The sequence below is a fragment of the Salvelinus alpinus genome, chromosome 14 (assembly GCF_045679555.1).
Source record: "Salvelinus alpinus chromosome 14, SLU_Salpinus.1, whole genome shotgun sequence".
In the NCBI taxonomy this organism is placed as follows: Eukaryota; Metazoa; Chordata; class Actinopteri; order Salmoniformes; family Salmonidae; genus Salvelinus; species Salvelinus alpinus.
Genome location: NC_092099.1, coordinates 28,932,901 through 29,056,530, shown reverse-complemented (window position 1 = coordinate 29,056,530; position 123,630 = coordinate 28,932,901). Strand labels below are relative to the sequence as shown.

At 42.1% G+C, this 123,630-nt stretch overlaps 1 protein-coding gene across 2 annotated transcripts; it reads left to right on the top strand.

The window, feature by feature from the left end:
• Positions 1 to 2,140: 2,140 nt before the first annotated feature.
• Positions 2,141 to 74,460, top strand: LOC139538709 (cholecystokinin receptor-like). 2 transcript variants are annotated; one of them, XR_011667788.1, is made up of 6 exons: positions 2,141 to 2,614; positions 44,141 to 44,389; positions 50,952 to 51,216; positions 62,999 to 63,126; positions 65,691 to 67,437; positions 68,111 to 74,460. XR_011667788.1 is itself a non-coding variant. In XM_071341090.1 (5 exons), the coding sequence occupies exons 1-5, from the start codon at positions 2,452 to 2,454 to the stop codon at positions 66,245 to 66,247; spliced, it is 1,362 nt and encodes a 453-aa protein (XP_071197191.1). In that variant the 5' UTR covers positions 2,141 to 2,451; the 3' UTR covers positions 66,248 to 68,079. The 2 variants fall into 2 exon arrangements, 1 of the variants encoding a protein (XP_071197191.1); XM_071341090.1 differs by lacking the exon at positions 68,111 to 74,460 and having other exon boundaries at positions 65,691 to 68,079.
• Positions 74,461 to 123,630: the final 49,170 nt, after the last annotated feature.

Sequence of the window (123,630 nt, the reverse complement as noted above, 5' to 3'; positions counted from 1 at the left end):
ACACACACACACACACACACACACACACACACACACACACACACACACACACACACACACACACACACACACACACACACACACACACACACACACACACACACACACACACACACACACACACACAATGCTGGGTGAGAGATGAGGCCCCATACGCAGGTGTGTGTCCCTGGGGTAAACAGTAGAGACAAGATGGAGCGTTGTTCAGCCAGGGAGAGAGATGATCCTCGATCCAGGCAGGTACTCACCAGGGGCCTGGAGCTGTGTTTGAACAGATTGATGTGAGGGGCATCGGATAGGACAGGAGCCATGCAGGGCCATGAGACATAGTGTGTGTGTGAGAGAGACAGAGATCCTCTTCAGCTTGAGAAAACATTACTGTCTGACTCATTTATGTTTGTGTGTGTGTGCGTGCGCGTGTGTGTGTGTGTGTGTGCTTGTGAAAAGGTGCGTGTGTGGATTGGACCTGCATGGTTCAAATACTATTTTAATTATCTCAATTACTTTCACATACATTTCGAAATAACTATTCAGATATGTTTTATTTGAAAAGACAAGTCATTGAATATTGAAATACATTTGGAAATATACTTGAAAAGTATTGGCATGTATTTAAAATACTCAAATACACTACCAGGCATTTAACAAAGGTATTTGAAAATCATTGTTTTAATACGTATTTGAAAATGCGTTCAAATAGTAGGCTATTTATAGGAAATAATGTGAAAATATGATCAAATACTTCCAATAAAAGTAGATTCCGGCCACATTATCTGAAAATACTCAAATATGGATGTAGGAAGAGGATCTTAACTTTATCACCCTGTTGCAGGATAACTTTCTTGCAATGCAGGACATTTTAAACTGTTTAAACGTTTAAAAAGGCTTCCAAAGTTTTTTCATAAGGCTGAAATTTGAAAGTGGAGATTACAATGTATCAACCCCTACAAAAATGTTCATTAATTACAATCCACATAATAAATCACATTTCCTGTTGCTGCAGGATTATTCCCTGATGTAGCAAACTGGCTCAAATTAAGATCTTATATCTGTACACAGAAAATAAGTATTTAAATAACGAATCATTTGAACCCAGGTCTGGTGTGGATACCGACATCAGTGTTAAACCATTTGGAGTCATTACTGTTATACCGTCTGGGTGTAATTAACATGTCATCTCAGAGAGAGACCATGATGAATAACACTCCTTCCAGCGGGTAGCAGTCGTCTCTCTATCTCTCTCGCTCTGTCTCTCTGTCACTCTCCTTTTCTCTCTCTCTCTCCCTCCTTTGATTGGCACTTTGATTGGCTTGTTTAGGTGGGTAATTGGATCTGCAGATTGAAGAACCAGGCTAATTCAAGCTGTGGATAGTTTGGGTTCTGGGGCCTGGAGAAGTAGCGGACAGTCATCTCTCTCTCTGAGTGAGAGCAGTTTGAATTCTCATCACCCAACCACAGGCCTGTGTGATAGTCCCTTCTCTTCACAGCAATACCACGCCTCAGCAGGCAGCTAGCTGCTCCAGTACAACAGGTCCTTTGATTATAGTAAAGCCGGTGTTACAGCCAATCCAGCGGTCCAATCATCTCTGCCTGCTTACTTCCATGTGTAAAATATGTAAGTGATGGAATAATATGGTTTAGCATATACAAAAATGGTTTGTTTTTGTAATTCTAATCTATGGAATACAAAACACCTGTGCGTTTTGTTGATGTATGTATTTTCAGTAATTTATGTAATTCAGGGCTCATCTGTAAAAAAGACATTAAAAAAGATATGATTAGATACTATGTCAATAATAATAGTCTATAGATCTCCTGAAGTCATAAAGTAGAAGTCAATCGTAATAAATGAGTCCCTGCAACAATGAGCGTTCCTAACTGCTTTCTCATTTTGTAGGCCTACTCCAATTGTTATCATACTAATATAAAATCAATGTGGGTTATTTGCGCACCACTTGAGGGCGCCATTGGAGCACTCAGTTGGCCATTCATTACTTTCTACCCCAGACGACCATTGTCCCACACTCCCAACAGCGTACCCGCAAACAGAAACAACGACCAATCCCGCGCTCCCCCCACCCCCATGCACTCAGCCTTTCCCCATATTACCCCACCGCGGCTCTCTCTGCGCTCAGTCCGAGCCGCAGTCACTCCAACGGGCGAGGCGCAGCGGCACGGTGGGGTCCCCAACCTTCCTGCAGTGCAGAGATCCACTCAACTCATGAACCCATACTGGCAACTGACAACTTCAAGGATACCGTGAATGTGTTTATTAGGAAACAAAATAGGAAAATCTACAGACAAACATTTAATTTGGTTGGAGTATTTTTGGAAAGATTTAGGCTACTTACACATATTTTCAGGATTTCTATGGACAGTCATATGACCACAGCAAATGCTCGAGAGCAATAATATAATGAGTACTTTTGACCTTTCTCTTTAACCCTCAAGATGGATTTACAAACCCTGAACGAAACCTCTGTGTTCTTGGAGTGTGTGGAAGCGCAGGGCGCAGCGTCAAATGGAACGCCGAACTCCAGCCTGGAACTCACAAACATCACCACCTGTGGAAACGCTTACGTGGTCCTCAAACCGCAACATGTCAAACAGAAAGGTGAGGAGCCGGGCCACCTATATTTATTTTTTATTCAAAAACCTAAATGAAATGACCAAATAAGCCAAGCCAATGCATTTTCACGAAGCTGACACAAAACCCAATTCACCGTAGCCTACATTTCAACAGCAATAGGCGCTCAAACTACCGATTCGTTCTATTTCGTTCATTATCCAAATACCAGAGACAAGAAAACCTATTTTAAGCAAAGTTAATCTCAACTGGTAAATGCGAAGTGCAAATAGTCTAAACATTTTACCATGATTATATTCTATAATTTAATTGAATAAGAAATCAAATGATTGATATAATAATAATTGGTTCCCAGTTAATATCATTTAAAAGGGCTGGAACATCATGTTTTGATTGTAGTAATCAGTGTCCCGTTTCTTTCTAAGAATTGTATGACAACCGAGTCAACCCTAGCACAGATGCGTAGGTATATCACAAATGAATTACAATAACTTTTCATACAGTGTGTGTACAAGTGGTGTGGGTGTGCCCGCGCGCGTATGTGTGTGTGCAGTGTACAGTGATGTAGCTAATTAACATGAGGACAGCAGAGAAAGCAACAGCGCATTACGCATTCATGTATCCAGCCTAGCTACAATCCAACTCAATGCCAGAAACCATACCAATTCACACTTATTCCGAAATTCTCACGCTTGGGAATACACACCACCCCCTTTAAAACCATGACTACCACCCATCCTTAGCAAATACTGCAATCTCGACCATAAATGAAGCTAGTTCCCATTGATCCTGTGTAGTCAGAAGACTGAGGCTTTACCCTCATACCAAAAGGTCAGCATTGCACTTTGACTAAATGTTCAGCTGTATACCTATTTGTCCACTTCTAACAAAGTGACTCCTTCCCACGCTGTTGTTCACAGCTAGAGCTGTGTGTGTGTGTTTGCGCGCGCGTGTGTGTGAGAGACCGTCTCTCAGATCAATCATGGACAGATATTCCACTGTGGAGAGACATTTGATATCCAGTGAAATGTGACAAAGACAGCATTCCCTTACGGTTAATTTGCTTATGTCAGTGATTGATTTTGATATGCTCACACCATAATAAAAATCAACTCTCACTGCCAATGAGAAATGGGCTGGTGTCAGGTGTCAGAAAATGTAATCAAAGAAATTATACTAACATGGAAATAGCGAGGGGTGATACAAAACAATTATTATTAAAACCAATTATCGTCATGACATGATTGAGGTTTCTTGTCATACAAGAGCGGGAGTGAATCGTGCATCGCGCCAACCCGTATAGAATAGAGTCACATCCTAAGGGGGGATGGGAACATTAGTCAGAAATTAGTCTTGGGTAGCAGAATGTTAATAGATTTGTGTTTGTCTCTAAATAGGCTATATCTACACTCATAAAAATAAAGGTGCAAGTTGGACCCAAGTAAGGTTCTTGAAAGCGATGCCATGGGGGAACCATTGTCTGCATGGTTTCTGAAGAACCATAAATGGAATGGTTCTATAAAGAACCATACAAAAATGCCCACGTTCAAAAATATTGAGATAAAACTTAGCGCACGCCATACATACGCATGTTTCCCGTTATAAATCAGATTTGTAAAACTGTGCCCGCGTGAACGAGCCTCCATTCACCTGTATAATTTGGAACTAGTGGAATTATTAGGACAGGGAATGAAAAATATGAATTGTTCTTCAATATTTAGTTTACCAATAGATTATTGGGTTTATATGACCTGCCTTGATATAGTCTATGAGATTAAATAGGCAATAGGCACGCACAGCGATACTGCAGGCTACACATAATGTCAAATATTTGACATAAACTACCGGTCTCTTTACTGTATTAGCAATACTTTATGCTCTATTTGGAACATGACTGAGTCCGTTTCTGAACGAGTAAACAATGGCAAATTGTTGTGGACCTGTCAGCAGAACGTTTGAATTCAACAATGTTTTATATGAACTTTTCCCCCAAACTAAATATGAGGGATTGCCCGCGAATTCTGAAACATTGTAGGGGAGGCTCCAAAAAAAATGCAATTGCAGTATTACTGTGTTTTTGTTCTACTTTACTTTTTAAAAAAGTATTATTGATATTCATTACCACATTGTTGGAATAGAGCAAGTAATAAAGGCATTTCACTGCACTTGTGCACGTGACAATAAACACTTTAAACTTGATATATAGGCCTACTTCAATGTAAAATATCAACTGTTAAATTCGACTGTATACCGATATTATAAACTGTGCTGCCTATGATATTGCAAAACTTGAAATGTATAAAACCTATCTATTTACTAGACTACAAGGTACAATTAAATGAGAGATGCACATGGTAATTTGTTCTATGGCTCATTCGGGAATATTAACCCATCAAGGCCAAAAAATGTGAGGAACATACTGCATTCTGCAATGGTTATGAAAATAAATAGGAAAAATATTTCTGTCTAATTTATATATCTAATTATTTTAGACACAGATATTCACTTTTCTCACGAATGGCAAATAGTGGCATTCTTGTTAGTATGTTTTCCTGATTTTTGTTTTTTATGAATAAGCTTTTAATCATATCCCCCATTTGCACAAAATATTTACTTGCCAGCTTTCAACACAATATTTCAACCACTATCAGATGTGCATACACATGGTCTAAAGTTTTCCAGGAGGTGAACACATTCTCACATCAATTACTTAAACAAAATATGAATGCCAACTTTTGCGTGAAAACTGGCGGACACACATTTTGGGGTATATTTTGTACATATGCACGGTTTATAAATGAGGCTCCATGACTTGTTTTGAATGGCCCTGCTTTAGGGTTTTCTGCATTATTTGCATATTTACCAGGGTGCCTTTCGAGTGAATTTGAGAGTTACCAGTACCATCCATGACTGTGTTTGCTACTGATAGAGACATGGTTGTTGAATGTGCAGTCCTAAGGACTTCACAGAGTAAGATCCTAAGTGAATTTGTTGTATTTAAATTGTATACAAAGCTTTACCCTAATATTGTGGTTAGAAACGAATAGTTTACTGGCCATATCTGGGCTGCAAATCACATTATGGTGGCTTGCAAAGTGTGTAATTCCTATTGGAATCCAGCCAGATTGGGCATATCTGACATTTTGAATTTTATTCAGAATGACTGCCAGGTTTGGGAAGACTAAGATCTGAGACTACCTTAAATATCTAAACTGGAACAACCATTTCAGTAATGGGTGCAATAAGTCCAAGATTGGAATTGTTTAAAAACATTTGTTATTTATATTTCAGTAGCATAAGATGAATTAATCAATGTACAAAACAGAGTTATGGGAAGAAAATATATATTAATGATTGTCATGGTTTTGGTTCAACTCTATTCTTAAACAGCAACACTGGGGTTCTTTTACACCAATGTGTGTTACTGTAACTACTGTGGCGGTTTCGGTGCACTGATCTTGATAAGGCAGGGTTTACACATATGAAACACACACCACCAGTCCCCGGGAAGGGTTAACAAGGTTTATTTTTTTTAAATCAGGTAGGGGCAAGGTTCCTGATATACAAAACTCAAACAAACAAAGTAAATACGTCGTCACCAGTGGAAGGGCCTCCACTCTTGGTCTTTGGGGTTCACTCCTTGTTGAAATCTTCAGTTCCTTTATTCCGGTAAACCTCCTGCTCCACCGTAAACTCAGTCTCTCCAATAGCCTCCTCCTCTTCCTCGTTCACCTGCCGGGCTGAAAGGAAAGACAAAGAAAGCAAACCCAGGGCGTGGTTAAGTAGAGGCCCCTGATTGGTTTCACCTGTCTGGTGTTTAGTTTCTAATTACAGCTGGAGACAGGTGTGGCTGTTCTGCTGCAGTCTGGCAGTTTCCCCTGAGCTGTCCATGGTCCTGCCTCTGGGGAATACTTCCCATTGCTGTCCATGGCCCTGTCTCTGGGGAATACTTCCCATTGCTGTCCATGGCCCTGTCTCTGGGGAATACTTCCCATTGCTGTCCATGGCCCCTGTCTCTGGGGAATACTTCCCATTGCTGTCCATGGTCCTGGCAGCCAGAAAACACAGAAACCTCGCAGGCACATACTGTCCATCCACCACACAACCCCTGAAATCGCTACACTACATTTACATTGCTCTTGTCCAGAGCAAATTACAGGAGCAATTAAGGCTAAGTGCCTTGCTCAAGGGCACATCAACAGATTTTTCACCTAGTCGGCTCAGGGATTTAACCAGTGACCTTTCTGTTACTTGCCCAATGCTCTTAACTGCTAGGCTACCTGCCACCCTTGACTCTTTACATTGATAATTTAACTCTTGATCAACACAAACATTTTACATTGAAAAATCAACACTAGTTATCACTGGCCAATTTGATGTTTGATATGAATTCTGAAGAACCGTAAAGCTTAACTTCTTCTTAATCCAGCTGCTGTGTCAGATTTCAAAAAGGCTTTACAGCGAAAGCACACCTTGCGATTATCTGAGGACAGCACCCCGCATACAAAAGCATGAAAAACATTTTTCAACCAGGCAGGTGCGACACAAAAGTCAGAAATAGCGATATAATAAATGCCTTACCTTTGAAGATCTTCTTCTGTTGGCACTCCAAAAGGTCCCAGTTACATCACAAATGGTCCTTTTGTTCGATAAAGTCCTTCTTTATATCCATAAAATCTCAGTTTAGCTGGCACGCTTCATTCAATAATCCACCGGTTCCCTCCTTCAAAATGCATACAAAATGAATCCCAAACATTACCAATAAACGTATCCAAACAAGTCAAACAACGTTATAATCAAACCTCAGGTACCCTAATACGTAAATAAACTATACAATTTAAGATGGAGAATAATATGTTAATTACCGGAGATAAATAACAAAGAACGCGCTTTCATCCACGTGCATGGAAACACTATAGCCAAAATGGGAGCCACTTAGAAAAACTACAACTTCTAGCTCATTTTTCCAAAAACCAGAATGAAACTCTTTCTAAAGACTGTTGACATCTAGTGGAAGCCCTAGGAACTGCAATCTGGGAGGACTTCGCCTCATAATAAACATGAAAGCCATTGGACACAGCAGTAGGCTGAAATTATTATTTTTTTGGATGGTTTGTCCTCTGGGTTTTGCCTGCCATATCAGTTCTGTTATACTCACAGACATTATTTTAACAGTTTTAGAAACTTTAGAGTGTTTTCTATCCACATCTATCAATGATAGATTCTGGGCCTGAGTAGCAGGCAGTTTACTTTAGGCACGCTTTTCATCCGGATGTGAAAATACTGCCCCCTACCCAAGAGAGGTTAAGAGTTAACAAACAAGTGCTCCTTGAACACGCAACCCTCAGAGCCGGAACTCGTGGCTTACGCCCATCCGCCATCCTTATCCACTAATCTGGACCGACGTGAAATTTTGCAGTGTATCTTGAGTGACCTGGCTATATATTTAGCATACCCCTCGGGATCTGCCACAAGTTCCAACTGGACCACACAGACATTATCAGACCCGAATGCACGTATACACACGCACCCACGCACGTGCACAAGCACAGACACACGCACACCCACGCACACACACGAAGACTGTGACCGCAGCTGCGCCATCATCTTTAGTCACTCAGTCACCTTAATAATTTCTCAGTATGTCCCTCTGTTTCTATCACTGTCTCTCTGTCCCTATGTGTTTTGCTCCATGCAAAATATTTATAGCGCAGTAGACTGATGCAGACAGACATGCAGTGCAGCTGGTTGAATCACATAGAGGGTTGAGTGATTTCATAGCAAGCCAAGCCTCCATGACCAGAGGACTAGAGGTTCAGCTCTAACGGATTCAGACTACCCACACCAGCTTCACTGTCAACGCTCTACTCATTGTAAAATAGACGGCCATTCCTGATTTAAACTCTTTTTCACAGGACTGGGATCGTTTCCATTTCAATTCCATCACTTCAACATCAATTCACTTCAGTTGCCAAGCAATTAAATTTAAATTCATCATGTGTCTCGATGGAGTTGAAATGTAGTCGACCCTGGTTTGTGTTAAGGTAAAGCCTGCCATCATGCATGACTGTAGACTGCATGGGCTATCATATCAAGAGACTTGACCCCCGACAAGTCATCTAACACGGCTATGAAACACACAGCAACTCAGGTCTTCTGGCAATATCTCTCACTAGCCACAGTACATCACTACATACAATATCACAGTGTTATAGCTGCTCATAATGGATATTATCTCTTATGAAAGTTCTTGACAGTTGACACCTGTCATATCATGCTTATGACATCGTGAAGTAGGTTGGATGATGGACGATCACTCATGTTTATTAAACTAAGAAAACCTCTCCCAGTGGAAAGTGGATGATACCCCCGTGCACTCATATTGATAGTTGAATTAAAGAATAAAGTGAATTCTTATGCCCCATCATGCAGTATAGTGGTAATGGGGTGGACGTGACAAGCGGTGCCAAAGACAGGCTATCAGTCACAAGAAGAATGCTGTGTCCCAAATGGCACCCTATTCCCTATATATTGCACTATGTTTGACAAAAGCTCTATGGGTCCTGGTCAAAGTAGTGTACTGTGTAAGAATAGGCTGGCATTTGAGACTCAGGTTTTGTATCTGTAAGATATTGGCACAATACCTCCGGGTTTCTTTCTCATTATTTTTCTCTTGCACATACTCCATCATTCTCTTTCACACTTTCTTGCTCTCATTCATTTTCTGTCCCATTCTCCCCTTTTCCGCCTCTCTCTCACACACTTGCACAACAATTTTTTTTCTCTCTCTCTCTCTCTCTCTCTCTCTCTCTCTCTCTCTCTCTCTCTCTCTCTCTCTCTCCCTCTCTCTCTCTCTCTCTCTCTCTAGCTTTCTCTCTCCCACACTTGCTCAACCCCCTCTCTTTCACACACATTGCTCAAGTTCTGTTGTATTCCTATAATGGAGGTGGTCTATCACATCACTGTGAATTTCTAGCGTATTGCTGTGAATTTGACAGTAATTTATAGGCAGCTAATTCGCAAGTTACTGTATTTCATATTACAGTATACCTACTGTAATCGTAATACAGTATCAAAGCAAGAACTGTGTAGTGACACAGAGTACAATTCCGTACAATTGACTATTATATTTTAGAGTATTTTACTGTTATTACAGGGTATAGGTGCAAGCAGGTTGGCTTCTAGGTAATGTGTTTACACAGTACAGCATATCAAGGAATATGTTGTGTTTTATATCACTTGCACTTCAAGAGGCCTTAAAAAAGGCTTCCAAACTGGCATCGACTACAGGGGGAAAACAGACCAAAAGGACATGGCAAAATGCTCAACCATTGAAGCTTTAAGACTTGCTGTCACTCCAGTCTTCCCCTATACATTTTAAATCGATGGGGCACTATAGCCACAAAATAGCAATTATTTCCCCGCCCACAATATTCTCCCACATTGCACAATAATTGACACTATCAACGTTTCACAGTATTTTACTGTTGATAAAACAAAAAATGACAGTTTTCCGTTACAGTGTACCCTGCTTATACAGTAGATATACAGTGGCAAGAAAAAGTATGTGAAACTTTGGAATTACCTGGATTTCTGCATTGTTGGTCATCAAATTTGATCTGATCTTCATCTAAGTCACAACAATAGACAAACATAGTGTGCTTATTAAACTAATAACACACGTTTTCATGTCTTTATTGAACACACCAAAGGGTTCACATACTTTTTCTTGCCACTGTATGTTTTTTGTTGTTGTGTTCAGTAGGTTGGGGGGACAACACTCCATCTCCCTCACTGGCTGAACGGGTCTATTTAAGTAGCACTTTGGGTTAGAAGAGACAGATATGACATTTACTGTGGTAGATTAGCCATTAGCTATAACATTTACGTGTATCTTACTCTCTGAGGAGAACCTTTCTTCAGCTAAGCCCAACTGCGCATCTGGGTCATGGCACCACTGATACGGATGTCACGTTGCTTGCTCAGCAAGTACCACTCCCCTCCCCCCCCGATTTGACTTATACCTGGCTCGAACTCGGAACCTCTGCTTTGCTAACACATGTGACCGCCCTCCTTGACAATGTTCCAACGGTTTGAGACACCCAAAAGGTACTAATTGGATGGCTCCATCCACTACATTTCAAGACAGCTGTGGAGTGAGCTTACAGTACGCTCTTAACTCTGTTACATTCGCACAGTGTGATGAGGGTGAAAAAAGCTAATTGGGAACTAAACAAAGGAACTCACAGCCTTATAGCCTTTATAGCCTTAGTAGCTGTAGTATAGTGACATTATCAGGTGTTCATGAAGGATATCTCACATAAAACACAGAAAAAAGCTGTAAAACAGTATAATTTATGTTAGGTGAGAAACAGGTAATTTAAAATACTGATGGTGTTGCTGAAATTCATAATATATTCAACCACATGTTTCATAGTAATGCTAATGTGTGTTCTGTATGTGTGTGTAAGTTACAGTGGTGTAAAGTACTTAAGTACTTAGGTATCTGTACTTTACTATTTATATTTTGGACAACTTTTACTTTTGCTTCACTACATTCCAATAGAAAAGTATGTACTTTTTACTCCATACATTTTCCCTGAGACCCAAAAGTAGTCATCATATTTTGAATGCTTAGCAGGACAATAAAATGGTCTAATTCACACACTTTTTAAAAGAACATCCCTGGTCATCCCGGATAGCCATGGGCACGCTCCAAACACTCAGACATAAATAACTAAATTATGCATAATATAAGGACTTTGAAATGATGTATACTTTACATTTTGATACTAAATACTTTTAGACTTTTACTCAAGTACACTCTCAAATTAAAAAGGGTTCTTCAAAGAACTCCTTTTAATGGTTCCGCGACGAACCTTTTGAAGAACCTTTTGGGGTTAATTTTTGAACAACCCCCCTCCGCTAGTATTATTTTTATTATTATTAATAATAATAATAAACATATGCAAAACAATAACAACAATATTTTAGTTGTCAGTGTTTATTATGATTTTAGTGGCAAAGCAGTATTCAAAAATCCAAATATGGATCCACAGACTTCACCCTCCCTACACCTCTGATTAATATAACAGGAAACCTGTTTGATCACCATGCACTGCAAAATCAATCTGGTGGTGGATACATAGAACATCAACACATTAACATCAACACGCCAGAGGATAAACCCATTGGACTTGAGGCTCTGCTGGGAGTTATAATAATTATACAGATGATTAACAAAACATGCACACAACAGAATTCAAACCTTGGTTTTTGTAGGTAAATGTGAATGGAGAAAAAAAACTATTTTGATAATGGTTTTCATACACATACCTTGTCCATAATGTAGAGGCCTATGGGATATTCATTGAAGAGGTAAGGGAGGAGGATGGTAAATGTGATATTCATAAGATTTACATTTACATTTAAGTCATTTAGCAGACGCTCTTATCCAGAGCGACTTACAAATTGGTGCATTCACCTAATGACATCCAGTGGAACAGCCACTTTACAATAGTGCATCTAAATCTTCAATGCCAATAGACATACCTTTGTACGTATGCCTAATCAACTGTATCCCGGCAGGCACAGATACAAAAGTGAGCAGTTCAGTCATCTGCTCCCAATACAGCTAACCTTTAACATATTCTTATAGCCTACACATTCTTAGCTATTTGTTGATTGATATTCATTGACTTGTGTCCATTTTCTGTTTTAGAAAGATTTGAACAAATTTGAAAAGATAAATGGTATCGTCATAAAACAATATGAATTTAGATCATACAAGGGACAAACCTTACCTTAAATTAAGGAGATCTTCACATTTTTCAGTTAAGTGCCTGCACCTGCTGTCCTTTCAAATCCAAATGTTTCAGTTGGGCAGTAAGGGTCCTGCAAGAAACCCCAACAGCTAAGGAGGTTCCTCGATGAACCCCACCTCCTATGGGGTTCTTAGAAGAACCCTTTGGGGGCAGTTTTTCAGTGCCAAGAGCCCTAAGGTTCTTCTAAGAACTTTGAGGATCTTATAAGAACCCTTGTTGAACCCCTAATTTTTAGAGTGTAGTATTTTACTGGGTAACTTTCACTTTTATTTGAGTAATTTTCTATTAAGGTATATTTACTGTTACTCAAGTATGACAATTGGCTACTTTTTCCACCACTGGTAAGAATCGTGTGATTCTAACGAAGCAGACTCAGTTGGTGTCATGTTTATACCACTGTGAACAAGTATGCACAGGGATTTAGTTTTTTGGCCCACCTCTAAACAATCACAACTACTTTCTCCGCTTATGTAGCCTTCTGCTACCCTGTTCCCTGCTGACTGTGTAGGCTTAGCACACTGTGAAAGATATCTGTGCAGTGCGGTTCTGCATGTTCAGTCCAACATCTGCAGTGGCCATACAGCATTTACTGTGATTTGGCCTCTGCAGAAGTCAGTGTATTCATTCTTCTTGCGCTTCGCGGAGCACGAACACGATGGTGTTCTCCATTTTGCTCTACAACCCCCACAAGTGTCACAGGACTTGTTTGAAGGTAACCTATACAGTCGTGGCCAAAAGTTTTGAGAATGACACAAATATAAATTTCCACAAAGTTTGATGCTTCAGTGTCTTTAGATATTTTTGTCAGATGTTACTATGGAATACTGAAGTATAATTACAAGCATTTCATAAGTGTCAAAGGCTTTTATTGACAATTACAGGAATTTGATGCAAAGAGTCAATATTTGCATTGTTGTCCCTTCTTTTTCAAGACCTCTGCAATCCGCCCTGGCATGCTGTCAATTACCTTCTGGGCCACATCCTGACTGATGGTAGCCCATTCTTGCATAATCAATGCTTGGAGTTTGTCAGAATTTGTGCATTTTTGTTTGTCCACCCGCCTCTTGAGGATTGACCACAAGTTCTCAATGGGATTAAGGTCTGCAAAGTTTCCTGGCCATGGACCCAAAATATCGATGTTCTGTTCCCCGAGTCACTTAGTTATCACTTTTGCCTTATGGCAAGGTGCTCCATCATGCTGGAAAAGGCATTGTTCATCACCAAACTGTTCCTGGATGGTTGGGAGAAGTTGCTCTCGGAGGATGTGTTGGTACCATTCGTTATTCATGGCTGTGTTCTTAAGCAAAATTGTGATTGAGCCCACTCCCTTGACTGAGAAGCAACCCCACACATGAATGGTCCCAGGATGCTTGACACATGACTAATGGTAGCGCTCACCTTGTCTTCTTCGGACCAGCTTTTTTCCGGATGCCCCAAACAATCGGAAAGGGGATTCATCAGAGAAAATGACTTTACCCCAGTCCTCAGCAGTCCAATCCCTGTACCTTTTTTCAGAATATCAGTCTGTCCTTGATGTTTTTCCTGGAGAGAAGTTGCTTCTTTGCTGCTCTTCTTGACACCAGACCATCCTCCAAAAGTCTTCGCCTCACTGTGCTTGCAGATGCACTCACACCTGCCTGCTGCCATTCCTGAGAAAGCTCTGTACTGGTGTTGCCCTGATCCCGCAGCTGAATCAACTTTAGGAGACAATCTTGGCACTTGCTGGACTTTCTTGGGTGCCCTGAAGCCTTCTTCACAACAATTGAACCGCTTTCCTTGAAGTTATTGATGATCCGATAAATGGTTGATATAGGTGCAATCTTACTGGCAGCAATATCCTTGCCTGTGAAGCCCTTTTTGTGCAAAGCAATGATGACGGCACGTGTTTCCTTGCAGGTAACCATGGTTGACAGAGGAAGAACAATGATTCCCAGCACCACCCTCCTTTTGAAGCTTCCAGTCTGTTATTCGAACTCAATCAGTATGACAGAGGGATCTCCAGCCTTGTCCTCGTCAACACTCACACCTGTGTTAACGAGAGAATCACTGACATGATGTCAGCTGGTCCTTTTGTGGCAGGGTTGAAATGCAGTTCAAATGTTTTTGGGGGATTCAGTTCATTTGCATGGCAAAGAGGGACTTTGCAATTAATTCCAATTAATCTGATCACTCTTCATAACATGCTGGAGTATATGCAAATTGCCATCATACAAACTGAGGCAGCAGACTCTGCAAATTAATATTTGTGTAATTCTCAAAACTTTTGGCCACGACTGTACAAACAAATGGAAGTATGGAGGTAGTTTTGTGGCAACAAAAATAAGGGGTTAAATATGTGTACAAAAACACAAAAATATTTATCCTAGATATAGGACAGACACTTCAAAACCTTATTATTTCTGATTTATTTTTGACAGTCTTTTTTGCCATTTATGAATGTGTTAATCAATGCGTTTCTATGGGCTATAGTAGTAAAGGCCAAATTCAATATTTATAAAAATATATATCTATATTTTTTGAATTTTATACCTAAAGGAGTCCTAAAATTCAACAACTTAAACTTTTAGACATTAAAAGATAGAGTTTGGGAGCAGCAAAACAGTGAGCGTACATCCACTTTTATTCTATGTATTGTACATTATTTTAGCCAGGTCCTGTTTATTTTTTTTGAAGCCAGAAGCAGGCTAGTATCAGCTACATTTATGCCTTTACTAGACTATGGGGATATTTTATATATGAATGCTTCCGCTCAGTGTTTGAGATCAATTGATACCATTTACCATGGCGCATTGAGATTTTATTTAAACTGCAAAACCCTTACGCACCATGGTACTTTATATATCAGGGTTGGCTGGCCTTCTCTAGTCACTCGTAGGCTCAGTCACTGGTATACTTTTATTTCCAAAGCCATTTTGGGTTTCCTACCATTTTATTTGGGCATTTTTATTGTTCAGAAATGTGGTGGGTACTCTCTTCGTTAGCAGGAGTTCATCCTGCTAACTCTTCCAAATGTCCGAACTGAATTTGGTAAAAGGGCTTTAATGTACTCTGCGCCATCGGCTTGGAACGCCTTACAAAATACTTTTAAACTGGAAGAATTTGTCCCAATTTGTGTTTTTAAATCACTGTTGAAGGATTTTGAGACTGATTCCCTGACCTGTCAATGTTTTTAATTTGCTGTTTTATGACTTTGTTATACTCTTGTGAATTCTATGGTTTTAACTAGATTACTTGTAGTTTTTCATGTTGTCTGTCTGTAATTGTGTAATGACTTGGTGCTGCCTATCTTGGCCAGGACGCTCTTGAAAAAAAGAGATTTCAAATCTCAATGAGCCCTTCCTGGTTAAATAAAGGTAAAATTAATTTAAAAAAATGTTGGATGTGCGTAAAACCCCCTCCATATAGGCTATATGTCCATATGCCAATCATGGAATGAGAGGTGAGCTAAGTGCATTAGCCAAGTATCCTCATCACCGTTTCCAAAGAGCGCCTCTTGTAGGCAGCAGGTAGTTGGCAGGTAGCGTATCAGTTAGAGAGGTGAGCCAGCATAAAGTTCAAATCCCGAATCAGACGTAAAAAAAAATCTGTTGGGAAGTGAGCTGGCAACAAGAGGGTTGCTGGTATCAAATCCTAGATGCTATTGCCTGCCGTTGTGCCCTTGAGCAAGGCACTTAACCCCACACAACAACAGCTTGCCCTGTGTGGCAGCCCCCGCACCTCTCCAAAAATACTTGAATGTGTCTTTTGGAGGGGGTAAAAGTGGAAGTCAAATGTTTATTGGACCTTGTGTGCAATTGACCAATACAGTGATCATAATCGGAATCTTGTCTGGTAACCAAAGACGCGCTCCTCCAAACATATTCAAATGATTCAGTCCTAGGCTAAACTATATGGCTTATTGAGAATGTGCCTCACACATACAATTTATGGGAGCCTAGTATTTTTTATTTGAGGAGGTGCGATACATGCAGTATTAAGCCATGAAATGTGTTGATTGGCCAGTGAGTGGCCAGGCCTTCGCCACACCTACAATTGTATTTATTCATCGATCCCAGCCCTTTCATGCCACCGCCAGCTATTGAGCTCCTAATTCCTAAAAAAAGTCTGATACTCCCCTGGACCTATAGCATTACCGCCAACGGTAAGATTTACCATTGTGTCAAAACAAAGCCCTCTGTCTCAGTGACAGAAGAATGAGTTTGTAATGGGCTGTATTGATTTTTATTTTCTACTTATGTCTCTGTTTCCCTCCAACTCGCCAAGATGAATACCAGGGGTGATTAAGGAGAATGGTTTCTCCTCTCCTGGTACAAACAGCAGGATGACAGAAGTAAATGTGGTCAGGGAGTTATGGCTGTTCCCTGCACAGCCACTGAGCAAACAGGAAAGTAATTGGCTTCGATTAGGCTGAAGCCGGTGTAACATATTTCATTAGGGAGACAGGAAGAAAGAACGAGGGAGAGTGAGAGAAGAGAGGCAGTGTATTTTAGTTGTGTCTTCCCTCTCCATTACCTGATTGTGGTGTGCATGTAGGCACAGACATAAATACACGCACGCACACATAAACACCACAAACCCAAACGCATAAACACACACACCCTAGTTAGGCTCAACTTATTAATGAGAATGTGTTTAATTGCAGGTCCCTCTAAACACATTCTGAGCCAACACTGAGGTGCTTACAAGTTAGAGCTGATACAGCATCAGGGTAATGTGAGAGAGAAAGTGTATGTGTATGTGTGTGAAGATATTTTTGTCATTGCATATTGTCATTTAGGACATGTGTTGTGTAATAGGAGTTGGTGGGTGGATTCCAACTTCCGCAGCACCACATAAGCTCACTGAAGTTACTTTCACCGTCGTCAGAGAAAGTAGGTGGAATACTTCCTCTTAAAACCTCAGTGTGTGATATCAGGGGCAGTTCTTCCTAAAATTCCTGTTGGGTTTTCAGTATCAGGTAAAGTTATACGTCTATAGTCAGGAACAGGAGTGTAGGGAAGAACAGGTCTGAAGACAGTGGAGCAGAATGCCTCAAGATGAAAACATAATATTCAATATCTGTAAATCTGAGTAAATATTAGGACTTCAATCCACATACTTGTACATTTGTGGGCAATAACCTTCAATCTGGATAACAAGAAAAAACAAATTATAAGGCTAGAGAATTTGTTCGACCAATAATACCAACACATGTCAGAGAGTAAGCATGGAGAACCAATTCCCGAAAGAAAACCAGACTCCTCGACTGACACTGACGATGTATGCTTTTCACCACCTGGAATGGTAAGTGTAGAAACCGACTTGCTAAAGTCGATAAATAATACATTGTGAATACTTGAACTAGTCAGTAATGATATAAAGGAGTTGAAGGCGAGCCTCGAGATGAGTGATGAAAAAGCTGCGACAACGGAGAAACAAACAGGCTAAAAGGTACAGTCAATACTATTGAAATGGACGTTAAAGAAGTTAAAAAAGAGAACATGTTTCTGAGCGAAGCCTTACTTGAAATATAGACTAGATCTATGCGAGAAAATCTGGTACTTACTGGTATTACAGAGAATCAGGATGAAGATCCAGAGTGTGGTGAAAGAACACCTGGTTAAAGCGCTACAGATACCGTCCAAAAAATCAAGCTCGAAGGTGTAGATCGTTTCGGACAGAAAGGATATCGATATGAACGCCCAATCGTTGCCATATTTGCATTTTTTTTTCAATTGAAAGTTTTCTTAAGTTTTCTTGTTTTTCAATCAATCAACCAACCAAACACATTCCACATTCACAGATGTGACAGACTTAAAAAAATAAAATATTAATAATAATAATTTAAAAAATAATTTAAAAAAAGAAGTTATATATATATATATACACACATACACACATATATATATATACAGTGGGGAGAACAAGTATTTGATACACTGCCGATTTTGCAGGTTTTCCTACTTACAAAGCATGTAGAGGTCTGTAATTTCTATCATAGGTACACTTCAACTATGAGAGACGGATTCTAAAACAAAAATCCAGAAAATCACATTGTATGATTTTTAAGTAATTAATTTGCATTTTATTGCATGACATAAGTATTTGATCACCTACCAACCAGTAAGAATTCCGGCTCTCACAGACCTGTTAGTTTTTCTTTAAGAAGCCCTCCTGTTCTCCACTCATTACCTGTATTAACTGCACCTGTTTGAACTCGTTACCTGTATAAAAGACACCTGTCCACACACTCAATCAAACAGATTCCAACCTCTCCACAATAGCCAAGACCAGAGAGCTGTGTAAGGACATCAGGGATAAAATTGTAGACCTGCACAAGGCTGGGATGGGCTACAGGACAATAGGCAAGCAGCCCAGAACTTCTTCCATTTTCTAATAATTGCGCCAACAGTTGTTTCCTTCTCACCAAGCTGCTTGCCTATTGTCCTGTAGCCCATCCCAGCCTTGTGCAGGTCTACAATTTTATCCCTGATGTCCTTACACAGCTCTCTGGTCTTGGCTATTGTGGAGAGGTTGGAATCTGTTTGATTGAGTGTGTGGACAGGTGTCTTTTATACAGGTAACGAGTTCAAACAGGTGCAGTTAATACAGGTAATGAGTGGAGAACAGGAGGGCTTCTTAAAGAAAAACTAACAGGTCTGTGAGAGCCGGAATTCTTACTGGTTGGTAGGTGATCAAATACTTATGTCATGCAATAAAATGCAAATTAATTATTTAAAAATCATACAATGTGATTTTCTGGATTTTTGTTTTAGATTCCGTCTCTCACAGTTGAAGTGTACCTATGATAAAAATGACAGACCTCTACATGCTTTGTAAGTAGGAAAACCTGCAAAATCGGCAGTGTATCAAATACTTGTTCTCCCCACTGTATATATATACACATATATATATACATACACACATATATATATATATACATACAGTGGGGCAAAAAAGTATTTAGTCAGCCACCAATTGTGGAAGTTCTCCCACTTAAAAAGATGAGAGAGGCCTGTTTTCATCATAGGTACACTTCAACTATGACAGACAAAATGAGAAAAAAAAATCCAGAAAATCACATTGTAGTATTTTTAATGAATTTATTTGCAAATTATGGTGGAAAATAAGTATACCATTCAAGATAGGTAATGTTATAAAATAATTAGTGTTCAACTTTCTATTTACATCATTTATACAGTGCATTAGCAAAGAATTCAGACCCCTTGAATTTTTCCACATTTTTCCCCCTCATCAATCTAGACACACCCCATAATGAGAAAGCAAAAATGTATTAAAATTAAAAAACAGAAATATGACATTTACATAAGTATTCAGACCCTTTCCTCAATACTTTGTTTTTATTCTTTTATTTAACTAGGCACGTCAGTTAAGAACAAATTCTTATTTACAATTACATCCTAGGAATACTGGGTTAACTGCCTTGTTCAGGGGCAGAACAACAGATTTTTACCTTGTCAGCTCAGGGATTCAATCTAGCAACCTTCTGGTTACTAGTCCAACGCTCTAACCACTAGGCTACCTGTGGTCACCTTGAGTCTTGGATATGACCCTACAGGCTTGGTACATCTGTATTTGGAGAGTTTCTCCCATTCTTCTCTGCAGATCCTCTCAAGCTCTGTCAGGTTGGATGGGGAGATTCCCTGCACAGCTATTTTCAGGTCTCTCCAGAGATGTTTGATCGGGTTCAATTCCGGGCTCTGGCTGGGCCACTCAAAGACATTCAGAGACTTGTCCCGAAGCCACTCCTGCGTTGTCTTGGCTGTGTGCTTAGGGTCATTGTCCGGTTGGAAGGTGAACCTTCGCCCCCAGTCTGAGGTGCTGAGCACTCTGGAGCAGGTTTTCATCAAGGATTTCTCTGTACTTTGCTTTGTTCATTTTCCCTCGATCCTGACTAGTCTCCCAGTCCTTGCCGCAGAAAAACACCTTATATGTGACCGAATGCTTTGATTTGGTCTGTAGCAACATTTGAAATAGTTTTTTTTTTTTACATTGGATAAAAGTCTCAGAGCTAGAGACTCAGAGCTAGAAAATGGTATATCATACACTGCAGTGAGGAACAATAGGAAAGTAATTCTGCTTTAAAAGTTGATTAACTTGTAACCCCACTTTTGAGAAAATGACCCTTGAATGTTTTGGTATACCTATTGGAGAGCTCTTCTTTGTCTACACCTATTTAACATCAGTCACACCCTCTTAAGCCTTAGCCACACCCATCTCTTTAAGGATTCACATGTGAGGCCATGTGGTAAACAAAATTGTCTAGATATACCATATTTACTGAATATTTTTACTTAATAGATGATGCTTACCCGACACACTTGTCTAAATTCATGGGTCATTTGACGGAAATGCTATAACCACCCCCCAGCCACATCTAGCTAAGTGGATAGATCACTATTGTCTAGACATGTACACATGTTTATGAAATACATTAGATGGCTGTGTTCACCCCCAGACACACCTGGCTAACTTGATGGGTCATGTAATAATCCGACCGAAGTGGAGTCTTTTGATTAGACGTAGCTAGTTAGCTACTGTAGCTAGCTAAACAATGAACTGGCATAATCCCAAATCATACTAATACCAATACAAACATTGTCATAGCTGTAGTATGAATCTGCAGGTAGCTAAAGCTAACAAACTATGTTCAAAGTTAGCTAGCTAGCATTATTCTATAACTAACAATTCAAATAATTTTCTGATTAGAATAATATTACTTCACAGATCATAGACGTAACGTTAGTTAGCAAGCCAGCATGCAAACATTTTCTAACTAACTAACAGTACGCTTTACCTTGCAATGAAAACACCTTTCTGACAAAATTAGAAATGTATATTTGAAAATGTAGCTAGACTCTTACCGTATATATGAATGAACACTTCACGGCAGACTGGAACAATTTAACTCTGTTATGTTTGTTGCTACATCTTGTTTGGCCAGCACTGTGTCAAGTCATTCCAGTTCACACTGACTGTGACGTGTGCATTAAGTATCCCATCACTTTTTCCAGCTGGTCTGTTGATAGTGCCTGATAAATTCAGGGCATCAATGTTTTTGAGAAAAGTAGCAAAACTTTTTTTGTTCTCGATGTCTGATGTTATATCTTTCAAAAACGGCACAGTAGAAAGGACTATCAACACATACTGAACAGCTCACATTATAGTCAGAAGCATGCCACATGGCAGACCAATCCAAACTCTCGGCATGTCCAGCCCGTCCATTATCTCAGCCAATCATGGCTAGCGGGAAGGTTCCTGTATTTTCTGTGTCTAAACCAACTTGGCTCGTAAGTTAACAATTGTATTCATATTACAGATGAAATACTAGTTTGTTAATAAGGCACATGAAAGTTTGTACGTTCCAAAAGGCATTTCTGCCCAAAAAACACATTTTGATAAAAAATGAATGTTTACGTTCAAATGCCTCTCCTGTTAAGTAGTGAAGTGTGACATTCACCTTGTTTCCTCAAATGAGTCACATATAGACCGGTATGTGCCTTTCCAAATCATGTCCAATCAATTGAATTTACACAGGACTCCAATCAAGTTGTAGAAACATTTCAAGGATGATCAACGAAAACAGGATGCACCTGCGCTAAATTTAGAGTCTCATAGCAAATGGGTCTGAATACTTACAGTATGTAAAAAAAGGTATATTTGTTTTTCATTTTTAAATGTATTAATTGGCCAAAATAAAAAAATAAATAACTGTTTTTCGCTTTGTCATTATGGGGTATTGCGTGTAGATTGATGAGGGAAAACATGTATTTAATCCATTGCAGAATAAGGCTGTAACGTAAATGTGGAAATAGTCAAGGGTTCTGAATACTTTCCAAATTCACTGTTAATAGATTACACAAAACATAATTAGAAGAAAGGACAATTATTGAAGTAATATATTTTCAAATACAAGGAACTAGAACATAAAAGTACTCAAAAGCCCGAAATTGGGTAGGATTCAATATGGCAGAGATAAAAACACAGCAAACAGAGGACATAGAAGGCACAGTACGTATGTGGGTATGTGCGGGTGTATATGTGGGGGGAGTGTGGTTGTGATTGAAGATGGGGGGTGTGTTTTTGTGATTGGAAAAGTATGGTGAGCTAAGTGAGTGGAAAAGGAAAATAGTTGCAAATGCCAAAGTCCATGTGTGTCTGTGAGCAGGAGTTGTGACAGAGTTTTCAATTTTGTGCAGATATGGGATATACATTTTAAAATAAATTGCAAATATAGTCTAGTTATTGTCTTATGATGATGGAGCGGTCCCCAACCCTGTACCCTAGACACCCACATGAGCGACACACACACTCCATATCTGTTTTATAAGCCTACTGGAAGTAGCCTATATGCAGCCAAGATAGAAAGATAAACACGGTCAGAGACCCACTAAGCAACTAAGAGTCTGAGGCTGCCTGACAGGGTTGGTCCAACAAAGCCAAAGCCCCTCGGTGGGAATTTCTCAAAGATGTTGATGAGAACCTTGACGACCTTATACCTAGCCGGTGGGAATTCCGGTGGAGACCCCCACCCAGTTCTGGCAACACTAGCTGCAGTAGCCCATGGGGAGCGGGCAAATCTCCCCATTCTTACATGCCTTTTCAAACATCTATAACTGTACACGCATTCGCACATGAATTCTTCTCTTGAGTTGGACTCGTGGATGGAACAACTGTTGAACATCTGAGCGGTGGACATGGGTGGCCTGCCAGTCACTGGGACGACAATCCAATATGGGGATGGGGGTAGGTTTTAGTGGGTGGAATTGTGGAGAACTATTGGAGGTTTACTCAGTAGCAGTGCAAATATCATGGTACAGCTATATGGATACTCAATCATAATGCTACTTTTTAATGGTAAGTTTACAAACATATATTATGATACATAGAATTGAAACGTGTATCTCATTATGGTAAATGGTGAAATAAGTATAGCCAGCTATAATTGTAATGGCTTAGCAGATAATAAGAAAATACGATCATGTTTACTTGACTAAAAGAGAAGGAATATAATGTATATTGTTTACAGGAAACTCATTCAACAATTTTAGATGAAGTTGTGTGGAAAAAGGACAAGGGGGAGGGGGGGCAAAAATATACTCCTCCCATGGGCAAAGAAACTCAAAAGGGGTGATGATATTAATTTACAATAATTTTGATCCGAATGTGTACATTACCCAAACAAATCCGCAAGGTAGATGGATTCTTTTAAATATGTTATTGGACCATTAACACATTTGGCTCATTAAACTATGTGGTCCAAATAATGATGATCCACACTGAAAATATATATAATAATTGATCAAGCCTACAAGCAATACAATACTCTATTATTTTGGTTGGAGATTATAATATGGTCCAAGACCTCAATGGATCGTAAATGTAACGTTCGTCCTCCTCCTCGTCTGAGGAGGAACAAGGATCGGACCAAAATGCAGCGTAGGTTGAATCCATCATAATTGTAATAATAATAACGAAGACGAAAATACACTTGAACAAACTACAAAATAATAAACGACGTTAACAGACCTGAACATGAGAACACATAAAACAATGAACGCACGAACAGGAACAAACGAACGAACGAAACGAAACAGTACCGTGAGGTGAACAAACACAGTCACAGCAAACAATCACCCACAAACAAACAGTGTGAACAGCCTACCTTAATATGGTTCTCAATCAAAGGAAACGTAAAACACCTGCCCCTGATTGAGAACCATATCAGTCTAATTGAACATGAACCCAACATAGAAACACATAACATAGAATGCCCACCCAGCTCACGTCCTGACCAACTAAACAAAGACAAAACAAAGGAAATAAGGTCAGGAACGTGACAGTACACCCCCCCCCCCCAAGGTGCGGACTCCGGACGCAAAACCTTAACCTATAGGGGAGGGTTTGGGTGGGCATCTGTCCACGGTGGCGGCTCTGGCTCTGGACGTGGTCCCCACCCCACCATACTCAATCCCCGCTTCCGTGGCCTCCTCCTAACGGCCACCCTCCATATAAACCCCACTGGATTAAGGGGCAGCACCGGACTAAGGGGCAACACCAGACTGAGGGGCAGCACCGGACTGAGGGGCAGCACCGGACTGAGGGGCAGCACCGGACTGAGGGGCAGCTCCGGACTGAGGGGCAGCTCCGGACTGAGGGGCAGCTCCGGACTGAGGGGCAGCTCCGGACTGTGTGACGGCTCTGGCAGGTCATGGCTGGCTGACGGCTCTGGCAGGTCATGGCTGGCTGACGGCACTGGCAGGTCATGGCTGGCTGACGGCTCTGGCAGGTCATGGCTGGCGGGCGGCTCTGGCAGGTCATGGCTGGCGGGCGGCTCTGGCTGCTCCTGTCTGGCGGGCGGCTCTGGCTGCTCCTGTCTGGCGGGCGGCTCAGGCTGCTCCTGTCTGGCGGGCGGCTCTGGCTGCTCCTGTCTGGCGGGCGGCTCTGGCTGCTCCTGTCTGGCGGGCGGCTCTGGCTGCTCCTGTCTGGCGGGCGGCTCTGGCTGCTCCTGTCTGGCGGGCGGCTCTGGCTGCTCCTGTCTGGCGGACGGCTCTAGCGGCTCCTGTCTGGCGGACGGCTCTAGCGGCTCCTGTCTGGCGGACGGCTCTAGCGGCTCCTGTCTGGCGGACGGCTCTAGCGGCTCCTGTCTGGCGGACGGCTCTAGCGGTTCCTGTCTGGCGGACGGCTCTAGCGGCTCCTGTCTGACGGACGGCTCTGAAGGCTCAGGACAGACGGGCGGCTTTGAAGGCTCAGGACAGACGGGCGGCTTTGAAGGCTCAGGACAGACGGGCGGCTTTGAAGGCTCAGGACAGACGGGCAGTTCAGACGGCGCTGGGCAGACGGATAGCGCAGGCGGCACTGGGCAGACGGATAGCGCAGGCGGCACTGGGCAGACGGATAGTGCAGGCGGCTTTGGGCAGACGGATAGTGCAGGCGGCACTGGGCAGACTGACAGTGCAGGCGGCACTGGGCAGACGGCAGACTCTGGCCGGCTGAGGCGCACAGTAGGCCTAGTGCGTGGTGCCGGAACTGGTGGTACCGGGCTAAGGACACGCACCTTAAGGCTAGTGCGGGGAGCAGCAACAGGGTGCACAGGGCTCTGGAGACGCACAGGAGGCTTGGTGCGTGGTGTAGGCACTGGTGGTAATGGGCTGGAGACACGCACCACAGGGCTAGTGCGTGGAGGAGGAACAGGGTTCTGGAGACGCACAGGAAGCCTGGTGCGTGGTGTTGGCACTGGTGGTACTGGGCTGGGGCGGGGAGGTGGCGCCGGATATACCGGACCGTGCAGGGGTACTGGCTCCCTTGAGCACCGAGCCTGCCCAACCTTACCTGGTTGAATGCTCCCCGTAGCCCGACCAGTGCGGGGAGGTGGAATAACCCGCACTGGGCTGTGTTGGCGAACCGGGGACACCATGCGTAAGGCTGGTGCCATGTATGCCGGCCCGAGGAGACGCACTGGAGACCAGACGCGTTGAGCCGGCTTCATGGCACCTGGCTCAATGCTCAATCTAGCCCGGCCAGTGCGGGGAGGTGGAATAACCCGCACCGGGCTAAGCACACGTACAGGAGACACCGTGCGCTTTACCGCATAACACGGTGTCTGCCCGTCCTTTCGCTCTCCACGGTAAGCTCGGGGAGTTGGCGCAGGTCTCCTACCTGACTTCGCCACACTTCCTTGTAGCCCCCCCCCAAGAAATGTTTGGGCTTGACTCACAGGCTTCCAGCCTCGCTTCCGTGCTGCCTCCTCATACCACCGCCTCTCGGCTTTAGCTGCCTCCAGCTCTTCACGAGGGCGGCGATATTGTCCAGGTTGTGCCCAGGGTCCATTACCGTCCAGAATTTCTTCCCATGTCCAGAGGTCCTGTGTTTGCTGCCGCTGCTGTCGCTGCTGCCCGTTACTACGCTGCTTGGTCCTTGGTTGGTGGGTGATTCTGTAACGTTCGACCTCCTCCTCGTCTGAGGAGGAACAAGGATCGGACCAAAATGCAGCGTAGGTTGAATCCATCATAATTTTAATAATAATAACGAAGACGAAAATACACTTGAACAAACTACAAAATAATAAACAACGTTAACAGACCTGAACATGAGAACACATAAAACAATGAACGCACGAACAGGAACAAACAAACGAACGAACGAACGAAACGAAACAGTACCGTGAGGTGAACAAACACAGTCACAGCAAACAATCACCCACAAACAAACAGTGTGAACAGCCTACCTTAATATGGTTCTCAATCAGAGGAAACGTAAAACACCTGCCCCTGATTGAGAACCATATCAGGCTAATTGAACATGAACCCAACATAGAAACACATAACATAGAATGCCCACCCAGCTCACGTCCTGACCAACTAAACAAAGACAAAACAAAGGAAATAAGGTCAGGAACGTGACAGTAAAGGAAATCACATTACAAACTATCACCCTCATGCACTTAATAATTTCATGGATGTATTGGAACTAGTGGATATATGGAGGCTTAAATATCTTGACCTAGTGATATGGTGGAGGCTCAATTGAGCTAGTCGTCTTGACTACTTTCTTATGTCATTCTCGCTGGCACAAAAAGTTTAAAACATTTTAATAGGGGACAGAATGCGGTCGGACCATCAAATAATTGGCATATACCTTACTCTTACAGAATTTCCACATGGGCGAGGATATTAGAAATTTAATTAAAGCCTATTGGATGAAAACTTGTTTTTAACCAGGACAGAGGGATTTATAACTAACTTTTCCAACATAACATAGGTACAGCAGGTCCCCTTATTGTATGGGACACTTTTAAAAATGCCTTTGGAGGCAGTGCAATTCAATACTCAACTTTAAATCAAAAGCAATTTAGGTAAAAAAGAGTTCATATTAACAAATGAAATAGAGGGATTAACATTACAGATAGAAAGCATAAACTGTACCATAGACACATAGAATAAGTTAGAGAAAAAATCTAAAAGAACTGGAGGAACCTATTCAAGAAATATCAAGGGTAGTATATTATAAAAAATAAAGCGAACTGAATGGAAAATGGGAAAAAATGCAGCGGATTATTTTCTTCAACATAGAAATGCATAGAAATGCTACCAGAAATAATTTACTGAAACTTGTTACAAATGACGGAGTCACCCAAAATATATTTTGAACGAGGAAGCAAAGTACTTTAGTCATATGTTTTTTGTTTCTGTTTCCTCCATCTCCACTAATTGAAGTTAATTGTAAGGATGGCATACCAGTTGAGGTATATCAAACCTTTTTTTTATGTACTCAGAGGACAGTTATTAGCATGTTTTAACCACTCCTATAAAATGGTAGATTGTCAGATACTCAACAAGAAGGTCGGATTTCACTATTACTGTAACAGGAGCCAGGTAGTAAATATTAAGATCCAGTCCATTTAAAAATATTGAAGGCACTTACACTTCAGTGTTGTGATGCAAAATTTCTAGCAAAATGCATAGCGCATAGAATTAAAAAGGTATTCTCTGATATTATTCATCCTAATCAGACAGGTTTTTTACATGTACAATATATTGGAGATAATATAAGACAATAGAACACTATGAACAATCTGGTAAACCAGACCTCGTATTCATAGCTGACTTTGAAAAGGCTTTTGATAAAGTACGACTGGAATTTATATATATCAATGCCTGGAATATTTCAATTTTGGAGAATCTCTTATAAAATGGGTTAAAGTTATGTATAGTAACTCCAGGTGTAAAATAGTAAATAATGACTAGTTCTCAGAAAGTATTAAACTGTCAGGAGGAGTAAAACAAGGTTGTCCACTATCGGCATATCTATTTATTATAGCCATCGAAATGTTAGCTGTTAAAATCAGATCCAACAATAATATCAAGGGGCTAGAAATCCAGGGCTTAAAAACAAAGGTGTCATTATATGCTGATGATTCATGTTTTCTTTTAAATCCACAATTTGGATCCCTCCATAGCCTCATAGAGGATCTAGATAATGTGTTTAACCTCTCTGGATTACAACCAAATTATGATAAGTGTACTATATTACATATTGGATCACAAAAAAAATACAAATGTACTTTACCAATAAAATGGTCTTACGGTGAAGTGGACATACTTGGTATTCATACCTCGAAAGAAAGAAATGATCTCACTACAATACATTTTAATAGAAACATAGCAAAAATTGATAAGATCTTGCTACCATGGGAAAGGAAAATACCTGTCTTTTTGTGGACAAATCACCCTGATCAACTCTTTAGTCATACCCAGTTTACCTATTTACTTATGGCCCTGCCTACACCTAATGACTTGTTTTTTTAAATTATATTAGCAAAAATAATCCGTTTTATTTTTTAATGGCAAACCAGACAAAATTAAACAGGCTTATTTATATAATGAATATGAATTCGGGGGGAGGGGGGGCAGACATTTTTTATATTAAATCATTAGACCTCTCACTAAAGGCTTCAGTCATACAAAAGTTATACTTAAATCGGAACTGATTCTTCAGCAGATTAGTAAGAATGGCTCACCGCATGTTCAAGAATGGCCTTTTACCTTTTATTCAGATTACCTCTGACTTTTGGTTATTTGAATATGAAATAATCTCCAAAATATCACTATTTTTAAAACAAGCCATAGAATGTTGGTTGCAATTTCAGGTTAATCCACCAGATAAGACAGAACAAATATTACAACAAATATTATGGTTAAACTCAAATTTACTAATTGATTAAAAAAATATATTGTAGACCGTGGTTCAAATAATTAACTCCACTAATACGTCATCAGAGCGCGCAACAGAACATTGTACTGTCTACACTCGGTTTGTTGTTAATATATATTTTTTTCATTAAATCGATTTATAATCAGAACTAAAGTTTTGTTGCTAAGGATTCCATGACGCGGTTAGCCTTTACGGCTGGGACTGCAAGTTTGTGTTCCATTTTTTTGCATGGAATCCATGAGTGATAGCTGGCTGTACTACAGACACCTGTCATCGTCATGGGAAAGATTCATTGTTATCTTTTCGTATAACAACTGGATGCAGTAAAGAGCCAACCTGGATACAAAGGAGATCCTGAGGGAAATCGACGAGTACCAACAGCTTCACGTTCGAGTACCAACAGCTTTACGCTATGGAGGAACAATATACTCCATCATGGAAAGATCCGACTACCTCACAAAAGAACTTTAACCCCAAAAAAGAAAAACAGATGAATCTACAGACACGGACAATTTACTTACCGTTGAAGTTGAAGCTAGTGCTCTGGCTGGAATCCATGCAACACTGGAAAGTTGTGTGAGGAGGTAGCAGGGCTGAGGGGGAGTTTGGAATTTAGCTAGAGTGAAATTCTCACGCTCCAAGGAGAAAACAAGGCACATAGCCAAGGTAAAAATCCACGATTCCAACAAGGATTGTCTACTCAGGGAAAACAGGGTGATGAAGGAGTCGCTACTAGACATACAAAGTCTTAGCAGGCGTGATTTTTTTTTTTCTGGGATTCCTGAGGACGCATCCAATAATCCAGAGGGCGCGATCAGAGAATTCATGCAATCCGCCTCGAATCTTCCTATAGAGAGTGTAAACAAGGTGGCTTTCCACAGAGGACACAGACTTGGAGCTCGGAGTGGCAAGACCAAAGGTCCCCGACCGATCACCGCAAAATTTGAACACTACCAACAAAAGGAGCTGATCAAAAGCAGGAGAAGGGAGCTTAAAGGGAACAGATTCGGGCTCAATGACCAATTTCCAAGGGAGATAAATGAACGTCATAAGAGACTGTATCCGGTACAGAGGCAACAAAAGGAGAAGGGTACGCGTGCCTTTATCATTGTGGACAAACTCTTTATAGATGGACAGCTATTCCGAGACAGTGCCATGACACCATGGCTGTTCTAAATTCTACAGGGACTTCAGGTTACGAAAAAAATAAAGTATGGGAACTGTAAAAATATCTGAACACTATGAAGTGGATATGAACACACACATACTCAATTACGTGCTCGCTTACACATACGGACTTATACATACACACACACACCTGATCTCGCTCTCTTCTCTCACTCTCTCCTTCTCTCTTTTCTCTTCTCTTCTCTCCTTCTCTCTCTGTTGTCGAGAACTGTTTTATAATTGAATATGTTTATTGTTTGTCTATTTTTTATGTATTTGTCCACAAGTTTATATATGTTTACAACAAGCAAGGGGAATATATCAAAATAAGGGCATTGGGGAATAATAACATATTGTACGTAATACATTTGTACTGTTGTGAAGCCGTCTCTAGAGTAATGCAAGGTCTCTTTAATGATCATGTGAAACGCCAATTGCTATGTAAATGCTGGGATGTGGTTTTCAATGATTTTAAAGGTAATTATGATGCAATTATGACGGTGACACGATATGGACTACAATTATCATCATGAATATTAAAGCTATACGCACTACATGTTACACACATAGACACTCAACCATGCAAATTGGTGGAGTTATTATTTATTTGGACATCACACATTATAGTCTTATTCTTATACAGACATCATACACACTCTCACTAAATTACATCCAATATCATACACATCAACCTACTCAGATTTACTACACACATAATATCTTGTCTCAATTTTTTAACATCTGTGGAATTGGCTCACAGGCAAACAGGCAAGGGAATAAAACAAATATTGCTAGAACCTATTTATTGGATTCTAAATATCGAAATATTTGAAAGCTCTAATTTTGACCGTTATAGTACCTCTGATGGCAGTAACTTTACAAGCACCAGTTATGGTCAATTTAGACTGAGAATAGTATCTAGTTATGGTAAGACATAAAATAAGTATAGCCAGTTATAATTGTAATGGTTTAGCAGATAATAAAAAAAGAAGATCAGTCTTTACATGGCTAAAACAAAAGGAATATAACATATACTGTTTACAGGAAACTCACTCTACATCCTTAGATTAAGTTGTGTGGAAAAAGGAACGGGGTGGTGAAATAATTTTCTGTCATGGACAAAGGAACTCAAAAGGTGTGATGATATTAATTAACAAAAATGTCAATCTGAATGTGCAAATAGTCAGGAATGATTTGCAAGGAAGGTGGATCTTTTTGAATATGAAATTGGACAAAAAAGAGATTTGGCTCATTAATCTATATGATCCAAATCAAGATGATCCATACTTCTTTGAAAACATTTATACTAATTTATTGAACTTAAAGGCAACAAATGATCAAATCATAATGGTAGGACACTATAACACAGTGTTAAGTATCTCAATGGACCGTAAAGGTAATTACTCTACAAACTATCGTCACCGTGCCCTTAAGGAAATCACAAATATTATGGACACATTAGAAATAGTGGATATTTGGAGACTAAAAAACCAGACCTAGTGAGATATACATGGAGGAGACTTAATCAAGCTAGTCATCTTGACAACTTTCTTGTCTCTTTCTCTCTTGCATCAAAGGTTAAAACAGTTTTAATAGAAGACAGAATGCGATCGGATCATCATCTAATTGGCATTCACATAACTCTTACAGGTTTTCCACGTGGACGAGGATATTGGAAATGTAATCAAAGTTTACTGGAGGACAACTCATTTTTAACCAAGACAAAATAATTTATAACTGAATTTTTGCAGTATAATATAGGTTCAGCAAATCCCCTTATTGTTTGGGATACCTTTAAACGTACCTTCAGAGGTCATTCAATTCAATATTCATAAATAGTAAAAAAGCTGTTTCTGGCTAAAGAGACAAGACTAACAAGGGAAATCCATGAACTAATAGTACAGGTAGATATCAATAAAAAAGATACTACAGAGATACAAAATAAGTTAGAGGAAAAACAAAAAGAACTTGAGGATCTTATTCAAGAACAATCTAATGTAATCTATTACAAAAATAAAGCAATCTGGATCTGGAGGTAAAATGCACAACAATCTTTCTGAATCTCGAATACATGAATACTAACAAAATAATTTCCAGAAACTCGTTACTGAAGACAGAGTCATCAATGATTCTCCGATTGATATTTTAAAGAGGAAGGTAATTATTTTAGGCAGATGTTCTCTTTTCCATCTCATCCTCTCCCACTAAATGAAGATTACGGTAAGGAATTATTTCCAAATAATATAAAAAATAGAAAATTAACAAATGTACAGAAAGATCAGTGTGAAGGCGAAATTACAGAGGAATAACTTTTTGAGGATGTTAAATCCTTTCAGTCTGGAAAAACCCCAGGGCTTGATTGCATACCTGTAGAGGTGTATCAATTTTTTGGGGGATATACGAAAAGCTCCATTGTTAGATTGTTTTAACTACTCCTATAGAAATTGTAGTCTGTCAGGTACTCAACAGGAAGGTCTGATATCTCTATTATTAAAACAAGAACCAGATGGCAACTATAGAGACCCAGTCTATCTAAAAGACTGGAGGCCCCTTACACTTCAATGTTGTGATGCAAAAATAGTAGTGAAATGCATTGCACTCAGAATTAAAAGGGTTTTACCAGGTATTGTTCATCCTGATAAGACAGGTTTTTTATATGGGCAATACATCAGAGATTATATACGAGAACTACTAGAAATAATAGAACATCATAAAACATTTAAGAATCCAGGCCTGGTATTTATAGCGGGTTTGAAAAGGTATTTGATAAAGTAAGTCTGGATATTTTCAATTTCGGTGATTCTCTTATAAAATGGGTAACAAGGGTGTCCGCTGTCACCATATCTATTCAGCATGGCCATCAAAATGCTAGCTATTAAAATCAGATCCAATAACAACATTAGAATATTAGAAATCCAAGGCTTAAAAACAAAGTTGTCCATGTATGGACATGACTCAAGTTTTATATTAAATCTGAAAGCTAGATCCCTGCAATGTCTCTAGATAACTTTTCTGTACTCTCTGGACTAAAACCTAATTATGAAGAGTGTACAATATTACATATTGGATCTTTAAAAAATACAACTTTTATATTACCTGCAGTTTACCTATAAAATGGTCTGATGGTGAAGTAGAAATACTTGGTATTCATATCACAAAAGATATAAATATGCTCCCCACACTGAATTTCAATAGAAAACTTCTAAAAATAGACAAGATCTTGCAACCATGGAGAGGTAAATAATTGTCTATTTATGGAGAAATTGCCCTGATTAACTCCTTAGTCATATCTCAGCTCACTCACTTACTTATGCCTACTCCTGATGATTTGTTTTTCAAATCATATAAGCAAAAAATATTTTGCTTAATCTGGGTAGCTAAACAAGACAAAAGAAATCGTGCTTATTTATAACATGAATATGAATTGGGTGGGTTGAGATTATTAAATATAAATGCACTAAACCTCTCTCTAAAAGCTTCACTTGTTCAAAAGTTTTCCTTGAACCCTAAATGGTTCTCAAGTAGATTACTAAGAAAAGCTTATCCATTGTTTAAAAACTGCCTTGTTAACTTTGTGCAGATTGCCATGTCTCGTTTTTGATTAATTGAAAATGATACTTTTTTCAAAGTATCTCTCTTTTTCAAACAAGCATTGCAGAGCTGGCTACAATTCCACCCCCCTGAAAAGATAGAGCAAATATTACATTAAATATTATGGCTGAACTCAAATGTGCTGCTTGATAAAATACCTGTATTTTTGGGAAAGATCTTTGAAAAGGGTATTTTGTTCTTAAATGATATTGTAAATTGGAATGGTAGAGTTATGTCATTCATGGAGTTATCAGAATTGTACGGGAAGGTCTGCACAATCCAAGAGTACAACCAATTGATTATAGCATTACCCCAAAAATGGAGGAGGCAGGTGGCAATGGGAGGAGTTAGGGAACTAGTCTGTCTGCCCAATATAAAGGATCAAAACTGGCAGAGGAATAAAAATATCATAAATTTGAAAGCATACCAGTTTCATTTGAGGACCAGGATGTTGACAACTGTGCCATACAGATTGCAAAATAGTTTTTGATGTACCGATTCCATGGTACAGGATGTATGAGTTGATATATAAAACAATTTTTTGTTTTTTTTATGGCGGTTCTGGAGCAGTGGCTTCTTCCTTGCTGAGCGGCCTTTCAGGTTATGTCGATATAGGACTTGTTTTACTGTGGATATAAATACTTTTGTACCTGTTTCCTCCAGCATCTTCACAAGGTCCTTTGCTGTTGTTCTGGGATTGATTTGTACTTTTTGCACCAAGTACGTTCATCTCTAGGAGACAGAACGTGTCTCCTTCCTGAGATCTATGACGGCTGCGTGGTGTTTATGCTTGTGTACTATTGTTTGTACAGATGAACATGGTACCTTCAGGCATTTGGAAATTGCTCACAAGGATGAACCAGACTTGTCAACAATTTTTTTTCTGAGGTCTTGGCTGATTTCTTTTGATTTTCCCATGATGTCAAGCAAAGAGTCACTGAGTTTGAAGGTAGGCCTTGAAGGACATCCACAGGTACACCTCCAATTGACTCAAATGATGTCAATTAGTCTATCAGAAGCTTCAACAGCCATGACATAATTGTCTGGAATTTTCCAAGCTGTTTAAAAGCACAGTTAACTTAGTGAATGTAAACTTCTGACCCATTCGAATTGTGATACAGTGAATTATAAGTGAAATAATCTGTCTGTAAACAATTGTTGGAAAAATTACTTGGGTCATGCATAACGTAGATGTCCTAACCGACATGCCAAACTATAGTTTGTTAACAAGAAATTTGTGGAGTGTTTGAAAAACGAGTTTAAATGACTATAACCTAAGTGTATGTAAATTTCCGATGTCAACTGTATATAAAAAAGCCAGACTACGGTTTGCAACTGCATATGGGGACAAAGATTGTACTTTTTGGAGAAATGTCCTCTGGTCTGATGAAACAAATATAGAACTGTTTGGCCATAAAGACCATCGTAATGTTCGGAGGAAGAAGGGAGAGGCTTGCAAGCCGAAGAACACCATCCCAACCGTGAAGCACGTGGGTGGCAGCATCATGTTGTGGGGGTGCTTTGCTGCAGGAGGGACTGGTGCACTTCACAAATAGATGGCATCATGAGGTAGGAAAATTATGTGGATATACTGAAGTAATATCTCAAGACATCAGTCAGGAATTTTAAGCTTGGTTGCAAATGGGTCTTCCAAATGGACAATGACCCCAAACATACTTCCAAAGTTGTGGTAAAAATGGCTTAAGGACCACAACGTCAAGGTACTGGAGTGTCCATCAAAAAACCTTGACCTCAATCCTATAGAACATTTGTGGGCAGAACTGAAAAAGTGTGTGCGAGCAAGGAGGCCTACAAACCCGACTCAGTTACACCAGCTCTGTCAGGAAGAATGGGCGATAATTCACCCAACTTATTTTGGGAAGCTTGTGGAAGGCTACCCGAAACGTTTGACCCAAGTTAAACAATTTAAAGGCAATGCTACCAATATTTTATTTATTTTATTTCACCTTTATTTAACCAGGTAGGCTAGTTGAGAACAAGAACATTTACAACTGCGACCTGGCCAAGATAAAGCAAAGCAGTTTGACACATAGAACAACACAGAGTTACACATGTAATAAACAAACAGTATACATACAAACTTACAGTCAATAATACAGTAGAAAAAGTCTATATACAGTGTGTGCAAATGAGGTAAGATAAGGGAGGTAAGGCAATAAATAGGCATGGTGGCGAAGTAATTACAATATACCAGTTAAATATTGGAGTGATAGATGTGCAGAAGATGAATGTGCAAGTAGAGATACTGAGGTGCAAAGGAGCAAGATAAATAAATAAATACAGTATGGGGATGAGGTAGTTGGATGGGCTATTAACAGATAGGCTATGTACAGGTGCAGTGATCTGTGAGCTGCTCTGACAGCTGGTGCTTAAAGCTAGTGAGGGAGATATGAGTCTCCAGCTTCAGTGATTTTTGCAGTTCATTCGAGTCATTGGCAGCAGAGAACTGGAAGGAAAGGCGGCCAAAGTAGGAATTGGCTTTGGGGGTGACCAGTGAGATATACCTGCTGGAGCGAGTGCTACAGGTGGGTGCTGCTATGGTGACCAGTGAGCTGAGATAAGGCGGGGCTTTACCTAGCAAAGACTTGTAGATGACCTGGAGCCAGTGGGTTTGGCGATGAGTTTGAAGCGAGGGCCAGCCAACGAGAGCGTACAGGTCGCAGTGGTGGGTAGTATTTGGGGCTTTGCTTACAAAACGTATGGCACTGTGATAGACTGCATCCAATTTGTTGAGTAGAGTGTTGGAGGGTATTTTGTAAATGACATCGCCGAAGTCGAGGATCGGTAGGATGGTCAGTTTTACGAGGTTATGTTTGGCAGCATGAGTGAAGGATGCTTTGTTGCGAAATAGGAAGCCGATTCTAGATTTCATTTTGGATTGGAGATGCTTAATGTGAGTCTGGAAGGAGAGTTTTCAGTCTAGCCAGACAGACAAAATGTCACACCCTGGCCTTAGTTATCTTTGTTTTCATTATTATTTTAGTTAGGTCAGGGTGTGACATGGTGTAGTATGTGTTTTTGTATTGTCTAGGGTGTTGTATGGTTTAGGGGGTTAAGTAGAGTAGATGGTTTAGTGTTCAGTGTAGGTGTCTAGGAAAGTCTATGGTTGCCTGAATTGGTTCTCAATTAGAGACAGCTGGTTATTGTTGTCTCTGATTGGGAGCCATATTTAAGGCAGCCATGGGCTTTAGCTGGTTGTGGGTAATTGTCTATGTGTAGTGTTTGTGTCAGCACTATTTATATGTATAGCTTCACGGTCGTCAGTTTGTTATTTTGTTAGTTTGTGTATAGTTGTTAGTTTCTTGGTTTTTCTCTCTTCTTTAATAAAAGAAGATGTATTTTGCACACGCTGCGCCTTGGTCCAATCTCTCTCAAGAAGACGATCGTGACAGAATTACCCACCAATCTATGACCAAGCGGCGTGTCAAGCGGCAACAGGACCCACCTACACAGGATTCATGGACATGGGAGGAGATACTGGATGGTAAGGGAACCTTGGGCACAACCGGGAAAATATCGCCTCCCTCGTGAAGAGCTGGAGGCAGCTAAAGCCGAGAGGAGGCGATATGAGGAGGCAGCACGGAAGCAAGGCTGGAAGCCCGTGAGTACAACCCAAAAATTTCTTGGGGGGGGCCTTAAAGGGAGTGTGGCGAAGTCAGGTAGGAGACCTGCGCCTACTCCCTGTACTTACCGTGGAGAGCGAGAGGACGGGCAGACACCGTGTTACGCAGTAGAGCGCATGGTGTCTCCTGTACGCGTGCATAGCCCGGTTCGGTACATTCCAGCTCCACGTATCGGCCGGGCTAGATTGAGCGTTGAGCCGGATGTCATGAAGCCGGCCCAACGCATCTGGTCACCAGTGCGTCTCCTCGGGCCGGCTTACATGGCACCAGCCTTACGCATGGTGTCCCCGGTTTGCCTACATAGCCCGGTGCGGGTTATTCCACCTCCCCGCACTGGTCGGGCGACGGGGAGCATACAACCAGGTAAGGTTGGTCAGGCTCGGTGCTCAAGGGAGCCAGTACGCCTGCACGGTCCGGTATTTCCGGCGCCACCTCCTCGCCCCAACCCAGTACCACCAGTGCCTCCTCCACGCACTAGCCCTATGGTGCGTGTCTCCAGCCCTTTACCACCAGTGCCTACACCACGCACCAAGCCTCCTGTGTGTCCCCAGAGTCCTGTGCGTCCTGTTGCTGCTCCCCGCACTAGCCCTGAGATGCGTGTCCCCAGTCCGGTACCACCAGTTCCGGCACCACGCACTAGGCCTAATGTGCGCTCCCAGGGTCCAGCATGCCCTGTTCCTTCTCCCCGCACTAGCCTGAAGGTGCGTGTCTTTAGCCCGGTACCTCCAGTTCCGGCACCACGCACCAGGCCTACAGTGCGTCTCAGCCGGCCAGAGTCTGCCGTCTGCCCAACGGCGCCTGAACTGCCCGTCTGCCCAACGGCGCCTGAACTGCCCGTCTGCCCAACGGCGCCTGAACTGCCCGTCTGCCCAACGGCGCTTGAACTGCCCGTCTGCCCAAAGGCGCCTGAACTGCCCGTCTGCCCAACGCTGTCTGAACTGTCCGTCTGCCAAGCGCCGAATGAACTGCCCGTCTGTACTGCCCAACGGCGCTTGAACTGCCCGTCTGCCCAAAGGCGCCTGAACTGCCCGTCTGCCCAACGCTGTCTGAACTGTCCGTCTGCCAAGCGCCGAATGAACTGCCCGTCTGTACTGAGTCTTCAAAGCCGCCCGTCTGTACTGAGACTGCAAAGCCGCCCGTCTGCCATGAGCCTTCAGAGCCGTCCGCCAGACAGGAGCAGCCAGAGCCTTCCGCCAGACAGGAGCAGCCAGAGCCTTCATTCAGACAGGATCAGCCAGAGCCTTCCGCCAGACAGGATCAGCCAGAGCCTTCCGCCAGCCATGAGCAGCCAGAGCCTTCCGCCAGCCATGAGCAGCCAGATCCGTCAGCCAGCCATGAGCAGCCAAATCCGTCAGCCAGCCATGAGCAGCCAGTTCCGTCAGCCAGCCATGAGCAGCCAGATCCGTCAGCCAGCCATGAGCAGCCAGATCCGTCAGCCAGCCACGAGCAGCCAGATCCGTCAGCCAGCCACGAGCAGCCCGATCCGTCAGCCAGCCACGAGCAGCCAGATCCGTCAGCCAGCCACGAGCAGCCAGATCCGTCAGCCAGCCACGAGCAGCCAGATCCGTCAGCCAGCAATGAGCAGCCAGATCCGTCAGCCAGCCATGAGCAGCCAGATCCGTCAGCCAGCCATGAGCAGCCAGATCCGTCAGCCAGCCATGAGCAGCCAGATCCGTCAGCCAGCCATGAGCAGCCAGATCAGTCAGCCAGCCATGAGCAGCCAGATCAGTCAGCCAGCCATGAGCAGCCAGATCAGTCAGCCAGCCATGAGCAGCCAGATCCGTCAGCCAGCCATGAGCAGCCAGATCCGTCAGCCAGCCATGAGCCGTCCAGCCAGGATCCGCCAGAGCCGTCCAGCCAGGATCCGCCAGAGCCGTCCAGCCAGGATCCGCCAGAGCCGTCCAGCCAGGATCCGCCAGAGCCGTCCAGCCAGGATCCGCCAGAGCCGTCCAGCCAGGATCCGCCAGAGCCGTCCAGCCAGGATCCGCCAGAGCCGTCCAGCCAGGATCCGCCAGAGCCAGCCAGCCAGGATCCGCCAGAGCCAGCCAGCCAGGATCCGCCATTCAGTCCGGTGCTGCCCCTTAGTCCGGTGCTGCCCCTTAGTCCGGTGCTGCCCCTTATCCCGGTGCTGCCCCTTTTCCCGGTGCTGCCCCTTATCCCGGTGCTGCCCCTTAGTCCGGTGCTGCCCCTTAGTCCGGTGCTGCCACTTAGTCCGGTGCTGCCCCTTAATCCAGTGGGGTTAAGTTGGAGGGTGGTCATTTGGAGGAGGCTACGAAAGCGGGTAGTGACTATGGTGGGGTGGGGACCACGACCAGTACCAGAGCCGCCACCGTGGACAGACGCCCACCCAGACCCTCCCCTAGACTTTATGCTGGTGCATCCGGAGTTCGCACCTTAAGGGGGGGGTTATGTCACACCCTGGCCTTAGTTATCTTTGTTTTCATTATTATTTTAGTTAGGTCAGGGTGTGACATGGTGTAGTATGTGTTTTTGTATTGTCTAGGGTGTTGTATGGTTTAGGGGGTTAAGTAGAGTAGATGGTTTAGTGTTCAGTGTAGGTGTCTAGGAAAGTCTATGGTTGCCTGAATTGGTTCTCAATTAGAGACAGCTGGTTATTGTTGTCTCTGATTGGGAGCCATATTTAAGGCAGCCATGGGCTTTAGCTGGTTGTGGGTAATTGTCTATGTGTAGTGTTTGTGTCAGCACTATTTATATGTATAGCTTCACGGTCGTCAGTTTGTTATTTTGTTAGTTTGTGTATAGTTGTTCGTTTCTTGGTTTTTCTCTCTTCTTTAATAAAAGAAGATGTATTTTGCACACGCTGCGCCTTGGTCCAATCTCTCTCAAGAAGACGATCGTGACACAAAATACTAATTGAGTGTATGTAAACATCTGACCCACTGGGAATGTGATGAAAGAAATGAAAGCTGAAATAAATCATTCTCTCTACTATTTTTCTGACATTTCACATTCTTAAAATAAAGTGGTGATCCTAATTGACTTAAGACAGGGCATTTTTACTAGGATTAAATGTCAGGAATTGTGAAAAACTGAGTTTAAATGTATTTGGCTAAGGTGTATGTAAACTTCCGACTTCAATTGTATATATATATATTTTTTTAACATTATTTTTTAGAAAGAGTGTTTATAAACAGTATCATCTTTTAAAATTATATCAGAAATACCACTGGTGGAGTTATGTCACACATGCAGCTAACAAAAATATGTGGAAATGTCTGCTCTATCCAAAATTACAACCAACTATTTGCAGCATTACATAAAAAATGGAAGAGGCAAGCGGAAGGGGGAGAAAGTAAGGAACTTGTCTGTCCACCCTGCATTAAATACCAAAATAGGTTGAAGAAAATGTATGAGAAATAAAAAAGAATACAAATTTCATTGAAGGACCAAAAATTTGACAGTTGTGCCATACAGATTGCAAAATAGTTGGGAAAAGATTTTCAACATACCGATTCCATGGCATATGGTATATGAACTGCGACACACATCGACGCCCGATTCAAAACATCGAGTTTTTCTATTGAAATTATTATACAAAAATCTTGCAACCAATATAATAATAGATGTATGGGGAATACAACCATCCCAGCTCTGCATATTTTGCTGTGAAGAGACAGAATCATTAGAACATTTATTTTGCACTGTCCACATGTAGCTTGTTTTTGCTCGTGGGTTCAGGAAAGGCTGAAGAATTGCAACATTTACCTTCTGTTCACTCTGTAAATAGCATTGCTGGGTGATCTAAAAAGACATAATCAATTGATCAAAAATATAATAATACTCATTGTTTATATTTGATTTAAAATCTATAGAAACTTTGAGATAGAAAGGTTCAGAACTTTTGTGAAACATCACAGCACAGTTGAATATGGCAAATAGAAATAAAAAATGGATAGTGTTCAGAGATAGATGGGAGGGGTTGAGGGGATCTGAAGGGTGAAAAATATAAAATAAAAAAATAACTAATGTAAGATTTTTTTTATGTCCATAAAATGTATGTAGGCTCAGAGCTTTTGTGAAACAACACAGAACAATTGGAAAATATATGGCAAATAGCTGAAGGATGGGACAAAAACAAACAAAAGATAACGCATGTAAAATATACTTTGTCCATAAATGTATATAGTACTGTATGTATAAGCTGGAAGTAGACCCTTAATCTATAAGCAATATTAAAGATGAACCACCCCCCCCCAAAAAAGTATTTAACCAGGGCACAACTAAACTGCCTTGAGATAAACAGATCGATGCAGCTCAGATTGAGTAAAGCAGCACCAGCAGAAAGAACAATTCACTGTTACATCTCAGGTGGATGATAAGCAGGGAGGTCTCAAAGAGAGCGAGAGAGAGGCAGTGATAGACATGGAAAGAGACGGGTAGAAGTTGTGAGAATGGGAGAGAGAGAGAGAGAGAGAGAGAGAGAGAGAGACCACAATAATGGGTGAGTGGGACAAAGAGAGAGAGAGAGAGAGAGAGAGCGAGCTAAAGAAATACAGCAATAAAGAAGGAGAGGAAAGATATGTGATATAATAGCATGCAGAGAATGAGAGCTAGAGTGTACTGTATGTGTGAAAGGGAATCAGAGTGAGCAGCAGAGACAGTTTGTTGATTGGGGTGCAGTCTTGCATAAGAGTAAATCCAAACCCTATCTCCAGTGTGTCAGCTCACTAGCACCACAACCAACAAACACACACATGCCACATTTATGCAAACACGCACACACAAGCACACACCCACCCACACACACATGAACAAACACACAGGCCTGAGGTAGTCAGCCCCGGAGGGTGAGTGTTTGTAGTTGAACATACAGAGCGGCTCTTATCCCTTGGGCATGGTTGCCTTGGAGCGTGCTCAGATGGTCTGTATGTCAGCGGGGGACGGGTGGGGTGGCAGGCTGAGATTTGAGTGACAGGCAGAGAGACGGGACTTCAACAGGATATGACCCGCTGGAGCCCAAAATACCCTGGGGCTGCTGTCGCTACATCTTCTTAAACCTGACCAACCAAACACCCCTCTCTCTCTCTCTCTTCCTCTTTCTCTTTCTCTTCTAAACCTGAGCTGCATTTAATTTCAAACAGTTGCCCCCTCACCTTTGATCTATTCCCTCCCTCATTGACTCCCCTTCACTGGTCTGATAATTTTGCAGGTGAAAGCAACATGGTGGAACGGACTGGAGGTGTTTTATACAGACAGAGGAATATGGGGCACTAACAGGATATGACCCACTGGGGATCCTAATCCTCAGAGCTCATGCTGGCTCTCCTATAACCTGACCACCCAAATACTAAGAGGAGAGAACATGGACTCTGCCAGAGTCAGTGGAGGGGAGGGAGATACTCACTGGGCACAGACGTCAATTCAACATCTATTCCACATTGGTTCAACTTAATTTCATTAAAATGATGTGGAAACAACGTTGATTCAACCAGTGTGTGCCCAGTGGGTAGGATGTCTGAGTGGAACAGAAAGGTAGAGAAAGCATTGGTACAGTAGGTAGGACATTGGTTTGAAAAAGGATTGCGTAAACTATACATAGATATGTAAGTATGTTATAGTCCCATTAATATTTGAGTTGTGCTGACCTAGATCTGATCTGGCCCACAGTGAGTTTGTGTCAGAGACATACATGATAACATACTCTGTGACATTCAAATAGTGTTTTACTGTACACTATCAGCACTTCTCTCCAATTAACATTCCTTATCCCTTTTAATTAATCATTAAGGGAAACATTCTTCTCTTCACAATTACTTTCTCATCACTAACCGACCCAGTTGGAAATGTAATTGTGTAATTCATTGCGTGCATTAGGCTATGGTCTGTAAGTGAATGGTGTCTCATGGAGAAAAAGTATGAGTTGCTTTCCAGACCAGAAGAAGTACCTTTAAGGTAGTCAATAAGGACTGGAATTATCTCTCTTTTTCATTTACCTTCCTTCCTCTTACACGCACACACACACACACACACACACACACACACACACACACACACACACACACACACACACACACACACACACACACACACACACACACACACACACACACACACACACACACACACACACACACACACACACACACACACACACACACACACACACACACACACACACACACACACCACTATCACTATGGTATACCCAGAAGCCAGTTAGATGTAGAAATCAATAGAAACACAGTAAAACAGGGTGATTGTATTGAGCTGTATGTTCAACAGTGCTGATTAATCTGTTAAACTGGACCAGAGCTCCTGTCCTCACTCACTTTCTCGCTCGATGGGCTTCCATAAAGAATTTACCTGACCTCCTCCAGGCTTGGCAGGGGGAAGAGTAGTGTTTTGGTGACATGACATAATAACCATGTATCTAACCATCTGTAGCTGATGAACACAACACACATACTGTGTTGGATTGTGACTGGTGGGATTTTATTGCTTCAATCAGGTTTTGAATCTAACATGTTATTTTATCTCCACCTCGGTTTGTCACCCCCCTCTCTCTCATGCTCCCCCCTCTTTATTTTATACCCCCGCCACTCTATCTCTCGCTTTCTTATCCTCCTCTCTCCTCCATCTCCTCCTCCCTCCAGAGGTGGACTCGCTGCGTATCCTGCTCTACTCGGTAATCTTCCTCCTCAGTGTGTTTGGCAACCTGCTAATCATTGTGGTCCTGACGGTCAACAAGCGCATGAGGACGGTCACCAACTCCTTCCTGCTGTCCCTGGCGGTCAGCGACCTGATGATGGCCATCTTCTGCATGCCCTTCACCCTCATCCCCAACCTCCTGGAGGACTTCATCTTCGGTCCCGCCATGTGCAAGATAGTGGTTTACCTCATGGGTAAGAATGGGGAACGGGAAATGTTGAGGGCGGGTGTGGGAGATATCGAGGCTGGAGAAAATATTTAGTTATTGAGAGAGAGAGAGGAGGTATGGGAAGAGAGAGTGATGGAGGTATGGAGAGAGAACAACAAGAGTGATACAGACAGGATGGATATCTGTCTAACTTTCTGTCCCACTCATTCAGTGCCTTGCTCAAACTCTCTCTGTTATGCTCTAAGTATAAATCCAAAACCTAGGCTTACCCTCTTCATCAACCAGAGACTTCTCCAACCATATGACCATGAACTGTACCCCGGTTAGCATGAAAACGGAATGTGAAAGAAAGAAAGCAACGGTATGTCGTGGTAATTTCCTGTATTACTCAATAAAATGAGAGAGAGAGAGCCAACCACACACAAGTCAGAGTTATATTATAAATTCCATCTTTAATAATATATAAGCTTCACCAAAGCCCTTTTTTGACTCTCAGATCAATTCAGTGTCTATAAATGAATTCTCTGAGAGAGCTTACAAAACAATTCTTAGTTTCATTTATAGCCAAGATACACCCCTCTCAACTTACAAAGAATCCTTTACCCGAAAGAGGAGTATCCCATAGCTAGACAGTATCAGCTATAAATCATCGTTCAGTTTGGTCTCCCAAAACAAGGTTTCAATCTCATTCTTGGTACTTCACTGTCTACCAACACATTACCTCATCCAATGGCATATACAGTGGGGAGAACAAGTATTTGATACACTGCCAATTTTGCAGGTTTTCCTACTTACAAAGCATGTAGAGGTCTGTAATTTTTATCATAGGTACACTTCAACTGTGAGAGACGGAATCTAAAACAAAAATCCAGAAAATCATATTGTATGATTTTTAAGTAGTTAATTTGCATTTTATTGCATGACATAAGTATTTGATACATCAGAAAAGCAGATCTTAATATTTGGTACAGAAACCTTTGTTTGCAATTACAGAGAACATACGTTTCCTGTAGTTCTTGACCAGGTTTGCACACACTGCAGCAGGGATTTTGGCCCACTCTTCCATACAGACCTTCTCCAGATCCTTCAGGTTTCGGGGCTGTCGCTGGGCAATACGGACTTTCAGCTCCCTCCAAAGATGTTCTATTGGGTTCAGGTCTGGAGACTGGCTAGGCCACTCCAGGACCTTGAGATGCTTCTTACGGAGCCACTCCTTAGTTGCCCTGGCTGTGTGTTTCGGGTCGTTGTCATGCTGGAAGACCCAGCCACGACCCATCTTCAATGCTCTTACTGAGGGAAGGAGGTTGTTGGCCAAGATCTCGCGATACATGGCCCCATCCATCCTCCCCTCAAAATTACAGACCTCTACATGCTTTGTAAGTAGGAAAACCTGCAAAATCGGCAGTGTATCAAATACTTGTTCTCGCCACTGTATCAATTGTCAATCCTAGATACTCCCAAACCTGGACAACCTCACTGAAGACAGTGAGCCTCTTAGGTCATATACCAGATCAAGATAAGGGCAACCTCAGAGGGGACATACAATGGTTCCAAACACTGCCTTACTCCTTCCCCCCATGAGAAAAGTAGGGAGTGACTGGCGTACAGACATTGTATGAGATAACTAACTGGTTCCCCATTAATAACGTCATCCCTTCACATGGTTTAGGAATAGTTACAGACACATTCCCATAAGAAATATAATGTTCCATTCTGTCCTCCTCCCCTTCTGATATTCTACATAGCACCACATGGTTTAACAGATACATTGACATATGAAGACAAGCCTGACCTCTCCCCTCTCTGGGCACCAAGTGACTAAGCCCTAGCTCAGAAGGGAAAATGCAACTGCCCACAGTATCTCGCAAGCATATGATAAAAATAACATCTTATCTATCTATGTTACCTAGCTAAGTCTGATTCTGCCACGACAGGTACTGTAGTTTTAATATAGCCAATTGAAATTTTGCACTAGTGAGTTTGAGCATCTCATTTAGGATGCCATCAGGTATGCATGTTTTTTTATTTTTTATTTGAGAGCCTGAAGTTTCTTATAGAGCTCCTGGTCAGTAATTGGGGAGTCCAATGAATTTTGATTGTCCTTTATAGCTTTTTCTAATCCATTCAACTTCTCATGAATTTGGCGTTGTTCTGCGTTTGTGTCAATTTGAACGGTGTTGTAGAGTGTTTTAAAATGGGTTGTCCATATGTCAAGATTTTGAATCGCTAATTCCTCTTGTTTAGATTTTTAATTTTTTTTCCAATTTGCCAGAAGTTGTTTGTGTTTATGGACTCCTCAATTAGTGTCAGCTGCTTGCTGTTGTACTGTGCTTTTTTTGTTCTGAGTGTACGTTTATAGAGTTTTAAAGTCTCACAGTAATGAATGCGTAATTCACCATTATTTGGGTCTCTGTGCTTTTGGTTGGATAGTGTTCTAATTTTTTTCCTTATAATTTTACAATCTGCCTCTAACCAGTTGTCATCTGTGATCTTTTTTGTTTAGTTTTTTATCAATTTCAATTGTGCTTCTTTTGCCTTTTGCCTGAATATATAGTTGATGTTTTGTATTGCTAGATTGATGCCTTCTTTACTGTGAGTGAATATGGTTTCCAGAAAGTTATCTAAGAGTGTTTGGATATTTTGGTTACTGGTTGCTTTCTGGTATTCTTCTGTGCTGTTTTGGGCCCATCTGTATGAATTTCTGATGTTGTACAGCTTACTGGGCTGTGAATGTCTGGTTGTTTCCAGGTCTGTTCTTTTGAGGAACAACGTAATTTGGCTGTGATCAGACAGAGGTGTTAGTGGCTTGACAGTGAATGAGCTGAGAGAGAAGGGGTCAATGTCTGTGATCATATAGTCTACTGTACTGTGGCCAAGAGGTGAGCAGTAGGTGAATCTCCCCAAAGAGTCCCCCCGTAACCTACCAATGACAAAGTACAGACCCAGGCTTCTACAGAGCTGCAACAGATCCCTTCCGTTTTTGTTGACGGTGCTGTCACTGTTGTTTCTATGGGGGAGATTAAGACAGTTAGAAACAGTATGGCCTGTAATAAAGCTGTCCCCTCGTGTGCTCGTTAGATCAGGTAGTGTTCCTGTGCGCGCATTTGTGTCCCCACAGATGAGCACATTTCCCTGGGCCTGGAAATAGCACGTCTCTTCCTCAAGGGTGGGGAAGATCTCTTCTGAGTAATATGGGGATTCTAAGAGGGGGGATATATATTGCGCAAAGGAACACATCTTTTTCTGTCAGTACAAGTTCTTTTTTCAGTTTTAACCAAATGTGATATTTACCAATTTTGAGGGGATCAATTAGATTTTGTAGTTCGGATTTGTACCAAATGATCAATCCTCCAGAGTCTCTGCCTCTATTGACAGAGCTGTGTTTCTGTGATGGCACAATTACCTCTCTGTAGCCTGTGGGACAGTGAGTGACAATGTCAGCCTTACACCATGTCTCCTGCAGAATGATGACGTCAACATCTTTAAGATTTTTGTTGAACTCCAGTAAACTCTTCAGTCCAAAGGTTGATGAGTTTAGGCCCTGAATGTTCCACATGCTAACTGATAGCGATTTCATGTTCCAAAAGAAAGAGTAGCAGTCAGAAATACAGTAACTACTAACTAATACGTTGTTAAGAGTGAGATAAACCGGATAGCAGCTAACATTCTTTCTGTTGTATATATAAATATTCTTATTCAAGTCTTATTTTAGTCAATTCTAGTACAATAGGTGTGTGTGTGTGTGTGTGTGTGTGTGTGTGTGTGTGTGCGTGCGTGCGTGCGTGCGTGCGTGCGTGCGTGCGTGCGGCCGTGTGTGTTAGGGCAGTTTAGTGCAGATGTATTGGTGGAGCTGTTTAATCTCACTTAATCCTACAGTTCTCCTGTCCTCTGACGACCTCTGCGTAGCTGCGCTGGTCCTGCTGTTGGGCCCTGTGGAGTGGAGGAGGGCCAGTTCTGGGCCGTGGGGCTTCCTCTCTGGTCTGGTAGGGGTGGTGGTCTGGTGCGGGGTAGTAGGCTGGGCCCGGTCCGGTCTGGCTAAGCCGATGGAAGTGGTGATGCTCTGGTGGTGGGTGGGGCCTGTGGAGTGCGCTGGGTCTGGTGGGGCTGGGGCTCCTTGTTGGTGCAGTGGTCTGGCAGGGGTCTCTGGGTGGTCCTCTGTGCAGTGCGGCATGGGGTGTTTGTCTACCAAGTGCCACGTCCTTTAGAGACTTGGCAAACATCCCTACTGTCTGCTTCCTCAGGTGGGAGTGGTCGTGCAGATGCTCTGGGGTGATTGTTGGGTGGTGAGCGTGGGAGTTGGGGAACCGCTCAGAGGCCCTCTCTGCTACTCTGTTGACCAGGCTGCCTACTCTCTCCTGCTCCTATCGCAGGTTGTTGGTGCCGGTGTGAATAATAATGTGGCCTGGTGTGCCAAAGTCAGGCTGGGACAGGATGTGGAGTGCATCCTGTGTTTTTGGGCACCATATGTTGCACACCTTGTGTTGGGGGAAGAGTTTATCTTCTTGGATGAATTTCCCATTTGAGTCAATGAGGATGGCCACCTCAGTGGGTTTTACCAGATTAGTGCGTTTACGGTCTGGGGCTGGAGTACACAGGGCCTGTGTACATGGAGGGGTGTGTGGGGGTGTGTCGGGGGGGCCAGAGAGCTTTTCTCTGTAGTAGGTGTCCCCATGTGAGTCTCCTTGTTGACTGGGGGTGTGGGTAAAGTGTTGTCGGTATGGGGGGGTAGTGGGTAAAGGTGGGTCAGTGGGGGTGTTAGGGGTGGTGAGGGGCTGCAGCTTCTCTCTGGGAGTGTCTACAGTCTGTTCTCTGTGCTGTAGCACTCCCTTGATGACAGACAACTCCTTTTCCATCCCCTCCTTTACCTGCACCAGCTCTCTCCTCATGGTGGCCTTTACCTCCTCAAGCACTGTGGTAAGGCTCTCTCTCAGCTCCTGGACAGAGTTCTTCAGCTGTGTCCTGCACTGGTTGATCTGGTCCTGTAGAAGCTCTGTGTCTGGGCTGATGGTGGTGTAGCTGGGGGGCTGCTCCTTCAGCTCAGTAACCCATGCATGGGACAAAGTAATTTTTCCAACAATTGTTTATAGACAGATTATTTCACTTATAATTCACTGTATCACAATTCCAGTGGGTCAGAAGTTTACATACACTAAGTTGACTGTGCCTTTAAACAGCTTGGAAAATTCCAGAAAATGATGACATGGCTTTATAAGTTTCTGAAAGGCTAATTGACATAATTTGAGTCAATTGGAGGTGTACCTGTGGATGTATTTCAAGGCCTACCTTCAAACTCAGTGCTTCTTTGCTTGACATCATGGGAAAGTCAAAAGGAATCAGGCAAGATCTCAGAAAAATACTTGTAGACCTCCACAAGTCTGGTTCATCCTTGGGAGCAATTTACTAACGCCTGAAACTACCACATTCATCTGTACAAACAATAGTGCGCAAGTATAAACACCATGGGACCACGCAGCCGTCATACCGCTCAGGAAGGAGACGCATTCTGTCTCCGATAAATGAACGTACTTTGGTGCAAAAAGTGCAAATCAATCCCAGAACAACAGCAAAGGACCTTGTGAATATGCTATATCCACAGTAAAACAAGTCCTATATCGACAGAACCTGAAAGGCCGTTCAGCAAGGAAGAAGCCACTGCTCCAAAACCGCCATAGAAAAGCCAGACCACGGTTTGCAACTGCACATGGGGACAAAGATGTCCTCTGGTCTGATGAAACAAAAATAGAACTGTTTGGCCATAATGACCATCGCTATGTTTTGAGGAAAAAGGGGGAGGCTTGCAAGCCGAAGAACACCATCCCAACCGTGAAGCACGGGGGTGGCAGCATCATGTTGTGGGGTTACTTTGCTGCAGGAGGGACTGGTGCACTTCACAAAATAGATGGCATCATGAGGGAAGGAAAATTATCTGGATATTTTTAAGCAACATCTCAAGACATCAGTCAGGAAGTTAAAGCTTGGTCGCAAATGGATCTTCCAAATGGACAATGACCCCAAGCATACTGCCAAAGTCGTGGTAAAATGGCTTAAGGACAACAAAGTCAAGGTATTGGAGCGGCCATCACAAAGCCCTGACCTCAATCCTATAGAAAAATTTTGGGCAGAACTGAAAAAAACGTGTGCGAGCAAGGAGGCCTACAAACCTGACTCATTTTCACCATCTCTGTCAGGAGGAATGGGCCGAAATTCACCAAATTTCTTGTGGGAAGCTTGTGGAAGGCTTCCTGACACGTTTGACCCAAGTGAATCAATTTAAAGGCAATTCTACCAAATACTAATTGAGTGTATGTGAACTTCTGACCCAGTGGGAATGTGATGAAATAAATAAAAGCTGAAACAAATCATTCTGTCTACTATTATTCTGACATTTCACATTCTTAAAATAAAGTGGTGATCCTAACTGACCTAAGACAGGGAATTTTTACTAGGATTAAATGTCAGCAAATGTGAAAAACTGAGTTTAAAAGTATTTGGCAAAAGTGTATGTAAACTTCAGACTTCAACTGTGTATAATCTAAACTCTTAAGTTTTGTTTGTTATCTAGTTACTTTTTCTTTATTTTCCAACAGGTGTTTCCGTGAGTATCTCCACCTTCAGCCTGGTTGCCATAGCAATTGAGCGCTACAGCGCCATCTGCAACCCGCTAAAGTCACGGGCGTGGCAGACCCGTTCCCATGCCTACCGGGTGATTACTGCCACCTGGCTGCTGTCCTTCATGATCATGAGCCCCTACCCGGTGTTCAGCCACCTGGTCCATGTCCCCCTGAAGGACAACATCACCATCGCACGCATGTGTCGCCATATCTGGCCCCACAGGGAGGTGGAGCAGACCTGGTGAGTGTGTGTGTCTGTGTATGCGTGTGTGTGTGTGTGGGTGTGTGTGGGTGGGTGTGTGTGGGTGTGTTTGGGTGGGTGGGGAGTGTGGGTGTGTGTGGATGTGGGTGGGTGGGTGTGTTTGGGTAGGTGGGGAGTGTGGGTGTGTGTGGATGGGTGGGTGTGTTTGGGTGGGTGGGGAGTGTGGGTGTGTGTGTGTGGGTGGGTGTGTTTGGGTGGGTGGGGAGTGTGGGTGTGTGTGGGTGGGTGTGTTTGGGTGGGTGGGGAGTGTGGGTGTGTGTGGATGGGTGGGGAGTGTGGGTGTGTGTGGATGGGTGGGTGGGGAGTGTGTGTGTGTGTGTGTGTGTGTGTGTGTGTGTGTGTGTGTGTGTGTGTGTGTGTGTGTGTGTGTGTGTGTGTGTGTGTGTGTGTGTGTGTGTGTGTGTGTGTGTGTGTGGGTGTGTGTGTGTGGGTGTGTTTGGGTGGGTGGGGAGTGTGGGTGTGTGTGGATGGGTGTGTTTGGGTTGGTGGGGAGTGTGGGTGTGTGTGGGTGGGTGGGTGTGTTTGGGTGGGTGGGTGGGGAGTGTGGGTGTGTGTGTGTGTGTGTGTGTGTGTGTGGGTGTGTGTGGGTGGGTGTGTTTGGGTGGGTGGGGAGTGTGGGTGTGTGTGGATGGGTGGGTGTGTTTGGGTGGATGGGGAGTGTGGGTGTGTGTGGATCGGTGGGTGTGTTTGGGTGGATGGGGAGTGTGGGTGTGTGTGGATGGGTGTGTTTGGGTGGGTGGGGAGTGTGGGTGTGTGTGGGTGGGTGGGGAGTGTGGGTGTGTGTGGATGGGTACATACTCATACTCATCTTACTTTTTGCTTACTACTGTTTTCCTAATACTTACTTTTATGGGGTTTGGATGGAACTGTATTTACAAAGAAAGGAAAATCTGCCTACACTTATGAATTGATGATACAGAAATATTGTGTTTGTATACACAGTAGAATATAAACCGATCACTAGAATGCTCTCAACAGCAAAATAATTTAAACTTGTTCTCCAGCTGACCATTTCCCACCAGAGAAGCCATTAATCTGTCATTGTAGTAGAAGTGCATCCCAGGTCACCAGGTGCATTGTGGATGACTGTAGGGCTCCCCTGGGGAAGAAATTAGACACAGCCTGTGTACAGTACAAGATGTACTGATGTTCTCTCATTATTATTTTATATTGGTAGCCTACTGCCATAACCACTTATTGGTGGAGTGAAGTCCTGTGAGAAAAAGACACTTGAGGCTTTCCAGTCTACAGAAAAGAACAGCTATAGTCCAGTGGAGGCTCTTCAGTGGAGGAAGGCGAGGACATCCTCCTCAGTGAATTTCATAGAAATAAAAATAGTGAAACATTTAAAAAGTTATCCTTTTTACATAAAACTATACATAAAAATATTCACGTCACCAAATAATTGTTTAAAACACACTGTTTTGCAATGAAGGTCTATGGTAGCCTCAGCAGCACTTTGTAGGGTAGCACTATGGTGTAGCCAGAGGACAGCTAGCTTCCAACCTCCTCTGGGTACATTGACTTCAATACAAAATCTAGGAGGCTCATGGTTCGCACCCCATTCCATAGACTTACACAGTAATTCTGCCAACTTCTGGAGGACATCCTCCAACCTATCAGAGCTCTTGCAGCATGGACTGACATGTTGTCCACCCAATCAAAGGATCATAGAATAAATCTAGTAATGAACGCATACGCTACAGCTAGCTAGCACTGCAGTGCATAAACTGTGGTGAGTAGTAGATTCAAAGAGAGAGAAAGACAATAGTTGAACAGTTTTGAACAAATTAATTTATTAAAAAATGAATGAGGAGCGAGAGAGAGAGAACTAACGTTAACTAACTCACTTTTGTACATCGCACTGGTTTGTATAATTGACCTTATTTTAAAGCCCAAAAAACGTAATACCTCCAGATCAACTGTAATATCAATACCATTGTAAAGCACAATTTCTCCCCTTTCCAACAAAATCAATGACGAGAACCTTCATGATGCCCATCTCTGCATGATTCAAGAAGGCAATGAGCTCCGTCGGGTCTTTTTAAAAATGGTGGGTGGGGAAGCGAACTCTATTGCGTGATAGTGAAATGGAGAGATATTTTGTGTGGGGAAACAGCTTTTTTCACCCGATCTGTCCAACTTATCACCTTATCACCTCTAAAATGTAAATAAAATACTATAAAGAGTTTATATAATGTGTCATTACATACCTATTTGAAGGTTTGTGTCGAATATGAATCAGTTTTTTAGGGCGGTGGTAAAGTTATCTTCAGAAGTAAATAGCGGCTGTCGCAGCTTTTGAGAGTCATGATGGCTTGCAGTGATGACGCAAAAAATTACTAGGTATACCCCTTACCCTGTGCCTTTCTTATTTTTAAACAGTGAGAGAAGCACTGCACCTTGTGGAGAGAGGCTGTAAGACACAGAATTAGTTGCTTTATGCGTGCTGTACATTGCGTCATGACACGTCACAATTTAAAGTACATCCTTGGAGGGGTCAGTTTTTTCAACTTTTCTCCAATACTATTGAGTCAATCAACGCTTAAATAGAAACGTAGTTCACACCCCAGATTTTGATGTAAACACAGTTGCTACAGTCCCATTAGTTTTCATTGCAGCCTTGTGCGGAATAGGATTAGTCACGAGTTTTGCAAACTCAAACACCCAGCTCAACCAGATGGATGCTATGTTAGCTAGCTGGCTATGACTATCCAACACTGGAACTCTTCCAGGTAAGCTTTATGTTTGACTAAATTATTGCCTGCCGGTGTAACTGCTAAACTGCTTACTGTCTGTACACTGTACTGCATGATTGTAGCAGGTTTACTAATGCAGTTGTTCTATTAGCTATGTTGACTATGACGTTACTTTAGCCAATGTGGTGACAACAATGTAGGCTGTCTGTAGCGGTTATGATATGAAGGTTTGATTTTGTAAAGTTTTTTTTTGCCTGGTCACAGACAGCTGATGTGTTGTGCATTGAAGTCCACAGGCGAAGGGAAAGGTGAGAGGAGGAGAGCACGTAGATGCGAGAAGGAATACAACAGGCTGTTTCTGTGGCTATGAAAGTGAACTATTTGCGTGTGATCAGGGGTGTATTCATTCCTTAGATTCTGTTGAAAAACCTTTCTTAAATGGAAGCAAACGTAACGAAACGGGGATAAACATACCTGAGTTCTTTCAATAGAAATTCTCATTTGCAACTGTTGGACTAATGATTACAGCCTAGATCAGCTAGATGCAGGCAAGTTTGTGCAAGGCAGTATAGAATGTGTCACTGTCTGTCCATCTGTCAATGTCTGTCACCTCAAATCTTTCTCTCGACCTGTGTGCACCTTGTTATGCTGATGAATGAGGACCCAAAAGCGACGTAATAGTAACAGAGTCTTTATTCCAGTATAAAACAAATAATGATTCTCCTGGATATAATCAATGGTAATCCAAAACAGGAAACTGAAATCCTCTCGTCAATAGAGAGGAACGACTGGAGACGCGACCACAGACTGCAGGTCGCTTCAGGAAGGCACAGGCCGTAGCTGACATAGACACCTGCTCACACGCAGCATCTGAAGAAGGCAACGAACACGACAGGGCGGAACAAGGACACAGGAACAGCAAACATCAAACAAGAATCCGACAAGGACAGGAGCGGAAAACAGAGGGAGAAATAGGGACTCTAATCAGAGGGCAAAATAGGGGACAGGTGTGAAAGAGTAAATGAGGTCGTAGGGAGAATGAGAAACAGCTGGGAGCAGGAACGGAACGATAGAGAGAGAGAAAGAGAAAGAACCTAATAAGACCAGCAGAGGGAAGCACAGGGACAAGACATGATCAAAGACAAAACATGACAGTACCCCCCCACTCACCGAGCGCCTCCTGGCGCACTCGAGGAGGAACCCTGGCGGCAACGAAGGAAATCATCAATCAACGAACGGTCCAGCACGTCCCGAGATGGAACCCAACTCCTCTCCTCAGGACCGTAACCCTCCCAATCCACTAAGTACTGGTGACCACGTCCCCGAGAACGCATGTCCATGATCTTCCGTACCTTGTAAATAGGAGCGCCCTCGACAAGGACGGGGGGGGGGGAGGGAAGACGAACGGGGGCGCGAAGAAAAGGCTTGACACAGGAGACATGGAAGACAGGGTGGACGCGACGAAGATGTTGCGGAAGAAGCAGTCGCACAGCGACAGGATTGACGACCTGAGAGACACGGAACGGACCAATGAACCGCGGAGTCAACTTGCGAGAAGCTGTCGTAAGGGGAAGGTTACGAGTGGAAAGCCACACTCTCTGACCGCGACAATACCTAGGACTCTTAATCCTACGTTTATTGGCGGCTCTCACAGTCTGCGCCCTGTAACGGCAAAGTGCAGACCTGACCCTCCTCCAGGTGCGCTCACAACGTTGGACAAAAGCCTGAGCGGAGGGAACGCTGGACTCGGCGAGCTGGGACGAAAACAGAGGAGGCTGGTAGCCAAGACTACTCTGAAACGGGGACAGCCCGGTAGCAGACGAAGGAAGCGAGTTGTGAGCGTACTCAGCCCAGGGGAGCTGTTCTGCCCAAGACGCAGGGTTTCGAAACGAAAGGCTGCGTAATATGCGACCAATCGACTGATTGGCCCTTTCTGCTTGACCGTTAGACTGGGGATGAAACCCGGAAGAGAGACTGACGGAAGCACCAATCAAACGACAGAACTCCCTCCAAAACTGTGACGTGAATTGCGGACCTCTGTCTGAAACGGCGTCTAACGGGAGGCCATGAATTCTGAACACATTCTCAATGATGATTTGTGCCGTCTCCTTAGCGGAAGGAAGCTTAGCGAGGGGAATGAAATGTGCCGCCTTAGAGAACCTATCGATAACCGTAAGAATCACAGTCTTCCCCGCAGACGAAGGCAGACCGGTAATAAAGTCTAAGGCGATGTGAGACCATGGTCGAGAAGGAATGGGAAGCGGTCTGAGACGACCGGCAGGAGGAGAGTTACCTGACTTAGTCTGCGCGCAGTCCGAACAAGCAGCCACGAAACGACGCGTGTCCCGCTCCTGAGTAGGCCACCAAAACCGCTGGCGAATAGAAGCAAGCGTACCCCGAACGCCGGGGTGGCCAGCTAACTTGGCAGAGTGAGCCCACTGAAGAACAGCCAGACGAGTAGAGACAGGAACGAACAGAAGGTTACTAGGACAAGCGCGCGGCGACGCAGTGTGAGTGAGTGCTTGCTTTACCTGTCTCTCAATTCCCCAGACAGTCAACCCGACAACACGCCCTTCAGGGAGAATCCCCTCGGGGTCGGTAGAAGCCACAGAAGGACTAAAGAGACGGGATAAGGCATCAGGCTTGGTGTTCTTATTTCCCGGACGATAGGAAATCACGAACTCGAAACGAGCGAAAAACAACGCCCAACGAGCTTGACGTGCATTAAGTCGTTTGGCCGAACGGATGTACTCAAGGTTCTTATGGTCAGTCCAAACGACAAAAGGGACGGTCGCCCCCTCCAACCACTGTCGCCATTCGCCTATGGCTAAGCGGATGGCGAGCAGTTCGCGGTTACCCACATCATAGTTGCGTTCCGATGGCGACAGGCGATGAGAAAAGTAAGCGCAAGGATGGACCTTATCGTCAGACTGGAAGCGCTGAGACAGAATGGCTCCCACGCCCACCTCTGAAGCGTCAACCTCGACAATGAATTGTTTAGTGACGTCAGGAGTAACAAGGATAGGGGCGGATGTAAAACGCTTCTTGAGGAGATCAAAAGCTCCCTGGGCGGAACCGGACCACTTAAAGCAAGTCTTGACAGAAGTCAGAGCTGTGAGAGGGGCAGCCACTTGACCGAAATTACGAATGAAACGCCGATAGAAATTAGCGAAACCGAGAAAGCGCTGCAACTCGACACGTGACTTAGGGACGGGCCAATCGCTGACAGCCTGGACCTTAGCGGGATCCATCTGAATGCCTTCAGCGGAAATAACAGAACCGAGAAAAGTGACAGAGGAGACATGAAAGGCGCACTTCTCAGCCTTCACGTAGAGACAATTCTCTAAAAGGCGCTGGAGTACACGTCGAACGTGCTGAACATGAATCTTGAGTGACGGTGAAAAAATCAGGATATCGTCAAGGTAAACGAAAACAAAAATGTTCAGCATGTCTCTCAGTACATCATTAACTAATGCCTGAAAGACAGCTGGAGCATTAGCGAGACCGAACGGCAGAACCCGGTATTCAAAATGCCCTAACGGAGTGTTAAACGCCGTCTTCCACTCGTCCCCCTCTCTGATGCGTACGAGATGGTAAGCGTTACGAAGGTCCAACTTAGTAAAGCACCTGGCTCCCTGCAAAATCTCGAAGGCTGACGACATAAGGGGAAGCGGATAACGATTCTTAACCGTTATGTCATTCAGCCCTCGATAATCCACGCAGGGGCGCAGAGTACCGTCCTTCTTCTTAACAAAGAAAAATCCCGCTCCGGCGGGAGAGGAAGAAGGCACCACGGTACCGGCGTCGAGAGAAACAGACAGATAATCCTCGAGAGCCTTACGTTCGGGAGCCGACAGAGAGTATAGTCTACCCCGAGGGGGAGTGGTCCCCGGAAGGAGATCAATACAACAATCATACGACCGGTGAGGAGGAAGGGAGCTGGCTCTGGACCGACTGAAGACCGTGCGCAGATCATGATATTCCTCCGGCACTCCTGTCAAATCACCAGGTTCCTCCTGAGTAGAGGGGACAGAAGACACAGGAGGGATAGCAGACATTAAACACTTCACATGACAAGAAACGTTCCAAGATAGGATAGAATTACTAGACCAATTAATAGAAGGATTATGACATACTAGCCAGGGATGACCCAAAACAACAGGTGTAAAAGGTGAACGAAAAATCAAAAAGGAAATGGTCTCACTGTGGTTACCAGATACTGTGAGGGTTAAAGGTAGTGTCTCACATCTGATACTGGGGAGAGAACTACCATCTAAGGCGAACATGGGCGTGGGCTTCCCTAACTGTCTGAGAGGAATGTCATGTCTCCGAGCCCATGCTTCGTCCATAAAACAACCCTCAGCCCCTGAGTCTATCAAGGCACTGCAGGAAGCAGCCGAACCGGTCCAGCGTAGATGGACCGACAAGGTAGTACAGGATCTTGATGGAGAGACCTGAGTAGTAGCGCTCACCAGTAGCCCTCCGCTTACTGATGAGCTCTGGCTTTTACTGGACATGACATGACAAAATGTCCAGCAGAACCGCAATAGAGGCAAAGGCGGTTGGTGATTCTCCGTTCCCTCTCTTTAGTCGAGATGCGAATACCTCCCAGCTGCATGGGCTCAGTCTCTGAGCCGGTGGGAGGAGATGGTTGAGATGCGGAGAGGGGAAACACCGTTAACGCGAGCTCTCCTCCACGAGCTCGGTGACGAAGATCTACCCGTCGTTCTATGCGGATGGCGAGTGCAATCAAAGAGTCCACGCTGGAAGGAACCTCCCGGGAGAGAATCTCATCCTTAACCTCAGCGTGGAGTCCCTCCAGAAAACGAGCGAGCAACGCCGGCTCGTTCCAGTCACTGGATGCAGCAAGAGTGCGAAACTCTATAGAGTAATCCGTTATGGATCGATCACCTTGACATAGGGAAGCCAGGGCCCAGGAAGCCTCCTTCCCAAAAACTGAACGATCAAAAACCCGGATCATCTCCTCTTTAAAGTTCTGATAATCGTTAGAACACTCAGCCCTTGCCTCCCAGATAGCTGTGCCCCACTCCCGAGCCCGACCAGTAAGGAGTGATATGACGTAAGCGATCCGAGCTCTCTCACTAGAGTACGTGTTGGGCTGGAGAGAGAACACAATATCACACTGGGTGAGAAAAGAGCGACACTCAGTGGGCTGCCCAGAGTAACATGGTGGGTTATTAACCCTAGGTTCCGGAGACTCGGAAGACCAGGAAGTAGCTGGTGGCACGAGACGAAGACTCTGAAACTGTCCAGAGAGATCGGAGACCTGAGCGGCCAGGGTCTCAACGGCATGACGAGCAGCAAACAATTCCTGCTCGTGTCTGCCGAGCATTGCTCCCTGGAACTCGACGGCAGTGTTGAGAGAATCCATAGTCGCTGGGTCCATCTTGGTCGGATTCTTCTGTTATGCTGATGAATGAGGACCCAAAAGCGACGTAATAGTAACAGAGTCTTTATTCCAGTATAAAACAAATAATGATTCTCCTGGATATAATCAATGGTAATCCAAAACAGGAAACTGAAATCCTCTCGTCAATAGAGAGGAACGACTGGAGACGCGACCACAGACTGCAGGTCGCTTCAGGAAGGCACAGGCCGTAGCTGACATAGACACCTGCTCACACGCAGCATCTGAAGAAGGCAACGAACACGACAGGGCGGAACAAGGACACAGGAACAGCAAACATCAAACAAGAATCCGACAAGGACAGGAGCGGAAAACAGAGGGAGAAATAGGGACTCTAATCAGAGGGCAAAATAGGGGACAGGTGTGAAAGAGTAAATGAGGTCGTAGGGAGAATGAGAAACAGCTGGGAGCAGGAACGGAACGATAGAGAGAGAGAAAGAGAAAGAACCTAATAAGACCAGCAGAGGGAAGCACAGGGACAAGACATGATCAAAGACAAAACATGACACACCTATGCTGTAAACTTTCATTCCTAGGCTAGGTTCTAGTAACCTCATGATGGGTATAGGGAAAAGTTGAGTATCAATGATGTTACATTGAACTAGGTGAATAGAATATGAATAACAGTCATCCAATATGCTGTAATAGAAATAAGGCCATGCTCATAAAAAAAATGAACATCCTCGCTCATCTTAAACGGCACCGACTTCCATTGTTATAGTCAGTAAGAGAGCCTTGAGAGAGAAGCACACCTCAACAGTTTTGTTTTGTTTGGGTCTTTCCCTCCAAAGCAGGCTCAGGGGTAGCCTAGTCTCACGGTTTATGCATCGCCCTCCAGTATCTCCACCAGTACTACCTCCGGTCTCGGCCTCGCTAACCTCATAACCTCTCAACCCCTTACTCTCTTTCACATCTTACGATCTCTCTAACCCTCTAATTCTTCTTCTCCATCTTCTTCATTGCTCTCTTTCTATTGCCTCCTCGTCCCTTCTCCATCTGTTTGTCTGTCCGTCTCTCTTTACCTCTCTCTCTGCCTCCCCTCAACCCTTCATTCCTCATCTCATCATCCCTCATCCCTCATCCCCGCTCTCTGAGGAACTCGTACATGTAAATGTTAACTTGTTAAGTGTGTTCTGTCTTCCACTGTGTGTTAACATCCAGTGCTGTCATTCACAGGGCTCTCTGGGGTTCCTCTCCAACCTCTCGGTTGTCAGACATCCATTTGAAATCGCTATTGAGATGAATCAAATACAGAAAACGTTCTCTTGACCTTTTCTTCCACTCAGGGTTTAATTGTGAGTTACAAAGGCTAGAACACTACGAACCAAAAATAAGAAAAAATATTTCAATGGAAAATGCATGCAAATCAAATTATTCTAAACTGCTACCGGCTCTCTTATGATTGAGGAATATAATTATAATGGCCGTGGTAACTCTTCAAAGGAAAACCCACATTTTTTTCAATGAGCTATTAAGGCTATCATTCATGTGACTTTCCCAAGAGCGGTAGTTTAATTCTAACAATTCCCATTCTCAATTCACCAGATCAATGTTTCTAGGAAGATGTAGCCTTGGTTTTGGCACTATTACTTGTATTCTGAAATTGTATTTAGTCACTAGAATTGATTGTACCCGTTTAAGACTTTTATTGTGAAGCACTTCATTATTCCCAGAAGCGACCTGCTTGTGTCTGAGTCAAGGAGAAGGAGCTATTATGTCGATGTGATTATTGGCTGTTCTTGTGACAGAGAACTAATACAAGACAAAATACTTTATCTGTTGTAACCTGTAAGTTATTTTATTCTAAGTCACACGTGTCCTCTGGAGAAGAGAGTATAATATATAGAATATTCACAATCAAGACATTACGCTTACAAATGTATTTAGAGTTCCTCTTTCCACATATTTTGTCCTTCATGATGACAACTAGTTGGAATGGATAGTATAAGAAACACCATCGTGGTGTCTTCTATACTGTTAGGGTAGTAACCAATATTCCCTGTAATTTTTTTCAGCACTGAGCAAATTTCAGATCTACTGAGCACAAACTCGAACATTGTCAAAATCCTGTACAACTTCTGGCATGCGTTTATTGTGAACACTGAGGCTGTACCTGCTTTAAGTTACAGTTATAACAGTGGCGAAGTAGGCTACTGTGGCTATTTGATCACTATGTAGGCCTATCAGAGTGGCCTACGATCAAAAACAAATTCAGCCTACAGCAGCAGCCAATGTGTGGTTGGCCTACATTCTGTGAAACTTTAGGAAAATATATGCAGGGCTTGACAATAACCTGTTTAGTCACTTGTCCTTCAGACAAGGAGGTGAATGAAAATGTGTTGTTTGATACAAGAAACCCCTTTACAAAATAAAGCTCATTATTATTCCCATACAATTATTACAGAGAATCAGACAAATTATGCTACCCTCTGTCTATTGGCTACTTAGCTTATTCAAGCCTGTCTCAAAATATAACCCTGCCCCTTTGAGACAGAAACAATGCTCTTTACCTGACTTTTCAAAGATGGCTAGAAATGCACACGTTTTGTGCTCTTGTAGGAAGCAGCTACTCCCCATTGCTGACTAGAAATGAGCTATAACTCGGCTAATAACTCCCTTACTAGCAAAGAATATGAACAAATGTGCACACATGGCTACATGCAGCTCTCGCTTTGATCTCACAACAAGCACATCTACTCACGACCACTCATGCTGTAAACACAGTCCAGTTCAAAGTGAATGGCACAGACCATATATAGCAATGGTCTATTTGCATATAGGGGTACTGCAGCTCTGATTGGTTATACCGCACCGGTCTGTAGAGTATGGGCTGAGTCGTGCCTGTCAATGCAATAGAATACTACTCTGGTGCATTCTCCCTACAATAAAACCTCTTGCATAGTTAGATTTGCATACTAAGTCTTGCATAGTTCGTTTGTTTTGGTATGTTGCATTGAAAGTGGCTAATATTGGCAATTCCCACAGTAGAGGGAAACGTTGATAGTCCTAACTAAAGGGGTCAATTAGAAAGTTGAGTGGAGTTCAATCTCGTGCTTCTCAGCACGGGCTGATATTTCTTCTGCATGGCAGTCCAAGGGGTGCTGCAAGCCCGCACACTCACACAGCTTAGAGGAAACATTGGTAGTAACCATTTTGTCATGTCTCCTCCGGTTGAATCCCAGCAAAGATATTCAAGAACTGCCTAACCTCTTTCTGGAAGTCTCCCGTAAGCGAGCCCTCTTCTTTTATGCATCTATCATAGGCTCCCGAGTGGCACAGTGGTCTAAGGCATTGCATCTTACTGCTAGAGGCATCCCTACAGACCCTGGTTCGATTCCAAGCGGTATCACAACCGGCTGTGATTGGGAGTCCCATAGGGCAGTGCACAATTGGCCCAGCGTCGTCCAGGTTAGGGTTTGACCGGGTAGGCCGTCATTGTAAATAATAATTTGTTCTTTACTGACTTGCCTAGTTAAATAAAGGTTAAATAAAAAATAAAATATCAGTACTCCTTGTGGAAGCTGTCCTCAGGCACAGATCTAGGATCAGCTTATCCTCCAAAAGTCCTAACCTTAATCATTAGAGGGGTAAGGTATAACTGACTTGTTAATCCCAGTTCCTGTGTGTGTCCCAGGAACATGATGTTGCTGCTTACGCTCTTTGTTGTTCCGGGTGTTGTGATGATCGTAGCCTATGGACTTATCTCCAGAGAGCTGTACCGGGGAATCCAGTTTGAGCTGGGTCAGAAGACATCATCCCCCGGTGAGTCCTTCATTACTGTTATTTAATTATTCACACATGTATTCACTTCTTTCAGCAGCTGGGTTAGTGAGAAGACATTAGAATGCGGAATTGGCATGAACAACAAATGTTAGCATTTTAGTACTGAACATATTGTGTATCTTCTAGTTTCTGCCCATTAGTGTTTCCCAGATGTTTTAATTATGATCCAGATTATCTTGGATTTGAGTGCGCACTCTCTCTCTCTCTCTCTCTCTCTCTCTCTCTCTCTCTCTCTCTCTCTCTCTCTCTCTCTGGTTTATCAGCATGATAATCCTAATTATGTTCACGCAGAATAAACATTTTATTAGCAGTACAATCATGGTAATGTGTTGCAGGTTTGAGCAAAATACTCTTTAGTCAGTATGAAAGGGCTCAATTCAGATTTACAAAATCAAATCCTTTTTTTCACGTTTTGATTTCAGCACATCTTAGAAGTTGGTATTCAGACTTACTATATGTAACAGGCTTTGCAGGTGGGGCTCCATGGCACGCACTGAATTAATTGAATTCAACTGTAGAAAACTCTCCCACTTTCTGGCCAACTGGCCAATGATTTTCTCATTTCATTCAATAGGGTTTTCAGTACATTTACTGTATCTAAAGCCATTCCTTTAAATATGGTGTTCCATTAACTTGAATTCTCACGTTAGAATTGTCTAGAAAGACAAACTAGAATATGTATTGAGAAAACAGGTTCAGAATAGGGATCAATGAAAGAAAACCATCTAAATACATGCAAATTTGTCTCCTTTTCAGTACCAATTGGTAGATACTCTGATCTTGTATATTATTTAGGGTTAGGAAAGTATTTATGAATAATAATAAAAAATGGTTTAGAGAGCCTTTACACACAAAATATATTGATGAACATAATATATATGCTGAAAGTAGCCATATTTGTTTCTTTCCACGAAATATTGGAAAGTGATTAAAGTGTACAATAGGGGTTGACCAGTATTCCTATATATCTACCTTAATAATTCTCACTAACCATAGAACTGTGATGACAACTGTTCAGTCGTAGTGAACCATATACCAGGCTCCAGGTTTAAACTGCTACGTGTGGTCTACGTTCCAAAATGATTCAAAAAGGTTACATGTTCCAAATGATTGCACAACTTGTAATCCGTTAGCCTAATATCATGCACTATTGTTAGCAATCCTCAGGAACAACCACACAAATGTGAGGAAAGAAAGGTAAACTAACGATGTAATGGAATGATGCAAAATGTAAGGAAACTAACACTAAAGTGACAGTTATTAATGTATGTTGGTATAACTGATGGTGGCTACCGATAGTGGCTAATATTTAACATAATACAACATTTAAAAAATACAGTGAAAAGTCTGGGATTATAATTATATAATATAATAAAAATATTCTAGAAATCATAAATCCTACTCGGTAGGTTGGCATTATACTGTCATTTGCACATGGCTACAGAAGCCTATAGCTTGGGTTTCCACATTTCATATCTGCAAGTTATAAGGCCAGCGTTTCATAAACTTCACTGTGGAAAAGGAGATATGTTGATATGCTTCAGTTTGCTGCCATGTAACTGGTTTCACATTTGTCTCCAGCGTTCATAAGATAAAATAGATTAAAACAATTATCATTTATATTTACAATCTCCTTATCCAAATGACTTACTCATTTACCTAGCTCTTATCAATAGCTACTATCAATTTGTAAATTACAGTGCATGGAGAATGGTGTTTTTTTATCGTAAAAAAAAAGTAGATGTTGTTCCACTTGGAACCAACAGGTTGCTTGACCTTATTCATCTTTGGTGGTGGAATTATTAGGGAATTAAGTCAAGGTCAAAATATGGCGTATCTATAGACGCACCTCTGCCACACCTTAACTTCTTTGATCTAGTGGGTGAATAGCATGCTATTCTCGTACCTGTTCAAGGTGAGAATACGCATAGAGGGAAAGGTGCATAAAAAGGAACTGATGTTCCATTTAAGCATGTTTAACTCGGGTCGTAATCGGCTCCTAAGTGAAATAGCTAGGATGATCAAATATGTAGAGTGTATTTGCTGCTGTTGCTTCATTAGAGGATGAAACTGGCTGATGGCAGTATGCGTCGCCTTCACCATCTGTCCAATATGAGAGAGTGAGGGACAAGGGGGGTTGTGATATAGAGAAAGAGAGAATGCGAAGGCACATTAGCCCTCAGATGTAAGATGACGCAGGTTTTTTGGTGATTCATCGCCGTGTCAATTAAGGTGAGCGACTGTTTTTAAGAAGCATGATTCACAGAAATAATTTCCACTGGGATCTTTAAATTGTGCCAATTATCAGACACGGAAGAGAAGAAACCTGGTACAGGTGGAAAGTACAGATAAGCAGGGGATGTGTGTGTGTGTTTGTGTGTGTGTGTGGCTCGTTTTGCCTCAATTCAGATGTATGGGGTGTTAAATGGATCATAGACTTTTGTGAACTTCTGAAATGATTAGTTACGGAGCGTAATTGATCTGACCCCTCACCACAGTTTTGGACCTCTACTTGACCTCTTCTTTGCTCGCCCCATACACAGGTCTAAAGAATGGCCTGACCGGCACCGTGTCTTGCGGCAGCGACGACGGCGATGGTTGCTACGTCCAGGTCTCCAAGCGTCCACACTCCATGAAGATGTCCACTCTGACATCATCTACGGCGAGCACATCCAAAGTGGAGCATGCCCGCAGCAACACCTCAGAGGCCAAGCTCCTAGCCAAGAAGCGTGTGATCCGGATGCTGGTGGTGATCGTGGCTCTGTTCTTCCTGTGCTGGATGCCACTCTACTGCGCCAACACCTGGAAGGCTTTCCACTCAGCCTCTGCCCGCCGTGCCCTCTCTGGTGCACCCATCTCCTTCATCCACCTACTGTCCTACACCTCGGCCTGCGTTAACCCCATCATCTACTGCTTCATGAACACTCGTTTCCGCAAGTCGCTGCTTGCCACCTTCGCCTGCTGCTGTCGTCCGCCCTGCCGACGCCAAGGGCTGCGGGATGGAGAGGAGGACGCAATGGCTTTGGGGGTGTCCATGTCCAAGTTTAGTTACACCACAGTCAGCACTATGGGGCGTGCTGAGGGAGGGACCACTGACTGACTGGGGGACAGGGGAGACCAGAGAGATATGTGATATGAGATTATGTTTGGGCGGTATCCAGATTTTCAAACCTTCCTACCATTCCTGTACCATACCGGGGTACAAGTTATTACCGGCATTGCGCACAAGGGGCGCTATTTATTTCAAAAGCAAAAAAACAACACCAACAAAACATTTAAACAATTCTTATTTCTTTACTCACGAAACAAATTTGGGCAGCAGGGATCTTGATCCAGGAGGTGATTGACTTATTTAACATATGCTACGCCATAAGCGGTGGCGTAGCATTTATATATTTACGGTATTTGAAATCATACCGTCAGAATTTCAAAATTCCCCCGGTATACCGCCCAAGGCTAGGGAAGATGCACTAACAGTCTATAGGGAAATCAACACTAGACCATGACTGTAATGCTAATGTCAAGACCAATTGGCTCAGAGATGTATTATCTAGTTAAACTAACCTACTCTATGTCAATGGGTAGATCAAACCTGTAGTCCATTAAAAAAGGGTGAATACTCATGACCTATGGAGAATGCACACCCAACATACCCAAAAGGAAAAGGACAATTATACACTGTTTAATAGTTGCAAAACAAAACAAAATAATGGAAATATAATAGCACTTTTTCATTAGCATTTGTCCCAAGTGATGGAAAACAATGTTTCATTCATTGGTATATGTAGCCTATGTAGTTATTTTGTTATCATCTGGGACTCATTAAAACAGCTTGCATTAATTTTTACAGATGAACCCCTGATATAGGATGGGAACTAATATTAGGATGGTATAAAAGTGTTATGTGTTGGTAGGGGGGTGTATTCCTGAATGATACGCTATGGGGTTGCAGTGCAGTAGCTTGAGGAATAGTATTAGTAATACCATTTGCAAAGCTTCTACTTATTTTCACGTGGCTTTGGGTTTTTACAATGCTGATTATGTGCTTATTATTAGTGTTGTCAATGTCCTGATGATGAGAAACTCTGGTGTGGACTGTCAGTGCGTGCCTGTAAATGCTGATCTTTCTTTGAGTGTCATCTGTTTGCTGTGCTGTGGACTATGTAATTCATGACGGACATTGTAAATACGGTGTTGCTACATCATGGTCTTAGCCAGACTGGATTGGAGGCCAGACTCAACTGCTACCAAACCAACCTTACCTTACCGAAGACAGCAGCGATAATGAAAGTAAGTAATGTGGGGTATTAGGGAGGTACTGTTACTGTATATGTAGGCTGTTAGTCTGGATCCAGCTCATTTGTAATCATGGTAGACTGCCTTTGTCTCTTTTAGAGTTGCATCCTTGCTTTTTCAAAAACAGCTCGGTCTCTGCAGAAAACTGATGACAACGACTTGTGTTGCATATCATTGACCTGTTGTGTACAGTGTATGTGCTCTGTTGTGTACAGTGTATGTGCTCTGTTGTGTACAGTGTATGTGCTCTGTTGTGTACAGTGTATGTGCTCTGTTGTGTACAGTGTATGTGCTCTGTTGCCATCTAAAGCACCATGTTGTCCATGTATCCACTGCACTGTTGGTGTGTGTGTTTGTGTTGCTGCTAACAGGTTGCGTAAGGTTACTCAGCTGAGCAGGGGAAAGATTCTACAGACATTACTGATTGGCTTCAGTGTCATCTAAACTGTCAAAAATGTACTGTAATTCATACAGTAAAATACTGGCAGCACAGAAGCCTGTAGATTTACAGGACCTTTACTAAAATACCAATTTACAGCATATTACTGGAACACCTGACTACAGAAACATGCTGAATTTCTGGAATGTACAGTGTATATGTGACAATAAAACATATACATTGAGTGTACAAAACATTAATATTGAGTTGCACCCCCTTTTTCCCTAGGAACACTCTCAATTCGTCTGGGCATGGACTCTACAAGGTGTCAAAAGCGTTCCACAGGGATGCAGGCCAATGTTGACTCCAATGCTTCCGACAGTTGTACCAAGTTGGCTGGATGTCCTTTGGGTGGTGGACCATTCTTGATACACATGGGAAACTCTTGAGCGTGAAAAAACAAGCCACATTGCAGTTCTTGACACACTCAAACCGGTGCACCTGACACCTACTACCATACTCCGTTCAAAGGCACTTAAATCTTTGGCGTACCCATACACCCTCTGAATGGAACACCTACACAATCCATGTCTCAATTAGCTCACCTTCATCTACACTGATTGAAGTAGATTTAACAAGTGACATCAAAAAGGGATCATAGCTTTCACATGGATTCACCTGGTCAGTCTATGTCATGGAAAGAGCAGGTGTTCCTAATGTTTTGTACACGCAGTGTGTATGTTCTCCGCCCCCCCCCCCAAAAAGTCACATTTGATAAAAAATAGAATAGAGCTCATTAGAATAATACCAATCAATGTGCTTTGCAAGTGTTAATTTTTACATTTTAGATCATTTGGCAGATGCTCTTGTCCAGAGCGACTTACAGTCAGTGCATAAAACTAAGTTAGATAAACAAGAACATACACACTGAGTGTACAAAACATTAGGAACACCTGCTCTTTCCATGACATAGACTGACCAGGTGAATCCAGGTGAAAGCAATGATCCCTTATTGATGTCACTTGTTAAATGGTGGAGGAGGTTGATGGAGAAAAAAAACATTACTGTCATAGCAAGTAAAAGTAAAATGTTTCTGTAACCATTACTGAGAATGTTATTGTAGTTAAGGAAACATTGGTCTTTAAGGTATTTTTTATTTGTTACAAGATACCTTTTGATGTATCTTTGCCCATCTCTGGCTAGTGCCAAGTACGTTACTGTAATATTCACAATAACTTGCCACCAGCTTCCTGTAAGTTTCTGTAATTCAGAGCAATGGTACAGCACAGTGCTGTAAAAATTGCCTGCTGTACTATAAGAAAGTAAATGCTACTGTAATCATAATATTGGTAGTTCATAGTATTTTACTGTAATTACATGTGATTGATGCAAGCAGGTGGCTACTAGGTATTTGTATGTTACAGAACTTTTATGATTATTTTGAGTTTTATATCACTTGCACTTCCAGAGGCCTAAACAAAGGCTTCCAAACTAGCAGTGGCTGCAGGGCAAAACAGATCAAAAGGACATGGCTGAACACTCAACCATTAAAGGTTTAAGACTTACTGCCACTCTGATCTGTCCCGTATATATACATAGTCAATTGTTAGGGCACTACTACCACATTCCAGTTCAATTGGTACAGTATTCTCACTAACATGTGCAACAAATATAGCCACTGACAAGGTATGCCTCTAAATATGTTAAAGAGCCAGCAATTCTTTCCACTACAACAAACATTAACCACAATGCACCATCATTTGCAGAATGCTGCAGTAAACATACAGCAATACAGTACTTTATTGTTAAATGGTATTGTAATAAAATTACAGTAATTGCCAACAGTGCCTTGTTCGGGGCGACAGGTAGCCTAGTGGCTAGAGCGTTGAACTAGTAACTGAAAGGTTGCAAGATCGAATCCCCAAGCTGACAATGTAGAAATCTGCCGTTCTGCCCCTGAACAAGGCAGTTAATCCACTGTTCCTAGACTGTCATTGAAAATAAGAATTTGTTCTTAACTGACTTGCCTAGTTAAATAAAGGTTAATTCTTTTATTTTATATATATATTACAGCATACCAACAAATATTTGTTTTGTTTTATATCACTTGCATGTGTAGAGGCCCAAACAAAGGCTTCTAAACTGGCTGTGACTACAGGGCAAAACAGATCAAAAGTACATGGCTAAAAACTCAACCGTTCGAGGTTTGAGACTGGCTGCCACTCCGATCTGTCTCTTACACACATTACATTGTTAGGGTACTATTACCACATTTCATTTAAATTGGTACAGTACTCTCAGTAACAGGTGCAATAAAAATAGCTTCTTACAAGGCATGCCTAAAAATATATTAATGAGCCAAAAACAACAATATAAAATATGTAGCGCTCCCAAAATACAGTATGGTACTGTATTCTGTGGGGTGGTACTGAATTACAATAAATTACAGGCAGCACAGTAGCCAGTAAATTACTGTAGATTAACAGGAAAAGGTTTTTAGATTCCAAAAATATAGTATGGCACTGTAGTTTGTGGGATGGCACTGAATTACAGTAAATTACTAGCAGCACCTTTAGCCAGTAAGTTACTGTAGATTTAAAGGGCAAAGTTTTTAGACTCTAAAAATATGATATGGTACTGTATTCTGTGGGATATAGCATTCTCACCAATGGGACACGCCTCAAAATACAGTATGTTAATGAGCCTGAGATTCTTTCTCCGCCTACAGCAATTTGTTACAGTCTAGAGTTAGCCCAAATTACCTGCTTATGCAGCTCTGTAAGAATTACATAATGTTGTAGATTATATTATTTGGAGGCTGACGGTTTCAAATTCGCGTGTCCCATTTTCAAATTCAAATCAGATGTTTTTGACTGAACATGACTGCTCTCTCTGAGTTACGAACATACCCTTATTATGTCTTGTCTTTTGTCTGGCTACAGAATGCTACACATTATACTTCATATTAGATGCTCTCTTTTGGGCGTTTCTCTTGGTCAGGTTGGCGTTTTCCTTCATGCATGTGGTTGCGTCTTAAATGGCATCTTATTCCCTACATAATGCACTATGGCTAAAAGTAGTGCACTATTTAGAGTATAGGACAGGTTTTCTTTGAAAAACAATTATTCAGTATCTCCTCCTCTCCTTGGCTAAACATTATCGCTGCTGAATAACAACCATCTGCTGCTCACGCTCCTCCTCCTCCAGCAAAAAAACTGAGTGTGTTGTGTTAAAAATCGTCCCCTCCAGGGAGAGAGGGGAAGAGGAGTCACACTCAAAGCCTTCCCCAAGCTTTACTCAGACGGACACTGTTGACTAATTACTACTCATCCTCAGCGCACCGGAGGCACTCAGATCTGCCCACTGACCTTCTCTGTCTCATCCGTTTCTCTCTGTTCCCCTTTCATCTGCTAACTGTGGCATAGATGTCAGAGTCGTGGGGAAGGCTTCAGCCTGGAGTGTGTATGCAGGGACAGAATGAGAGAGCAGAGAGCAGAGTAGTGAGCAGAGAGGGTTTTCAGGCAGACGTTCAGGCTGGAGAGAGAATGTACTTTAAGCAGATGTCCCCCAGATGTCAGAGCAGAGCCCGGGGAGCATGAGAGAGTGTGCGGGGGAGAGCGAGGAACATTCATCAGATTCAGGCAAAGGTGTAAAGTAACATGGCGGGATGTGGCTCTGATTTATACACTGTGATCTTGATTTTGATTTCATTTTGTGAGTGCATCTTTGCATTACATCTTGTAGGAAGATATTTTTATTAATTTTTATTTATTTAACCGTTATTTTACCAGGTAAGTTGACTGAGAACACGTTCTCATTTGCAGCAACGACCTGGGGAATAGTTACAGGGGAGAGGAGGGGGATGAATGAGCCAATTGTAAACTGGGGATTATTAGGTGACCGTGATGGTTGAGGGCCAGATTGGGAATTTAGCCAGGACACCGGGGTTAACACCCCTACTCTTACGATAAGTGCCATGGGATCTTTAATGACCTCAGAGAGTCAGGACACCCGTTTAACGTCCCATCCGAAAGACGGCACCCTACACAGAGCAGTGTCCCCAATCACTGCCCTGGGGCATTGGGATCTTTGTTTAGACCAGAGGAAAGAGTGCCTCCTACTGGCCCTCCAACACCACTTCCAGCAGCACCTGGTCTCCCATCCAGGGACTGACCAGGACCAACCCTGCTTAGCTTCAGAAGCAAGCTAAAAAAAAAAGATAAAAAGATAAAAAATATAAAGCAATGCACTACTCCAATGACCTCTCTAGCTCCTTCCATTATGGTTTTATGAGAACAAAGACAAATAACACAGACTTACTTACTCTCTATCCCAGTGGAAGCATCATTCTGTGGAACACATTGAAACAGAGGTAAATGAGTGGGATCTCTCTTTCTCACACATACTCACACATACCCACCCACCCACCCACACACACAAGAGACATGAGATATTAATGCCTCTGCTGGTGGTGTATGCCTACAGAATGCTTAATGCATTGGGGCGGTAGTCCAGGTTTGGAAAGCCCTCAACGTCAGATATGAGATGCTGATTTCCCAATGGTGGCAGAGAGAATGTTCAGTGTTATGACTTTGCTACACACACTCACACTGTCTCCTTTCTTTCTTTCTTTCTTTTTTTCTATATTATCCCCCCTGTCAAAAAGATGTCAAAACAAAATACACTGCAGTACATAAACAAAAGTATGTGGACACCCCTTCAAACTAGTGGACTGCTATTTCAGCCACACCCGTTGCTGACAGGTGTGTACAATTGAGCACACAGCTATGTAATCTCAATAGACAAACATTGGCAGTAAAATGGCCTGTACTAAAGAGCTCAGGGACTTTTAATGTGGCACAGTCATTTGATGCCATCTTTCCAACAAGTCAGTTTGTCGAATTTCTTCCCTGCTAGAGCTGCACCGGTCAACTGTAAGTGCTGTTATTGTGAAGTGGAAACGTCTAGGAGCAACAACGGCTCAGCCACGAAGTGGTAGGCCACACAAGCTCACAGAACAGGACCGCCATATGTTGAAGCATGTAGCACGTAAAAATTGTCTGTCCTCGGTTGCAACACTCACTACCGAATTCCAAACTGCCTCTGGAAGCAATTTCAGCACAATAACTTTTAGTCAGGAGCTTAATGAAATGGGTTTCCATGGCCACACACAAGCCTAAGATCACAATGCGCAATACCAAGCGTCAGCTGGAGTGGTGTAAAGCTGGCCGCAATTGGACTCTGGAGCAGTGGAAATGCGTTCCTGGAGTGATGAATCATGCTTTACCATCTGGCAGTCCGATGGACATATCTGGGTTTGGCGGATGCCTGGAGAATGCTACCTGCCCCAATGCATAGTGCCAACTGTAAAGTTTGGTGGAAGAGGAATAATGGTCTGGGGCTATTTTTCATAGTTCGGGCTAGGCCCCTTCGTTCCAGTGAAGGGAAATCTTAACGCTACAGCATAAACTTACATTCTAGATGATTCTGTGCTTCCGACTTTGTGGCAACAGTTTGGGGAAGGCCCTTTCCTGTTTCAACATGACAATGCCACCGTGCACAACGCGAGGTCCATACAGAAATGGTTTGTCGAGATCAGTGTGGAAAAACATGACAGGCCTGAACAGAGCCCTGACTTCAACCCCATCAAACACCTTTGGGATGAATTGGAATGCCGACTGCAAGCCAGGCCTAATCGCCCAACGTCAGTGCCCGACCTCACTAATGCTCTTGTGGCTGAATGGAAGCAAGTCCCTGCAGCAATGTTCTAACATCTAGTGGAAAGCCTTTCCAGAAGAGTGGAGGCTGTTATAGCAGCAAAGAGGGGACAAACTCCATATTAATGCCCATGATTTTGGAATGAGATGTTCGACGAGCAGCTGTCCACATACTCCGATCATTATACACATTATAAACTCTTCCAATGTGCTGTAGACTGAACAGCCTGAGGAAGTGAATAGGAAGAAAACACAGTAGGATTCCTCTAAAGGTTAGTGGTAATGCAGGACTTGATTTCATATGGGAAAGCTATTAGAATAATATCCTTAGAAAAGGTCAGTGTCTGACGCAAAAACAAAAAAAAGAAGACGCAATTCATTTGGTCCTCACAGTGGCATTTAACAAGTGCACCAACAACACAGGATTGGTCCGGTCAGACCCACTGTCACAGGGATTCTGCAGATTCACAAACAATTTGCCCTTTATTATTTTCAGAAGTGAACAAAGGAAATGAAAATGACACAGAACGTAATTTGCATGCACAAACACACACATATACTCACAGCCTTGTTTTAATCTACAGATATTACATGTATTTTGTCAGTATGTCAGTATCAATGAGAGATAGAGATGCCACTCCTTTCACTGCTCCACTGGAGAATGTCATTCATCATCAGGGTTATTTTAAAGGAGGAGTTCCCTCAGAGACATGTTAGAACACTTTACACATTCTAATCTCAGTTGTTCCTTTGTATAATGAGCAGATACACTAATTGCTGCTTTTACGGGATGATGCATTGGCTTTGTGAGGGGTGATTCATTGTACCTCCCAATCAACGTATGCTGGCACAGAATGACAATGAAATTGCCTGTTTTCTGAATCCAGACTACAGGCAAAATAAAACATCTTTGGATTGAAATTGTGGTGTGTGTAAATCTACAATGCCAACAGGACCAAAAACTGAACCCAGAGGAGTGTCAGTAATGTCTAGCCCACCTCGGTTGCAGTGGAGAAGCTTTAGTCATTTGATTGTCATACAGTTTGAGGGAGAAACACAATGCACAATGGCTGTCAATGCACCATACTATATATATGGAACTGTAGATGTCCATGTGTGTGCATATGAGAATATAATATAATTTACAATCGTTCAAACATGTTTGGGGATATTCTATGAGGGAGGTGTCTGTCTAAAGTCTCAGTGATGTAGGGTAGAGTGTAGCATTGTGGGTATGTCTAAGAGTCTGAGTGGACTGTTGTACTGTAGGCAAGGATAAGAGGATGAAGTGTTGGAGGAGGAGAATAGGGGGAGGAGATGAGGAGGAGAAGAGGGGGAGGAGATGAGGAGAAGAGGGAGGAGATGAGGAGAAGGAAGAAGGAAAGGGGGCATATTTAGATCTACTCCATTGGTCACAGTCTCAAGGCCACCATTGCCTTAAGTGTGTGTGTGTGTGTGTGTGTGTGTGTGTGTGTGTGTGTGTGTGTGTGTGTGTGTGTGTGTGTGTGTGTGTGTGTGTGTGTGTGTGTGTGTGTGTGTGTGTGTGTGTGTGTGTGTGTGTGTGTGGATGGATGGGTATGTGTGTCTTTGTGTGTAGGTAGGGGGGCATGTGTGTATGTGTGGGTGGGTGGGTGGGTGGGAATGTGTGTGTTTCTGACTCATTCAGTTTGAGGGGAGTTTTTTTCTATTACTTATTTTTTGTTGAGTTGCGAGGGGGAGATGAAGGCATATGGGAACTCCACCATAGAATGTGTGGGTGCTGTTTGTGTGTGTGTGTTTGTGTGTGTTTGTGTGTGCATGCTTGTGTGTTTCTATGTGTGTTTGACAGCTGTGTAAGTACCCTGCTCTGTATGAGTGTGTTTCATACCAGTGAGACGCTGTGACTCTCACGACCAGACATGTCATGTTCACTGGGCTTGTGGTTGTGTTTTTCTGCTGCTGTGCTGCAGTGCGTGTGTTTGTGTTGCTCTGCAGCGGTAAAGGGCCCTGGATGTTTACATGCGCTTCAGAGTGTCTCGTTTTCCGTTCTGGCTTAGGCTACACAGCTCTCTGTTGGGAGAGGCCCAACCTGCTCTGCCTCTCTCTCTCTCTCCTGTGCCAGCACTGATATATAGCTATTATGATTGTTGTTACAGCTACTGCCCAATGTTTCTGACTTGGCAGAGACACAGGAGATCTGCTATCGCTCCACTTCGCATGTAGGCTTTTGCAGATTTTCTAAATGTCTGTGTGTTTTTCTGTGTGCATGTGTGCGTGCAGGGCCGGCCCTAGGTGTAAGCAACATAAGCGATCGCTTAGTGCCCCCGGCCGCTAGGGGCCTCGACCTAAAACATTTTTAGGAAATCTGTCGGGATCTCAACTTACTGTAGTAGTAGAATTGTAATAGTAGAATAGTAATAGTAGAATAGTAATAGTAGAATAGTAATAGTAGAATAGGAATAGTAGAATAGTAATAGTAGAATACAATTTCGAAACTTGGTTGTGCATCAGCAGTTTTGTTCTTGTTATGTCAGTCACTGACAGTCTAGTGACTATAAAAAAGTATTTCATTTTTGTAGCCTGACGGCCATTAAATTAGCCCTTGTCGGCTAACCTTTTTTAGATTGGTAAATCAGTCTAGCCAGCTATCTAAACTTGTAGACCTCCAGGGGGCCCCCATTGATTTTCCCTCTCACTCAGATATCATATTAATGGTATAGGTTATGGAAAAATTTGTAGAATTTCAGGACATTAGCTTTAAACTACAAACATTTCTCTCTACCCCATGGCAAAATGTGTAGAATTGCAGGAAATTAGCTGTAAAATTTAAGAAAAATGTCTTGCTCTCTCTCTATTGGTGTAAACAGTGTTAGTGACTGCAGAGACTGCTTCTGATGTCACAGTATTTAAATATGTATATGAAACTGGTCACATCCAGCTGGAACTACTTTTGCTTTCAAGTGTAATGTTACTGAATTAAAATAAAGCCTCTCTTTGTCAACTGTCTACTATACTTCCTTAGTCTACCATCTAACGGCCCCTCATGCTATAGTACCATTGTCATATTGCATACTGAGTGCGATGAGAAGTCACTGGACTACTTATGTAAAGTTATAGTAGCCTATGTAACGGATGTGAAATGGCTAGCTAGTTAGCGGGTACGCGCTAGTAGCGTTTCAATCAGTTACGTCACTTGCTCTGAAACCTATTAGTAGTGTTGCCCCTTGCTCTGCAAGGGCCGCGGCTTTTGTGGAGCGATGGGTAACGACGCTTTGTGGGTGACCGTTGTTGATGTGTGCAGAGGGTCCCTGGTTCGCGCCCGAGGTCGGGGCGAGGGGACGTACTAAAGTTATACTGTTACACCTATACTGTAACTAACTTTGCTGTTTGTACTCTCTCTGTGAAATGGTGTCTTTCAGAGGACATATAGAGGATATCAACTGTATCAGTTAGCTGTAATACAGTGCCTTCAGAAGTTATTCATACCCTTGACTTATTCCACTTTATTATGTTACAGGCTGAATTCAAAATGCAATAATTCAATGTTTTCTCACTGATCTACTCACAGAACCCTAAAATGACAAAGTGAAAACATGTTTTTAGAAATGTTTCCAATTTTATTGAATACAAACAATACTAAGGGAAAACATTGAGACATCACCAAAGTAATGCTTTGAAACTAAGAGCCCCTTTATAATGAATGCAGAACACAAAGCAGGATTAATTTAATAGAGAACCACAAGCTGGGTAAACAACACAATGGATGGAAATTAATTAGAGAGAAAGAGAGAGAGAGATAGCAAAATGGGGGAAGAGAGAAAGGAAACCCTCTACACATTCTGTCAACCCTTTATAGTTCTCAAACCAGAGTATATCCTAAAAAACCAATGTAGCATTACCCTGTTACAACCTACTAGGTGTACTGTTGTATTGCCTCATAGTTACTTTGGAGTAATGCCTATACAGTGTTCCTAATTTGGGTATATAAAGATATAGTAATACAAGCATGTCTAGAGATAGTTAACCTCGTCCCCAGTCTGTTGTGAAGTAAGTGTATGTGAAAGAGTTGTTGAGAGCTAAATGTATCTTTCCGCCTCTAGACAGGAAAACATTTCCACTCAATTACAGACATTAATTTGGGCTTTCAAGCTCTCATATGCAGACGATGAACATCACACAGGAACAACGTTCTGACAGTTATGGATTGGGTCTATCTACTGTATTTCTACAGTGATAGATTGCGCTGCTGTTCAGTAAGCAGGGACATATAAATGTGTTGGCTGTAAAATACATTTAACATGTATCAATCTTTCCAAAATGTCTGTGCTGTAAAAAAAATAATGATGTTACGCAGTCACTACTAGTTCTGTATTCTCAGTGCATTCCAACATCAGTCAGAAAAACCTTCTCCAAAGACTGTCAGAAAGAGAAATCTATTTTTCTCTCCCATTTGGATCCCTCCACATCACCCAATCAAACTCTACAAATCAAAAAGGAGGGACCTCTGTGTGTCCTCTGACTGTAAACTCAGTAGTCTGACCCTGGAAGCCAAAGCCATCTCACACACAACAACAACCACAACAACAGCCATTTACGTCTCTAAGGAACATCTAGTAATGATCAGCTAATAACAACCCTTCTGAGGGCAGAGAAGAAGAGAGGATAAAGGGATGGGGGAGAGAGCTGAGGAAAGAGGAGGGAAAGCATCAAAAACACATTTCCGTCTGAAGTCAGGGAGGGAATGGCATAATGATCACAGGAAGCAAAGTTGTCCAAGATTAATGATGGAGAAAACATAACCTCTGACCTCCAACTTTGGAACAAATCACATCCTATATCAGCAAGGCAATGTGTGTGTAAAGGAATGCCTGCAGACATCTTTATCTCTCCCTCTCTATCTCTCTCTCTCACACACACACGTACACGTACACGCAAGCAATCATGACATTCCTGTCTGTCTGAATGGTACGACCTCAATTATGAGTGTTCTGACCTTGAGAAAATGAGCGAACTAGGAAAAAATGCTAGCTATGTTTTGGGCTCTACAAAGAGTTTAATAAAAAGTCTCAGTGCATGTACAGCATATGCTGATTTGTATACCATTCTATTTGAAGGGGCTAATTTCCAATTTCCCCTAGGGAGAGACAGGGAGAGAGAGAGCCTGCACATGTGAATAGAGCAAGAGAATGATCGACACACATAGATAAAGGTAGGGAAGGGGAGTATATTTTTTTGGGGGGGGGCAGAATATCTACTGTAAAGTCCTCTTCCCCACATCCCTCCTACCACCCCCCTCACCAGATCATTACGTCCCAGTATCCCTCTCAAACAACACCGCCTCATTCTGTTTGCAGATTGCTTTCCTATGGGCTGAACCTATGAGTAGCAGGTTGGCTTTATTGGGATGACTTATATACTGGAGGCAGCTCTACAAGGTAGTAACTAGCTGGCACAGCCACAAGGTCATGAAGTCAGATTTAAATTCTAACCTTAATCCTAACCTTAACCACACTGCTAACCTTATGCTTAACCCTAACCTTAAATTAAAACAAAAAAGCACATTTCATAAATTTTTACAATATATAGCCAACTTTGACTTTGCAGTTGGCCCATCTAGTATAGATCGCTCAGCTCTGCTCTGACAAGATACATCCCAATAAATGTCAACCTGCCTATCAGTACCCCGCCGTAACACATTATCGCAGGGAAATAATATAAGACTTAACGACCAGCGAGTCGAACCAACGGCGGCCAAATGAAACGTCAAAATGAAACAATGAGCTCCAGATGTGGTGTACAGGGCTGCAGTGGCTGTTTTACAAGCCTGGGTTATGCTATGTTTCATTGAACCGCACTGTGTGACAATGCATGTAATGGGGAGATATTTTGTAATCCGTTACCACTGGGGTGTAATGGGCTGTGTGGCTGGATGGGTGTGATAGGAGCATTCAGCAGAACTGAAGCCTGGTACATATGATGGATGTTTTCCTGTGATGATGATGAGCCGACGGCCTGACAAAAACACATACAGTACCAGTCAAAAGTCTACTCATTCTAGGGTTTTTCTTTATTTGTACTATTTTCTACATTGTAGAATAATAGTGAAGACATCAAAACTATGAAATAACACGTATGGAATCATGTATTAACCAAAATATATTTTAGATTTGAGATATTTTAGTAGCCACCCTTTGCCTTCCTTCAAGACTGTTGGAAAAGCATTCCAGGTGAAGCTGGTTGAGAGAATGCCAAGATTGTGCAAAGTGTCATCAAGGCAAAGGGTGGCTACTGCAAGAGGCATCACTGCAGTACCTGGTTCGAATCCAGGCTGCATCACATCCGGCCGTGATTGGGAGTCCCATAGGGCGGCGCACAATTGGCACCGCGTCACCCGGGTTTGACCGAGTTAGGCCGTCATTGTAAATAAGAATTTGTTCTTAAGTGACTTGCCTACTTAAATAAAGGTTAAATAAAAACAATTGTAAAAAAAATACCTGCTCTGTCTGACGGCAAAGTTGGCTCAAAACCAGTGACGTAATTAAGCATGTGGAGTAATGAGTAGGATTCTGTGTTTTCTCATGCAAAAGAGATTGCTTTTAATAAATTACTTTAACTGCCTTCCCAATGAAAAATAGTTATAAAATAACAACATTGGTAATGATATGTTGCATGTTTCTGGACGATGAACTATGCTGCCTTGTTGACAACATGACAGAGCGCCGCAGATTACGGTTTGATTTAAGAAGGGCACTCCTCCATCCCGTCTTTCGCACGATTTCAACCCGGGTCAGCATAAAATAAGTCCCTCACTTTTAAAGGTATGAAGGTGACCTCGTGAATCACCTTTCTCAACCAATCAAAACGAGTTTCAGAGAGAGGGCTTTTTCAGTCTCTGCCCGGTGTGTAATACTGACGGTTTCTTGGAACTGAAGGCTTTTACGGTTGCGGCTAGAGCTATGGTCATATGGACCAAAAGTTGCATGTTCGAGTCGAGTTGGGGACAACTGTAGCATTTTAACTAAGCCTTACCCTAACCCCTTTCCTAACCTTAACCTAATTCTCCTAACCTGCCATGCTAATTCTCCTAAACTTCTGTGTTAGTTCTCCTAACCTAGTATGTAGAAGCCATCAGTTCCGGGAACCCATCAGTATCACCACACCGGTTTGGCTGGCTGGCTGACTGACTAGTAAGTTTAGTTCTGGCTAGCCAACTTTGAAACTAGCAACAAAACCAAAACAGAACCGGACAGACCGACACCATCCCTTTTTGGACAGTAACCAGCAACAATAAAAAGTCTACTCCAGGTATGTAGACTATAATACACATTTATTACTAGCAAGTTGTCTTTAGAGCCACTAGCGCCATACATTTAATTAATATGCTTGCTTCAGCAATAATTATTACAGTCATAAGCCTACCTACTGTGAAGCAAGCACACAGTTTTTCTTCAGAAAATGTTCCTTTTCTAGTCTTGAATTATTACTTGGGGTTCATGTTTACATGCGGTGCGGTGTAGATGCAGTCGATGTAGATAACTTTGAGATTTAGAAAAGCACTGTAAAGACCAATGGAGGGTCCCACAATTACACTGGCCATGTGGGGCAAGGTAAATGGAGAACACGTTGTGTCTACCCAGCCATTTGTCTCCGCACGTGCCTAGTGTGAGAAGGTTATGCTGCACTAGGCTAGGTAGAGGACTGCTTTCCACTTTCCTACTATCCAACTGTCCAAAAATAGATTCATCCTAATAGTCTTTTCAAATGGTACAGTAATTATTGGTACTGTAATTGTCAGACATTCAAAACTATTACCGCAATTTTAACCCAAAGTAACAAAGTACAGGCTTTTGGGATATGTTAGGACAAAATGGAAGGACATTAATAGCACAACCCTCAGATGATCTTTAATAGCTCCTAGAGAGAGAGTGTGTGTGTGTGTGTGTGTGTGTGTGTGTGTGTGTGTGTGTGTGTGTGTGTGTGTGTGTGTGTGTGTGTGTGTGTGTGTGTGTGTGTGTGTGTGTGTGTGTGTGTGTGTGTGTGTGTGTGTGTGTGTGTGTGTGTGTGTGTGTGTGTGTGTGTGTGTGTGTGGAGTGGGACAGGACAGGCCATGTCATGATGGGGACTCATAATCATCTTTAGTGATCTAGTCCCATCAGCTCTGTACTCTGTCATCTACATTCTGTAATAAACACACTCCTGGCTCTATTTATGTCGTTTTCCAAAACACTCCGTCCATTTTCCATTCACTATTTTTATGCTGCAATTGGTAGAGAAAGGAGTCAGCACTAAGCTCTCCCTCTGTCCGTATCCTCTCCCTCTGTCTCTTTATTCTACTCTCCATCTCCATCTATCCCTCCCTTCCGGTCTCTTCCCCTCTCCCCTCTCCCGCTCTTTCCTTTACCGACTACTTTCTCTCAGCGTCTCTCTGTCTCTCTCTGTAGGAAAGTCCAGGTCGGTCTGTATTGAGTGAGTGGAGGGAGAACTGTCCACTTAATGCTCAACCTCTCAACAGCATAGACCTTTCATCATCTCCTAGCTGGTAATTGGACAGTGTCATAACGTATGTGTGTGTGTGTGTGCGCACGCGCGTGTGTTACGAAGCTCTGTCAAACTAGCCCTCAAAGAGCAGGAAGCTGTGTGTAATGAGTCGCGGACCAGGGAGCAGTTTGAAAGCTTTTAGAGAGAGTAGTTCTGATGGGATTGGCCCATAATTTTCCATGACACACATACATGCAAACACACTCGATTCAGTGGAAAAATGAAGATTAAACATACTCTGACGCCACAGTGTGACTAACTGGATGAGTACACTATCCAAACAAGCTCAGGTTCCAATTGAGCTGACCTGCATGTATCACACCCAACCTGCCATCAAAAGATCTGTCTGTCCTCAGAACCTCAGCACTGTAGTTTGGCACTGATCTCAGCATGGAAGGCTCAGGAACAGGAATTGTAAACATGGATTTGATTTTACCAAGCTATTCAACCCACCAGTGCTAATCAGTGAACTATCATTTTGCAATCTATTCTACTCTGTACTCTGGCAGACCTCTCTGTGACCTGTGCCCATAATTATCAAATGTTTTAATGAGTCATTTCAAATGAAATGACTCATTAAAACAGGACAGGAAAATTGTCATATTCACACACTTATCAAGAAAACATCTCTAATCATCTCTACTGCCTTTGATCTGAACACTAAACACAAATGCTTAGTTTGTAGATTATGTCTGAGTGTTGGAGTGTGCCGCTGGCTATCCATAAATGTAAAAAACAAGAACATGATGCCGTCTGGTTTGCCTAATATAAGGAGTTTGAAGTGATTTATACTTTTACTTTTGATACTTAAGTATATTTTAGCAATTACATTTACTTTTGACACTTAAGTATATGTTAAACCAAATTCTTTTAGACTTTTACTCAAGTAGTATTTTACTGGGTGACTTTTACTTTTACTTGAGTCATTTTCTATTAAGTTATCTTTACTTTTACTCATATATGACAATTGGGTACTTTTTTCACCACTGAGTACGGTGTCTAGCAGAGGTCGGTGTTAAAAACCTCTACAGGATCAGTGTCCCGACCTCGGGAAGGTTGAGCTAACATAGGCTAATGTGATTAGCATGAGGTTGTAAGAAAAACTAAAAATTCCCAGGACACAGACATATCTGATATGGGCAGACAGCTTAAATTCTTGTTAATCGAACTGCACTGTCCAATATACAGTAGCTATTACAGTGAAGGAATACCATGCTATTGTTTGGGGAGAGTGCATAATTATGAACTTGAAAATGTATGAATAAACCAATTAGGCACATTTGGGCAGTCCTGATACAACATTTTGAATAGATTTGCAATAGTTCATTGGATAACTCTAAAACTTTGAACATACCCTGCTGCCATCTAGTGGCCAAAATCTAAAGTGCAGCTGGGATGGAATAATACATTATGGCCTTTCTCTTGCATTTCAAGATGATGGTACAAAAAAATACAAAATAACGGTTGGTTTTTTTCTTTGTATTATCTTTTACCAGATCTATTGTGTTATATTATCCTACATTCCTTTCACATTTCCACAAACGTCAAAGTGTTTCCTTTCAAATGGTACCAAGAATGTGCATATCCTTGCTTCAGGGCCTGAGTTACAGGCAGTTCGATTTGGGTATGTCATTTTATGCGAATATTTAGGGGCGGGTACTTAAGAGGTTTTAATACACATTATATTATTAGGGCACTACCACATATCAGTTCAATTGGTACAGCATTCTCACGTATGTGTGCAACAAATACAGCCTCAAAATATGTTAATGAGACAGCAATTCTTTCTCCTCCCACATCATTTTACCGCAACGCTCTATAATTTACAGAATGCTGCTGTAAATCAATACATTATTATATTAAATTGTATTGTTATAACATTACAGCAATTGCTAAGAGTGAGTATGTAATTATATATGTGCTGAGGAGTATTTATGTCTATAATAAAGCCCTTTTGTGGGGAAAACCTGATTCTGATCGTCTGGTTCACATGACCCAATCATGTGAAATCCATAGATTAAGGCGTAATGAATTTGTTCAAATTGACTGATTTCCTTCTATGAACTGTACCTCAGTAAAGTCTTTGAAATTGTTGCATGTTGCATTTATATTTTTGTTCAGTATAGCTTCTTGTTTGTACAGCAATACCACATGAAACCACTGAGAGCTGTTTGCAACTCCTTTTGTATTATAGACTACGTATACATTATAATGTAAGTTCAACTCTCGTCATGTAATTCGTCTTTACTCAAGCCTGTATAGCAATAGCACACTCCTATTTAACTTCGACAAGCAGACACTGGTAAAATGATGGGTCTGCATGAACAACAATAAGCTGTGCCACAATTCAGATACATATACGTAACATCACTCCTTGTAAAACAACTGCAGAGCTAATGGCCCATCAGCCCATAAAGATCCTCATTATTCTACACTGTGTTCTCAAACATATTGGATATGGAAGAATAAAAATGAGTTGAATAGAAGCACTTCGAGTAATGCACCTGGTAGAGCATTTCTCTACCTGAAAAATGACTGATATAAAACATGACGACTCGTGTAATCACATACTCTGTATGCTTAGACAAAATTATTATTATTTAAATAGAACCTTTATTTAACTAGGCAAGTCAGTTACGAACAATTCTTATTGACAATGACGGCCGAGGAACAGTGGGTTAACTGCCTTGTTCAGGGACACAACGACAGATTTTTACCTTCTCAGCTCGGGGATTTGATCTAGCAACCTTTTTGTTACTGGCCCACCCCCTAACCACTAGGCTACCTGCCTCCCGAGGTACACAATTACAAGTCTCAGAAACCTCACAGAGGACTTGACTGAGTTATTGTGTTTACGCCACTTGTCTGCTGAGGGATTTAGAATGGATCTGAATAGATAAGCAAGGTGTCATTATTTAAAGGAAGTGAAATTAATAGATCCTAGCAGGATGAATGGCTGAGTTAGTGAGTAAACAGAAGAAGCAAAAAACACTCATCAGAGTTGCAGTGGTAACTCATGGCTTGAAACATACTTACTGTAATAGATTGGACCCAGCTGAGCCCCATTATGGGTTATGTAATGTATTTTTTAAATTATTAAATAGATGTTTTTATTTTATTGAATATCCGAAACATACAATAAACTTGCAGTGAAGCCGAACAAGTACACCACACCAGTCATCCAACAGACTCCCATTCAGAGCGACACACAGAACCATACAGGGTCAATGTGTCACGCCCTGACCTTAGAGATCCTTTTTATGTCTCTATTTTGATTTGGTCAGGGCGTGAGTTGGGGTGGGCATTCTATGTTTTGTTCTATGTTGTCCTTTTCTATGTGTTTGGCCTGGTATGGTTCCCAATCAGAGGCAGCTGTCAATCGTTGTCTCTGATTGAGAACCATACTTAGGTAGCCTGTTCCCACCTGTGTTGTGGGTAGTTGTTTCCTGTTTTGTGTTTTTTCACCCTAAAGGACTGTTTCGTGTCGTTCACTCTCTTTGTTGTTTTTTTGTCATTCAGTGTTCAGTTTATTTAATTAAATTTACTATGAGCACTTACTACGCTGCGTGTTGGTCCGATGATTCCTATTCCTCATCATCAGACGAAGAGGAGGAGCGTTACACAATGCCCTGCTCAAGGGCACGTTGACAGATCTCCCACCAGGCCAAAAAAGCGTGAACCCTCCAAGATTCCCCCCACAGGTCCCCAATAGTTATCCCTCAACCATTCGAGACCCCTCCCACAGTCCCCTCCCGCCAAGAATAAAATAAATAAATAAATACAATGCACCAACAACCAAGAGAATGAACTAAAGAGGAAAAAGAAAAAGACAGTAGAAAACAGCAAACATTAATGCAAAAAAACAAAAAAACAAAAATAAAAACAACTAAGGACATCAAGAACAACAAAAATCATGACAGCAATGTCAACTGTATATGTTTGTGTGCATGTCTGGCACTATTACATGTATGTGTGTGTTCTTGTATGTGTTTATTTGAATGAGAGTGTGTGTATATGCATGTGTACAAACATCTGCACGGCATCAGCCTCAGGCAAAACAGCATTTGTTGTAAAAACACTGTCCCTCATTGTCAATCAAACATACTTTTTATCATGTTTTATTTTGACTTTTTAAAAAACTTTTATCTTTGACCATCATTCTATCTCCCGCACAGCAACTCCACTCCCACTTGTCTGTAATTCCACATCCCAACCCTCAGCTTCCCTCAGCCCATCATATCTATCTCTGCTGGCCACCCTCTTCGGGTTTCTACGCAACACATATCTTTCAACTATGCTGTGATGTTTAACGTACAATTTCAATTTATCTAATCGAATAGAATCCACAGATTGTGAGTTGAAGATAAATACTTTTCCTAAGAGTATTAGTATATTAGTAATTGACTGACCCGGTCTCTACAGATCTCCTAACAGTACTATTTCTAGGGTCAATTATAGATCAAAGATATGCATTTTCAGCCATTCCTGAACCTGAGACCAGAAACAGGCTACCTGAGGGCAATACCAAAATAAATGGTCTATTGATTTTGTATCCTCACAACAAAATCTGCAGAACTTTGATGATTTTATGCCCCAAATATTCAACATTTTGTTCGTGGCAAGAATTATATACAGTGGGGCAAAAAAGTATTTTTCAGCCACCAATTGTGCAAGTTCTCCCACTTAAAAAGATGAGAGAGGCCTGTAATTTTCATCATAGGTACACTTCAACTATGACAGACAAAATGAGAAAAAAAATCCAGAAAATCACATTGTAGGATTTTTAATGAATTTATTTGCAAATTATGGTGGAAAATAAGTATTTGGTCAATAACAAAAGTTTATCTCAATACTTTGTTATATACCCTTTGTTGGCAATGATAGAGGTCAAACGTTTTCTGTAAGTCTTCACAAGGTTTTCACACACTGTTGCTGGTATTTGAAAAAGAGAGATACTTTGAAAAAAGTAGCATTTTCAACTAATCAAAAATGAGACATGGCAATCTGCACAAAGGCAAAAAGGCAATTTTTAAACAATGGATAAGCTTTTCTTAGTAATCTACTTGAGAACCATTTAGGGTTCAAGTAAAACTTTTGAATAAGTGTAGCTTTTAGAGAGAGGTTTAGTGCTTTTATTTTTAATAATCTCAACCCACCCAATTCATATTCATTATATAGATAGGCATGCTTTATTTTGTCTGGTTTAGCGTCCAAGATAAAGCAAAATATTTTTTGCTCATATGATTTGAAAAACAAATCATCAGGAGTAGACAACGCCATAAGTAAGTGAGTAAACTGAGATATGACTAAAGAGTTAATCAGGGCAATTTTACCATAAATAGACAGGTATGATTGCAGGATCTTGTCTATTTCTACAGGTTTTCAATTGAAATTCATTGTGGAGAGCTTAATTATATATTTTGTGATATGAATGCCAAGTATGTCTACTTCACCATCAGCCCATTTTATAGCTAAACTGCAGGGTAATGTAAAAGTTGTTTTTTTAAAGATCCAATACTTAGTATTGTACCCTTATCATAACTAGGTTTTAGTCCAGAGAGTACAGAAAAGTTATCTAGATCTTCAATGAGACATTGCAGGGATCTAGCTTGCGGATATAAAACTTGAGTCATCGGCATACACCTTTGTTTTTAAGCCTCTAATCCTCTAATGTTGTTATTGGATCTCATTTTAATAGTTAGCATTTCGATGGCCATAAAGAATAGATATGGTGACAGCGGACACCCTGGTTTAACTCCTCTTGACAATTCAAAACATTCTGAGAAGCAGCCATTATTTACTATTTTACACCTGGGGTTGCTATACATTAGTTTTACCCATTTTATAAGAGAATCCCCAAAATTGAAAAAATCCAGGCATTTATAAATAAAATCCAGTCTTACTTTATCAAATGCCTCTTCAAAATCCGCTGTAAATACCAGGCCTGGCTTCTTAGATGTTTCATGATGTTCTATTATTTCTAGTAGTTGTCGTATATTATCTCCAATGTATCGTTCATGAAAAAAACCTGTCTAAACAGGATGAACAGTACCTGGTAAAACCCTTTTAATTCTGAGTGCTATGCATTTTGCCAGTATTTTTGCATCACAACATTGAAGTGTAAGGGGCCTCCAGTTTTTTTAGATAGACTGTCTCTTTATATTTGCCATCTGGGTCTTGTTTAAATAATAGAGAAATCAGACCTTCCTGTTGAGTACCTTCCAGACTACAATTTCTATAGGACTAGTTAAAACAATCTAACAATGGAGTTATTAGTATATCAAAAAAGGCTTGATATACCTCTACATCAAGCTCTTGGGTTTTTCCAGACTGAAAGGATTTAATAGCCTCAAAAAGTTATTCCTCTGTAATTTGGCCTTCACACTGATGTTACTGTTCATTTGTTAATTTTCAATTTTTTTTATTATTTGGAAATAATTCCTTACCGTAATCTTCATTCAGTGGGAGAGGATGAGACGGAAAAGAGAACATCTACCTAAAATAGTTAGCTTCCTCTTTTAAAATATAATTAGGAGAATCATAGATGACTCCGTCTTCAGTATCGAGTTTCTGCATATTCTTTTTGTTAGCTTTCCTGTATTGGAGATTCAGGAATATTTTTGTGCATTTTTCTCCATATTCCATTCAGTTTGCTTTATTTTTTAAATAGATTACATTAGATTGTTCTTGAATAAGACCTTTTTGTTTTTCATCTAACTTATTTTGTATCTCTGTAGTATCGCTTTAATTGCTATCTACCTGTACTATTAGTTCATGGATTTCCCTTGTTAGTCATGTCTCTTTAGCCAGAAATAGCTTTTTTATTATTGATGATGATTTATTGATTTGAATGACCTCTGAAGGTACATTTAAAGGTATCCCAAACCATTTGGAGATTTGCTGAACCTATATTATACTGGATAAATTCTATTATAAATTATTTTGTCTCAGTAAACTTTGATTACATTTCCAATATCTCCCTCCACTTGGAAAATCTATAAGACTCATGTGAATGCCAATTAGATGATGATCCAATCGCATTCTGTCTCCTATTAAAACTTTTTTAACCTTTGATACAAGAGAGAAAGAGAAAAGAAAGTTGTCAAGACGACTAGCTTGATTAAGTCTCCTCCATGTATATCTCACTAGCTTGGGGATTTTTAGTCTCCAAATATCCACTATTTCTAATGTGTCCATAATATTTGTGATTTCCTTAAGGGCACGGTGATGATAGTTTGTAGAGTAATTACCTTTACGGTCCATTGAGATACTTAACACTGTGTTATAGTCTCCTACCATAATGATTTGATAATTTGTTGCCTGTAAGTTCAATTAATTGGTATAAATGTTTTCAAAGAAGTATGGATCATCCTGATTTGGACCATATAGAATGAGCCAAATCTCTTTTTCATCTACTTTCATATTCAAAAAGATCCACCTTCCTTGCGAATCATTCCTGACTATTTGCACATTCAGATTGACATTTTTGTTAATTAATATCATCACACCTTTTGAGTTCCTTTGTCCATGACAGAAGATTATTTCACCACCCTATTCCTTTTTCAACACAACTTCATCTAAGGATGTAGAGTGAGTTCCTGTAAACAGTATATGTTAAATTCCTTTTCTTTTAGCCATGTAAAGACGGATCTTTTTTTATAATCTGCTAAACCATTACAATTATAACTGGCTAGACTTATTTCACCCCTTACCTTAACTAGATACTATTCTCAGTCTAAATTGACCAAAGTTAGAGCTTGTTACTGCCATCAGAGGTATTATGACAGTCAAAATTAGAGCTTTCAAATGTCTGATATTTAGAATTCAAGAAATAGGTTCTAGCAACATTTGTTTTATTCCCTTGCCTGTTTGCCTGTGAGCCAATGCCACAGATGTTAGAAAATTGAGACAAGATATTATATGTGTGTAGTAAATCTGAGTAGGTTGATGTTTTATATATTTATTTATTTTATTTCACCTCTATTTAACCAGGTAGGCTAGTTGAGAACAAGTTCTCATTTGCAACTGCGACCTGGCCAAGATAAAGCATAGCAATTCGACACATACAACAACACAGAGTTACACATGGAATAAACAAAACATACAGTCAATAATACAGTAGAAAATAAGTCTATATACAATGTGAGCAAATGAGGTGAGATAAGGGAGGTAAAGGCAAAAAAAAGGCCATGGTGGCGAGGTAAATACAATATAGCAAGTAAAACACTGGAATGGAAGATTTGCAGTGGAAGAATGTGCAAAGTAGAAATAGAAATAATGGGGTACAAATGAGCAAAATACATAAATATATACAATAGGGGAAGAGGTAGTTGTTTGGACTAAATTATAGATAGGCTATGTACAGGTGCAGTAATCTGTGAGCTGCTCTGACAGCTGGTGCTTAAAGCTAGTGAAAGAGATAAGTGTTTCCAGCTTTAGGCTAGGGGGCAGTATTTTCGTTTTTGGCTAAAAAACGTACCCATTTGAAACTGCCTATTTCTCAGCCCCCGAAACTGGAATATGCATATAATTGTCAGATTAGAATAGAAAACACTCTGAAGTTTCCAAAACTGTCAAAATTTTGTCTGTGAGTTAAACCGAACTGATATTTTAGCCTAAAACCTGAGGAAAATCCAATCAGGAAGTGCCCCTGTTTTTGAAACCTCTCTGTTCCTATGCATCCCTATTGCCCATTTAAAGGGATATCAACCAGACTCCTTTTTCTATGGCTTCCCTAAAGTGTCAACAGCCTTTAGACATAGTTTCAGGCTTTTATTTTGAAGAATGAGCGTGAACGACCACATTGCGTAAGTGGTTAGGTGGGGACTCTCAGAGTGAGTTGTGCGCAAAAGAGAAAGGCAGCCATTGTTACTCCCGGTCCTAGTGAAAAGCCAACTGTCCCGGTTGATATATTATCGAATAGATATTTGAAAAACACCCTGAGGATGGATTATAAAAAACGTTTGACATGTTTCTGTGGACATTATGGATATCATTTGGAATTTTTGTCTGCGTTGTCGTGACCGCTCTTTCCGGTGGATTCCTGGGCATAACGCACCAAACTAACAGAGGTATTTGGATATAAAAAATATCTTTATGGAACAAAAGGAACATTTGTTGTCTAACTGGGAGTCTCGTGAGTGAAAACATCCGAAGATCATCAAAGGTAAACGATTAATTTGATTGCTTTTCTGATTTTCGTGACCAAGTTACCTGATGCTAAGTGTACTTATTGTTTTGTCCTGCGATCGATAAACTTACACAAACGCTTGTATTGCTTTCGCTGTAAAGCATAATTTCAAAATCTGAGACGACAGGTGGATTAACAAAAGGCTAAGCTGTGTTTTGCAATATTGCACTTGTGATTTCATGAATATGAATATTTTCTAGTAATATTATTTACCTGTGGCGCTATGCTACGCTATGCTATTCAGCGTTGCTGATGACAATTATCCCGGATCCGGGATGGGTGGTTCAGAAAGGTTAAGAGATTTTTGCAGTTCGTTCCAGTCATTGCCAGCAGAGAACTGGAAGGAAAGACGACCAAAGGAGGAATTGGCTTTGGGGGTGACCAGTGAGATATATCTGCTGGAGTGCGTGCTAAGAGTGGGTGCTGCTATGGTGACCAGTGAGCTGAGATAAGGCGGGGCTTTACCTAGCAGAGGCTTGTAGATAACCTGTAGCCAGTGGGTTTGGCGATGAGTATGAAGCGAGGGCCAACCAACAAGAGCGTACAGGTCGCAATGGTGGGTAGTGTATGGGGCTTTGGTGACATAACGGATGACACTGTGATAGACTGCATCCAGTTTGTTGAGTAGAGTGTTGGAGGCTATTTTATAGATGACATCACCGAAGTCGAGGATCGGTAGGATGGTCAGTTTTACGAGGTTATGTTTGGCAGCATGAGTGAAGGATGCTTTGTTGCGATATAGGAAGCCGATTTTAGATTTCATTTTGGATTGGAGATGCTTAATGTGAGTCTGGAAGAAGAGTTAACAGTCTAATCAGACACCTAGGTATTTGTAGTTGTCCACGTATTCTAAGTCAGAGCCGTCCAGAGTAGTGATGCTGGACGGGCGAGCAGGTGCGGGCAGTGATCGGTAGAATAGCATGCATTTAGTTTTACTTGCGTTTAAGAGCAGTTAGAGGCTACGGAAGGAGAGTTGTATGGCATTGAAGCTCGTCTGGAGGTTAGTTAACTTCTCTAGGATAGGTGGGACGGTAGTGTCCCACTTGGCCAAAATTCAGAAAAAATGTAGTGCGCCAAATTCAAATATATTACTATAAAAATCTATCTTTCATGAAATCACACATGAAAGACACCAAGCTACACATGTTGTGAATCCAGCCAACATGTCTGATTTCAAAAAGGATTTACGGGGGAAGCACACCAAACAATTGTGTTAGCTCAGTACATAGCCACAGAAAAACACAGACATTTTCCCAGCAAAAGATAGTAGTAACAAAAACCAGAAATAGAGATAAAATGAATCACTAACCTTTGAACATCTTCATCAGATGACACTCATATGACATCATGTTACACAATACATTTATGTTTTGTTCGATAATGTGCATATTTATATCCACAAATCTCGGTTTACATTGGCGCCATGTTCAGAAATGCCTCCAAAATATCCGGAGTAATTACAGAGAGCCACGTCAAATAACTGAAATACTCATCATAAACTTTGATGAAAGATACATGTTTTACATATAATTAAAGATACAAATGTTCTTAATGCAACCGCTGTCAGATTTAAAAAAAAACTTTACGTAAAAAGCACACCATGCAATAATCTGAGACGGCGCTCAGATTTAACAACATTTCTCCGCCATGTTGGAGTCAACAGAAATACAAAATTACATCATAAATATTCCCTTACCTTTGATTATCTTCATCAGAATGCAGTGCCAGGAATACTAGTTCCACAATAAATCGTTGTTTTGTTCGATAATGTCCATTACTTATGTCCAATTAGCTAATGTTGCTAGCATGTGTAGTACACGTGTCCAAACGCTCGCCCAGATGCAGGCAAACATAGGACGAAAACTTCAAAAAGTTATATTCCAGGTCGAATAAACTGGTCAAACTTAGTAGAGAATCAATCTTCAGGATGTTGTTATCATTTATATCCAATAACGTTCCAACCGAAGCATTCTTTCATGTCTGTATAAGTAATGGAACGCAAGGCGACAACATGAGGAAAGCGCGTGACCAAGAACTGGCAATCTGCCAGACCACTGACTCATTCCCCTCCCATCCGGTCCCACAACATAGCATAAGCTTCATTCCACGTTCTACTGACTGTTGACATCTAGTGGAAGGCGTATGAAGTGCAAACAGATCCATATATTACAGGGAATTGAATAGGCGATGACTTTAACAACGACCACTCTCAGAATATTCACTTCCTGTTTGGATTTTTTTTCTCAGGTTTTTGCCTGCCATATGAGTACTGTTATACTCACAGACATCATTCAAACAGTTTTAGAAACTTCAGGGTGTTTTCTATCCAATAGTAATAATAATATGCATATATTAGCATCTGGGACAGAGTAGGAGGCAGTTCACTATGGGCATGCAATTCATCCAAAAGTGAAAATGCTGCCCCCTATATCAAAGAAGTTAACACAGTGTCCAAAGAGGGGCCAGAAGTATACAGAATGGTGTCGTCTACGTAGAGGTGTATCAGAGAATCACCAGCAGCAAGAGCAACATCATTGATGTATACAGAGAAGAGAGTCGGCCCGAGGATTGAACCCTGTGGCACCCCCATAGAGACTGCCAGAAGCCCGGACAACAGGCCCTCCGATTTGACACACTGAATTCTATCAGAGAAGTAGTTGGTTAACCAGGCGAGGCAATCATTTGAGAAACCAAGGCTGTCGAGTCTGCCAATAAGAATGTGGCGATTGACAGAGTCGAAAGCCTTGGCCAGGTCGATGAATACGGATGCGCAGTAATGTCTCTTATCGATGGCGGTTATGATGTCGTTTAGGACCTTGACCTTGGCTGAGGTGCACCCATGACCAGCTCGGAAACCAGATTGCATAGCGGAGAAGTTACGGTGGTGTCACGTTCGTTATATGGTGGAAGAGAGGAGGACCAAGGCGCAGCGTGAGAATAATACATATTCTATTTATTGAAGACGAAAATGAAGAACACTTAAACAAACTACAAAACAACAAACGAACGAACGTGACGCTATAAACAAATAGTGCAGACACAGCCAACTAACATAGACAATAACCCACGAAATACCCAATGAATATGGCTGCCTAAATATGGTTCCCAATCAGAGACAATGATCAACAGCTGCCTCTAATTGAGAACCAATCTAGGCAGCCATAGACATACAAACACCTAGATCAGACACTGCCCCATAAACATACAAAACCCCTAGACAATACAAAACACATACATCCCCCATGTCACACCCTGACCTAACTAAAATAATAAAGAAAACAAAGATAACTAAGGCCAGGGCGTGACAGGTGGGATTCGAAATGGTCGGTAATCTGTTTGTTAACTTGGCTTTCGAAGACCGTAGAAAGACAGGGTAGGATGTGTATGATATTGCATGTGATTTAGTGAGAGTGTGTACCATGTCTGTAAAAGAGTAAGACCATAATGTGTGATGTCCAAATAAATAATAACTCTGCCAATTTGCATGGTTGAGTGTCTATGTCTGTAACATGTAGTGCGTATAGCCTTAATATTAATGATGATAATGTCACATCTGCTCCTGCAACACCCTCTACTACTCATCCTGTGTCTCCTTGACCTGCCGCCATTCCCCAGTACCCTCTCCCTCGCTCTCTCTCTCTCTCTCTGTGTGATTGTGTGGGCGGAGACAGGTGTGCTGGAGTCGGCGCAGATCCCCACCAGCTGCAACCTGTTCCATAATCAAGACCTCTACAAATACTCAGCCCTGCCACTTCCACGCTGCCAGATCATAATATATGCTGTGGTGGATCATTTATTTACTATCAAATGAGGAGAGAGAGACATACTTATCACACAAGACAGAGTTATACTTAAACTGAATCTTTATTAGTGAGCGCTTTGCAATAGCGATGGCTGGTTGACGAATGAAAGTCTCTGATGATCCGTTGAGAGCACAGAGACAAAAGTACAAAGGTCTTTTATAGCCAAGATACACCCCTTTTAACCTACATGACGAACAACATATATATAGAATGGGTCAAAAGGTTAAGATTTGTATGAAAGATACCTATAATACATAGCAGACAGTATCTGCTGTGTCAACAGTTTTCATTCTATAGACCAGTGTCTGTCCCTCTGACTCCAAACTGGAATTATCTCTCTCTGTTAACTTCTCTGCGCTACGGATCCCTTTAGCGGGATCATTTTCCTAAACAACCGCTGAATTGCAGGGCGCAAAATATTACTAAAAATACTTATAATCATGCAATCACAAGTGAAATATACCAAAACACAGCTTAGCTTGTTGTTAATCCACCTATCGTGTCAGATTTTGAAAATATGCTTTCCAGCAAAAGCAATCCAAGCTTTTGTGAGTGTATCAATCAATGCTAGAACAGCTAGCCCTAAATTAGCATGGTCACGAAAGTCAGAAAAGCAATAAAATGAATCGCTTACCTTACCTTATCTTCGGATGTTTGCACTCACGAGACTCCCAGTTACACAATAAATGTTATTTTTGTTCGATAAATATTACTTTTATAACAAAAAAACGCCATTTGGGTTGTGCGTTATTTTCAGAAAACCAAAGCCTCATTCTGTTCGACGAAAATTCCAAAAAGTATCCGTAATGTTCGTAGAAACATGTCAAATGTTTTTATAATCAATCCTCAGGTTGTTTTTAACAAACATAATCGATAATATTTCAACCGGACCGTAACCTATTCAATAAAAGAGAGAAAGAAAAGGGAGAGCTACCCCTCTCGCGCGCAGGAACTAATCAAAGGACACCTGACTACTTTTGAAAAATCGCGCTCATTTTTCAAAATAAAAGCCTGAAACTATGTCTAAAGCCTGGTCACAGCCTGTACATAGATTTTTGTATTGTGTTATTGACTGTACGTTTGTTTATCCCATGTGTAACTCGGTGTTGTTTCTTTTGATCGCACTGCTTTGCTTTATCTTGGCCAGTACGCATTTGTAAATGAGAACTTGTTCTCAACTGGCCTACCTGGTTATGCATGTTTTTTTTTTAAATTACAGTCTCTATAGGAAGTTTCAAGGTGGATTGCATGAATTCTCTGATCGCGCCCTTTGGATTATTGGATGCGTCCTAAGGAATCCCAGAAAAAAAAAGATTTTTTAAGCATGCTACGACTTTGTATGTCTAGTAGCGACTTCTTCATCACCCTGTTTTCCCTGATTAGACAATCCATGTTGGAATCGTGGACTTTTTACCTTGGCTCTGAGTGCCTTGATTTTTCCTTGGAGCGTGAGCATTTCACTCTGGCTAAACTTCAAACTTCCCTCAGCTCTGCTACCTCCTCACACAACTTATCCAGTGTTGCATGGATTCCAGCCAGAGCACTAGTCTCTACTTCAACCGTAAGTAAATCGTCCGTGTCTGTAGATGAATATGTTTTTTTGGGGGGTGGGGGATAAAGTTCTTTTGTGAGTAGTCAGATCTTTCCATGATGGAGTATATTGTTCAACCATAGCGTAAAGCTGTTGGTACTCGATTTCCCTCAGGATCTCCTTAGTATTCAGGTAGCACTCGCAGAATCCAAGCAAAAAATGGAACACAAACTTGCAGTCCCAGCCGTAAAGGCTAACCGCGTCGTGGAATCCTTAGCAACAAAACTTTAGTTCTGATTAAAATTGATTTAATTTTTTAAAATGATTTATATAACAAACCGAGTGTAGACAGTAAAATGTTCTTTTGCACACTCTGATTCTTTTTTTGTAGTCAAAGCGCTATGTTATGTAATTGAGAGTGATGGTGTATAGAGGAAATAGTAAGAACACCCCCACTGAGTCATAGCCGAGAGGAAACCTGTAAGCAGCAACAGGAGTACTAATTTAATCCTCAGGTTCATTATTCTCATCTGTGTAAATTAGTGATTTATGTTAACTAACTCCACTATGTGACTGTGAAGACTATCTGCTACTTTTCCATGTAAATTCATAATCACTCTCTGATAACCTCTGTGACTTACTTATTGCGACTGACACTGGGGGATAGCGCAGGGGTCATTGCTGTCATCTGTATGTCACGCCCTGACCATAGAGAGCTTTTTGTGTCTCTATTTTGGTTTGGTCAGGGTGTGATTTGGGTGGGCATTCTATGTTCTTTTTTCTATGATTTGTATTTCTGTGTGTTTGGCAGGGTGTGGTTCTCAATCATAGGCAGCTGTCTATCGTTGTCTCTGATTGAGAACCATACTTAGGTTACCTTTTCCCACCTGTCTGTGTGGGTAGTTGTCCATGTTTAGTTGCCTGTGAGCACTACGTTGGCTTCACGTTTCGTTTGGAGGTTTATTGTTTTGTTGGCGACATCGTTAATAAAGAAGAATGTATGCTCACAACGCTGCGCCTTGGTCCATTTCTTCAACAGACGACCGGGGACAGAACTACCCACCAAAAGAGGACCAAGCAGACCAAGTTACCTGGAGAGTTGGACATGGACGGAAATCCTGGAAGGCAAGGGACCCTGGGGACAGACGAGAGAACATCGCCGTCCTGAGGAGGTGGCACAGTGGAGCAGGCACGAGAGGCAGCCCCCAATTTTTTTTTTTGGGGGGGGGACACGAGGAGTTTGGCTCAGTCAGATTGTAGACCTGAGCCAACTCCCCGTGCTTACCGGGTGGAGCGTCATACTGGTCAGGCACCGTGTTATGCGTTGGAGTGCACGGTGTCTCCAGTGTACGTTCACAGCCCGGTACGCTACATCGCAGCTCCTCGCATCGGCCGGGCTAGAGTGGGCATCGAGCCAGGAGGGATGGTGCCTGCTCAGCACATCTGGTCTCCAGTGCGTCTCCTTGGCTCGGGTTATCCTGCGCCAGCCCTACGCACGGTGTACAGGGGGTATCCAGCCAGGACGAGTTGTTCTAGCTCCACGCTCCAGACCTCCGGTACGCCTCAATGGTCCAGGGTATCCTGCGCTGGCTCTGCGCAAGGTGTCTTCCATGCGCCTGCACAGCCCAGTGCGTCCTGTGTCAGCGCCTCGAACGTGCCGGTCTGAAGTTGGCACGAAGCCTCCAGTGATGATCCATGGCACGAAGCCTCCAGTGATGATCCATGGCAAGAAGCCTCCAGTGGTGATCCATGGCACGAAGCCTCCAGTGATGATCCATGGCACTAAGCCTCCAGTGGTGATCCATGGCACGAAGCCTCCAGTGATGATCCATGGCACGAAGCCTCCAGTGATGATCCATGGCACAAAGCCTCCAGTGATGATCCATGGCAAGAAGCCTCCAGTGGTGATCCATGGCACAAAGCCTCCAGTGATGATCCATGACAAGAAGCCTCCAGTGATGATCCATGGCACGAAGCCTCCAGTGATGATCCATGGCATGAAGCCTCCAGTGATGATCCATGGCAAGAAGCCTCCAGTGGTGATCCATGGCACGAAGCCTCCAGTGATGATCCATGGCACGAAGCCTCCAGTGATGATCCATGGCACGAAAGCCTCCAGTGATGATCCATGGCAAGAAGCCTCCAGTGGTGATCCATGGCATGAAGCCTCCAGTGATGATCCATGGCAAGAAGCCTCCAGTGATGATCCATGGCAAGAAGCCTCCAGGGGTGAGACATAGCACGAAGCCTCCAACGGGGGTCTCCAGTCAGGAGCTTCCAGCGACGCCCTTTTGTCCGGAGCTTCCAGCGACGCCCTACAGTCCGGAGCTTCCAGAGGCGCCCTTCAGTCCGGAGCTTCCAGAGGCGCCCTTCAGTCCAGAGCTTCCAGAGGCGCCCTTCAGTCCGGAGCTTCCAGAGGCGCCCTTCAGTCCGGAGCTTCCAGAGGCGCCCTTCAGTCCGGAGCTTCCAGAGGCGACCTTCAGTCCAGAGCTTCCAGAGGCGCCCTTCAGTCTGGAGCTTCCAGAGGCGCCCTTCAGTCCGGAGCTTCCAGAGGCGCCCTTCAGTCCGGAGCTTCCAGAGGCGCCCTTCAGTCCGGAGCCTCCAGAGACGCCCTCCAGTCCAGAGCTCCCAACAAGGGTCCCCAGTCTGGCCCCCACAACGAGGGTCCCCAGTCCGGGGCCCGCTACGAGAGTCCTCGCTCTAGAGGCGCCACCTAAGTGGGCCAAGCCAGAGGTGGAGCGGGGTCTATGTCCCGCACCAGAGCCGCCACCGCGGTGAAATGCGGCGGGGGTACTGTCCCACCCTGACCGTAGAGAGCTTTTTATGTCTCTATTTTGGTTTGGTCAGGGTGTGATTTGGCGGGGCATTCTATGTTCTTTTTTCTATGATTTGTATTTCTGTTTGTTTGGCCGGGTGTGTTTCTCAATCAGAGGCAGCTGTCTATCATTGTCTCTGATTGAGAACCATACTTAGGTTACCTTTTCCCACCTGTCTGTGTGGGTAGTTGTCCATGTTTAGTTGCCTGTGAGCACTACGTTGGCTTCACGTTTCGTTTGGAGGTTTATTGTTTTGTTGGCGACATCGTTAATAAAGAAGTATGTACGCTCACAACGCTGTCCCTTGGTCCATTTCTTCAACAGACGATCGTGACACTGTAGTGATGTTGTGATGGAGAGGCTGATTAGTCAGTCAAATCAATGCACTCCCTCTTCAACCAATTATGGGTCACTTCTCAATCTGTCTGTCCAATTAGGTTTAATTTGTGTGTGTTTGGTGATTTGTCAAAACAGAAAGCAGAAAGTGTCAATTCAATTATGGTCAAGTGAAGCTTTGGGAGAGTCAGAAAATGGCACCAACATTATTTTGTACACATTACCATGCTATTTTGGAAAATGTTCGCTCTAATTCAGTAATTTAGCATTTAGTCTAATTTTGACATTTGAACCCTGGCTGGGTACAAGAGGGGAAATAAAACAGTCCACCATAAAATAAAAAAACATCACTGCCTCGAGGTTAAAGGTCATGAGCTTCTAAGGTGACTTCAATCCCATCAGGATGAATGTCGAATTACATAGCAGGTTCTGTTTCTGTTCAACCAGCACAGCGACTGTGAGAGAAAATACACTATTTGCACCCTACTCAAACTAAGTAAATCATATCAAAATGATATTTGTCACATGCGACGTAAACAACAGATGTAGACTACCAATGAAAAGCAGACTTTGATGTTATGTGGAGAGAAAAACTGAAATATAATAAAAAGATAGGAATAAATACACAATGAGTAATGATAACTTGGCTATATACACCGGGTACCAGTACCAAGTCGATGTGCAGGAGTATGAGGAAATTGAGGTAGATACAGTGCACTCGGAGAGATCCTTAATGAAAGGAGAAAATAGTATTCTGACCCCTTGACTTTTCCCATATTTATTATATTACAACCTTATTCTAAAAATGATTAAATTCAATCTACACACAATACCCCATAATGACAAAGCAAGAAAAGGTTTTTATAATTTTTTTGCACATTTCAAATAAAAAAATGGAAATATCACATTCACATGAGTTTTCAGACCCTTTACTCAATACTTTGTTGAAGCACTTTTGGCAGCGATTACTGCCTCGAGTCTTCTTGGGTATGACGCTACAAGATTGGCACACCTGAGTTTTTCCCATTCTTATCTGCAGATCCTCTCAAGCTATGTCAGGTTGGATCGGGAGCTTCGCTGCACAGATATTTTCAGGTCTTCCCAGATATGTTCGACCGGGTATGGCCACTCCAGGACATTTAGAAACATGTCCCGAAGCCACTCCTGCATTGAGTTGGCTGTGTGCTCAGCTTCGTTTTCCTGTTGGAATGTGAACCTTCGCCCCCGTCTGAGGTCCTGAGCACTCTGGAGCAGATTTTCATCAAGGATCTCTCTGTACTTTCGTTCATAAATTTTTCCCTCGATCCTGACTAGTCTCCCAGTCCCTGAAAAATATCCCCACAGCTTGATGCTGACACCACCATATTTCACAGCAGGGATGGTGCTAGGTTTCCTCCAGGCGTAACGCATGGCATTCAGGCCAAAGAGTTCAATCTTTGTTTCATCAGACCAGAGAATCTTGTTTCTCATGGTCTGAGAGTTCTTTAGGTGCCTTTTGGCAAACTCCAAGCGGGCTGTCATGCCTTTTACTGAGGAGTGGCTTCCATCTGGCCCCTCTGCCATAAAGGCCTGATTGGTGGAGTGCTGCATAGATGGTTGTCCTTCTGGAATGTTCTCCCATCTCCAAAGAGGAACTCTGGAGCTCTGTCAGAGTGACCATTGGGTCACCTCCCTGACAACGGCCCTTCTCCCCCAATTGCTCAGTTTGGCCGGATGGCCAGGTCTAGGAAGAGTCTTGGTGGTTCCAATATTTTTTCATTTAAGAATGATGGAGGCCATTGTGTTCTTGGGGACCTTCAATGCTACAGAAACACAATCCTGTCTCTGAGCTCTATGGACAATTCCTTCTACCTCATGGCTTGGTTTTTGCTCTGACATACACTGTCTTCTGTGGGACCTAATATAGACAGATGTGTGCCTTTCCAAATAAGATCCAAACAATTGAATTTACCACAGGAGGACTCCAATCAAGTTGTAGAAACATCTCAAGGACGATCAATAGAAACATCAATAGAAAATATCCACCTGAGCAAAATGTCTGCTCTTACAGCAAAGGGTTTGAATAATTATTTAAATAAGTATTTCTGTTTTTATTTCTACAAACCTGTGTTTTTTTGTTATTATGGGCTATTGTGTGTAGATTGATGAGGGACATTTTTTATTTAATCAATTTTAGAATAAGGCTTAGAATAAGAATAAAGTCAATGGGTCTGAATACTTGCACTGTATAATCCATGAGTAACTGCATTGTTTGTATATAGTAAAGATAGTAGAGTGTTAACTCCTTCTAATCTCCACTTAGTTGATGCAGGTAGAAAAGACATTCACCTTCTAGGTGACAGACTGGCTGATATTACTATAATTAGTCAAGTGACAGATTATTAAATCTGTCTCTCTCTCTCGCTCTTTCTGTTGTTTTCACTTTATTTCCTTCCCTCTCACTAACACCATTCACTGGGAAAACTGGGTAAATATTAGGGGATATCTTTATCTATATAGACTATATATACAAAGGTATTTGGACACCCATTCAAATTAGTGGATTTTGCTATTTTCAGCAAACACCTGTTGCTGACAGGTGTATAAAATTTAGCACACAGCCATGCTATCTCCATGGACCAACATTGGCAGTAGAATGGCCTTAATGATGATCTCAATGACTTTCAACATGGCACGGTCCTAGGATGTCATCTTTCCAACAAGTCAGTTTGTCAAATTACTGCCCTGCTAATGCTGCCCAGCTCAACTGTAAGTGCTGTTATAGCCAGCAGCATACCACCCTGCATACCACTGCTGGCTTGCTTCTGAAGCTTAGCTGGGTTGGTCCTGGTCAGTCCCTGGATGGGAGACAAGATGCTGCTGGAAGTGGTGTTGGAGGGCCAGTAGGAGGCACTCTTTCCTCTGGTATAAAACATATTCCAATGCCACAGGGCAGTGATTGGGGACACTGCCCTGCGTAGGGTGCTGTCTTTCGGATGGGATGTTAAAACGGGTGTCCTGACTCTCTGAGGTCATTAAAGATCCTATGGCACTTATCGTAAGAGTAGGGGTGTTAACCCCGGTGTCCTGGCTAAATTCCCAAACTGGCCCTCAAAATCATCATGGTCACCTAATAATCACCAGTTTAAAATTGACTCATTCATCCCCCTCCTCTCCCCTGTAACTATTCCCCAGGTCGTTGCTGTAAATGAGAATGTGCTCTCAGTCACCTTACCTGGTAAAATAATGGATAAATAAATAAAATAAATAAATATAGTGAAGTGGAAACGTCTAGGAGCAACAACGGCTCAGCTGTGAAGTGGTAGGCCGCACAAGCTCACAGAACGGGACCGCTGAAGTGCATAGCACATAAAAATTGTCTGATCTTGGTTGCAACACTCACTAACAAGTTCCAAACTGCCTCTGGAAGCAACGTCAGCACAATGACTGTTCTTCGGGAGCTTCATGAAATGGGTTTCCATGGCCGAGCAGCCGCACACCAGCCTAAGATCACAATGCGCAATGCCAAGCGTCGGCTGGAGGGGTGTAAAGCTCACTGCCATTGGACTCTGGATCAGTGAAAATGCGTTCTCTGGAGTGATGAATCACGCTTCACCAGCTGGTAGTCCGACAGACGAATCTTGTTTTGGCGGATGCCAGGAGAACACTACCTACCCAAATTCTTCATGCCAACTGTACATTTTGGTGGAGGAGGAATAATGGTCTGAAAAGTTTTTCATGGGTCGGGCTAGCAAATTGGTTCCAGTGTAGAGAAATATCAACACTACAGCATACAATGACATTCTAGACGATTATATGCTTCCATCTTTGTGGCAGCAGTTTGGGTAAGGCCCTCAGTTTTGGTAAGGCCCTCTCCTGTTTCAGCATGACAATTCCCCCGTGCACAAAGCGAGGTCCATACATAAATGGTTTGTCGAGATCGGTGTGGAAAAACTTGACTGGCATGCACATAGCCTTGACGTAAACCCCATCGAACACCTTTGGGATGAATTGTAAGGCCAACTGCGAGCCAGGCCTAATCGCCCAACAAAAGTGCCCGACCTCACTAATGCTCTTGTGGCTGAATGGAAGTCCCCGGAGCAATGTTCCAACATTTAGTAGAAAGCCTTCCCAGAAGAGTGGAGTCTGTTTTAGCAGCAAAGCAGCAACCAATTCCTTACTAATGCCCATGATTTTGGAATGAGATGATCGATGAGCAGGTGTCCACATACTTTTGGTTGTGTGGTGTATTTCTAGATATCTGACATTTTATTAGATATACTGAGTAGACATTCTCCATGTACGCATGTCCTTAATTTCATATAAGGAGCTTGGACTGTTTCTATCCTGAACAAAAATATAAAAGCTACTTGTAACAATTTCAATGATTTTACTGAGTTACACTTCATATAAGGAAATCAGTCAATTGAAATAAATAAACTAGGCTCTATGGATTTAACATGACTGGGCAGAGGCGCAGCCATGGGTGGGCCTACTAGGGAGCCAGGCCAAGCCAATCAGAATGAGTTTGTCCCCACAAAAGGGCTTTAATACAGACAGAAAAACGTATTAGTACCCATCCTCCTTCAGATGATCCCAAAGGTGAAGAATGCTCACTAACAGGGATGTAAACAAATTTGTGCACAGAATTGGGATAAAGAAGCTCTTTGTGTTTATGGACAATTTCTGGGATATTTTATTTCAGCTCATGAAACATGGGGCCAACACTTTATATGTTGTGTTTTTATTTTTGTTCAGTGAACATGCATTCATTCCGGACCTCCAAAATCTCCTTTCTACCCTATGAGTCCAGGGAGATATCTGGGTTGGGATAAGTTCAAGACACGCACCTGACGTGCGTGCAACCGCTTACATATTTGTGGAAACTCCTTAAAGGGTATGTGTCAACATGGTGACATATCTACATTTTTATAGTCAGGCATGAATGAATCCACATATTTTCAGAATTGTATAATATTTGTAGTCTTTACCTGATCATTTATTCACAGTCAACACAGTCAATTCTCAACAATAAGAATGTACAATTTACTGTAAAACTGGCCAAGGGTCTATATGGTTCCACACTTTTCAGTGTTAAAGGTCGTGAACAGACAAAATCATGTTTTTCATGAAAATGGATGATATTTGAAGGAAACAAGATAATGTAAAATATAATGACCAAAGTATGAAAAATTACTGTTGCTTCTACTTTGATAAAGTTTGATCGTAAAGTTACTGGTCCCCTCCCCCCATGTCAAACACTTGGATTCATTATTAAGGGGACAAGATGAAATAACCTTTAGTCTAATTTTAATACACCAATGGTAACACGACATTTGTTTACCTAATTTACATAACTACAGCCTTGTAACCAACATTGGAGAAAAGCGTGTTAGCAGGGGGGCATGGTTTATACAGGGCATTCAGAAAGTATACAGACCCCTTCCCTTTTCCTACATTTGTTATGTTACAGCCTTATTCTAAAAGGGTTTTTAAAAATGATAAAAAATGATCAGCAATCTACACACAATACCCTATAATGATAAAGCGAAAACAGTTTTTTTTATGTTTGCAAATGTATTAAAAATCGACACTGAAATACCTTATTTACATAATTATTCAGACCGTTTGCTATAAGACATTTGAAATTGAGCTCAGGTACATCCTGTTTTCATCGATCATCCTTGAGATGTTTCTACAACTTGATTGGAGTTCACCTGTGGTAAATTCAATTGATTGAACAAGATTTGGAAAGGCACATGCCTGTCTATATAAGGTCCCACAGTTGACAGTGCATGTCAGAGCAAAAACCAAGCCATGAGGTCGAAGGAATTGTCCGTAGAGCTCCGAGACAGGATTGGGTCTAGGCACAGATCTGGGGAAGGGTAGTCAAACATTTCCGCAGCACTGTGTCCCCAAGAACACAGTGGCCTCCATCATTCTTAAATGGAAGAAGTTTGGAACCACCAAGGCGGGAGAAGGGCTTGGTCAGGAAGGTGACCAAGAACCCGATGGTCACTATGACAGAGCTCCAGAGTTCCTCTGTGGAGATGGGAGAAACTTCCAGAAGGACAACCTTCTCTGCAACACTCCACTAATCAGGCCTTTATGGTAGAGTTGCCAGATGGAAACCGCTCCTCAGTAAAAAGCACATGACAGCCCGCTTGGAGTTTGCCAATGGACAGCTAAAGGACTCAGACCATGAGAAACAACATTCTCTGGTCTGATGAAACCAATATTGAACTTTTTTTTCTGAATGCCATGCGTTTAGTCTGGAGGAAACCTGGCACAATGGTGGCTGTATTATGCTGTGGGGATGTTTTTCAGCGGCAGGGACTGGGAGACTAGTCAGGATCGAGGGAAAGATGAATGAAGCAAAGTACAGAGAGATCCTTGATCAAAACCTGCTCCAGAGCGCTCAGGACATCAGACTGGGGCGAAGGTTCACCTTCCAACAAGGCAACGACGCTAAGCACACAGTCAAGACAAAGCAGGAGTGGCTTCGGGACAACTCTGAATGTCATTGAGTGGCCCAGCCAGAGCCCGGTCTTGAACCCGATAGAACATCTTTGGAGAGACCTGAAAATAGCTGTGCAGCGACGCTCCCCATCCAACCTGACAGAGCTTTAGAGGATCTGCAGAGAATAATGGGAGGCTCTCCCCAAATACAGGTGTGCCAAGCTTGTAGTGTCATACCCAAGAAGACTTGAGGCTGTAATCACTGCCAAAGGTGTTTCAGCAAAGTACTGAGTAAAGGGTCTGAATACTTATGTAAATGTTATATTTCAGTTGTTTATTTTTATAAATCTGCAAACTTTGTCTTTGACTTTATTTTGCTTTGTCATGTATTGTGTGTATATTGATGAGAGGGCAAAAATGATTTAATCCATTTTAGAATAAGGCTGTAACGTAACAAAATGTGGAAAAAGTCAAGGGGTCTGAATACTTTCCGAATGCACTGTATGTTTCCCCTTTCATCTGTGTCTGGTGTTAGCTAGTTACTGGCTAGCTTAAGCTTTCGCCACTATGTAACAAAAAGGGGGAGGGTTCTTCAAAACTATGACACAGTTGCCAAGTCAACACGTCCGTCAGTGATGCTGTGCATTGAAAGAGACATGCCTAACAGAGTGAGCCATATGCCAGTTCAAGTTCTGGAAGTGAAATGGAAGGTGTTTTGAGGAGCCCTGAGCCTTGCATTGATGGTTATGATACATTTAAGTGTGGTCCAGTGGGAGTGAGATTTTTAAAGAGGGTGGAACCTGGCCTTTTGGCTGATCCATGGCTGGTTTCAGGTTAGGTGGAAAGATGGTAGATGCTGTTGGTGAAGGTAACCCGAAGTAGACTTTTGTTGTTTGTTTGTGTTTCTTCAGATCAGAGGGCGCACGTGCTCCGTGTGAAGCACCTTGCGTCAAGATCTGTTACTTGCTTGGGTCTTAGGAACAGGGCATCATTGAAAGGAGTGATTTCCGGGGGAGGGTTAAGTGTGGAGGTGGAGTAGTGGGCGCTGGTAATTTCATTAGTCGGATTTAGCCCATTGTCTATCAGACATACGAGGATGAAAAACTTAAATAGCTCGGATTCACATAACATGTTACATACACTGTTAGCCGTTTTGTAATTTTATCAGTAACATGATACTGTGTAAACTGAATCCAGTAAAAACTGTAGAGATGTCAAATACTGTAAATGTGTATGAATTATAGAGTATGAATTATGGAGAGGAGAGCAGAACTGGGTGATAACCAGAGATTTATTTAGCAAAACCAACGGCATCCAGAACAATAAGATACATGGGCACAAAAATATCCCGTCGTGCCCTCACGGGGAACATGCACAAGCACTACAATAAACATTACCACACAAAGACATGGGGGGAACAGAGGGTTAAGTACACAATAAGTAATTGAGGGAATTGAAACCAGGTGTGAGGAAAAACAAGTCAAAACACATGGAAAATGAAAAGTGGATCGATGATGGCAAGAAAACCGGCGACGCCGACCGCCGAGCGCCGCCCGAACAAGGAGAGGACCCGACTTCGGCGGAAGTCGTGACAGTCCAGCGCTCCCTAAAACACTTCTGCGAGCAGGCCTTTCTAATTGACCTGGCCCAGGTTTCCTGGAAGGATATTGACCTCATCCCGTCAGTAGAGGATGACTGGTTGTTCTTTAAAAGTGCTTTCCTCACCATCTTAAATAAGCATGCCCCTTTCAAAAATGTTAGACCTAAGAACAGATATAACCCTGGGTTCTCTTCAGACTTGACTGCCCTTGACCAGCACAAAACATCTTGTGGCCTACTGCACTAGCTTATAATAGTCCCCGCCATATGCAACTTTTCAGGGAAGTCAGGAACCAATACACACAGTCAGTTAGGAAAGCAAAGGAAAGCTTTTTCAAACAGAAATTTGCATCCTGCAGCACTAATTCCAATAAGTTTTGGGACACTGTAAAGTCCATGGTGAATAAGAGTACCTCCTCCCAGCTGCCCACTGCACTGAGACTAGGAAACACTGTCAACACTGATGAATCCACGATAATCGAGAACTTCAATAAGCATTTCTCCACGGCTGGCCATGATTTCCACCTGGCTACCCCAACTCTGGCCAACAGCTCTATATATATCAATGATGTCGCTCTTGCTGCGGGGGATTCTTTGATCCACCTCTGGCCCTTCTCTGGACACTGTGTTCACAAACCTCCAAACGAGCTCCAATGCCATACAACACTCCTTCCGTGGCCTCCAACTGCTATTAAATGCTAGTAAAACAAAATGCATGCTCTTCAACCGATCACTGCCCACACCTGCCTGCCCGACTAGCATCACTACTCTCGACGGTTCTGACTTAGACAACTACACATACCTAGGTGTCTGGCTACACTGTAAACTCTCCTTCTAGACTCACATTAAGCATCTCCAATCCAAAGTTAAATCTAGAATTGGCTTCATATTTCGCAACAAAGCCTCCTTCACTCATGCTGCCAAACATACCCTCGTAAAACTGACTATCCTACCGATCCTTGACTTCGGCGATGTCATTTCCAAAATTGCCTCCAACACTCTACTCAGCAAATTGGATGCAGTCTATCACAGTGCCATCCGTTTTGTCACCAAAGCCCCATATACTACCCACCACTGCGACCTGTATGCTCTCTTTGGCTGTTCCTCGCTACATATTCGTCGCCAAACCCACTGGCTCCAGGTCATCTATAAGTCCTTGCTAGGTAAAGCTCCGCCTTATCTCAGCTTACTGGTCACCATAGCAACACTCAGCCTTAGCACACGCTCCAGCAGGTATATCTCACTGGTCATCCCCTAAGCCAACACCTCGTTTGGCCGCCTTTCCTTCCAGTTCTCTGCTGCCTATGACTGGAACGAATTGCAAAAATCCCTGAAGTTGGAGACTTATATCTCCCTCACTAACTTTAAGCATCAGCTGTGAGAGCAGCTTACCGATCGCTGCAGCTGTACACAGCCCATCTGTAAATATCCCATCCAACCAACTACCTACCTCATCCCCATATTTGTTTTTGTTTTTCTGCTCTTTTGCACACCAGTATTTCTACTTGCACATTCTCGTCTACACATATATCACTCCAGTGTAAGTTGCTAAATTGTAATTACTTCACCACTATTGGTCTATTTATTGCCTTACTTCCTTACTTCATTTGCACACACTGTATACAGATTTTTCTATTGTGTTATTGACTGTACGTATGTTTTTTTATCCCATATGTAACTCTGTGTTGTTTTTGTCACACTATTTTGCTTTATCTTGGCCAGGTCGCAGTTGTAAATGAGAACTTGTTCTCAACTGGCCTACCTGGTTAAACAAAAGTGAAATATATATATATTTTTTTAACAATACTGTAATTTCCCATAATGTCCCTGCTTAATTCATGATGAGAAAACTAACTGGAACTAGCTAGCTAACAATACAAAATACGCCTAAAAGTTTTAAAACGTTAGCTGTCACCTGTACTGGGCAGTACATCACTGGGGCCAAGCTTCCTGCCATTCAGGACCTATATACTAGGAGGTGTCGTGGATGGCCCAAAAAATTGTCAAAGACTCCAGTTACCCAATTCATAGACTGTTCTCTCGTCCACTGCACGGCAAGTGGTACAGGAGCGCCAAGTCTAGATCCAAAAGACTCCTTAAAAGCTTCTACCCCCAAGCCATAAGACTGCTGAACAATTAATCAAATAGCCACCCAGCACATTGATTCGGTACCGGTACCCCCTGTATACAGTCTCATTGTTGATATTTTATTGTGTTACTTTTTTATCATTTTTATTTTATACTTTAGTTTGTTCTGTACTTGAATGAAATATAAAAGCAGATCGACTTGGTTATGCAGGACTTGGTTATGCAGCCCAAACGAAAAATAAGCAAAGTCCTAGGGATTCCTTCCTTGCGTCTCAGCTCATATCAGAGACATGACAGGAGAATGACAGGTAAATAAAAAGGAAGAGTGGCCCATTATTGTCAGGTGACTTGCTGTGTATAAATAATATTTATTTCCTTGCTCCAGCAAATGTATTCAAAGGGAATTAAACACAGTGATGACATAACTTTACAACGAGTCTGTCACATAGGCCTACAGTGTCATAGGGCTGTAGCCTAATGTGATTAGTGAGAAATTAGCTTTACATAAAGTAAATACATGCTGATATGGTAATATTTACATAGGGTAAGATGCTGATATTTAGTCCTGCAGTTATGACTGCAATGTCGAGAGACATAGTAAGTACTTTCACCCACCACTTTAGTTTGCAGAGATTCAGAGAGGGCTACGTGCATTGGAGAGTGCTGCAAAGCTAATTAGAAGAGCACACGTAGATATAGAGCCAGACATAGCAGAGTTGCTGAAGGAGGATGAGGATGCCATCATAGACATTAATGTATCCTTCGATGGCACTTGGCACAAGAGAAGATTCACTTCCAACTACAGGATAGGTGTGTGCATTGGTGCTGGTACCAGCGAGCCCTAGAAAAAGGTGAAGATCCACCCAGTCACAAAAACCATGGAGGCCATACATTTTTTTAATAGAGAGGTTGCACAGAAAATGGTACCTGTATATCATAGGATGTCAAATGATAACCTCCTCAAAAGAATACAGCACGGAGGAACCCAGAATGCAAATTAATGTCTGAACTCTGTAATATGGACGCAATGCCCCATTTTAATTGCATTAGCCTGTCTTTATCGGCCATTTTCTCAAAATGATATGTTCCCTTTGCGCCAATTCATTTTTATCAGTCTTAAAAGGACGTACATTCATATTATTCCACACACTTAGGTCTTATAGTCAGACTTTTACAGAGAATTTTTTAAATATCTGTGTCGTTTTGACTTTACATCTAATTTTATCTGTAAATATATGCAAAATATGCATCCGTCATATGTGAATAGTGTTTTTTTTAATTAATTCCATGAAATGACAATATTTTGATGAACTGATCTGTAAAAGTCTGACCATTGAGTGTCTTATCACAATAAAACATTTTTGCACATTTTAATTTTTAAATAAATAAAACTTGTAATACAATAATATCGCATTAATGTTTACTTTCAACTGGTAAAGCTTTAGTCTGATGAGAGTAAAGGGAACAATATTCCCTATTAGCCTGTGGTGCTTGGCTTTAAATTAACACATTTTTGTTTTGATACATTTTTATATTGCCAATTTTGACTTTGCAGCTGGCCTATCTAAGGGGAAATCACCCATTTCAGCCTCCAGGACTAGACTCATGACAACAAACTTCAACCAGCCCACAAAACACCAAATATAAATTGGTAATGGTCTGCATTCTCTAGAATATAAAGAAACATGGTCATGTAAAGATATCCCCTGATATGGACCCTTTTTGCCCAGTGTTTTGTTTGTCAGGCAGGCCTTTGGTGGTGGATCAAACTAGTCATCGGTGTGACACATTGGGTAAGGAATGCGTCTCAGACATCCAAAGGGACCCTGGTTATTACTGTGATCACCTGTGCCTCCCTCTATCACATGGGACATATGATGTCTGAAGGAGAGAGGATGGAGGAGAGAGAGGAATTGAGAGCGGGGTTGTAGCAGCAGTTTTGCATAAATTTTGCTTGTCTGAACAGCCTGCTGTGGGATGCTGATAAGTGGTGAAGAGACGTCTGAATGTTAACATGCTAATCAAGCATTGAGACTGTGCCTTGCTATGCTTAGGGAAATCAGTGGGTGTTGTAGCATCACACACACACACACACACACACACACACACACACACACACACACACACACACACACACACACACACACACACACACACACACACACACACACACACACACACACACACACACACACACACACACACACACACACACACACACACACACACGCTGATTTATGCTGAGGGAAAGAAACATATTTACTTCCACTCAGGAAATGGAGAGGAGATTTACTGTCAGCTTTACTCATCTCCCCTATCTCCTGGCCCTTTCCCCTCTCTGTGTATGAATACAGTAAGAATAGAGTGATTCATAGACATATAAAAACAGGTTAATGAGGAATGATCTGCTCCTGAATCCAAGGAAACAAGTACCATGCCATAAATCAGGCACCAACCCAATCAGAGCTCATTGACTAACCGAGACGAGAGCTCCCGTTGGATTACACCGTTCATCATCCCGACCATCGAGACCTCAGGATCACACATCAATATGCTCTTAATGGGCTGAAGTTATTTCTCACCATGGTTACCCCAGCGATGTCCAACAGCTGTAACTTACTGACAGGAAAGGGGGCGAAAGCCCAGGTGATTGGAGTTATTCAATATTAATATGTGCTTCCTGCCTGGGGCATAATAGTTGTGACGCACCTCGTCAACCTTCAATTAACCCAGCAGCACGCTCTTCATCCTTTATGGCTTCCCTCCCCTCCTCCGCTCCTCCTCCTCCTCCTGTTAGAGGCATGAAAAGCCCTGGGCTCCTGCTGCAGTGACAGAGCAGACTGGTATCTCTGTTAATTAAATTTATCAGCACTAATAACAGGCTTCCCCTAAAGAGGTGGATGGAGCGACAGAACCAAACAGAGGTGTGTTAGAGTGCTACAAATAATGAGGGATGGAACAAAGGTTCCATCTAGGGAGGTCTCTTCTGAACACAAGTATACAGCAAATTCTCCAGTATTAAATCAACACTGACAGTCTATATGGGTCCACACTTTCAAGTCCTAAATTAACACTGTACTTAGTATTACACTTTGTCGTTGTTAGGGAACTAACACTCAGTGTTATGCAATATCAACTCATAATATTTTTAACACTAGGAGGTGTATATACTTTGCAGCAATGGTGTTATACAATAGCACCTCATATAGTATTTTTAACCTCTAACGTCTAGGCTAACATATGGGATTATTTTAAGATGGTAATACCGTGGATCCTTTAGTTATTTGATTTAGAATTTTAGAACCCCTTTAGGTAAATTGTTTTCACATTTTTGTATTATGATGCAAACTCACTGAAAGGGAACTCACATAGTTTTAATCCTTCGTATACGTGCAATGGTTGTCTGTCATTTTAGAATACACTCATTGAATAACACATTAATAAATGGACAATCATAACCCCTTTTTTTGGAAACAAAACTACTTCCTTACTTCCATTCATTTGTATGGGTTACCGTCAGATGAGTCCTGTGACACGGAGAACACTAGCATGTTTGTGAGAGTCTCCCCTTACCACAGTGGGGTCATTATTTTGTAGCCCAAATGTTTCGGACGCTACAGACAGAAGCGTTACCAACTTCAGACGTAGAGAAAAATGGAGAACACCATCGTATTTGTGAGAATCTCACCTTTCCATAATTTGTAGGCCAAAATGTTCGGATGCAAAAGACGTTTTCGTGAGGAGACAGATTTTTCGGAATGTCTCATGGACTGACAACCACCGCTGTAGCTCGGCCACCTTCCATCGCAGATGCGGAAGGCCAACATAAGCAGATTGAGACGCAGCCCATTTGTTTATTATGTTACTTAGATAGATGCATGGTGCATCAATAGACTCTTAAGGATTGTAACCATTACACTAAGAGGTCTGTATCTCTTGACACAGATCTTACAACAAGGATCTTACAACAATATTTACAAGTCTTTATTGCCACATTCGCTTATGTAATCTTTTATAAAGATTTCAGATCTGGCAGCAGACATGCTCAAGCTTAAATTAATATCATGACCATCTAAACCATTTCAACTGGAAAAAACATTTCAGTAACGGGTCAAATCTGATTGGATTAATTTAGAAAAATGTGTGTTATTTATCTTTGTGTAGCATTAGATTAATCAATCAAGGTACCTGCAAAAACACAGATATAATAAACGATACTAAATAATCTAGCTGGATTCTGATTAGGGCATTACATGCCGGATAGGTTAGTGCGATCCATCTCTGGTGATGGTTTGGGAGAGCACCAGAGAGAATATTATAGACGGTTACTGTCAAAGTGCTTTATGAGTTTTTCCTGTGTCCTGTGTTTGACCTGTTAATGACATTCTGTCTGGATGTTCTCATGATATTTAGTGTGTGCTTATGTAACTTGATAGTGGAGCTGTTTCTTTGAAGTAAAACACATGTTTGAAATTAAAAGTAATGGCTTGGTGATTGATGTGTTGTGTAGTGACCTTTTTGAACTTAAAGAAAATGTCTTTGAACATTTGAGACAGTTGGGAATTTGTGTAGTGAATGGGGAGGCCTGAGTTTGAACTGTTTGAACATTTGAAACAGGTGGGAATTTTTGTAGTGAACTTATGGAGCTGCTGTGTATTGAGCTTGTGACCCCTTGTAGAATGGACAGGAAAAAGTAATTTCCAGGTAGGACTGCCTGAGTATAATAAGTGTTAGACTTGTCCTGTGAACACTACGAGCGAGAAGAAACCTCAAGAGAGATAAACTACAGAAGACTATAGAAAACACGTCTCCTAGATCAATTCTACGTGTATTGTGTCCTTCATGTCTGGGCCACAATGACAAAACCGTCGATGCCATTCTTTGTGATGCACCTGATTGTTTTAATGGTGTGATTGATATGAGTGAAGGCCATGTGGGTTATATTTTCCAACCCGGAGATTCAACAGTGAAGATTTTCATGCACAGCTGTCTCAACACCCTTTTTCAGCCAAAAAACGGGAGTTTTTCTCCTGCGTTTCGCATGAGAGAATGGCTTAAGATAAGACTCTATGTCAGAACGAAGAGGTCCTGAGTGGAACATCCCTGCCTAGTTACGCATTGGAAGAGGAAGTCTGTGGGCGAGATGATTTGAAAGCCATAAGTATCTCTTCAGTAGCATATAGTCCAGACTCCAAAGTGACAATTGTAGGTTGTTATGAATTTAATAGCACAAATGCCACCAAATCTGTTAGTTCGTATGTATTTTCAAGGTCAACTACTTTGTGCCTGTATTTAGCTTCAGGTGGCAAGATTGTTCTAAAGTGCTTGATATGATCAAACAAGTGCAACAATTTTTTTCAACACCGTGAACATTTAAGACGATGGTCCCTTCTGTCTTGAAGACAAAACTTGGGCTTAACGGCAAGAAGTTTGATCTACAGTGGTTCCTCCTTTAAAAGTTGCGAGCTTACACCGTGGGACTTAGAGGTACCCAGCGTCACGGCTTCATTGTTCCAGACCACCGCAAGGGGGGGTTAGAGCACTCATTATGCATTTGGGTCCCAATGTTTTCATATGACCAATCATATCGAGTGGTTCCAATGACGAATTTGACGCGAACCACCCGTCACTGGTGACTTTCTCCAGCAAAGATGGCTGACAAAACATTACGGTGGAAGCAATAATTAACGAGTCAAGCAAAAAATGTACAATTGAGAGGAATATGTTAGTTAATGTAGAGACATGTTACCCCACTCTTCCACCAAGGCACCTGCAAGTTCCCAGACATTTCTGGGGGGAATGGCCCATGCCCTCACTCTCCGATCCAACAGGTCGTAGACCTGCTCAATGGGATTGAGATACGGGATCTTAGCTGGCCATGGCAGAACACTGACATTCCTGTCTTGCAGGAAATCATGCACAGAACGAGCAGTATGGCTGGTGGCATTGTCATGCTGGAGGGTCATGTCAGGATGAGCCTGCAGGAAGGGTACCACAAGAGGGAGGAGGATGTCTTCCCTGTAACACACAGCGTTGAGAATGCCTGCAATGACAACAAGCTCAGTCCAATGATGCTGTGACACACCGCCCCAGACCATGACGGACCCTCCACCTCCAAATCAATCCCGCTCCAGAGTACAGGCCACGGTATAGCGCTCATTCCTTCGACGATAAGCACGAATCCGACCATCACCCCTGGTGAGACAAAACCGCGACTCGTTAGTGAAGAGCACTTTTTGCCACCCCTGACTGGTCCAGCGTCGGTAGGTTTGTGCCCATAGGTGACGTTGTTGCCAGTGATGTCAGGTGAGGACCTGCCTTACAACAGGCCTACAAGCCCTCAGTCCAGCCTCTCTCAGCCTATTGCAGACAGTCTGAGCACTGATGGAGGGATTGTGTGTTCCTGGTGTAACTCGGGCAGTTGTTGTTGCCATCCTGTACCTGTCCCGCAGGTGTGATGTTCGGATCAGTCCTGATCAGATCCTGTGCAGGTGTTGTTACACGTGGTCTGCCACTGCAAGGATGATCAGCTGTCCATCTTGTCTCCCTGTAGCGCTGTCTTAGGCGATTCACAGGACGGACATTGTATGGACATTGCAATCACATTGTACGGACATTGCAATCACATTGAAACACAAAAAGCTATTATTATTATTAATTAATTTAGAATTATATAAAATCCCCTTAGGATCTGTGAGAATATCTGATGGAAAATGCCCCTTAGATATTATTATAGAGTCCTCCAATCCTCTTACTGTAATTATTGGCGGAGAGTCAAATCATTGAAAAAAATATTTGTAGATATACTGTTAAAAATGGTGTAGGTCTTAATTATTTAAAGAGCATATTGAAATTAGAAGCAAAAGCCTACAACTATTTTAGCACCGTTTTGCGCTGCTCTGAGACAAGCATGGGGACTCTGAGACAAGCCTACTCCTTCCCGTTGGGGATTTGAACCCCGGACTCCCGTCCGCATGACACAGGGATTCTTTAGCTAAATAGCCCAGTATTGTACTGCCATCCGTGACGTTGTACTGCGCCATATTTTCCGATCCATCCTAACAGAAACCCAGCGGGTTTTTTGTTTTTATTGGAACAGAAACACCATAATATTAATCAAATTAATTAAGCAAGTACCAGTCAAAAGTTTGGACACACCTACTCATTCCAGTATTTGTCTATATTTTTACTATTTTCTGCATTGTAGAATAATGGTGAAGACATCACAACTAAAGCAGGTGTAGCCCATCATGCAAATGTTTCCTATTAGCAGGACAATAGACTTTTTATAACCTGGCTACTGTTGTGAAAATCCCTCAACTTGCAATGTATTCGATACTTAAGTACTCTAAAGTGTTACATTTCTAACTCAAAACAGCATTACAGTATTTCTTCATCAACATTTTTATGCTTTCGTTAATAAAATTTAATAACGAGAAAAAATATTCAAATGTGGATGTTTATATTAACTACATTTAAGTCGCACTTCCACCCAGCTCCACGACCACGGGTAAAACCTTGCTGAGATGATCAATGTATTTGTTGCGTCGTTGTATCGTCAATTTCTCTAGCCAAAACATCTCGACCAGTTCATCTTTGCCTGTCGGCTTGGCAGAGTTATAGATGAATATTTTCAGTTGATGCCAAACAAGTTTGATCGGGTTTAAATCAGGGATGAAAAAAATATTTTAAGATATACTGTAGGTCTACCGAAGGTGTTGCCGGTCTTTTTTATTAATTATTTATTTTTATTTAACCTTTGTTTCACTACATAAAGGTCTACTTACTCTGCTGGCATCTTGACCCAGTTTATGCCCTCATTTGCAAAGCAAACCTGGGCGGCAGTGTGTTTTAGCTCATTGTCTGCATTTGGAGAAGAAAAATACATTTAGCCTAACAGCCAAAATTAGGTACAATAATAGAAATAATCATGTAAATAGGCCTAAACGTAACAAAATATTGCTATAATCCTACCTTGAAAGAAACGATGTGTACCCAGAAACATCTCTTGATGATTTCTTCCTCAAAGAAATCTCGAGCCATAATACCTGAAAAAGGAGGCAAGAGTGAATTATTGCTGAACACATAACAGTCCGTGAGTTGTAGGCTACAATATTTTATGTACCTTTTGCTTTGTAAATAGCCAAACTTACCATCAAAAATCAAACATGGGCCTGGTCGCTGGCGAGAAATTGCCCCCCACACATGGAGTTTGATGGGATGCCTGGGACTCGGCTTGCTTGACCTTCTTCCTTTTTTTCTGTAGCAATTTTGAGCAAATTGCTCAAGGGCCACGGTTGATTTGTCTGTGAAGATGATGATATTAAATGTCTCGTCAGCTTTGATCCATGCCTGGCCCTGCAGGACGCAAAGTTCTTTGTTTGTCAGATGAATCATTGGGTCAAAACTACAGAACAGTACAAAACAAGCAAACACACATTAAGGATCGGCCCCTTTTTTTTTATTTTCGCCTAAAGTGACATACCCAAATCTAACTGCCTGTAGCTCAGGCCCTGAAGCAAGGATATGCATATTCTTGGTACCATTTGAAAGGAAACACTTTGCAGTTTGTGGAAATGTGAAAGGAATGTAGGAGAATATAACACATTAGATCTGGTAAAAGATAATACAAAGAAAAAACCAACCGTTTTTTTGTCTTTTTATGTACCATCCTCTTTGAAATGCAAGAGACAGGCCATAATGTATTATTCCAGCCCAGGTGCAATTTAGATTTTGGCCACTAGATGGCGGCAGTGTATGTGCAAAGTTTCAGACTGATCCAATGAACTGCTGCATTTCTGTTCAAAATGTTGTCCCAAGACTGCCCAAATGTGCCTAATTTGTTTATTAATAACTTTTCATGTTCAAAACTGTGTACTCTCCTCAAACAATAGCATGGTATTCTTTCACTGTAATAGATACTGTAAATTGGACAGTGCAGTTAGATTAACACGAATGTAAGCTTTCTGCAAATATCCAATATGCCTATGTCCTGGGAAATGTTCTTGTTACTTACAAAATCATAATCGCATTAGCCTACGTTAGCTCAACCGTCCCGTGGAAGGCCCCTCCACTTCCTGTTTGAATGACGTGCCCAAAGTAAACTGCCTGTTACTCAGGCCCTGAAGCCAGGATATGCATACAATTGGTATCATTGGAAAGAAAACACTTTGACGTTTGTAGAAATGTTAAAATAATGTAGGAGAGTATAACACAATACATATGGTAGGAGAAAATCCAAAGAAAAACCAACCAGAATTTTTTTTGAAAGACCATGCTCTTCCAATGGCCAGTATAAGGGTATACTCACTTCCACCTCCCAGGATGCAATTCCTATGGATTCCACTGGGTGTCAGAAGTCTATGTTCAATGTTTCAGGCTTGTAACTTGATTAACGAATAAGAAATAACAGTTTTAGTACAAGGACATCGGCTTGGAAATCTGTGTTTGCACGCAATCGGTTTCCTATTGAACATACTTCTTTCCGTAAGAAATATTATAGTTTGATTACATTTTCGGGTATCTGAGGAGTGAATAGAAACATATTTTGACTTGTTGAAACAAAGTTTAGGGGTAGATTTTCAGACTCTTTTCTTTGCATGTTGAACAAGTGGATTACTCAAATCGATGGCGCCAACTAAACTTAATTTTTGGGATATAAAGAAGGATTTTATCTAACAAAACGACACTAGACTTTGGATGACAAATCAGAGGAAGATTTTCAAAAAGTAAGTGAATATTTAATCGCTATTTGTGAATTTATGAAAACCTGTACCGGTGGAAAAATATTTATATAGGGCACCATCCTCAAACAATCGCATGGCATGCTTTCGCTGTAATAGCTACTGTAAATCGGACAGTGCAGTTAGCTTAACTTCTCTGGGATATGTGGGACGGTAGCGTCCCACTTGGCCAAAAGCCAGAAAAAATGTAGCGTGCCAAATTCAAATATATTACTATAAAAATCTATCTTTCATGAAATCACACATGAAAGACACCAAATTAAAGCTACAAATGCTGTGAATCCAGCCAACATGTCTGATTTCAAAAAGGATTTACGGCGAAAGCACACCAAACGATTATGTTAGCTCAGTACATAGCCACAGAAAAACACAGCCATTTTCCCAGCAAAAGATAGTAGTCACAAAAAGCAGAAATAGAGATAAAATTAATCACTAACCTTTGATGATCTTCATCAGATGACACTCATAGGACAATACATAATACATTTATGTTTTGTCCGATAATGTGCATATTTATATCCACAAATCTCGGTTTACATTGGCGCCATGTTCAGAAATGCCTCCAAAATATCCGGAGAAATTGCAGAGAGCCATGTCAAATAACAGAAATACTCATCATAAACTTTGATGAAAGATACATGTTTTACATAGAATTAAAGATACACTTGTTCTTAATGCAACCGCTGTGTCAGATTTCAAAAAAGCTTTACGTAAAAAGCACACCATGCAATAATCTGAGACGGCGCTCAAAAATAACAAAATGTCTCCGCCATGTTGGAGTCAACAGAAATTACATCATAAATATTCCCTTACCTTTGATCATCTTCAACAGAATGCACTCCCAGGAATCCTAGTTCCACAATAAATTGTTGTTTTGTTCGATAATGTCCATTACTTATGTCTAAGTAGCTACTTTTGATAGCATGTTTAGTGCACATGTCCAAACGCTCGCTCAGATGCAGGCGAACTCGGACGAAAACTTCAAAACGTTATATAACAGGTCAAATAAACTGGTCAAACTAAGTAGAGAATCAATCTTCAGGATGTTGTTATCATAACTATCCAATAACCTTCCAACCGGAGAATTCCTTTGTGTCTCTAAAAGTTATGGAAGCAAGACGATATCGTCTGGAACGCTCGTGACCAGGAACTGGCATTCTGCCAGACCAATGACTGAAACACCTCCCATCCGGCTCCACATCACACTAGAGGCTTCATTCCACGTTCTACAGACTGTTGACGTCTAGTGGAAGGCGTAGGAAGTGCAAACAGATCCATATCTTACAAGGAATTGAATAGGCGATGAGTTGAACATTGACCAGTCTCAGAATTCTCACTTCCTGTTTGGATTTTGTCTCAGGTTTTTGCCTGCCATATGAGTTCTGTTATATTCACAGACATCATTCACACAGTTTTAGAAACTTCAGAGTGTTTTATATCCAATAGTAATAATAATATGCATATATTAGCATCTGGGACAGAGTAGGAGGCAGTTCACTATAGGCACGCAATTCATCCAAAAGTGAAAATGCTGCCCCCTATCATAAAGAAGTTAACAAGAATTTAAGCTTCCAACCGATATAAGACACTTGTATGTACCTAAATGTTTAATATTCATCCTTTTTTTGATTATTTATTTGAATTGTGCGCCCTCCAGTTTCACCGGAAGTTGTCCCGCTGGCGGGACGCCTAGGCTTAAGAAGTTCATATCAGAAAATCAGTGAATTGAAATAAATAAATTAAGCCCAATCTATGGATTTCACATGACTGGGAATACAGATATGCATCTGTTGGTCACAGATACCTTAAAAAAAAGGTAGGGGCATGGATCAGAAAACCGGTCAGTTTCTGGTGTGACCACCATTTGCATCATGCAGGGCGACACATCTCTTCACATAGAGCTGATAAGGATGTTGATTGTGGCCGGATGTCCCACTACTCCACAATAGCTGAGAAAAGTTTCTGGATGTTGGCGGGAACTGGAACATGCTGTCATACACGTCGATCCAGAGCCTACCAAACATGCTCATTGGGTGACTGGTTATGCAGGCCATGGAAGAACTGGGACATTATCAGCTTCCAGGAATTGTGTACAGATCCTTGCAACATGGGGCCGTGCGTTATCATACTGAAGCGAGGTGATGGCAGCGGATGAATGTTACAACAATGGGCCTCAGGATCTCATCACAGCATCTCTGTGCATTCAAATTTCCATCGATAAAATGAAATTGTGTTCATTGTCTGTAGCTTATGCCTGCCCATACCATAACCCTACCGCCACCATGGGACACTCTGACATCAGCAAATCGCTCGCCCACACAACACCATACACGTGGTCTGCGGTTGTGAGGCCGGTTGGACATTCTGCAAATTCTCAAAAACGATGTTGGAGGTAGCTTATGGTAGAGAAATTAATATTACATTATCTGGAAACAGCTCTAGTGGACATTCCTGCAGTCAGCATGCTAATTGCACACTCCCTCAAAACTTGCGATATCTGCGACATTGTGTTGTAGTACAAAACTGCATGTTATTTTAGAGTGGACTTTTATTGTCCCCAGCATAAGTTGCACCTGTGCATGATCATGCTGTTTAATCAACTTCTTGATATGTCACACCAATCAAGTAGATGGATTATCTTGGCAAAGGAGTAATCCTCACAAAATGGGATCTAAACAAATGTGTGCACACAATTTTAGAGAAATAACCTTTTTGTGCATATGGAACATTTCTGGGATCTTTTATTTTAACTCATGAAACTTGGGACCAACACGTTACATGTTGCGTTTATATATACAAAAAAAGTATATATATAAAAAAAGTATATATATATTTTTTTTGTAGTTCAGGGGGACAGGATTGATTGATGGACAGACTGACGTGGCCTGCAGCAGTGCTTCCTGTCATAACAGAGTGGTGTGTATGAAGCGTTGACAGACTTGGCTGGAAGAGGTAGGAGACACCATGAACATTTTCTGCTCTAGGGATGACACATATATTGGTCTTTGTAGTCCTGGAATGCCCATGAAACTACACCAGGCACCTAGCTATAGAAGCATAATCAATTAATAAATAAAGAAGAATACATATATTAATAGAAAGGGAAAGATTGTGCGCTGAGCTTCTTTGCTATTCAGCGTCCGTTATGGCTGCCTGACCGAGTGTTAAACGCCATCCTTCTGACAAAGACATGTACTGTAGGCAGAGTAACCTGCATCTCACAGAACCTCGGCAGGCCTCCACTCTCAACAGAGCAACATAGACCAATCACGCAAACCAATCCAGCATAATGCAGAGAGGAATAATTCAATCAGAACTTCACCTGGTATGTGAACATCAGAGTTTATTCACTGGCAGCTACTTGTAATAAAAAGATGAAACAAGGTAAAAACAAGTTTAAAAAAAAGGAATGTGGTTTTACTAATTACATTTTTAAAGAGAAAAACATCAACAAACAAATGTCAGTGATGTTTTTTCCCCAGATGTTAAACTGTCATGGTTTCACTTGTCACGTTCCTGACCTGTTTTCTGTTTAGTTTTGTGTGTTAGTTGGTCAGGACGTGAGTTTGGGTGGGCATTCTATGTTTTCTGTTTCTGTGTTGGTTTTTGGGTTGCCTGGTATGGCTCTTAATTAGAGGCAGGTGTTTGGCGTTCCTCTAATTAAGAGTCATATTTAGGTAGGCGTTGTCACAGTGTTCGTTGTGGGTGATTGTCTTCCGTGTCTGTGTAATTGTTTGCACCATACGGGACTGTGTACGGTTTGTTCGGTTTGTGTAGTCTAATGTCCTATTCATGCGTTCTTCTTGTTTTATGTGAGTGCGTCGTATAGGTCTGTCTACACCGTTTGTTGTTTTGTTAGTTTAGTTAAGTTCGTGTTTTCGTTTAATAAATATGTGTTCAAACTCCACTGCGCCTTGGTTCGATCAATACTCCTCCTTTTCGGTAGAAGAGGAGGAGGACCGCCGTTACAGAATCACCCACCATACCAGAGCCAAGCAGCGGAGTCAACGGAGTAAGGGACAGGAAAAGA

What these genes read in the sequence shown, in the direction of transcription:
- LOC139538709 (XM_071341090.1), top strand. Translation starts at nt 2,452, where the DNA reads ATGGATTTACAAACCCTGAACGAAACCTCTGTGTTCTTGGAGTGTGTG. An exon ending in GCAACATGTCAAACAGAAAG is followed by an intron (nt 2,615 to 44,140) that starts GTGAGGAGCCGG and finishes TCCTCCCTCCAG; the next exon opens with AGGTGGACTCGCTGCGTATC. An exon ending in GATAGTGGTTTACCTCATGG is followed by an intron (nt 44,390 to 50,951) that starts GTAAGAATGGGG and finishes ATTTTCCAACAG; the next exon opens with GTGTTTCCGTGAGTATCTCC.